General features: G+C 39.2%; 1 protein-coding gene, 1 long non-coding RNA gene and 1 other non-coding gene across 10 annotated transcripts, besides 9 other annotated features; 2 read left to right on the forward strand and 1 right to left on the reverse strand.

The window, feature by feature from the left end:
- Window positions 1-5,401: 5,401 nt before the first annotated feature.
- Window positions 5,402-60,682, reverse strand: LOC105369147 (uncharacterized). Of its 4 annotated transcripts, none has more exons than NR_148213.1 (4): window positions 60,213-60,682; window positions 47,702-47,766; window positions 39,842-39,885; window positions 5,402-8,548 (listed from the first exon to the last, which is right to left on the reverse strand). It is a non-coding gene; the product is annotated as an uncharacterized LOC105369147 (long non-coding RNA). The 4 variants fall into 4 exon arrangements; NR_148214.1 differs by lacking the exons at window positions 5,402-8,548; window positions 39,842-39,885 and adding exons at window positions 28,309-29,384; window positions 30,255-30,336 and having other exon boundaries at window positions 47,702-47,761; NR_148215.1 differs by lacking the exons at window positions 5,402-8,548; window positions 39,842-39,885 and adding exons at window positions 28,309-29,384; window positions 30,255-30,336.
- Window positions 42,151-43,350: an enhancer, noted in NCBI's record as "CDK7 strongly-dependent group 2 enhancer chr8:104292515-104293714 (GRCh37/hg19 assembly coordinates)". NCBI's record gives its function as "activates an origin of replication core promoter dependent on BRD2, BRD4, P300/CBP, MED14 and CDK7 cofactors, with strong dependence on CDK7, by STARR-seq in HCT116 cells {active_cell/tissue: HCT116}" and the evidence as "EXISTENCE:reporter gene assay evidence [ECO:0000049][PMID:35650434]".
- Window positions 60,338-60,838: an enhancer, noted in NCBI's record as "H3K27ac hESC enhancer chr8:104310702-104311202 (GRCh37/hg19 assembly coordinates)". NCBI's record gives its function as "activates a minimal SCP1, AML or CMV promoter by ChIP-STARR-seq in primed H9 embryonic stem cells {active_cell/tissue: H9 hESC(primed)}" and the evidence as "EXISTENCE:reporter gene assay evidence [ECO:0000049][PMID:30033119]".
- On the forward strand, window positions 60,358-94,730 carry FZD6 (frizzled class receptor 6). 5 transcript variants are annotated; one of them, NM_001164616.2, is made up of 8 exons: window positions 60,762-60,859; window positions 61,820-61,948; window positions 62,064-62,148; window positions 80,454-80,650; window positions 86,345-87,362; window positions 90,132-90,280; window positions 91,519-91,929; window positions 93,205-94,730. In NM_001164616.2, exons 3-8 carry the CDS (start codon window positions 62,068-62,070, stop codon window positions 93,371-93,373), a joined length of 2,025 nt encoding a protein of 674 aa, NP_001158088.1. In that variant the 5' UTR covers window positions 60,762-60,859; window positions 61,820-61,948; window positions 62,064-62,067; the 3' UTR covers window positions 93,374-94,730. The 5 variants fall into 5 exon arrangements, 4 of the variants coding, with proteins under 4 accessions (NP_001158087.1, NP_001158088.1, NP_003497.2 ...); NM_001164615.2 differs by lacking the exon at window positions 60,762-60,859 and adding an exon at window positions 60,358-60,434 and having other exon boundaries at window positions 61,820-62,148; NM_003506.4 differs by having other exon boundaries at window positions 61,820-62,148.
- Window positions 60,443-60,492: a silencer, noted in NCBI's record as "silent region_19455". NCBI's record gives its function as "represses an Ori minimal core promoter by ATAC-STARR-seq in GM12878 lymphoblastoid cells {active_cell/tissue: GM12878}" and the evidence as "EXISTENCE:reporter gene assay evidence [ECO:0000049][PMID:35858748]".
- Window positions 60,503-60,672: a silencer, noted in NCBI's record as "silent region_19456". NCBI's record gives its function as "represses an Ori minimal core promoter by ATAC-STARR-seq in GM12878 lymphoblastoid cells {active_cell/tissue: GM12878}" and the evidence as "EXISTENCE:reporter gene assay evidence [ECO:0000049][PMID:35858748]".
- Window positions 60,793-61,042: a silencer, noted in NCBI's record as "silent region_19457". NCBI's record gives its function as "represses an Ori minimal core promoter by ATAC-STARR-seq in GM12878 lymphoblastoid cells {active_cell/tissue: GM12878}" and the evidence as "EXISTENCE:reporter gene assay evidence [ECO:0000049][PMID:35858748]".
- Window positions 60,793-61,339: a biological region, named in NCBI's record as "H3K27ac hESC enhancer GRCh37_chr8:104311203-104311703".
- Window positions 60,839-61,339: an enhancer, noted in NCBI's record as "H3K27ac hESC enhancer chr8:104311203-104311703 (GRCh37/hg19 assembly coordinates)". NCBI's record gives its function as "activates a minimal SCP1, AML or CMV promoter by ChIP-STARR-seq in primed H9 embryonic stem cells {active_cell/tissue: H9 hESC(primed)}" and the evidence as "EXISTENCE:reporter gene assay evidence [ECO:0000049][PMID:30033119]".
- Window positions 60,905-61,199: a silencer, noted in NCBI's record as "tiled region #2116; HepG2 Repressive DNase matched - State 4:PromP, and K562 Repressive non-DNase unmatched - State 20:ReprD". NCBI's record gives its function as "represses a minimal TATA promoter and a strong SV40 promoter by Sharpr-MPRA in HepG2 and K562 cells {active_cell/tissue: HepG2 | K562}" and the evidence as "EXISTENCE:reporter gene assay evidence [ECO:0000049][PMID:27701403]".
- Window positions 61,193-61,242: an enhancer, noted in NCBI's record as "active region_27788". NCBI's record gives its function as "activates an Ori minimal core promoter by ATAC-STARR-seq in GM12878 lymphoblastoid cells {active_cell/tissue: GM12878}" and the evidence as "EXISTENCE:reporter gene assay evidence [ECO:0000049][PMID:35858748]".
- Window positions 70,842-70,945, forward strand: SNORD173 (small nucleolar RNA, C/D box 173). The gene has a single exon (NR_145795.1). It is a non-coding gene; the product is annotated as a small nucleolar RNA, C/D box 173 (small nucleolar RNA).

Below are 117,140 nucleotides of genomic sequence, written 5' to 3' on the forward strand. Positions count from 1 at the left end.
AGCCCTTTGTATAGCATCACATCTTGGCACTTCCAAGTTGTCAGTGCCTCTCTAGGATCAATTATAGCACCCTAGACACAATTATGCAAAATTTCAGCTTTGTTTCTTTTTTTTCTTAACAGTAATAAAGCAGTAGCAGTCTTTCCAGTTGTGCCACAATATTAAAATTCATTTGAAGATAATACTAATAAATTTGTTTTTTTTTCTAAAACATATTACAAATCTAAGCATTATCTAGGTACCATAGTAATCACTTTTTCCTCTTCCTTCTTGAATAGGAAAGTGAAGGCCTGAGCTAGCTGAGTCCCCAAAGAGAAAGGAAATGCAAATATAGGAGGTATACAATGTCTTGTACTCATTGGCCTCTTAACTATTGCTTGTGGAAAGCAACAAATATAATTATTTTCTAGTTTTAAAAAATAACAGGTGGAGGCCAGGTACAGTGGCTCACACCTGTAATCCCAGCACTTTGGGAAGCCGAGGTGGATGGATCACCTGAGGTCAGGAGTTCAAGACCAGCCTGACCAATATGATGAAACCCTGTCTCTATTAAAAATACAAAAATTAGCCAGGCATGGTGGTGTGCGCCTGTAGTCCCAGCTACTCAGGAGGCTGAGACAGGAGAATTGCTTGAACCTGGGAGGCAGAGGTTGCAGTGAGCCGAGATCGCATCACTGCACTCCAGCCTGGGCAAGAGAGTGAGACTCCACCTCAAAAAAAAAATAAAATTAAAAAATAACAGGTGGAAAGAATCATGATTGTATAGCACACTGACTGGCAATATGGCTGCACATTGGAATCACCTGAGGAGGTTTAAAAACTATTGCTGCCTGGGTCCCACCTCCTAGAGATTCTGGCTTAACTGGTCTGGGGTACAACCTAGAATCAAGATGTTTAAAAATTCCCCAGATGGTCCTGATGTACAGCCAGGTTTGAGAATCACTGGCTCAGCAGAGCACAGATGGAATTCATGTCTCAAAAATTCCATAAGGCAGCCTTAAGTCAGACTTCCTGGGTTGAATGCCAGCTACACCACCTACTAGGTTTGTAACCTTGGCAAGTCATTTCAGTTCCCCATGTTCCCTTTTGCCCATTTAGAAAATGAGGCTCAAAATATCTCATGATATCGGGAGGATTTAGTAAGGATATATTGATAAAGCACTTAGCACAGTCTCTAGCATAGGAAGGTAAACACAAGGTTATTATTGTTGAACTGTGATTCAGCCCTGAAATTTTCAGGACATGAGCAAGCCTGGCATAGAAAATTCAGCTCTCAAGGGTAAATGTACCAGAAGGCTGGCCCTTTATTTAAGTACTTTGTTCTCATCCACCACAAAATGAACCTGTTTTCAAGATAAGCACTTCTTGTCTAACACAAAATGGACCTTAGACATCCCTGGGGTGAGGAAAGTAATATCTTCAAGAAACCATCCTAAGGAGCATGTACTTGTTGGTTCTGGGAAGAAGCACTGACTCCAGATAATGTAGAGGAAGAAATCTCTTTAGTTGGTTTGGGCTCTAGGAACTTTATGATGTCCCTTTAAACTTGACATCTTTCATTTGCAGACTCTTTGGCGGGTAGTTTTCCCCAAACTGGTAATCGGCAAGTGAGACATGACTTTGGATGTAAAGATGTGATTTGTTAGGAGTTGTAGGGCAGTGAATTTGGGGCTTTCACATCTTTCCTTTGTACAGATAAACTGCCTAAAAGTTAGCATCAAATATACAATGTTGTTCTCCAGGCAGACATAATACTCATACCCAGCAGTGTGACAAGGCCAGCAACACTCCCTGTAGATCCAGGAAAGACCCAAGTAAATATGTATATTCAAATACATCAATTGAGTGGGCAAAGAAAGTTAAATTAAATCCCTTTAAACAAGAGATGCTTCTAAAACAGTTTTTTATTTGAGATCTTCGAAAGACAAAGAACAGGAGTTAGAGTTTTTATTTATTTATTTATTTATTTATTTATTTATTTATTTTATTTTTATTTATTTATTTTTGAGACAGAGTTCTGGTCTTGTTGCCCAGGCTGGAGTGCAATGGCGTGATCTCGGCTCTCCACAACCTCCACCTCCTGGGTTCAAGCAATTCTCCTGCCTCAGCCTCCTGAGTAGCTGGGATTACAGGCATGCGCCACCACACCTGGCTAATTTTGTATTTTTAGTAGAGACAGGGTTTCTCCATGTTGGCCAGGCTGGTCTTGAATGCCCAACCTCAGGTGATCCTCCCACCTTGGCCTCCCAAAGTGCTGGGATTACAGGCGTGAGCCACGGCGCCCGGCCGAGTTTTTATTTTTAAAGGATCCCTCTAACTACTGTTAGCAGAAGTAGATGGATTTGGGATACATTTTAGAGGTTGAACTGACAGAACTTGCTGTTTTGGCCTGGAATTGTTACAGAGAGCAGATGAGAAAATCAAAGAGGATTCCTAGATATTTGGTTGATGTCATTTTGTGGGAAATAGAAGGTATGGGGAAGAATAGGTTTGGGAGAGAAAATCAACAGTTCTCTTTGGGCCTAGGCACAGTGGCTCATGCCTATAATCCCAACACTTTGGGAGGCCGAGGCAGATGGCTCGAGACCAGCCTGGGCAACATGGTGAAACCCTGTCTCCACAAAAAACAGAAAAGGAAAAATTAGCTGGGTGTGGTGGCATGCACCTATAGTCCCAGCTACTTGAGAGGCTGAGGTAGGAGGATCACCTGAGCCCAGGAATTTGAGGCTGCAGTGAGCCATGATCATGACACTGCACTCCAACCCAGGTGACAGAGTGAGACCCTATCTCAAAAAACAAACAAAAAAGAGTTCTGTTTGGGCATGAAAGTGTTTAATGTTTATTGGACATTTGGGTGGAGATGTCGAGTAGGCAGTTGGAAATTCAAGTCTGTAGCTTAGGGATGAGAGCAGGTGGTCTCTCAGCAGTCATTGGCAATACATGATTCGTGGGACTGCAAGAGCTCATCACGGGAGAGAATATAAAGAAGCCCTTTCCCCTCATTCTGTAGATGAGGGAACTATGCTCAGAATAGACGTATCTGTTTTCACAGTGAATCAGCAATAGAATCAGGATTAGAATCCAAATCTAATACCACTGAGGGATTCCAAGGTGCAGGACTTGCAGTGCTAAAACCATGGAAGTTCCAGGCAGCCAAGGAGGGTTGATCACCCTATTCCTAGGCCAGTGATCACCTAACCATTTTCTCCTTTGGCAACCTGGAAGTGATTGATTGCTGTGAGTGCTTTATTTATTCTTGTTTTCAAGAGAAGATTGTTTTCATTCTTTTCTATGTCAATGAAATATTATGTTCATTTGGAAGAAGACTTAGCTTTTTCGGAGAGGAAATTACAAAGTGGTAATTACCATGTTTTCTTGCTCCTCCTGGAATAATCAGAGCAAGAAAGACAATATTTTTGATGGTGGCACATGATTAACTCTCAAGACAAAGCTGAAATCTCAGCTGGAGGGAGAGGGGCAGGAGAGAATAAAGTGCCTCAAACTGAGCTCAGCATCTCCCTGAACTCAGCCACTCCTCCTGACTCTTCTGTTTATGTTGCTATCACATCTTTTCTCTCCCCTTTATCTCTCCCTTCCTGATACCACTCCAGTTTCTTAGCTCTATAAATTTGTCCTCATCAACGTGCCTTGCATCTGACATTCAATGACCCACTATACACAAAATTGCTCAAAACAGAAACTCTGGAGTCACCCTTGACCTTCCTTTCTCCCTCTCTGATGGAATCTTTTCTCCCACACTTCCCAAATGCCTTTTATACCTGTCTTTTCCTCTCATGTCTCACAACCACCACCTTAGCACAGGCCACCAAAACCCCTGGATTTCTATAGAAGTCTACTGCGTTCTTTATCTCCCACTTTGCCTCTAATCCAGGCTCCACACTGATGACAAAATTATCTTTTTAAAATGCAAATCTGATTATAGCACTTGCTGCCTTCATCATTAATGCTTTTTAAATTTTAAAATTTTTATTTATATATAATAGTTGTACATATTTTGGGAATGCCAGTGCTATTTTGATGCCTGTCTTCAATGTCTAATGATCAAATCAGGGTCACTGGAATATCCTTCACCTCAAACATTGATCTTTTCTTTGTGTTGGGAACATTACAATTCTTCTCTTCCAGCTATTCTGAAATACACAATAAATTATTGTTAAATATAATATCCCTACTGTACTATCAAATATCAGGACCTATGCCTTTTCTCTAACTGTATTTTTGTACCTGTTAAGATTTAGACTTTACTAAGACTGGCTTCCTCCATATTTACTTCAAAATCTGGCTCCTTCCATCACTTCCAGTCAGTTTCTATATTCAGATCAGATCTTTTTGGATCCTCTCATTGGGAAGACGGGAGATCGTCTTATGTTTGAGGTTGCTTTGCTTGTGGCAGTGATTCAGTGCCTGAATGTAAAGGAAACATCTCTCATTCCTCTCAGCTGGGATCCCTACCTTCAGTCACCCTCGCTGCAGTTCAGCCTATCCTGCTGCGCAGCGAGAGGAGTGGCTGTGGTGTGCTGGGAGTATTGATCTTGGAGTCAAGAGACTCCAGTAGAATTCTAGCTCTGTCACTTTCAATCCGTCTGACTTTGGGCAAATCATTTAACTTGTCTGAACTTCATTTGCCTAATCTGTAAAATGAAGGCACTCCATAAATGTTAATTAAAACTGAAACTTCCTTGCTCTAAATTTTTAGTAACTCTCATTGCCAGACTTACCCAATTTCTCAGTCTGGCTGGTTTTCAAAACCCTCCCTCTGTCTGCAGCTTTAACCAACTTGCACATACTTTGTGCTACACACCAGGCTACTGGCAGCCCTCTGGACACCCATCACACTGTGCCTTAGGCAAAAATGTCCACTGGAGCATCCCTCTCGTCACTGTTGTCACACTCATTCACCTTCTGAGGTTCAGTTCCATTGCTACCTCATTCTGCAATGAAAGTTTTCTTAATCCCTCAACCAAATGTAATCTCTCCCTCTGCTAAATGCCCCGTCTCTCTATATATAGTTTATGGTACCAATCTATTCATGTTATAGAAGTTCCTGTGCTTGTCTAGTAAGTGATTAGGATCCTCCACTTTATTGTAAGGACCTTAGCATCATAGGACACATTATGTTGAGCATTCTATGTCCTCAACAATTATTTATTAAAGTACTTATGGGACAAGGGCATTAGCAAAATCCATCATCTAAATGCCTAATTAGGAATCTATTAATTCATTTGTTCACTTATCAAGCATTCACTGAGTGTTTTTTTAAGTCCTGGAGATTTATAGAGAATTTTAGACAGAGTTCCAACCTTGAACGATCTCATAACATAATCAGACAGCTAAAATATAATGTGATAAATACATAATAGGAAATCAGCAGATAAATAAACATGATTACAAATACTTTATTTTATTGATTATAGTGAAATGCCTCAAAAAATTCCATTTTAGTCTTTGTAAAGTCCTACAGTTTAGATACACAAACCCATGCATGTCTGCTTAGGCAGAAGGAGCAGGGAATTACTATTTGTTGAATGCCTATTAGGTGCTGTATTGGTTCTTGTACTGCTATAAAGAATACCTGAGGCTGGGCAATTTATAAAGAAAAGAGGTTTAATTGGCTCATAGTTCCACAGGCTGTACAGGAGGCATGGCAGGGGAGGCCTCAGGAAACTTACAATCATGGCAGAAGGTGAACAGGAAGCAGGCACATTGAACATTGCTGGAGCAGGAGGAAAAGTGGGGTGGGGAGGTGCCACACACTTTTAGACAACCAGATCTCACGAGAACTCTATCATGAGAACAGCTCTAGGGAGACAGTGATAAACCATTAGAAACCACCCCCATGATTCAATCACCTCCCACCAGGTCCCACCTCCAACATAACAGATTACATTTCAACATGAGATTTGGATGGGGATACAGATCCAAACCATATCCGGTGCCAAGCAATATATACACATTATTTCATTGTCAGAGGTATTGTGGGATATTGCTATAATCCCCACTTTATAGCTGAGGAAACTTAGGTTAAGAATTGTCACATAACTTGTGTAAGGCCTTACAATTAGAAGTCCTGAGTCAGTTTTTAAACCCAGGACTCTTTGATATCAACTGGCCTGTGACATCAACTTTTTAGACGACAACCAGACAGCAACTTGAGGGCCTGCGGGTAGTCTGACCCAGGAACTTGAGCTACTGATTTGGAACTACAGGAATTTGCTTCTTGGCCAGAAAACTTAGATATCAAAGGGACCAGGGATATTTGGCCAGGCTAAGATAAGATTTAGAGGAATCATTCAACCAGGAAATATGGTAAGATAGTCCAGGTGACAACTCAGGAAAGAATTGCCACTTCGAAGCCGGAACACAAAACCCTCTCCCTGAAGTTCTATCTTTGAAAACTTCACCTCTTTTGAAGCACCCTCCAAGGGAAAGGAGCCAAGGGCTGCTCCTGTTCTAAGTTTTATCTTCTAACCTCAGCTTCCACTCAGTCACCTCATTAGAACAATGGAATGTGGTGAAACTGTAAGCACAGAATGATGAAGGTGGGAGTGCCGTCAGGAGGAACACCACGCTGTGATTTCCAACAATGTAGAAAAAGAAGCTAACATTCTCAAGACTTTGTGGAAAGATTAAGGAGACAGCTTTCTAGGGGGAAGAAATGCAATAATTCCTCTAACAGATGTGTTTGCCTCAAAATAGAAACAAATTGTATTGTATAATGCGAAAATGCTTTCAAATATTTGTACAAAAAAAGTGAGGTGGTAAATAACAGACTTTGCTATTCTTCTGTCTTTACTCAAAGATCTCTAAATTCCACTAAAGTTATGTTTTCCACTGTAGAGGGCAGAGCTATGGCCAGACAAGGCTCCTTCTGCATTCAAATTGAAAAGTGGTGAGAACTGTGCTTATTTCTGCAGCTGGTGCTAATATCAGTCCATAGACTTAGGTGTTCAAGAAATGCAAAAATTTGAGTTTTATAACTCAAAATCTACCATAGTCTTCATTCTTCCAGGTGAAAGAAACTTAATCTCAGCCTATTTAGGGTTTCTGTTTTTCCTAAGAGTTATATCTTTGTACCAGGAATACCAAAAGGCTGGGGTGGGAGTGCACACGACAGACAGTATCCGGACATCTGTCCCTATCCATCCACACTGCCATCCACTGAGGTAGACTTTGGTCTGCATGATGACTCATTCCAGTCTGCAAGGTCCTTTCCTATCCAGTGGTTTTCTTACACTCTTGTAGGTGCACAGGAAACATTTTGTGGCTTCCAAGCCACACCAGGTCCAGGAAAGCAACCCCGTGCTTCTAAGACCCTATCTGCTTCCATGCAGTTTGGGGGCCTATGAAGTTATTCCATTGCCCTGTGCTATGCAGGGCTGCAATAGCCTCTGCTGTTCAGGCCCTTTAGCCAGGACCAACCACACTGCCCCTTCTCCATGGATATTTTCCCTCCCTTCTGGGGACTCACTTGGGAAAGCACTTCTAGTACCCTCACTGTCTTACCCTAATCTTCCAAATCTATCTTGAGATTCTCTTGCTCTCCTCTCCCTCTCAGGACCACACATTTAAAACTCCAAAACCAAGCGGATAATCTGTGACTGGAAGGAGAGAGGGAGGTCACGGGGTAGCAGAAAGTATGAGGGGGAAGGACCAGGTAGGTCTTGTCTCAAAATGGCACTCACAGTTTTCTGTTTTGTTGTTGAGTCTAAATGATCCTCTCTCCCCAAAACAAACAAAAAATATGTTTTTTAAAATTTAAAGACATATTTCAAACTGTTTATAGCCCAATTCATTTAGCTTTGATGATCTCTCCTATTTCTGACAGTTACAAATGCAAATGTTCTCTTTGGGAAATCAAATGTTACTTTGAGTTCCTGGGATGTTTATGCAGAGCTATCAGAGAGGGAGGCAGTTTATGACATGGGAACCCAAACTTAGCCAGGGGTAGGGGGGCACATTTTCCTCACACTCTAAGACAGGGCTAATAGCTATAATTTCACCTGCATTCCTGGATAGCAGCCCTTTCTTGCCCCAGGCTCTGGCACGATGCCTCCCAAGATAAGGGTCTGATAACAGACCTGGCTATACAGGAAAGCAAAGTAGGTCATCCTAGTTAAGTGATTTGAGGGCAATTACCTTCCATTTGAGGATGCTGCCTGCTCCAGGCATCTTCTTTACCAGCTCACTGTGGGCTCTCCCCTTCCTCTGGGGAAAATTTGTTTCATCAAGGTTATTTCTTTGTTTTAGAAAGCACAGATTTGAAGACACTGCCTTGACTCCATACAGACAGAAAGCCCTTCCAGGCGGCTTTTGATTTCTCCTGGTACCTGCAGACTGCAGGGCAACCAAAGGAACTGGGATGCTTGCAGAGTGTTCTCTATTCATTCACAGAGTCTTCCCATCTCTTTTCTCTCTTCTCCACAGCAAGTCCTCTTCTGAACCCTCATTGCCAAATATCTGCATGTTGTTATGGAGCTGTCTCAGCACGGGGTCTTTGACGCCTGTATCCTCACACCCTTAGAAGATCCTGAGAAAGGAAGATAACGTGAGAAACTTCAATGTCTTCCTGCCATAAGCAATGTCTTCCTGCAATCAGCTTCCAACTGTATGCATCCAAAGGTGGTAGAATTTGTTAGCTCTTTTTTCCTTCTCAGCAAATTTTAGTTACAAGCTGGAGCATAATTTTCTTAGCTTTTATGAAGTCCTTCAGAACTATAGGTGTTGAAACAAAGTGCTGAAGATATTCTTCATTGGAAAACAATTTCTAACCCACTCCAGTTTCAAGAGGAGCCCTGGGAAACACACAAAAGACTGAAAATTCCCTTATTCACCTGCCAATTTCTCCATTTACTAAGGAGGTAACCTGGAGAAAATGGTTTGAGTCTTTGTGCTCAGTTCCTACTCGGAATTCAAGTTGGAGAGAACAATGTTGATTACATTTCTAGCAGCAGCAAATACAATGGGAAGTAAAGCTCTTTTGGTATGTGTCAGGGTAATTTTTATCATAAACAATTGGGTTGTCACACATTAGTCATACGTAAGTATTAGATCCATAATAATGTGTTCATTCTCCAACTTTGACATTTAACATTAAGTTTAGAATAGAGATTTTTCAACCATAGCTGCACATTAGAATAATCTGGGGATTTTTAAAGCAATAGTTAAGCCACACACAATCTCAGAGATTCTGACTTAATTGCTTTGGGGTGAAAGTCAAGGTGTCAGCATTGTATTAAAATCTTCACAGGTGATTCTAATCTGAAGCTGGGGTGTGGAACCACTAATAGAGAGAACATAATGCAGGCTTTGGGGTTGGACAGACTTCGGTTCAAATCCCTGCTCTACCACTAATTGGTTGTGTGATTTGGGGGGAATTACTTAATGATTTTAAGCCTAAATTTCCTCCTCTGTCAAAAGGAAGATGGAGTAGTCATATAGTTCGAATATATGTCCCCATCAAATCTCATGTTGAAATTTAATCCCCAAGCTGGGAGGTGGGCCTGGTGGGAGGTGTTTGGGTCATGGGAGTGGATTCCTCATGGCCTGGTGCTGTCCTTGAGCTAGTGAGTGAGTTCTCACAAGAGCTGGTTGTTTAAAAGTGTGGCACCTCCCGCAATCACTGCTGCTCCTGCTTCATCTTCTGCCATAAGTAAAAGCTCCCTGAGGCCTCCCCAGAAGTGGAGCATATGCCAGCAACATGCTTGTACAGCTTGCAGAACCATGAACCAACTGAACCTCTATTCTTTAAAAGTTACCTAGTCTCAGGTATTTCTTTATAGCAACACAAGAACAGCTTTATACAGGTAGTGTTTAAGGGGCGGTATTAAAGATTAAATGAGGTAACCGGCATATGTAAAACATGAATTGCCTGGCACAGAATAGGTATGCTATAAATATAGGTGCTCATCCTCCCCTTTTATACTTGATCATTTTTAAGATTCAAGTGCTAATCCTTGAGGGAAACGGGGGAAACCCTATGGACCTAGTGCTTGGAATTGAAGTGAAGGTAGATTTGGTGTTGATCAAAGTAGAGAATAAGGAGGATGAGGTCAAATCTCAATTTTCTATGTGATGAATAATCATACAAGGGTTGCAAATCACAGTTCCATAATCGCAGCTCTCAGAACATTCTGGTACAGTTTCCTTTTTTAAAATTAAACCTTCTGGTACCATACTGTAGAATCTATATTTTAAATTTAATATTCAATAAAGTTTTCCTGAGGTGTTTTCAGATATGAAAAATCACTTGGATATTCTGTTCCATGCACTTTATTTGTTCTCTAATATTGGCTATTAGTAGGAAATTTACAACTCCACAGTTGTATTTACAACATTCACAAAAGATAATTTATTGAAGATACTCCACCTGTTCCTCCTAAACTCCTATTTTGCCCCCGTGTTGTGCTGAACCCTTATTAACCTCAACAAAGAAGCTTCCATGTTCAAGAGGCCAAAGAAGAGATCCTGAGCCAGGACATGAGACATGGGGTTTTATTAGGGGCTCACAAACAGCAGAGAGAGCCCAGTGGCGGTGGGCTGGACAATGTATCCCACCTTCCTGCAGTCCAGTGGCAGTGGGCTGGACAGGAAAATTGCAATGGCTTGCAAACATCCAGTGTACGTAGTATTTTCACTTAACACCCTCCCCTTAACAACCTCCACTTGGCAACCTTCATATAACCCAAAACTCAGGGCCTCAATCCCCTGCATGGCCTATGTTCCACAGGATGAGACAGGGGCTTAGATATTCTTCATAGACAAGGAGCAAATCTCAGGGTTGGCCACTCCCAGATTCTATAGCTTGAAACAGTCATTCGGGTGTATCTGCCATATAGGGTCATGATCAGGGTATGCTTACATTATTGCTATCAGGTACATTTCCTCTATACCACCTGCCAAGAAAGAGCCTGAGATTGCTTTCTAAATGTCTTAAAATAAAAGCTGTGAAGAAAGACGATGCCATCCAGGCCATCAGCAAATAACAAAAACCCTGTGAGCAAGAACATGACTCATGCTCCGTGCTATAGCTTTGAGGGCTCAAGGTGATCTTCTCTGGTAAAAAGCTCAAGATGCCAGAAAAACCCCTGGACAGGCTGAGGGCAATTGGAACAAAGAATTCAAAAGAACAGAAGAGTGAGGAAGAGCAGGTTTGGGGAGAGTGGAAAGAAAGACATGCTCCAATGCTTGAGATAAACCGGGTAATGTGGAACTGGGCCCAACTGATTGCTTTGTTGGAAACCAGCTGAGCCAAGAGTCTAAGAATTTGGTAATTCTGGGTCAGATCCTTTTCCTCTTAGCACTAACAAATTAGGAGCTAGCCTAGCACAGGGAATGACTCGTTGTATTGCTTTCTTTCCTCACCTCCCCTCTCCTTTTTTAAAAAATGGGGACAGGGTCTTGCTTTGTTGCCCAGGCTGGTCTTGAACTTCTGGGCTCAGTTGATCCTTCTGCCTCAGCCTCCCAAAGTGCTGGGAGTACAGGCATGAGCCACTACACCCTGCCTTTTCCCTCTTTTTAAGGATGTAGATATTAGATACTAATTTTTTTAAATTAAATAGCTAGAAGGGAACCTGGGTCATTTCATCTAGACTGTCTTCAGCAGAGCAATGCTCAACTTATAAATAAATCTCCAATTCATACACACACACACACACACACACACACACACACACACACACACACGATGGGGTAAAATTTCCTTATAAAAGTTAAAATATAAATATATTTTATGTCATATAGTATTGACTAAGAGCTTTGGCTCACAAGCAGCACAAATGTGTATGCTAATCCCAGCTTCCAAATTACTAGCCATGTTGCTATCTTGCTAAGCCTCAGTTTCCTCATCTTTGGAATGAGAATAATAATAGCATCTACATCACAGATGTGATGTGAGGATGAAGTGTTAGTGCTGGACACAAAACGACCACTCCAAGTAGTGAGCTATTGATGTTAAAAATATGGGGAAAATCACATATTTATAATTGATGACATATGGTATGGAAAGCACTTAAAACAGTGTCTGGCACATGGTAGGTGCTGATGTCATCACCCTCTTCTTCCTCCTCATCACCATACTAGACTGCATTTCATTTCCTAGATGATATTTAGTCCAAGTTATTTTTGTGATACCTTTCTTTCTTTCCCCTCTAATTGCCAATGCACTTCTCCTAATATGAGTGATATGTATCTCAATATTTCCCAAAATGACTCAAAAAAGTATTAAATCACCTCCACATAGCCATGAGATAATATTGGATATATAAATAATATATATTTTTAATTTGTATTTCAAAATGTTATTTCCATATACAGTTATTGTATTTTGTAACCCAAAAGTCAGGATACAACGTTATATCCATGGTCTGACAAGGGGACAGAACACTTAGAATTGAGCCTTCCCTGCATCAGCTTGACTACATTCAGTGATAGAAATGTATTAGACTTGGCCAAGCTTTGTCCTCAAAATTGCTTCCTAATCAAATTCTGGCCTAGGAACTCCTTGGCATGCCTCCATGCAAAGATGGAATGGGTCTCTTCTTGAGGAGAGTACTGGTGGGTTCCTCCCTGGTGCAATAGGATGCCAGCCTTCCTCTTCACTGTCTGGTTTCTAGGACATCTGCTGTCAAACAGGGTCTCTATCTACCAGTATTCCAGAGCCTTGCAAGAGAGAGTAGCATCAAACAGTCTGGTCTGCTTCTATCAAAAGCCTCCCCAATAAAAAAGATAGATACTTGTTATTGGCTGAAGAATATACAGTTTTTCACCTTTCCAGGTACTCTAAATTACAGACTTGTATCACATTGAATCCAAGGCTGCCTATACATATTAACAACTGATGTTTATTGAGCACTAACTAGTGCTAGGCATTATATAAGCACTTTACTTACATTATCTCACTTAACCTTCTCTCTCTTTATATATATATATATATATATATATATAAAGCAGAAATACAGAAAGAGCCTGGACCCAGAAAACATCCATGAATAGCTGCATTGGCCATGGATGGCCTGACCCTGGACTTATTATATCAGAAAAATAACCCCCTAAGTAATTCTGATAGATTTTTTCATTCTTGGAGCCAAACACGTTTCAAATTGATACACTTCATTTTATGAATAAGGAAACTAAAGCTCAGTGAGTTTGGGTAATTTCTCCAAAGTCCTGTGGCCAGTAGATGCTAGAAACAGGATTTGTACCCACATCTGCCCAGCACCAACACACATGCTCTTACTCACAAGAGCACTGAAGCGCCCTCCCATCACTGTATCTGCATCAGTTCACCACGTCTCATCCTTCCCAAACCATGTGTCACAGAACTCAGATATTATTCATAGATATGCCTCAGCAGAAATGTTTTGGTGGTAAGTTAAGTTCTAAGAACACAGAGTTTTGTATTCCCTTTTTGTAGAGAACCACAAAGCATATCAAAACGTCAGTTTCCAAAAAAAAACAAAAAACCTATTATTAAGAAACCTGCTTGACTTTGATTAATTCAGTGGTTCCCAAACTTATTTGAGTACGGAACGCATTTTTTTAAATGACTTTTCTATAAATATCTTCCAGAACATTGTTCCCTTGAACGCCAATTTGGGAGATCACTCACTGAATTTTAAGCATTATTTCCTCAGCTTTGGTTTAAAGTAAAAGGAAAGTGAGTCACAATTTTGTCCATTCTGCACCTCCTGGTCCCCTATGAAGTCCCAAAGGATAAATTTCTTTGAGAATCTGGTGCTCAGGGCAAAATATGTACCTCCTGAGGAAGTTATTTGCTTCCTTTTTAAAAATAAAAGTATGTGACTTACAGAGCTTCTCCTTTTGTTTTGGCTTTCTGGAGGCTGAGACAAATGGGAAGCAATTATCAGCTCAGGTTCCTGGGTTTTACAGATTTGTTGTTGTTGTTTTTTTTAATCTGATCTTGATTTTTCCTCTTGATCTTCCCTGTCTTAATTCTGTATTTGAGTTTTATTTGGCATTATTGTATATGTTCTTGTGAATGACATTATGTTTGTGGAATAGAGTGGAGTACAAATTCGTTAAATAAAAATCAAGACTGACCTGAGGCTGGGCGCAGTGGCTCACGCCTGTAATCCCAGCACTTTGGAGGCTGATGCAGGTGGACCACAAGCTCAGGAGTTCGAGACCAGCCTGGCCAATATGGTGAAATCTCATCTCTACTAAAAATACAAAAATTAGCTGGGTGTGGTGGTGGGCACCTGTAGTCCCAGCTACTCCGGAGGCTGAGGCAGGAGAATCGCTTGAATGCAGGAGGCGGAGGTTGCAGTGAGCCAAGATCGTGCCACTGCACTCCAGCCTGGGTGACAGAGTGAGCTTCTGTCTCAAAAAAAAAAAGACTGACCTGAAAAATACAAGTCATAGGGCCTGTTTGTCAACATGATTGTACTGATAGTATCTGATCGAAGAATCGGTGTAGTTTTTAATAATTGATACTATAAAACTTGAAATTACGGCTTATGAATATCTAATGAGAGGAAGGAATAGATTTTCAAATGGGGATATATTCTTGGAGATAGAACATAAATGCCTTTGCTGAATTTTTATTGAAATTAATTATACTTCTCTAGATTGCCAAGCTAAATCAATATCTATACCATCAAATTCAGTAACCAAATTAATCACAACCTTGCAAAAATAAAATAAAATTAAGAAAGACATGCCCTGTGATACATACCTATTTCAGGAAACCTAGTTAACCATGGTTGAATAGCCATCACTTCCTTAAGAAGGAATACAATTTGCTATAATTGTCAACACAGAGGAGCAGTAAGTTATTTGTGAAGTTGGTGACTTGTGCCATTTATTGAAGAGTCAACCCAACAAGCCCCAGATCAATAAACAAATGTCAACTAAGGGACATACTGTGAAATACAGTAGGCAATACAAAGAAATATGATCTCGCGGCTGCTATGAGAGAACACTCAAGTATTAAGAAGGGGCTAGGAGAAGCAGCTCAGAATGTTATTTGCAGCTTTTGTTTTAAAACGAACTCCTATAGCACTGCTTTCAGACATCATCAATTGTATTGATAATCTTTCATTTTTCTATATGGCCTCTCTTAGATCTTTAAAACCCTAAAGTCCAGATTTTAATCCGAGACATGGTGACTGCTTAGATAAATTTCATGTGTGAAGATAGAACATTTTAAAATATTAGCATTTGTTTCTTTCTCTCTACTTTTTCAGGCAGCAAAAAGATGTCCTCTTGGTGGCCTTCAGAAAAGGGTTCTTGCAATATAAACGCAAAGAAACAAAAGGGATCTGATTTTATCTTTTGAGTTTCTATGTCGATCTTTGGACCCATGGCTGAAAAAACAGCTTGAGAGAAAAGAGTTTTCAAGAACAAAAGCCAAATCCCTCTTAGAGTTGGTTAGCCTGCATAAAACAGAAAATGGAAAAGCTTGAATACAGTTTATTTCCCTTTCTTGTAGAAGAAGTCTGGTAGATAGGCTAGAGCAGGTGTGGTTATCAGAGATTCAGACTCTGTCTATATTTCAGTTACCTCCTAGTACTAGCTTGCAGCCTCAAGATTACCTGCTGGTACAAGATGGTTGCTAGAGCTCCAACCATTATAACTACATCTGAGGCAATAGGAACTAGGGAAAGGCAAAGAGAAGACCTTCCTGCTGAGTCAGATCACTTACGCAGCCGTCTCAGAAGTACCAGGCAACTCTTACGCTTATATTTCATTTGTCTGATTGTAGTTACATGACCATGCTGGGCTTCAAGGGAGCCTGGAAAACATAATTTTTTTAGCAGGGCACACAGCTGATTCAAAAAAAGAAACCAGCACTTGTTACTGAAGCAGAAAGGGAGAATAGATGTAGAGTTGCAAATAACAGTCCTTGCCACATCTCTAAAGAACCCAAGGGGGTAAAGTTGATACCTAAGTGTAAGTTGAGAATAATTCTTGATTATGCAGGTGCAAATTTTCTAACCCTAGATGAGATAAACATTCTTTGGACTGGAGGATGAGCAAAATAACAGAAAGGACATGAAAAGAAAATAGATGTTGTGCATCCCCACGCGGGTCCCTGTGCCCCAAGAGTCATCATCAGATCCTCCAGAGGGGGCACCAGAAACCTCAGATAGACTGGCAGATCCAAACCAGAGAAGTCCTGTGCCTTGCACCTGATAGAGGCCTGGTAGATAACAAGCTTCATGGCATTTCTCCTGACCTGCCTGGTGAGATATCCATACTGGAAATGGCAGCCTGGCATGTCTAGGCAGCAAAGCCTGCAAGAACTCCATGAGATCCCGTGTGATCCTACAGTAGTTTGGAAGAGCACCCAAAATGTCCCAAGGCCTTCACACTCCCTTATGAGGGGCTCAAAAGTAGCTGAGAGGGGCCAGCAGGTTTGAAGACTAAGTCAGAGATGAGAAGGATATGGGGTAACTTTCCTGGACCAACTACCAGAAACCAGATGGGGAACCCAGATGTTCTAGAAATTTCCTTTAGGGATGATGTACAACTCCGCAGATGCCAGCAGGGACAGATGCCTCCCTCTCCCTCAACACGTGGCTCTGTGAAAACTCCTCAGAATTTAGACATGATCTAGGGAACAGAGGGTGGTAGAAACCCTGAACTGACTGGGGTTGGGGGGAAGGCAGATTTGAGAGTGAAAATTCTGATTTGACTATGTTTTCTTTAAAATGGCTGGGGTTAAATTATCCTACCAGGCAGAATGGAGATTTAAAATTAAAATTCAGTTATAGAAAAAATTATTTTATAAAACTGAGTGTATGACTTGTGAAAATTCATCTGCAAAACATGCTTTCTCAGTTTGTCAATTCTCACTACTAAAAGCCACTTTTGAAAGCTCAGAATTTTGGCACATTCTTCATTGATGTATGAAAAGTTGTAACAAACAAGTATTTTGCTGTTTCGTCATTGCTTCAATAATATTGTACCTCATACTCATGACTCACAGATACCCTTTTTAGCCCTTGCCAACAAGCCAGGCATTGTTGTATTTGTACAACAGATACAAATAAAATTTGTATTTCCCAACACTTTAGCTGCATCTAAGTGCCCAATTTGTCCTAGCTTGTTCAGGACTTTACTGGTTTTAGCAATATAGTCCAGTACCCCAGAAATCCTTCCAACAATCCCAGACAAACCAGGATGTTTGGTTACCCTCTCTGCATCAGAATCACCTGGAGGACTTGTTAAAGCACAGATTCCTGGGCTGCACCCCTAGAGCTTTTAATTCAATAGGAGTGGGGATGGGGGCTCAAGATCTTTTATTTGTAACAAGCTCCCAGGCTACAAATCTAGGGACCTTGTTGCACTGACCAAAGACACAGGTCACGGTTTTTTTCCCCAACATTAACATAATAAAGCAATTGCGTCAATCCATAACCAACATAACAATGACAAATCAATGATGGATTCTTAGCAAAAACTTTGACCAAGGTCTCAAGTTTTTCTCCTTTTCTTTTATAGCAGTTCCCTGAACATGGCAGCTCTGTGGAGCTGTACCAGAGTTCATTCGTGGGAGGTAAGCTTAGAACTTGCCCCTTAGCCCTTCCAGAGGTTCATTAAGCATCTAATTTTTCATATTAAATCCCTTTCTGCTAAAACCAGCAAGAGTGTTCTGTTATCTGTAACTAATCTTGATGCACACATCATGGGGACACTGGGTCACAGGGTTTGATAAGTGGTAGAAGAAGGGGGAAAGAAGTTTGTGCACATTTCAGAGACAAGAGGAAAAGGAAAAGCAGAGATTTCCTGTGAGTGCAAAGGCCTGTCTAGGCAAAGATGCCCCTGCCCACCTTGGGCCATTTACAAGGAAAACACTTACAAACCCAGCAGTAGAAAACCATATCAATACATTCCCAAACAATTACTACAGTCAGCAGAGATGACATCATTCTCCTTCCCATCAGAACAATAAGCCTGGCTCTAACTCTATAAACAGTAAAAGCAAAATGTGTTTCTCTAACAGATGGAAATGAATAGGTTTGAAGTTGATAGTGATCTTTCTGTGGTCTAAAAGGCCTCACCCAATACAAATATCTTACCCTAGACAATAACAAATGTAAACACAACCAAACACAGTGAACCCCCTTGAGCCGAGTGAAGGCTGCCAGAACCAGAGACCCAGGTCCTGGCAAACTCAGACATTTAAGGACAATCTAGAAGAAAGGAGTCCCTAAATTTTCACACATCTCCAAAGAAATCAACTTCAGAGCTATTCCTTTTGAATTTTTATTTAAGCCTTAAAAGTTAATTCACCATGTAAGGTAGAGAGGCAAAAAGAGATGACAGATATACTCTCCACTACCAGGTCACTAATCTGCTCAATCAAGCATGGCAGGGAAGCAAGTAAACCATGAAATCTCAGTGTAGACGACCCTTGATTTTAACTCAAATATGCCGATTAAATCCTTGACATTGGATTATGCATATGTAAGGTACCAGTGTTAGATGTTAAAGCTAATATTTCTCCTGATGAAGCAGCACCTTTGCTAGGACTTAGTGAGTTGGTAAGCGTGCACTGACAACCCTGTCCTACAGCAGTGGCATCCACACACTCAGGGAAGTACCACACATCGCTATAGTCTCATTCTCTTGTAGTGTTACAGGCAACTTACACCATCTCTGATTCACTTAAAAAATTCTCAGCTGACTTGCAAAATAATTGCAACAGACTCTCTTTGTGTAAACTTGATTACTATTTTGTAAGGTCCCGTTTCTATAAGGCCAAGGAATCTGTGAAATCCGTATTTTTTTCCTTCTTTTAAAACTTGAATTTTTATCCCAATAGATACTTTTTACCCATAGGACTTAATACAAAGTATAAAATTGTCATATGTTATGGTTTTTACAGTTTTATTTCTGCTTTTCTTTCCTGCTGCACTTGCAATGAACTTACTGTAATAATTGTATCCATTCATTAGAAGGCACTTTATATCCAACAAATCTTCAAGTCACAGGGTTTGTAAGAGGAAAAGAGTGGTTAAGAATATAATGACTAGTTTCTACTCTTGAATATTTCCAATCTTTCCTCAACACAGCAGCAGGCCCTTTGTGAGATTTAAACCCAAACACGGCTCTCTCTGCTGAGAATCCCTCAATGGTTTCCCATTGCGTTCAGAATAAACACAAGCCCCGTTACAAGGCCTACAATAACAGGCCGCTCATCTAGGGTGTTATGTGAGTTAATAAATGTAAAATTCTTAGAAGTGTGCCTGGCACACAGCAAGTGCTCAGTGAATTCTAGCTGTCCTTCTCCTTCCTTCTCGCCCTTTCCCTCCTCCTCCATGCTTACCTGGCAATGCTTCCCATGACCTCTCCCTTGCCTCACTCTGCTGTCAGCCACCTTCTCCCTCCTCCAGTATGCTGCATTCACACTGGTCATCCTCCAGATTCTTGAACACATCAAGCTTTTGCCTATTTCAGAATCCTTCCCCAAGCGGTTCCTTCCCTGTCATCCAGGTGGCCACTTCTCATCTTTTAGGCCTAAATGGCTCCTCCTCAGAAGAACTTCCTTTTCTGCCTAATCTAAATTGGTCCCCCCTATTATTTTCCCACAGACTAAGTTCTTTTCTTTTAGTGTCCTAATTACAACTTGTAATTGATACTTGTTTGTTTTAAATGTTCAGTGTCATTCTTTCCCATCAGCCCTTAAACTCTCTCTGTTAGGAAAGAGGACAGATGTTTTGTTTGCTAGTTATTTAACACTGTGTTTGCCATCTAGAGGAAACTCAATTAGTATGGAAGGAGAAAAAGAAAAATTATTTAAAAGTAAATTCAATATTTATTAAATGTTTACCATGTGGCTAGGCATTCTACTAAATACTTAGAATGTATTAGCTCCTCTAATCTTTCAAATATCTATGAGCTATGTTATTATCTCTTTTTCACATTTGTAAAAAGTGGAACTCAAAGAATTCATGTAAGTCATACCGGTAATAAGTGTCAGAGCTGAGATTTGAACTGAGGTCTTTGTAGCTCCAAATCATTTGCTTTTCCTCTCATACCAAGTTGCTTCCAGTAACAAGGGAGTGGAAGTATGTGAAATTACACAATATGATAAATAGCTCCTTCTGCCTCATTTATGGCATGTAAAATTTCCCTGAGTAAGTGGTTCAGTTGTCCTTCTGGAATTGAAACATCAATGAGACAATTTTGCTGCCATGTAATGAGCTTTTCCCCGGGCATGTGCTATATCTTTTATCAGCCCAAGTAATACTTCAGGGCTTGTGTACTTACCATGTATTAATTGTATGACTTTAAAATATTGAGTAGTGCTCCCTCAAGGGCATGCTCCCTCAAGGGCTGTGTTTTCTGTCAGGTGCCATTGTGGACTTGGGTTTGTTAAATGAGAAAGTGATCAATTTCCAGAGCAACCAGAAGAATACCCTGCAGAGTGAGCTCAATGGAAAGAAAGCAATCAAGTGTTAAGGGGTAAGGGGAAATAATGGCAAGAGGTTGGGGATGGCGGGGAGATCTATTGGTTCCAAATCAGATGCGCTCAGTCTTAAAATCAGTAACATCTCAAGTTATACCAGTGATTACTCCCAGACTAAAGGCTCTTTGACTCCCATTTCATTTCCCAAATAGTGAGATGTTCTTGAATATCAAATTGAAAATTAGAAAGCCAAGAAAACAAGAGGGAAATAATAATATTTAACATTTACTATGCTAGGTCTTTTACATGAATTAACTTATTTTGTCCTCAAAAACCCTCATGGTAGACACTAATATTATTCCCAATAAACAGATGAGTAAGCTGAGGCACAGAAAGGTAAAATAAGTTGCAGTGTGGTCTTACTAAAAATTGTATTGGATGATGAAATCAGCAAGAATGATGGAATAAGAACCATTGAATATCATCTCCTCTACAAAAGCAACAAAAACACTAGAAAATATTATGTCAACTTCTTCAGAATCCTGGATATTAAACAAAAGCTTGCAACAATTCAGGAAGCATTAATTCAAGAAAAATGACTGAATCTTAACAAATTTTTTTTGACATTTTAACTTGCTTTGTTTCTATGCCTCTCTCCCACCTCTGTGGTAGCCTTGAAAACCAATAGCCCACTGTTACTGTGAAAACCAGAAGCTTCTGGGGGACACACATTAGGGTTGGAGTTCTTTCAAAGCCTCATTTTCAGAGAATTGTCATTGCTTGACCTGTCTGCGAATTCCCTGGAAAACCCCACTTGCAGAGTTTGTCTTTATCTGACCTACTAGAGCTTGCCCAGTGACAACATTTTCACCAAGAGTGTTTATTGAAAACAATCAGTGGCAGTTATATACAATGAAACAGCTATATGAAGCAGCAATAACAATTTGGGTAAGCAAAAAATCGGACCAAAAAAACTTAGAAAAATCTGGGGAATGACATTCCATAGGGGGCTTTGACAAGTTCCAACATATTCCTGGAAATCTGGAAGTCCATGCATGTGTATAGAGCTGTGTACAGGCCCAGGAAATACTTAAGAAAGTCCTAAGCTCATTTCTCTGGCTGACCTTGAGGCTCTGCACAAGCAAGAAGTAGAAATTTGGCTGGGTATAGTGGCTCACGCCTAGAATCCCAGCACTTTGGGAAGTTGAGGCAGGAGTATTGCTTGAAGCCAGGAGTTCAAGACCAGTCTGGGCAAAATAAAGAGGCCTCATCTCTACAAAAAATGTAAAAAATATCCAGGTATGGTGACACACACCTGTAGTCCCAGCTACTTGGAAGGCTGAGGCTGGAGAATCTGTGAGCCCAGGAGTTGAGGCTGCGGTGAGCTATGATTATGCCACTGCACTCCAGCCTGGGTGATACAGCAAGACCCCTATCTCTAAAAATAAAATAGGCCAGGCGTGGTGGCTCACGCTTGTAATCCTAGCACTTTGGGAGGCCGAGGCAGGCAGACCACCTGAGGTCGCGAGTTCCAGACCAGCCTTACCAACATGGAGAAACCCTGTCTCCACTAAAAACACAAAATTAGCCAGGCGTGGTGGTGCATGCGTATAATCCCAGCTACTCGGGAAAGCTGAGGCAGGAGAATCGCTTGAACCCGGGAGGCGGAGGTTGCGGTGAGCTGAGATCTCGCCATTGCACTCCAGTCTGGGCAACAAGAGCGAAACTCCGTCTCGAGAAAAATAAAAAGTAAATAAAAAATAAAAAGAGGTTGAGGTTGTAAATGGTGTGCCTAAGCATTGACAGTATGTCCCAATATGTACACAAAACCTCTTAGCAAAGGCTAGAACACTTACTGGTTTCAGGTATCTAAGGATATCTATATCCAATTATTAGCTGACCACAAAGCTGACTGAGCAGATTTCAATGGCTATACACTACAATGAATATAGACCTTGCAGAATAAGTTTAGAAATGCCATTAAACAAACAACAATAAGAAAAAACAGAAATAACAACAATCCTGGGGAAGAAGGAAGAATCAGATTTTCAAAGTTGCTATATTTTATAATTTAAAATGTCTAATTTTCAACAAAATAAGAGGGATATCTAAAAAATCAAGAAAGTGGCCGGGCACGGTGGCTCATGCCTGTAGTCCCAGCACTTTGGGAGGCCAAGGCGGGCAGATCACGAGGTCAGGAGATCGAGACCATCCTGGCGAACACTGTGAAACCCCGTCTCTACTAAAAATACAAAAACATTAGCCAGGCGTGGTGGCGGGCACCTGTAGTCCCAGCTACTCAGGAGGCTGAGGCAGGAGAATGGCATGAACCCGGGGGGCAGAGCTTGCAGTGAGCAGAGATCACGCCACTGCACTCCAGCCTGGGCAACAGAGTGAGACTCCATCTCAAAAAAAAAAAAAAAAGAAAAAAAAATCAAGAAAGTATGGCCCATACACAGAGGGAAACAAAAGTAGTCATTATAAATATTCACTAAGGAAGCCCAGATGTTGGACTTAATAGCCAACGACTTTAAAATACCTATTTAAATATATTCAACTAACTAAAGAAATATTATGTCTAAAGAATTAAAAGAATATATGAGAACAATTTCTCACCAAATAGAGAATATCAATAAGGAGATGGAAAGTATCAAAAAGAATTAATAAAAATTCTATAGTTGGAAAGTAGAACAACTGAAATTTAAAAATTATCTAGAGGGATTCAACAGCAGATTTGAGCTAGCAGTAGAAAGAATCATCAAATCTAAAGATAGGGCAGTTGACATTATCCAGTTTGAAGATTAGAGAGAGAAGAAAAAAGGAATGAAGAAAAATAAACAGAGCCTTAGACATCTGTGGGACACATCAGCATGTCAATACACTCATAATGAGAATGCCAGAAAAAGAGAAAAGAAACAAGAGCAGAAAGAATATTTACAGACATTATGACTGAAAACTTCCCAAATTTGATGAAAAACATTAATTTACAATCCAAGAAGTCACTACAAGCTCCAAGTAGAATAAAACTCAAAGAGATCCACCCATAGACACATTATTGTCAAGTTGTCAAAAGACAAAGATACAATTTTGAAAGCAACAAGAGGGAAGTGATTCATCACATACAAGTGATCTTCAATAAGATTAACAGATAATTTCTCATCAGAAACTGGAGGTCAGAAAGCAGAGGGATGGGGTGGGAGTGGGGGGGCATCCTGTCAACCAAGACTTTTATATCCAGCAGAACTAACCTTCGAAAATAAAGGAGAAATTAAGATAAACAAAAACTGAAAGAATTTGTCACTAGCAGACTTGTACTACAAGAAACACTAAAGGGAGTGTTTCAGGCTGAAATGAATAAAAACCAGATAGTAAGTCAAATACAAATGAAGAAATAAAGAGCACTGATAAGGCTGGGCTCAGTGGCTCACACCTATAATCCCAACATTTTGGGAGGCCAAGGCAGGAAGATCACTTGAGGCCAGAAGTTCAAGGCCAGCCTGGGCAACATAGCAAGACACTGTCTCTACAAAAAAATTTAAAAATTAGCCAGGTGTGGTGGCATGCACCTGTAGTCCTACATACTTGGGAGGCTGAGGCAGGAGGATTCCTTTATCCCAGGAGTTTGAGGTGGTAGTGAACTATGATGGCAACTGCACTCCAGCCTGGGCAACAGGGCAATACCCTGTCTCTGGAAAAAAAAAATAAAAGAGTGCTGGCAAAAGCAACTACATTGGCTGATATAAAAGATAGTATAAATCTTTTGTTTGTAATTCTTTTTTTCTTCCTATCTAATTTAAAATGCAACTATATAAAGTACTAATGTAAATCTGTTTTGTTGGGCAGATAATATATAGAGATGTAATCTGTATGACAACAATAAGACAAAGGAGTGGTGGGGCAGAACTATATAGGATAAAATGTGTGTATACTACTGAAATTAAGCTGGTATTAATCCTAACTAGATTGTTATAAATCAAGATATTAATTGCGGCTGGAAGTGTTAGCCTCCCGAGTAGCTGTAAACCAGCTGGTTTACAGCTACTCGGGAGGCTGAGGTGGGAGGATTGCTTGAGAACAGGAGTTTGAGACCAGCTTGAGCAACACAGCAAGACTCTATTTTTAAAATTTTTTAAATTTAATTTACTTTAAAAAAGATACTAATTATAATACCCAGGACAACTACTATGAATGTAACTAAAAACATGTATAGTAAAAGAAATAACAAGGGAATTAAGATTATACACCAGAAAATATTTATCACAAAAAAGGCAATAATGGATGAATAAAGGAATAAAACATAAAAAATGAATGGAAAACAAATAGAAAAATTACTTACATAAATCTTACCTTATCAGTAATTACATTGAATGTAAATAAATTGAACATTTTAATTAAAAGACAGAACTACATTTTGTAAAAAAAAAAACAAAACAAAACATGATCCAACTTTATGCCAGGTACAAGAGACTCCCTTAGATTAAAAGACACAAATAGATTGAAAGTTAAAATATGGGGAAAATATACCATGTAAACAGTAACCAAAAGAGAGATGAAGTGGCTATACTAATATCAGAGAAAACAGACTTTAAAATATGATGGTAAAAGACTCAATCCAGCAAAAAGATACAACAATATACATACATATGCACCTAACAACATGAAGCAAAACTGACAGACTTGAAAGGAAATGAAAATAAGTCAACAATAATAGTTGGAGACTTCAATATCCCACTTCTAATAACAGAACAACCAGACAAAAAATCAGCAAGAAAACTGAATACTTGAACAACATTATAAACCAACTAGACCCAACAGACATGGATGAACCTTGAAAACACTATGCTACACTTTTTCAAACAAAAAGTCACACATTATGTGATTCCATTTATATAGATTGTTTAGAACACAGAGTACAGAGAGTATATTAGCAGTTTCTGGGAGTTGTGGGGAGGAGAAAAAGGGAAGTGACTACTAATAAGATTTTTTTTTTTTTTGAGATGGACTCTCACTCTGTCACTAGGCTGGAGTGTGCAGTGGTGTGATCTCGGCTCACTGTAACCTCTGACTCCCTGGTTCAAGCGATTCTCCCGCCTCAGTCTCCTGAGTAACTGGAATTACAGGCACGCGCCACCATGTCCAGCTAATTTTTGTATTTTTAGTAGAGATGGGGTTTCATCACATTGGCCAGGATGGTCTCCATCTCCTCACCTCACGATCTGCCTGCCTCGGCCTCCCAAAGTGCTGGGATTATAGGTGTGAGCCACCACGCCCGGCCATAAGATCTCTTTTGAGGGTGATAAAAATGTTCTGGAATTTGATAGTGGTAATGTTTGCACAACAGTCTGAATATACTAAATACGACTAAATTATAAGCTTTAAAGGGGTAAAATTTTATGATATATAAATTAAATCTCAATAAAAATTATATGAAGTTGGGAGTTCGTTGTGTCTTAACACACCTTCAGCTATTTTCACTTGTGGATTATCTAGAAATACACCATGTATTATTCAAGACTTCTGAGGGTGCTCCATTACCAATTCATTACTTTATATTAGATGTTGCTGTCCCAGAGTTCTCTTTTAAAACATATATCAATTGCCTTAAGGGTAATTGCCATACGAAGTCTCTAACTCCCTCATGTGAGTGGATTTTTAGTCCCCAGAGAATGGGCAGAGCATGGGCAAAGAATGGGACACCAGCTTTTTCAGGCTCAGGACTCCATTTAGCCCGGAGGGGAGGAGAAAGAAACATTCCTATCTCCAATTATCAGATAACTCTGTGCCCTTAGAAATGAGTTTTAACCTTTCTAAGCATTTCCTTGTAATTTGCTAAGCGAAACTAATATTAATTGCCATTCATGTGTCACTGGAGTTTCGCTAAAATTTATGAGATATTAAGCCTGAGTCAACCAAGCTGGGAAGGGCAGTAATGGGGCCCAGCAGGGAAGGATGAAGAATGGAAAAGAAAGACAGAAGAAAAACCACTTTCTCTTTATCCACAAAATAATACTTGTTTGGCCCACATCATAGGGCTACTGCAAGGATCAAAGGATGTTGTGTCTGTGTAAGTGCTTTGCATCCACAATATGCCACACAAATGAGAGGAATCATTACTGTTTAATGAGCTAGAGAAGCAGTTCACTACATTATTAGTGGTCTGAGTTACTGTTCAGTTCTCACGTGCAGGATCTTTCCCAAATTTTTCATAGAAAAAATTGGTCTTTAAATGATTGGTGTGTTATAAATATGAAATAATAGCATTGTCATTAATGATTATAAATTATTCAGCAACTGTGACTGAATTACATAAAAAATTTGTCTTTAAAAGATTGGTATGTTACAAATATGAAATAATAGCATTGTCATTAATGATTATAAATTATTCAGCAACCGTGATTGAATGACATATCAACAAAAGTCTAAAGTACATAATCAAACGTTCTCAATATGTTGACAGAATTTGAGCAGAATCAAGACAAAGATTTAAAAGCACTTTGTTAATGGGAAAATGGCAAATAAATGCCAGTTATTATAATTAATTGAACTAAGAAACTTTTATTCATTTTAATTTTTAAGCTCATCTTGAAAAATATTAACCAATTTCTAATGCAGTCCCATGACAGTATTTATTGTGCCATCTGCTGGAAGTTTCTGAAAAATTGATGAGGTGAAGATGAACAAAATGATAAACGGCACAGCACATTGTATTTTAAGTACACATATTCCTATTCTTCACATATTAAAATGAATGTAGGTTAAGTTCCTGGCATGCATTTCTTGTATTAATATTTGCTATGTAAAACATTTTAATGCTAAATAAATGAATGTGTGTCTTGAATTACAGCATCATCATTCACTCATTCACCAATATGTTTTGAGTTCTTGCTGTCTCTGCCAGGCCCTGTGCTAAGAACCAAGCATGCAAGGAGGTATAAGTCACTGTCCCTGCTCACATGGCATTTAGGGCCTCCATTTGGTGGGGGAGAAGACAGATTCACAAACAACTAATGTAACACACTGGAAAACAAAAGCTCCATGGGGGAAACTGAGGAGGGGCCTCTCAAATCCAAGGGATGGTAGTTTTTTCCACAAAATATTGAAATCCACTATCTTTGCATAATTGGGGGAAAGAGAGAAGAATTATGGAAGAAAAATCAAACTAAGGAAATGAAGCCACCAGGCAAGTAGAAAATAAAGGTATAAAGAAAACAAAACTTTCTCCAAGCCTGTGAAACATCACAGGTGTCAAGCAGTCTCCGTGATCATCAGATTAGATTTAAATTAGTCTAGCCTTCTGCCTATTAAATGCACCATAGATTTCAATACAGAATATATAAACTCTGCAGACCAATATATTTATGATGAAACCCCAACATAATTTGCCCTACAATGAATTCAGACATAAGACAACTGTAATGAGCTTTCATCTTACTCAGCAGGCTCATCCCAATCAGTTTGCCAACCCCACAAAAATGCAATCCTGCATTTTACATGACTGAAATTTTTGGACCCCACCCAGGGAGCTTTAGTGGGGACTAACAGGTAGGTGTAATAAAAGTTATCTTTAGACCAGTGGTTCACAAACTTCAATGTGCATAAAAATCACCTGGAGAGCTTCTTAAAATGCCGATTGCTGTCCCCTTCACCCCCAACCCCGAGGGTTTCTTATTCAGAAGGTCCTAGGCATCCTCTGAGAATTTGCATTTCTAACAAGTTCCCAGGTAATGTTGATGCTGCTGGTCCAGAGACTACACTTGAGAACTACTCCCTCAGACTATGGCAACACAAAGGAAACAAAGACAAAATATTCATCAGCTTTATAAGCCTTTTAAAATAACTTATGGTGGTTTGTTCTGATTTTAAAAGAAATACAGGGTATATTGAAAAAACTGAAAAATAGAGACAATTACAAAGAAGAAAAGGAAAATCACTTAAAATTTCAACACCCAGAAATAACCACTATAAACATTTAGTATCTTTTGTTCCATATTTCTTTTGATGTGTGTATGTCCACACTTATACAGAATTGAACTCATTCGGTGTACATAATTTTGGCATCTGATTTTTTCTTTGAGTATCCTATTTTGAGCATATTCCATATTATCTAAAAATTAGCCAATAGAGAGTACATCAATGATCAGGAAATTGCCTTGAGCAGCTAGGGTTTAAAACATGGGACCTCTGAAAAACGGGTAGAACACACCACAGACTTGACCCATTCAGGAGGCAAGGAAGCTGGGGAATTTATCTTATATTTTTTCTTTGTCATTAGTTGAGGGCCAGTGCTTCCAAGACTATTAACTTTTCAATACTGCTGGCCTTCCAATGCTTGGCCAAGAGAAAGCCCTAAGAAAGTCGCAGGTGCTTCCAATAGGATGCCACTGGTAGGTAAAGGAATGATGAGTAAGTATGGATAGGCTATGGGCGGGTAATCAATAACAGCTGCTACAGGCAACACATCTAGAGTGAGGATGAAGCCTCCCACAGAGAGGACTTTGAGAAGCACATCCATCTAGTCTTCTATTACGTTCATTTGTTTTTTAAAATATCAGTCCTATTATTAAACAGTTACATCTTGCATTCTTTCTATTGAAACAGTTTTTATAGAGATTGTCTTTCAGGAGATGTTCTTATGAACTAAGCCTTACATCCTGCTGTACTCGTGGCTTGGAAATGAAGGACCCTCCATCAGCTTGCTCTGACCCCATACCTTCCAGCATTCCTTCATGCTGCATTATTTTCTGTAGTAGTTCAGCGTATCTTAGACTGCCTGTGGTTGTCTCCATTTTAGCTCTCTTTCTACAGGTGGTAGAGTTTTCTGAGATTAATGTATTCCACTTTTCTCCAAATCGTTTAAGCTGTCTTCCAGTCAGTACCACCTCACTATGGGTAGGGCAGCTCCAAGCTGTTTCCATGTTTATCTTCTTAGTGTGATTTTAGGGATGCTGAAAATCTTGCCTGCCCCAAATTCTGGCCTGGTAGAGACAGCCTGTAAGAGAGTTCATGGGAACAGTTATATCTAGGGGCCAGTTATTCTATAGCAATTCCCTTTTGGAGTCCCTGAGCTGTCAAGAAAGTCTTAGCTGAGCTATGGGAAGTTAAAAGGAGAATCCATGCATGTGGGAAACGAGAGTCAGAGTTCCCTGGGGGCACTGTGGTGGTGACAGCTGTGATGAATGTGAGATTCCTAAGGGAAAGGAAGATCTCAGAGGACAGGAGATAGGGCTCTAACATCGGCTGCCTTTCAGTGTCAATTTCCCACCCACCAATAGCTTTAGAGGATGACAGTGTGGTTTTATTGAGGAAGATGATAGTTCCTTCTATGTGTACTGAACATCAAAGGCACATGAACTAAACAATGGATAGTAAATGAATCTCCAAAAGCAAGAGATGAGTTCCCTTGCTCAAGGAAGTGATACTGGACCAGCCTTAGCCACCATTAAAGGAGCACTAGAGAATGGTAGAAGAGCAGTAATAGACCACTCAGGCATTGAGGATAGAAAGGGTTATACTTGCTTGAGTTCAAACCACTTTGAGATCCTCAATAATAACTGTGTCTCTTATATAAGGCTCAGCAGTATTCTTCTATGAAAAATAAGCAAGTCACATAAACCCTCTGAAGCCAAGGCTTCATCATACATAAAATGGATGTTGGGACTATACTAGGTCCTATAAATGGCATCCATATTTCCCATTCAAGTTCAAAACCAATCATGAGATAGCCAAAGAGGTCAGATAGCTAGAAACTACAATGCCAACTTTATTACTAAAAGAGCTGATACTGGAAAACCTGGGCTTAGGTGCACAGCAACAGTGGGCTTCCTAATACTGCATGCTAGAATTGGGCAGGCATATTCACCCAGTCACTGGCTCAGATGGACAGCAGAGACCTCTTCATTCCTTCCTTCAGGCATGGAGAGGCAGGAGTAAATGCACACTAGCTGTTGGTGGGCAGATTTGACAGAGACAAAGACAGAAATGGGAGAGAAATAGGAGAGAAATGGATCAATAGTGCTTGTAAAGATCTTTCTTCCAAACTCTTCCTGTAGGGAATAGAAAGTTACTGGGTGTATTGTACTAATGAAAGCTTCTCTGCCTGGAGACAGGCAGAGTAATAGGAATAAGCAATCATCCTCTCCAATAAGGATAATCCTACTTACTTGGCAGAGTTTGCTGCAAGGCTTAAATGAGGTAAAATCACATTCGTGGTTCATCACATGGGCTTAAGCTTCCGACAGCTCTGAATTTGGAACCATGCTCTGTAACTATTAGCTGGCCTTGGCAGAATACTAAACTCTTTAGCCTCAGTTTCCTAATAAATAAAATGAACATAATAATTGTTTATTTCAGAAGGTTGTCTTAAGAATCGACAAAGAGCATTTAGCACAGAGCTGGGCACATAAGAACTCCATACCTACTAGATATTTAATCATATTAAGGCATGTAACACAGTATCTAGCACATGGGCTTACTAAATAGCAGTGGTGGTGGTAATTATTGTTGTTGTTACTTTTATTGGCCTAGAATTGTTCCTAGGCCTCCTAAAATGCTATTATTTTCTAGGAAAGGAGGTCTTTTCAGTACTGTTGTTAAGACTCCTTTCATTGGTTTTGACTTCTAACTTCAACACAGCCCTACTTGCAAGGAGTCTATAGAAACTATCAGCTGAGTCAGGACCATTTCCTGAGCCTTTCCCAACACCTCTGCTATTTAGAGGTCAGATGTCAGCTGCAACTCAAGAAAAAGATGCCCATATTAGGAGAACTCTCAGATCCCCATGGAGCTACATTGCCCAGCACCATCTGTGTTGGTTTCATGCTGTTAACACTCATCAATTCCCAATTGACAGCAGCACTGGTTCTATTCCAGTAATTGTGACAAAGAACATAATACTCAGAAACTCCAGGGGCAAAGAGATGTATGTGTTCACTTAGTGTGGATAAGGGATTTTTGCTCTCTAAACTACCAGAGATCTAATAAACATTCCTTGAACCTGTGATACAGTGTCCTATATCCAACTGTCTCACAATCTCTTACTTTTGTTAAAACAGCTTTACTAAAATATAATTCACATACCATATAATTCACCCATTTAATTGTTTTAGTAGAAACACAAGGCTGTGCAACCATCATCACAATCTAATTTTAGAACATTTTTGTCTCCCCTGAAAGAAACCCAGTGTCCATCAGCAGTAATCTCCATTCCCCTGTTAGGCCCTCTCTAGCCCCACACAAATGCTAATATATTTTCTGTCATTATACATTTTCTTATTCTGAACATTTTATATAAATGGCCACATATAAAATGTGGTCTTTTGGCTCCTTTCACCTAGCATAATGTTTTCAAGGCCCATCTATGTTGCAGCGTGTGTTAGAACTTCATGCCTTTTTATGGCCAGATAATATTCCATTGTATGAGTATTCTACATGTTATTTATCCATTCACCAGTTGATGAAAATTTGGGTTGTTCCTACTTTTTTTGGCCGTTCTGAATAATGCTGCTCTGAACATTTGAGTACAACTTTTTGTGTAGACATAGGTTTTTAATTTCTCTTGGATAAAATTTCTGGGTCATTTGATAACCTTAATTTTTTAAAGAATTGCCAAATTGTTATAGAAAGCAATTGCTACATTTTACATTCCTACCAGCAAAAATGAGCATCCCAGTGATATAATTTGGCTCTGTGTTCCCACCCAAATCTCATGCTGAATTGTACTCCAGTGTTGGAGGAGGGGTCTGGTGGGAGGTGACTGAATCATGGTTGGGGGATTTCCCCTGTGCTGTTCTCATGATAGTGAGTTCTCACAGAATCTTGTTGTTCAAAAGTGTGTAGCACCTCCCCACTTTGCTCTCTTCCCCTTCCTCTAAACATGTAGGACATGTCTGCTTCACCTTCACCTTCTGCTATATTCTAAGTTTCCTGAGGCCTCCCCAGCCATGCTTCCTGTACAACCTGTGGAACCATGAGCCAATTAAACCTCTATAAATTATCCTATTACAAGAAGTTCTTTTTAGCATTGTGAAAATGGACTAATATAGAAAATTGGCAACAGAGAGGTGAGTCATTGTTATACATATACCTGAAAATGCAAAAGCAATTTTGGAACTGGGTAACAGGCAGAGGTTGGAACAGTTTGGAGGGGTCAGAAGAAGAAAGGAAGATGAAGTAAAGTTTGGAGCTTCCTAGAGACTTGTTAAATTGTGACCAAAATGCTGACAGTGAAATGGACAATAAAGTCCAGGCTGAAGTTGTCTCAGATGGAGATGAGGAACTTATTAGGAATGGAGCAAAGGTCACCTTTGCTATGCTTTAGCAAAGAGACTGGTGGCATTGTGCCCATGCTCTAGGGATCTTTGGAACTTTGAACTTGAGAGTGATGATTTAGGGTATATGGCAGAAGAAATTTTTAAGCAGCAAAGTATTCAAGAAGTGACCTGGCTGCTTCTAATATGGTCGTATGCATGAGCAAAGAGATGATCTACAACTGGAACTTGTATTTTAAAGGGAAGCAGAGCATAAAAGTTTACAAAATTTGCAGCCTGACCATGTGATAGAAAAGAAAAATCCATTTTCTGGGGAGGAATTCAATCCAGCTGCAGAAATCTGCATAAGTAAAGAGGAGCCAAATGTTAACAGCCAAGATAATGGGGAAAAGAACTGGAAGGCATTTCAGACCTTCACAGCAGCCTCCCTGCCACACAGGCCCAGAGGCCTAGGAGGGAAGAGTAGTTTCAGAAGTCAGGCCTGAGGCCCTGCTGCCCTGTGCAACCTCAGGACATTTCTCCCTACGTCCCAGACAGTTCAGATCCAGCCTTGGCTTAAAGGGCCCCAGATACATCTCAGGCCACACTGCTCCAGAGGGTGCAAGTCATAAACCTTGGTGGCTTCCATGTGGTATTAAGCCTGCAGGTGTGCAGAGGACAAGAGTTGAGGCTTGGGAGCCTTCATCTGGATTTCAGAAGCTATATAGAAACATCTGGATGTCCAGGCAGAAGTCTGCTGTGGGGGTGGAGCCCTCATGGATAACCTCTTCTAGGGAAGTGTGGAGGGGAAATGTGGGGTTGGAGTTCCCACACAGAGTCCCCACTGGGGCACTGCTCCTCTGTGAGGAGAAGGCCACAATCCTCCAGACCCCAGAATGGTAGATCCACTGACAACCTGCATCATGTGTCTGGAAAAGCCACAGACACTCAACACCAGTCCATGAAAGCAGCCCTGGGGACTGTACCCCACAGTGGCACAGGGGTGGAGGTGCCCAAGGCCTTGAGAGCCCACCCCTTGCATCAGTGTGGCCTGGCTGTGAGACATGAAGTCAAAGGAGATTATTTTGGAGCTTTGAGATTTAATGACTGCCCTACTGGATTTCAACTTGCATGGGCCTGGTAGCCCCTTTGTTTTAGCCAATTTTTCTCCCTTTTGGAATGGGAGCATTTTCCCAATGTCTGTACCCCCCATTGTATCTTGGAGGTAACTAACTTGTTTTGATTTTACAGGCTCATAGGCAAAAGGGACTTGCCTAATCTCAGATGAGACTCTGGACTTAGGCTTTTGAGTTAATGCTGGAATGAGTTAAGACTCTGGGGGACTGTTGAGAAGACATGATTGTGTTTTGAAATGTGAGAAGAACATGAGATTTGGGAGGGGCTGGGGGCAGAAAGATATGATTTAGCTCTGTGTCCCCACCCAAATCGCATGTCAAATTGTAATCTCCAGTGTTGGAGGAGGGGCCTGGTGGGAGGTGACTGGATCATTGGGGCGGATTTCCTCTTTGCTGTTCTCACGATAGTGAGTGAGATCTAATGAGATCTGGTTGTTTAAAAGTATCTAGCACCTCCCCATTCACTCTCTTCCTCCTGCTCCAGCCATGTAGGGCATGTCTGTTTCCCCTTCACCTTCTGCCATGACTGTAAGTTTCCTGAGCCCTCTCCAGCAATGCTTCCTGTACAGCCTGTGAAACCATGAGCCAACTAAACCTCTTTTCTTTATAAATTACCTTGTCTCTGTAGTTCTTTACAGCAGTATGAGAACAAGCTAGTATACACATTTTCTCCACATCCTCACCAACATTTGTTATTGTCTTTTTTTTCTCATAACCATACTAGCATGTGTGAAGTGGAATTTTGTTTTAGTTTTTATTTCCATTTTCCCAATGATGTTGAGCATCTTTTCATGTGTTTATTGGCCATTTATATATCTTCTTGGGAGAAATTACTATTTAAGTACTTTCCTCATTTTTTACCAGGTTATTTGTTTTATTGTTGAGTTGTAAGAGTTTTCCATATGTTCTTGATACAATAACCTTATTAGACACGTGATTTCCAGATTTCTCCCATTCTGTCAGTTATTTTTCATTGTCTTCATACTTTCTTTGAAGCACAAAAGGCTTTAATTTTTCGGTAGTCCAATTTATTTATTTTTCTTTGGTTTCTTGTGCTTTAGGTGCAATATCTAAGAAACCACTGCCTAACCCAAGTTCATAAAGATTTACTCCTATACTTTCTTCTAAGAGTTTTATAGCTTTAGCTTTTACATTTAGGTCTTTGATGCATTTTGAGTTAATTTTCGTGTATGATGTGAATAAAGGTCTACATCCATTCTTCTGCATGTGGATATCCTTTGCAGAAAAGACTATTCTTTCACCTATTGATGTCAAAACTAAACTAACCAGGGATTTATGAGTTTATTTCTGGACTCTCCATTCTATTCCATTGATCTATATGTCTATCCTTATGCCTATAACACACAATCTTGATTACTTGAAGTTTGTGGTAAGTTTTGGAATCAGGAGTGTGAGTACTCCAAATTTGTTCTTTTCATGTCATTATTGTTTTGGCTATTCTAGATATCTTTCATTTCCATATGAATTTTAGGATCAGGTTTTCCATGAGGTGTATACCATAAGTTTCCATATATTATGTTTTGTTTTCATTCATCTTGAATATTTTCTAATTTTCCTTGTGATTTTTTTCTTCAAACCATGGTTAATAACATGTTGTTTAATTTTTACATATTTGCCAGTTTCCCATGTCTGTTATTGATTTCTAATCTAATTCCACTATGATTGGAAAAGATACTTGGTATTATTTCATTCTCCTTAAATTTATTGAGGTTTGTTTTGTGACCTACCATATAGTCTATTATGTTCCATGTTCACTTGAGCAAAATGTGTATTCTGTTGTAAATGTGTATTCTTGAGCAAAATGTTGATGGAGTGTGTCCTATATATCTCTGTTAGGTCAGGTTGGTTTATGGCCCCATTCAACTCTTTCATCTCCTTATTGATCTTCTGCCTCATTTTTCTATCCATTATTGAAACTGGAGTATTGAAATCTCCAACTATTATTGGGAATTCGGGGGGAGGTTTTATTGTCATTATTGTTGTTTTGAGACAGGATCTCACTGTGTTGCCCAGACTGTAGTGTAGTGACCATTATAGTCCACTACAGCCTTGAACTCCTGGGCCCAAGTGATCCTCCTGCCTCAGCCTCCCAAGTAGCTGGAACTATAAATGCACACCACCAAGCCCAGTTTATTGTTTTTTGTAGAGATGGGGTCTTGCTATGTTGTCCTATTGCCTTCTGGCCTTCACTGTTGTGGTGAAAAACTGGCTGTTAATCTTAGGATTTCCTTGTATGTGATGAATTATTTTTATCATGCTGTTTGCAAGACTTTCTTTTTGTCTTTCCACATTTTAAAAGTGGAAAGTGATTGTGTTTATCTTACTTGGAATTCACTGACCTTCTTAGAGGTATATGTTTTCTATCAAATTTGGGAAATTTTCAGCCATTGTTTCTTCAAAAATGTTTTCTGTCCTTTTTCTCCTCTAATTTGGTGACTCACACTAATGTATATGTGGGTGTCCTTAATAGTGTCTCACATTTTTCTGAGACTTTGTTCCTTGTTCTTTATTCTTTATTCTGTCTGTTTTTCAAACTGAATCATCTCAAAAGATCTATCTTCAAGTTCAATGTTTCTTTCTTCTACAAGCTCAAATCTACTCTTGAACCCCTCTAGTGAATTTTTGATTTCAGTTATTGCAATTTTCAACTCCAAATTTCCACTTGGTTATTTTAAATAATATCTGTACTTTTATTGATATTCTCTATTTTATGAGACATTGTCATCATACCTTCTTTTAATTCTTTAAGTATGGTTTTCTTTAGCTCTTTTAACATATTTAGAATTGCTTCTTTAAAGTCTCTGTCTGCGTAGTTTATCATCTGGGTCCTTTTGAAGTCAGTTTCTATTTCTACTAATTCTTTTCCTATGTATGGGTAACAGTTTCCTGGTTCTTAGTATGTCTCATAATTTTTTTGAAAACTGGAAATTTTAATTAATGTAACAACTCTGGATACAGATTCCCTCTCACCCCACCCCAGGAGAGTGTTGTTTTCCTTGTCATTTGCTTATTTGTTAGGTGATTTAGCTGAACTAATGCCATGACGTCTCTTTCCCCTGCAGTGTGCAGCCTCTGATGTCTCTGCTCAGATTTTTTTCCCCTTGATTTTATCTTTTAACCTGGATACCTACAGATTGTCCTTGGATTGGCATAAGCAACTTACTGGTCAAAGGTTGTGCTTAAGTTCATTCAGCTAGTTAGATTTGTACTCTAATACTGGATGTATGTGTGATTTGTAAACTATTGTCACAATTCAGGGAGTTTATTTTTATTTATTTTTGTCCTACATTTAGCCAGTGATAACTAGCTTGAAGATTCCCTCTCTGATCATTCCTAGGAGGACAAAGCTTTGGGCATGCACACATTATTCCAGAGAGCCAAGGATGACTATGATTATTTTTAAGCCTGACTTCCTAGGAGTCATCCTTGTGGCAAAGTAGTATATTGTGTAGTCAGTATTTGCTCATGGGGTTATGTTTAAGTCACTTGTGTTGATGAGTCTGTGTGCAGGTTGGGGAATGCTTTCAAGTCTGTGCATGTCTTGCTCTGATTGCTCCTGAGTGGGTGCAACCTAGCATAGGTACACAGCTTTCCTGATCCCCAGAGTTGTCTGTGATCCCAGAAGAGCTCTTCTTAGTTATCTCTTTGCCGTCTCTTGGTTTTTCTGCCACTTTGCTTGTGGCAGAGCTATCAGCCTCCTCTTAATTGTTCTCCACTAAGATCTTCACTGTTTTCAACAAGGCTTTTCTCTATTCTCTTTTCCAAATAAAATCGGTTCCTCTGGCAGAGCTCTTTGTCCTTATGATCTGCCTTTCCTTCTGTGCAAAAATCCTATACAACTGCAATGAAGCTGAAGATAGAGATATGCTTTATCTAGTGTGGCACCCCCACCCTATCAGTGGACATGTGGGCAGGTTTACCAGCCTGTGGTCTTTTGGACTTGTTTCTTCTGGTATGGACCCTTTATTTTATGAGTTGGGGTAGGGATGAGTTGTGGTCCCAGTATCTTTTGTCTGCAATGCCTGAGATAGAGCTTCTGCTTATCAATAGTGACTGGAAGGCAGAATAGAGACCCAGTTCTCTCAGCCATGGCTGTCCAAAATTACCTTTTTCTGCAGAATTACATACATTAAATACAACTCTTTTTAATTACATACATTACATACACTAAAATAATTTGTCTGCAGAATTACAGAGATTCTGCAACATGGTACTGAGGGTTAGGGGAGAGAATTTCTAGTGGCCTGCCCTTTCATGGTGAACCATGAGCCCAGACTGAGAGAGAGAGACAGAGCCCCTGTCTTCTTAGCTGCAAACACTTGGAGTAGAACTTTTGTAACACAGAGCTGGAGGCAGAGGTGAGAGTAATGTAGCTGGTTGCAGCTCAAATGCCACAAGCTGCCACTGTTCTTAACAAAATTTAGTAGACTTTCTTGAATGAATGTTTCTTCATTGTCATATTCCCTCCAGATACTTTGAATGATTTTTTAAAAATAGTTTTCATCAGTTAAATAACTGTTTTGCTGGTGAGAAGCTCCATGTAACTCCTGAGCTATCATTTTGGAAGTCCCACCTCATCCTTTTTTACTATTTCTGTCCCTGATCAACAGTTGGTGGGAAGAGCATGAATAAGCAGGAAGTCAGCAATCAAATGTCTCCTTTGTGGAAAGTTCTCTTAAGCAGTTAGATTCACAGAAACTATAGATTCTATAGAAACTCATAGATACTATAGATTTCTATATTGTATATTATGGATTTATCATTAGAAATAATAGGAGAATTTACATTCTGGGATCTTCCCATCCTCTGTATCTTCAACCCCTTTAACCATTAATGAGTAGTATTAACTTTGAATATGTTAAGTATAGTAGGTGTAAGTTGTAATTTTTTTGAGGCCAAAATCAGCTGATTAATCATGGAATTAATCTAATTGATTATTTTAGTATCCCTAATAAATCTGATTTTAGGTTTGTCAATAAAAATTTAGGGTAAGATTAAAGATCAAGGGAAGATCCGTAACTTCTAAATTTAAAAAAATATTTTTATGTAAGTAATAAATGTTCACCACAGAAAAAAGAGTTATAGCTCTGCTTCTCAAAGTATTTTGATTGTTTAGGCTTTCATTCTAGCTAATATTCACTCCAGCTTTGGTCTAGATAATAGTCACTCTACATTTGGTTAAATCTTAACACTTTTCATTTTCTTTCAACCATAATTTACTGGTTAAGATCTTAGACTCAGAGTTGGAGTCTAGTTAGAAACAATCTAGGTATTTCAAATTGAGGAGTTAATAGGAAAAATAGTTACAAGTGCTGGAAGGGCTGAAGGAGTAAAAATGAGACTATGAGATAACTGAGAAATTAGCAACTGCAGGAATCTGCTACCACCCTAAGGCTGGAGCAAAAGAAAGGAAGAAATTGCTGTTACCAGTCCCGTCAGGCATTCATCTCTATTACTGCTGAGGCTTGCTATTGCTGCCAGAACCACTGACACATCACTGGGGTCTGCAGCTGCCACCACTGCTACACACTGCTTACCAGCAGCTATAGCCCACAGCCAGTGATGCTAAAATTGCCAAAGGACACCGGAGTCTGTAGCCATCAGAGGTTGTTAGAGGAAGAACAGTGGTTTCTCCCACCTCCCATCAGTGCTTTCCATTGGCACTGAGAGTTTATTGAAAGAAAATGTTGTTTACAGGGTCTAGAATTCAGGATTCTCATAAGCACCTCCTGATATGAAGCAGAATTTTCTGCTGTGATGGAAATGTTCTATGATCTGTGTTGTCTGATACAATAGCCCCTAATTACATGGGGACTATTGAGCACTTGAAATGTGTATGAGATGACTAGGAACAAAATTTTAAATTAGTTTAATTTAAAAAGCCACATGTGGCTAGTAGTTTCCATACTGGCCAGCATAGATTTAGCATCTACGATGCAAAGCAGATAATAGAAGTGTGAGATTGGAGCTAGGAGTAGGCAGGCATAACGCTCAGATCATAATGCTCAGACAGACGTGGTTCCCACCCTGGCTCTGTCACTCACAAGCTGCGTAGCCTTGGGCAAGTTCCTCAATCTCTGCGAGCCATCTGGAAAAGTGACAATAATAATAATACCTCTTAGGATTAAAGAGTTATTGGAACAACTAAACAAGATGATGCAACCATTCTGCAAAAACCTGACTCATGGTAAGTGCCCAATAAATGTTCATTATAATTATCACTTAAAAGAAATATTTTCAAAACTTTGATCATGGGGAACAGAGTAAGATGCAGAAAGCCTATGGAGAGATGGTAGTCCAATTTGTCTCCTAATGTTTCTTTTAGCTATAATTTTGTGAATGTATTTGCTAAATATTTTCTTTCTCCCTTTTTTCTATGTTATTGTCTTTTTGTCTAGCTGGTAATTTCAATGTCTTCTTATTCTTCTTATATTATGGATCACTTTTCCTTGACTTAATTGTCATACATTGTGGAAATTTCATACTATTATGGAAGACTGACTTAATTATCATATGTTATGGAAGTTCATGATTATGTCAAAATAATGTTTGTTGGACCTGACACCATGATATAAGCTTTCTTGCTCTTTGCTCTTTTGTTCCCAGGGGTGATTTTTCTGACACCACTCTGACATGCTAAGACTTTAACCAGAACACACTGCACTGTTTATGTTGACTTTTCCTTATCATATGCTTAAAGACAAAAAAGAGTTATAAATATTTACAAGTGTTTTATAATAGTTCTAATACATTTCAGAGGCTTAATTTATTAAGAAATGTCATATTTTGTGCCAAACCTAGCCATCTCTCTCATAATCTCTTTTGCTCTTTCAGTGGTTTAAGAGAATAGATGAGCATCTAGAGATATATCTCTTAGACAAATAATGTTGATACAGCCTATATATTGTCAGCTGCTTAAAGAACAATATTCCAATTGAAATGACAGGAATCTCACAAGACAGAACCACTCTTGCAACTGTGTTAAAGGAGCACCTTTGTTTAAGTCAGAAACGGTGCTAATGAGACACACCTGGGAGTGAAATGATTTTCTCATAGGGGCAAAAAACAACAATAAAAAAAATAATTTCATTGCTCAACTACGTCTTAGACATAGTATTTTTCTTAGATAACTTACAGCGAGACTTTGGAAAAAGAAGAATAAACATAAAACAATGCTGAGTCCTAAATGGAACCAAACCCAACAATAACAAGATGAGCTGCATGCAGCTACAGTGGGCTGCTATTCATAATATGTGATGGCACATCAGGCCTTTCACCAAAGTCAGGCAATGCTGTGTATTGCACTGAATGTTTCCTGTGGATCCTCTATTAACACTAGTGGGAGCTCTTTACATTAAAAAAGTCATAAGTCCCACAACTGTTCTGCAATCCTCTCCTCATATTAAATCTACTCATCATGTCTGGGGGAGTTATCTTTAAGGAAATCATTTGCCAAGACTCAGATTTTTAAAAAACATTCTAAGGCACTAGAATATGGAAGTGAATAATTTGCTCCAATCTTCCTTTCCACCTCTGAACAAAATGTAGCCAGTGAAAGGAAATTAGCCCCTGGTCATTAGTGCTTTTCAAAACAGACTATCTAGTTGCCTGCCCTTTCAGTTACAGCTACTGTGACGCCCCATATTCTGTTTAACACCATATATAACTCCTGGCATAATGCCTGGACAAAGAGGGCAATTTCTCTCCAACTTTGACTTTCCAGATAGTCATACTTGATCACCAAAGCCAGGGTGGCCTGGCACATTCTTAGGTAGCCAAGATGCTCAAAATTATGGGATTATTTCATCTAGAAGGGCTGTGAATTTCCATTTTCATGCACTTTCTACACTCCAACACTCCTACATAATTCTATTTCTGATAAAGGAAGTAAAGGAACAATCTGGAGGAAGCAATTGCTGGGCTATCAGGTACCCTGGGGACCACAAAACTGGTCCCCTTCCTTACACACTGAGGTGAAGACTCCAAGAGCTGGAGTGAATTGACCTGTTTTCTTCTGATTCTTTCCAGGGCACCGTGCTACTCATAACAAAAATGCATTGAATAAAATGCACAGCTTCCACTTAGTGGAGAGTGGGAGTGCAAGGACACACTAAGTGTCAGGCACCAAGCTAAGGGTTTTATATACCTTCTTTCTTATAATTCTCATGCCAAAGCTTGGAATTCTTCTTCTTATTTTGCAGATTTATACACTGAGGTTTGAGGGTTTAAATAACAGAGTTAGTAAATGACTGAGCCAGGATTCAAATACAGATATGTCTGACTGCAAAGGCCATTTTCTCAAACCACTATGCTATACTCTAGTGTATATGCAGAATAATACTCATTCTAAAGAAGGAAGCATTGTTGGTTGGGCACAGTGGCTCAAGCCTTTAATTCCAGCACTCTGGCAGGCTGAGGTAGGTGGATCACCTGAGGTCAGGAGTTCAAGACCAGCCAGGTCAACATGGCGAAACCCCATCTCTACTGAAAATACGAAAATTGGCCAGACACAGTGGCTCATGCCTGAAATCCCAGCACTTTGGGAGGCTGAAGGGGGTGGATCACCTGAGGTCAGGAGTTCGAGACCAGTCTGGCCAACATGGCAAAACTCCATCTCTACTAAAAATTAAAAAACTAGCCAGGTGTGGAGGCGGGCGCCTGTAGTCCCAGCTACTCGGGAGGCTGAGGCAGGAGAATGGATTGAACCTGAGAAGTGGAGGTTGTAGTGAGCCAAGATCACGCCACTGCACTCCAGCCCTAGGCAACAGAGAGAGATTCTGTCTAAAAAACAAAAAAGGAAGCACTGTCAAGACATGAAGAATAATTTGAGATCACAACAGGAGATGGTGAGATCACAGAAAACATATCCAGAATATTATTATCCCTTAATAATAATGATTAATAGCTACCATTAACTGAGTGTCCAGTATAGGCCTGGCACTTTATATTTGTTATTTTATTTAACTATCACAATCTCCCTGTGAGGTAGGGATAATCATACCCATTTTTTAGGTGAGGAAACTGAGAATTAGAGAAATTAAATAACTTTCCCCAGTCTCACACAGTTGGCAGATAGTAAAATGAGGCTTAAATCCAAATCTAAGTGACTTGAAACCCCACACCTCACTTACCTTAAGATGCATTCCTGACCCATGGAAACTGCTTAATATATATTGAGCACATGAATAAATAAAGGACCATGAATAAACAGTGGCTGGAATGGAGCATGTATCTGTTATGTAATGCCCATGTTGGCCTTGATTAGAAGCTCTTAAAAACAAATGAGTAACAAATACATGTTTTGTTTTGCTCCAAAAGGTATAACTGGGACAGATCAGTGGAAATTGCAGACTTCCTGTGGCTTCCTGTACAGGAACCTGGCTTCAAAGAGTCCATTGCCTGAATGACCTTCAATTCTGTGATTCAGAGATTCTGTGAGAGTCTGTGTCTCTACAGAGGGATAATAAGGGAAAACATTCCCACAGTGAGAGCTGCCTAGTAAAACAGTGAGCTACCCATTTTGGAAGATGTTCCAGGTACATGACTACATGCCAGAAATGCTGAATAAGAAATTATTAAATTGTGTGGTGTAGAAGGTTGTTTGGAAAATGGCTGCAGTTATTCCCTTTCCTTTATTCATTCTCCTTTGCAAGATGACTCTTAAGCTCCTCCCATTGAGAGATGGTATTTCCCCAACCCTTGAATCTGTGTTGGCCTTGTGACTGGCTTTGCCCAAAAGAATGCAGCAGAAGACATTTCATGCCAATTCTAAGTCTAGGCTTCAAAAGGCCTTGCATAGTTTCAATCTCCTTTTTGAAACCCTGAGGCTGCCAAGTGAACAAACTGTAGCTAGACTAGCCTGCTGGAGGATTAGAGGCTACATGGAAGAGAATAGAAATGTCCCAGTGAATAGTTAGCTAACCTCTAGAAGCAGAACCACCTAGCTGCCTTGTAGCTCACCACATATTCATGGGCAAGCTCAGTGGAGACCAGAAGAACCAACTAGTTGACCCATAAACTCAAGGGCAATAAGAAATGGTTGCTGCATGATTCTCATAAGCACCTCCTGACATGAAGGGAAGATAAAAGGAATGCCTGATGTCCCTGTCAGAATAGTTCATGCCACTATCATCTGCCTGTATGTCAGAAGGCCTCCAGGGGCTTTCCTTAATGGACATAGCAACATCCAACATTAATTGGGCATCTTACTACTTGCCAGGAAATAGTCTTAGTGTTTTGCATAAATTAATTCTTAAGCCTCACAACGAGCAGCGAAAAATTGATTATTGTTATGAAACTGATTTCACAGATATAGAAACCATGTCAGAGAACTTAAGGAACTTACCTAAGGTACAGAGTTAGTAAATGCCCAGCCCAGTATTGGAACCCAGAAAGTCTAAAGCCACAGTTCTTGCTATTAGCCACACCACATTGCCTCCTGCTAGTCGTCCTAAGGGGAAGGTTGTGTGCAGGAACTATACTTGCACTCACAAAACCTAGTAGTTGTATTTCCTGATTATTTTCACCAGGCTTTCTTTGCAGAGTCTGGGATGTCACCAAATATCTTGTTCATGTTCCACGCTTCTCCCACCTGAAAGTCATTTTCTTACTGCCTGTTTCTGAGTAATCTCACTATTAAGCTTGAAACCTAGAATCTATGATCAGGAGAAATGTTTTAAAAGACTCATTACCAAAAACACAGGAGCAAGTAGAAGAAACACTCCTTTTCCAAAAGAGAATTAGTTCTCCAGTATGAGAGTTTCCATTCTATTCACAGTTGGAAATGCGTGTAAATCAGGTTTAAGAAACATATGAGATGGGCTTATGCGAAGGCCTTAAGTAGGGAATCAAATGCTAAATGAAATGTTAAAAGCAGGTTTAATAATCATGCCTGACATCCAAGATGGGTCAGTTTTTTTTTCTCCTAGATATAGTTTCCCTGAAGCTCAAGATAATTACAAAATGTCTTAAATCCCTGTTTTTCTTATTGAATACAATGGACTGCCAACATTTCAACTACAGTTAAACCAGCCCAACAGGAAAAAAGCCAAGGAATGTGTCTATTCCAACATTTTCTGCAAAGTCTGGTAGTATATAGCTCTCTGTTTTGAGAAATCTTAAATGGAAATTCCATTTACAAAACTGGATGAAACATGACCAACCTATATATACTTTTCTAGAAATTTCTTCTGCCTTATCTAATTTCCCCATTAGAGGAGGCAGTATCACTTACTTCCCTGCCATTGTGGGTTTTTTCCCAGATACCTCTTGGGGCCCTGGTGCAGTTCTCCCCACCCCTAACGCACACACACAGAGTACAGCTTAGTAATTGTTGACTTAATTAATGTGGGGCAGTGGGAAGCCCCTAGGACCCCCATACCCACCCCCCGCCCACTGCTAGGGATTTGACCACTGCCTCTAGGCAGAGTAGTGTCAGTGCCTGTGTGTCTGCACAGACCTTGCTTTTATTTCACCCACTATGTAACTGATGTTTTAGGAAACTCTGGTAATTTCAACTCCCTCTTGCCCATGGCTTTTTAAGGCCCAGATAGGAGCCCCCAACCCCTTCCACCCTTTAAATTAACCACCAGACTCTTGAAAGCAAGATGTCAGTCTCGTTCTGGGAAGTTTTCATGGAATCCTTCCTGCCCCCTCCTCCCCTCCCCTCTCCTCTCCTTTCCTTTTCAACTGTATTTTTTTTAGAAGCTTTAGGTTCACAGCAAAACTGAGCAGAAAATACAGCGATTTCCCATATCGCCCCCTGCCCTCACACATGCACAGCCTCCCCGACTATGAGCATCCCCCACCAGATGGTATATTTGTTATGATCCACGCACCTACGTGGACACATCATTATCACCCAAAGTCTGTAGTTTGTGTTAGAGTTCACTCTTGACGTTTTATATTCTGTGGGTTTTGACACATGCACAATGACGTGCATCTGCCATGATAGTATCATACAGAGTAGTTTCACTGCCCCCAAATCCTTTATGCTCTGCTTATTTATTCTTCTCTCCCTCCTAACCCCTGGCAACCACCAATCTTTTTTTTTTTGTTTTGTTTTTTTGAGACAGAGTTTTGCTCTTGTTGCCCAGGCTGGAGTGCAATGGCGCAATCTTGGCTCACCGCAACCTCTGCCTCCCGGGTTCACGCGATTCTCCTGCCTCAGCCTCCTGAGTAGCTGGGATCACAGGCATGTGCCACCACAGCCGGCTAATTTTGTATTTTTAGTAGAGACAGGGTTTCTCCATGTTTGTCAGGCTGGTCTCAAACTCCTGACCTCAGCCTCAGGTGATCCACCTGCCTTGGCCTCCCAAAGTGCTGGGATTACAGGCGTTAGCCACCACACCTGGCCCAAACTTTTTACTGTCTACATAGTTTTGCCTATGCAGTTTTCCCATATTTTCAAAATGTCACATAGTTGCAATCATACTGTAGTATTTTGACTTTTCAGATTAGCTTATTTCACTTAGTAATATGCATTTAAGTTTCCTTCATGTCTTTTCATGGCTTGATAGCCCATCTTTCTAGTGCTGAATAGGATTCCATTTTCTGGATGTACCACAGTTTATCCATTCACTTACTGAAGGACAACTTGGTTACCTCCAAGTTTTGACAATTATAAACATAGCTGCTATAAACATCCATGTACAGGTTTTAGTGTCAACATACATTTTCTACACCTTTGGGTAAATACTAAGGAGTGTAACTGCTGGATCATATGGAGAGAGTATGTCTAGTTTTATATGAAACAACCAAATGGTCTTCCAAAGTGACTATACGATTTTGCATCCCCACAAGGAAAGATTGAGAGTTCCTGTTGCTGTACTTTCTTGTCAGCATTTGGTATTGTCACTGCTTTGGATTTTGACCATTTTAATAGCTGTGTATGGTATACCATTGTTGTTTTTACCTTTGTGTATTTATTTCATTTTTGCCTTTTGCTTTTGTGTATATACTATACTGTGAAATTTTCCTATTTTCCTCCAACGTGTTTTCATAAAATCATGCATGATTGATGTGAAAGAAAGGCAACAGTCTCCTTTCCACATCAGACTCCCACTTATTCCATGCAGCCATAAGGGACCCAAAGTTAATAGTTTCTTATACTGGCTTGGAAATAGGTATTCTATCTCCCTTCTCTATGTCTGTCCCTCCCATTATATTCCAGTCTCACCCAACTCAAGCCTAGACCTGCCAATTGTGTGTTTTTTTTTAACTTAAGAAAATTTTATGTAGGAAGACATACTGTAACTTTCAGTTTGTCTTATAACTATAGTAAGACCATAGAATGGCTTTTACAATCTCAGATGTCTCTAGTTGTTAAACGTCCCATATAATTCTCCTATTGTCATTTATGTTACAATGAATTTGTTAATCAAATTAAAGACAACATTTGTTCTATCCAGAGTTCTTACTAAGATAGAAATATTTTATAAATAAGATTCTTGTTTAAATCATCTCTCTCTCTTGAATATTATCTTTAAGATTATAATCCATTCAATTTGAGCAAAAGTATAATTATTTTAGTTACGGCCATGTTTTAAAATTAAAAATAAAAGTGATCATCCAAAATTACATTTAAAAAGAGTCAAGACTGACCCATGTTTTTATTGTGAATTAAGTTGTTCATTAGTAGAGTTACTTGGAGGCTGAATCCACATTGAGGATAACTCAATTCTACTTTCAGACATGGCAGTGTGGGGAAAAATCCAACCCAGGGAAAGAGGATAATGAAGAGGACCGTTTGATGAAAAGAAATTCTTCATCATTAATGGAAAAGGTGGAGGGCCAGGCCGAGCAACGAGAGAGAAGAGTTTCCTCTTCCCACAAATTCTTCCTTTGGCAGCAAGGAACTCTGGATTGGAGAAAGGAGTGGAGGGACAAAAGCTGGCAGGGCTTACCTGGTTTGAAGATCTCTGCAATAAAGATCTTCCATGTACATGGGCTGCTCAGGGTTCCATCTCCCCTCAAATAAATAAATGAATAAATAAATAAATACATAGTTTTAAGTTTTGTCAAATTTATGCATACAAAAGTTAACTAGTAATACAAGGTTTATTATTCAAAAAATATATGTCAGCAACCTCCTATTCCACCATTTTCCCTTTCAAAGGAGAAATCAATTAAACTCTTCTAGATGTTATTAACTGCCTCAAAACTCATCTGAAATACCCAACTTCCCTGGTCTCCACTATATTATTTTCCTCCATTCAAGAAGAGTGAATTTTGATTGTGAGGTTCTTAAACTTATACAATTTTGAGACCTTTTTAAAGAAAAAGAATGTAAGATTCCAAAATATCAAATTAGATAGAGCCTTGGAAAGGTCCCTGATGCTTAAGCTTCATTATTCATAGTACATCTGCTTCTGCCTTCAAGTGAGAACATACAAGATCCTTTGTATTAAATTATCCCATTGCTGCCTCTAAACCATCTCCCCATCCACATACCATGTCGAGATCACCAAATCTCTCAATAATTTGACATTCAAGTAGCTCCCCAAAGCCCACCTCCTCTATAAAATCCGTTCTATTGAATTGAAATATAGTCATATTTCTTTAATTTCACTTTCTCTAAAAATTTAACTCCATGTTTTCCTTCACTTATCAACCTATGATACTACTTATCCCATTGTGCTTATTTTTTGTATTTCTTTTTCCCTAGCTTTATTAAGGTAGAATTGGCAAATAAAAATTGTGTATATTCAAGACATACAATGTGATAATTTGATATACATAAACATTGTGAAATGATTACCACAATCAAGTTAATTAACACATTCATCACCTTACATAGTTACCATTTTGTGGTATGTGTATGTGTGTGTGTGTGTGTGTGTGTGTGTGTGTGGTGAGACACTTAAGATCTACTTTCTTAGCAAATTTCAAGTATATAATACAGTACACAACTATAGTCACCATGCTATATATTAGATCCCCAGAACTTATTCATCTTATTTTTATTTATTTTATTGAGATGGAGTCTCGTTCTGTCACCCAGGATGGAGTGCAGTGGTGCAATCTAGGCTCACTGCAACCTCTGCCTCCCAGGTTCAAGTGATTCTCCTGCCTCAGCCTCCCGAGTAGCTGGGACTACAGATGCCTGCCATCACGCCCAGCTAATTGTTTGTATTTTTAGTAGAGACAGGGTTTCACTGTGTTAGCCAGTATGGCCTCGATCTCCTGACCTCGTGATCCACCCACCTCAGCCTCCCAAAGTGCTGGGATTACAGGTGTGAGCCACCGCGCCCAACCCAGAACTTACTCATCTTACAACTGAAATTTTTTCTCCTTTGACCAACATCTTCCCATTTCCCCCATCCCCCTAGCGACCACCTTTCTACTTGCTGCTTCTGTGATTTTGACTTTTTTAGATTCCACATATAAGTGAGATCTTACAGTATTTGTCTTTCTGTGTCTGGCTTATTTTACTTGGTATTACGTCCTCCAGGTTCATCTCTGTTGTTGCAAATGGCAGGATTTCCTTCTTTTATGGCTGAATTATATTTCATTGTATACTTACATCATGTTTTCTTTATCCATTCATCTACCAACAAATGCTTAAGTAGTTTCTATATCTTGGCTATTGTGAATAATGCTATAATGAACATGGACGTGCATATATCCTTTCAACATACTGACTTCAGTTCTTTTGGATATATAACCATAAGCATGATTGCTGGATTATATGGTAGTTCCATTTTTAATTTTTTGAGGAACCTCCATACTGTTTTCCATATAGCATACAGGTAAACCTAGGAGATATTTCAGGTTTGGTTCCAGACCACCACAATAAAGTAAATTTTGCAATAAAGCAAGTCACATAATTATTTGGTTTCCCAGTGCATATAAAACTTTTGTTTACAATATACTGTAGCCTATCAAGTGTGTGATAGCATTACATCTAGAAAACAATGTAAAATACCTTATTGCTAAAAAATGCTAACAATCATCTGAGCCTTTAATGAGTCATGATCTTTTTGCTGGTGGAGGGTCTTGCCTTGATGTTGATGGCTGCTGACTGATGGTTGGTGAAGGCTGCAGTAGCTGTAGCAATTTCTTAAAATAAGACAACAATGAACTGTACCTTATTGATTGACTCTTCCTTGCACAAAAGATTTCTCTGAAGCATGTGATGCTGTTTGATACCATTTTACCCACAGAACTTCCTTCAAAATTGGAGTCAATCCTCTTCAGCTGTGTTGCTGCTTTAACTAAGTTACATAATATTCTAAATCCTTTGCTATCATTTCAACAATATTCACAGTTTCATCAGGAGTAGATTCCACCTCAAGAAACGACTTTCTTTGCTCATCTATAAAAAGCAACTCTTTATCCATTAAAGTTTGATCATGAGATGGCAGCAATTCAGTCACACCTTCAGGCTCCACTTCTAATTCTAGTTCTCTTGCAATTTCTACCACAGCTGCAGTTTCTTCTTCCACTTCAATCTTGAACACCTCAAAGGTCATCCATGAGGGTTGCAATCAACTTTTTCCAAACTCTCATTTATGGTGGGTTTTTTTTTTTTTTTTTTGAGACAGGGTTTCACTCTGTTGCCCAGGCTGGAGTGCAGTGGCACAATCTCGGCTCACTGCAGCCTCAACTTCCCAGGCCCAAGTCATCCTCCTGCCTCAGCCACCCAAGTAGCTGGGACTACAAGCACACACCACCATGCTTGGCTTTTTTGTACTTTTAGTAGAGATGGGGTTTTGCCATGTTGCCCAGGCTGGTCTTGAATTCCTGGGCTCAAGCAATCTGACCACCTCAGCTTCCCAAAGTGCAGGATTACAGGCATGAGCCACTGCGCCCAGCCTCTGTGTTGATATTTTGACCTCCCATGAATTATGAATGTTCTTCATAGCATCTAGAATGGTGAATCCTTTCCAGAAGGTTTCAATTTATTTTGCCTAGATCTATCAGATGAATCATCCTCTCTGGCAGCCATAGCCTTATGAAATTTGTTTCTTAAATAATAAGACTTGAAAGTCAGAATTACTCCTTGATCCATAGGCTGCAGAATAGATGTTGTGCTAGCAGGCATGAAAACATTAATCTCCTTGTATATTTCCATCAGAGCTCTTGAGTGACCAGATATATTCTCAATGAGCACTAATATTTTGAAATAAATCTTTTTTTCTGAGCAATAGGTCTCAAGAGTGGGCTTAAAATATTCAGTAAGCCATGCTGTAAACAGATGTGCTGTCATCCAGACCTTGTTGTTCCATTTATTGAGCACAGGCAGAGTAGATTTAGCATAATTCTTAAGGGAATTGGAGTTTTTGGAATGGTAAATAAGAATTGGCTTCAACTTAAAGTCACCAGCTGCATTAGCCTTTAACGAGAGTTATTCTACCCTTAAAAGCTTTGAAGCAGGTATTGACATCTTCTCTCTAGCTACGAGTCTTAGATGGCATCTTCTTCCAACATAAGGCTGTTTAGTCTCCATTGAAAATCTGTTATTTAATGTAGCCACCTTCTTCAATGATCTTAGATATTCTGGATAATTTACTGCAGTTTCTCCATTAGAACTTGCTGCTTCACCTTCCACTTTTATATTATGGAGACGGCTTCTTTCCTTAAACCTCATGAACCAACCTCTGCTAGCTCTGCAGCTTCCTCACCTCTCTCAGCCTTCATAGAATTGAAGTGAGTTAGAACCTTGTTCTGGATTAGGCTTTTGCTTAAGGGAATGTTATGGCTGGTTTGATCTTCTATCCAGACCATTCAAACTCTGTCCATATCAGCAATAGGGCTGTTTTGCTTTCTTATCATTTTTGTGTTCACTAGAGTAGCAATTTTAATTTCCCTCAAGAACTTTTCCTTTGCATCACAACTTTGCTAACTGTTTGGCACAAGAGACCTACCTCTCCGCCTGTCTCAGCTTTCAACGTGCCTTCTTCACTAAGCTTAATCATTTCCAGCTTTTGACTCAAAGTGAGAGATATGTGATTCTTCCTGTCACTTGAACATTTAGAGGTCACTGTAGGATTATTAATTGGCCTAATTTCAATATTGTTGTGTCTCTGGGAGCAGGGAGGCCCAAGGAGAGGGAGAGAGATGGGGAAAACAGTCAGTCAGTGGAGCAGTCAGAACATACTTAACATTTTTCTGATAAGTTTGCCATCTTCTATGGGCATGGTTTGCAATGCTCCCAAATAATTAAATAGTAACATCAAAGATCACTGGTCACAGATCACCATAACAGATATAATAAAAATGTAAAAGTTTGAAATATTGTAAGAATTAAAAAAATGTGACATAGAGACATGAAGTGAGCACAGATCACTGGGAAAATGGCACCAATGACTTGCTCCATGCAGGATTTCCAGAAATCTTCCGTTTGTAAAAAGCACAGTATCTATGAAGCACAATAAAGCAAAATGCAATGAAATGAGGTGTTCCTCCACTAATTTACATTCCCACCAGTAGTGTGCCAAGTTTCCCTCTTGTCCATATCTTGCCAATATTTATCTCATCATGTTGATAATAGCCATCCTAAGAGGTGTAAGATGTATCTCATTGTGGTTTTGATTTGCATTTCCCTGATGATTAGTGATGTCGAGCATCTTCTCATATACTTATTAGCTATTTGAATGTTTTATTTGGTAAAACATCTACGCAGGTCCTTTGCCTATTTTTTAGTTATTTGTTCTTTGGTTGGTTTTGTTTTGTTTTTTGTTTGTTTGTTTTGTATTTTTTGCAATTAAGTTGTATGGGTTTCTTATATATTTTAGATATTAACTTCTTATCAGATACGTAGTTTGCAAATACTTTCTCCCAGTCCATAGGATTGCCTTCCCATTCTGTTGATTGTTTCCTTTGCTGTGCAGAAGCTTTTTAGTTCGATGTAGTTCTACTTATGTAAGTTCGCTTTTGTTGTCTGTGCTTTTGATGTCATATCGAAAAAAATTATTGCCAAGACCAATGTCAAGGAGCTTTTCCCTTATGTTTTCTTCTAGGAGTTTTACAGTGTTGGCTCTTATATTTAAGTCTTTAATCCATTTCAAGTTAATTTTTTCACATTGTATAAGAAAAGGGCCCAATTTCATTTTTTGGCATGTGGATGTCTAGTTTTTTCAACATCATTTATTGAAGAAACTATCTTTTCCCCTTTGTACATTCTTGGTGCCCTTGTCAAAGATTAGCTGATTTTATATATATATATATTATATATATAATGTATATATATATAATATATATATGTATATATATTATATACATGTTATATATATTATATATTATGTATATTATATATAATATATACATAATGTATATAATATATATATATTATATATATAGGCTTATTTCTGAGCTCTCTCTACTGTTCCATTGGTCTGTTTTTATACCAGCATCATACTGGTTTGATTACTGTAGCTTTGTAATACAGTTTGAAATCAGACAGTGTGATGCCTCTAGTTTTGTTCCTCTCTCTCAAGATTGCTTTGGCTAGCCAGGGTCTTCTGTGGTTCCATATGACTTCTAGGATTATTTTTTCTATTTCTGTGAAAAATGTCACTGAAATTTTGATATAAATTGCATTAAATCTATGAATTGCTTTGAGTACTATGGACATCTTAACAATATTAGTTATTCTAATCCATTTGTTTTTAATGTAATTTTAAAAATCAGAGTTATTACCTAGGAATCCAACTTACAAGGGACGTGAAGGACCTCTTCAAGGAGAACTGAAAACCACTGCTCAACGAAATACAAAGAGGATACAAACAAATGGAAGAACATTCCATGCTCATGGGTAGGAAGAATCAATATCATGAAAATGGCCATACTGCCCAAGGTAATTTATAGATTCAATGCCATCCCCATCAAGCTACCAATGACTTTCTTCACAGAATTGGAAAAAACTACTTTAAAGTTCATATGGAACCAAAAAGAGCCCACATCGCCAAGTCAATCCTAACTCAAAAGAACAAAGCTGGAGGCATCACGCTACCTGACTTCAAACTATACTACAAGGCTACAGTAACCAAAACAGCATGGTACTGATACCAAAACAGAGATATAGATCAATGGAACAGAACAGAGCCCTCAGAAATAATGCCGCATATCTACAACTATCTGATCTTTGACAAACCTGAGAAAAACAAGCAATGGGGAAAGGATTCCCTATTTAATAAATGGTGCTGGGAAAACTGGCTAGCCATATGTAGAAAGCTGCAACTGGATCCCTTCCTGACACCTTATACAAAAATTAATTCAAGATGGATTAAAGACTTAAACGTTAGACCTAAAACCATAAAAACCCTAGAAGAAAACCTAGGCATTACCATTCAGGACATAGGCATGGGCAAGGACTTCATATCTAAAACACCAAAAGCAATGGCAACAAAAGCCAAAATTGACAAATGGGATCTAATTAAACTAAAGAGCTTCTGCACAGCAAAAGAAACTACCATCAGAGTGAACAGGCAACCTACAAAATGGAAGAAAATTTTCACAACCTACTCATCTGACAAGGGGCTAATATCCAGAATCTACAATGAACTCAAACAAATTTACAAGAAAAAAACAAACAACCCCATCAAAAAGTGGGCAAAGGATATGAACACACACTTCTCAAAAGAAGACATTTATGCAGCCAAAACACACATGAAAAAATGCTCACCATCACTGGCCATCAGAGAAATGCAAATCAAAACCACAATGAGATACCATCTCACACCAGTTAGAATGGCAACCATAAAAAGTCAGGAAACAACAGGTGCTGGAGAGGATGTGGAGAAATAGGAACACTTTTACACTGTTGGTGGGACTGTAAAGTAGTTCAACCCTTGTGGAAGTCAGTGTGGTGATTCCTCAGGGATCTAGAACTAGAAATACCATTTGACCCAGCCATCCCATTACTGGGTATATACCCAAAGGATTATAAATCATGCTGCTATAAAGACACATGCACACGTATGTTTATTGCGGCACTATTCACAATAGCAAAGACTTGGAACCAACCCAAATGTCCAACAATGATAGACTGGATTAAGAAAATGTGGCACATATACACCATGGAATACTATGCAGCCATAAAAAATGATGAGTTCATGTCCTTTGTAGGGACATGGATGAAATTGGAAATCATCATTCTCAGTAAACTATCACAAGAACAAAAAACCAAACACTGCATATTCTCACTCATAGGTGGGAATTGAACAATGAGAACACATGGACACAGGAAGGGGAACATCACACTCTGGGGACTGTTGTGGGGTGGGGGGAGGGGGGAGGGATAGCTTTAGGAGATATACCTAATGCTAAATGACGAGTTAATGGGTGCAGCACACCAGCATGACACATGTATACATATGTAACTAACCTGCACATTGTGCACATGTACCCTAAAACTTAAAGTATCAAAAAAAAAAAAATCAGAGTTATTAGCAGCCCATGAACCACAATTGGTATAAAGTTACTTCTGCACATCAAAGAAAATTAATTTAGCTATTGTCTAAATTACTAAATTGGGGCAAAAAGCCCTTTTCTAGATGCTACAAGCTTTATAAAGGGAAAATACTATTTCTAATATTCGACTTAACATGGCTGCTTTGGTTAAAAAAAGGATAACATATTAAATATTTAAAATGACCAGATGGTAGGTTTGAATCCACTGAAAACAAACCCAGCAGGGCAAACTCACAGGCACAAAATGTAACTCAAAGCATTAATAGAGCTGAGGCTGTTTTTCTTTAGCATTATGAATCTCTTATTTGCAATGACTATACCAGAGCTCCAAAGAGGCAGTCTTATACATCAAACTGTCATTAAAATATGTGGCTCTTTCCTGCAGTGTCATGTTACTACTGCACTGAAAATTTTATTTTTCCAGTAACACTGGAGGTAGTAATTAGAAGGTCTATTATTTCTGGCCAACCATAATGGATACAACCATAATGGACACAACCCAAAGGTTAATTGCTGTGCTACAAACACTGCAGCAATTAGCTTTCAGAGTAGGGAGTGACAGGGAATGTATTTCAAGTGAAAGTTAGTTTTTAAATAGAAACTATCCTCTACGTCATGCGCATAAACTTCCCTAAATTAAGTCAGTGCATGATCAAATTCACAATGTTACATGGAGGGAGTGAAGCCATGATAGAGCTTTCAAGGGTTAGGGAAAGAAGTATTAGGGAGAGAACTTCATGAGGGAAGGGGTTCATACCACTGGAAGTTCTAACTGCTTCCTCCCAAGTTCCTCTTTGCTTCTGTACTCTTCTATGCCTCTGCTCAGCCCAGCCTCCTCCAGCTGGGGTCCCTCTACTGCTGTTTGTTCCTCAAACTGCTAATGTCTCAGCATCAGGTCAGTGGCCACAAGCCGGCCTATCCCCCAGTATGTGTACAGGGCCCAGGCAGGAGTACAAAGGAGGACACCATGCTATATGTCTACATAGCTAAAATTCATATATCAAACTAACAAACTGCTACTTGAAATATGTTCTATCCTCCTACCTTGAAAAAATGTACCTTTATAAAGACAGAAATGTTTTTAATGTGTAAAGCTATGTTTTAATGAGTAGGCAAAATATCAAAAGTAGATAAATTCAATTATTATGGCACGTGTTTGCATAGTCCGGTGATAGGCTGGAGATGTTTGGGTAAGTAATTAAATAAAAACTTACACAGTTTACAAGTTACATATTTACCCCTGTGAAATTTACTTTCTTCCCTTCATTTTAGCAAAATCCCTTAATTATATTGTCATAATAAAAATTTTCATATAGTCAGTCTTCTATGAATACTAATGCCAAATTACATAACTTTTCTGAATTATTGCAGCTCTTGGGATTTTTCAACTCGATTTTAACTTGGAGAAACTTTGCTCTGCTAAGGCAGTAGCAACTGGAATTATCAATAAAATTCTTAAAGTCATACCTATTTTTAAAAATGAGAAATTAAGGTTTGTAGTGTGGCATGTAAGGAGCTTAGCTGTTACTCTGTCCTGACAAAAAGTAGAAAGTTGAACAAACTGAAAATCAACAACTCTTCCTAGATCTAGCAGAGAAGTAAGGACACAGAGCAAGCCACTGCCCCCAAAGTTGGAGAGACAAACAGGCAGATACACAGAATCACAATTTACTAGAGCAGAAACCCGCCGGCAGAAACCTCCAGGGGCATGAGTACAGGGTAGGAAGACCAGAACTGTAACTGATGAATTGCTAGAGGCTCAGGGTGGTCAAGACTAAGAATTTAAAACTCCAGGGGGTCAGCTGGGCACGGTGGCTCACGCCTGTAATCCCAGCACTTTGGGAGGCCTAGGCAGGGAGATCACGAGGTCAGGAGACAGAGACCATCCTGGCCAATACGGTGAAACCCCGTCTCTACTAAAAATACAAAAATTAGCTGGGCATGGTGGTGTGCACCTATAATCCCAGCTACTCGGGAGGGTGAGGTGGGAGAACCATTTGAACCCAGGAGGCGGAGGTTGCAGTGAGCCAAGATCACGCCACTGCACTCCAGCCTGGCAACAGAGTGAGACACACACACACACAAACACACACACACACACACACACACACACACACACAAAGGGGGAGGGGGCCTAGTCTTTGGAGGGCACACTCACACTTTTGTAAGTTTTACCTCCAGGAGTTCTTCCAGGTTCTCTCAGTGAAAATCAAAGAAAAATCACCTCCTACATCCAACAGGGAGAGGTGAAAAGAACCATTTTGAAATATGTCAAAATATTCTGTTCTTTTTAACAAGGCCTGCCCTCAAGAGAAACTACCAGAGCCTAACCTATTACAGTTTTAGCAGAGCCTAACCAAGCTGATAGATGGGAAATATCCAACCCCAGCCCCCTCTAGACATCCTGTCCCACCCAAGAAGGGGGATAAAAACTAAGAAGCACTTGTGAAGTTTCCAGCCTAGGGACACAAGCTCACTAAGACTGAAATCTAATCATAGGTCTATAGAATGTTTCCCCTCCTCCCACATCTTAACACCGCATCACTGAAGCCCATTTACTCCAGTGCCTTTCACCCAGTGCATCATGTCCAGCTTTCAACTAAAAATTACAAGGCACACTACAGAGCAAAAAACACAGTTTGAAGAGGCAAAGCAATCATCAGAACTAGACTCACATACGGCAGAGATGTTGGAATTATCAGACCAGGAACTTCAAATAACTGTGATTAATATACTAAGGGTTGTAAAGGTAAACGTAGACAACTTGAAAGAACAGACGGTTAATGTAAGCAGAAATGAAAATTTTAAGGAAGAATAAGAATTGCTAGAGATATAAAATTCTATAACAGAAATGAAGCATGCCTTTGATGGATTCATTAATAGACTGGACATGGTTGAGAAAAGAATCTCTGAGTTTGAGGATATGTCAATGGAAACTTCCAAAATTGAAAAATAAAGAGAAAAAGGACTTAAAAAAAAGAAACAATATCCAAGAACTGTGAAACAACTACAAAAGTATAACATATGTGTAACAGGAATACCAGGAGAAGAATTAGAGAAAGGAACAGAAGAAATATTTGAAGCAATAGTGACTGAAAATTTCCCCAAATTAATGTCAGTCACCAACAATGTTAGACCAACTCTCTAAAATCTCTTCCAGAAGATAGAAGCAGGGGGAATACTTCCTAGCAGCATTGCCCTAATACCAAAACCAGACAAAAACATTACTAGCAAAGAAAACTATAAACCAATATATCTCTTGAACAAAGATGTAAAAATCCTCAACAAAATATTAGCTAGTAGAATCCAGCAATGCATAAAAAGAATTGTACAGCATAACCAAGATTTATCCCAGGTATGCAAGGCTGGTCCAATATTTGAAAATTCATTCATGTAATCTACCATACCAATAGACTAAAGAAGAAAAATCACATGACCACATCAATAGATGCAGAAAATGCATTTGACAAAATCCAGCACATTTTCATCATAAAAACTTTCAGCAAACTAGGGACAGAGGGGGAACTTTCTCACTTGCTAAAGAACATCTACAAAAACCCTAAGGTAACAATATACTTAATGATGAGGAGCTTACCTATAGAGGAACAAAAATAAAGAATGACATCCAACTTCTCAGAAACCACGTAGACAAGAAGAGAGGTGGAGTAAAAGTGTTCAGAGAAAAAAACTACCAACCTATAATTCTGTACCTTGCAAAATTAGCCTTTAAAAGTAAAAGTCTGTTTCTTCTACTTTTGGTCACCACTGTCCCCTAGCATCAGCCCAGAGGAACAATGCAAAGAGAAAGAGAAGGAAAATGAGGAAAACCGTCAGATAGTTCCATATTTACAGATGAAGAAACTAAAGAGGATCTGAATAATTTGCTCAAGTTCACACAGCAAGTAAATGCTGGAGCTAGGTTTTGAACCCAGGGATTTTGAACTCCAAAGTTTGTGTTCTTAATCTCGTACCATTGGGATGAAATTGTACAGTGAAAGACAAGCGATGATATAGATGATTGCCTAAGTATTCCAAATCCATCCTGACAAAAAAAAAATCATTCTAGTTCATCACTGCTCACTATATAATTAAATACAATGAAAAATAAAACAGGCTTTATTTACTTCTGTATAAATCAACTTACTACAATTTTTCCTTCCAAATAATGGAACAAGTATTCACTTGAATTTCAAAACTATCGTTTTCAAATGATACTTTAAAAGTATCGTTTTCAAACGATATTTTAAAAAGTATCGTTTTTAAATGATACTTTTAGTGATACTTCACTGCCTGGTAGTCACTAGAGCCTGATCACAAAAAGATCTCATTAAGTTCGTAGAAACTGGAGAGAAATAGTCTTCCAATGTAGAAAATTAGAAATTTAGGGGAAAATATTCTTCCTACATAGAAATTTATTCTGCAATACATCAACTATCCAGCTCTTAATGATGTTAATATTTCTTCATCACTACCTGTCTCCCAACATCAGTAAGCTTTTGATAAAACTGGGGAGGAATTCCCCACTCCAAATTCGTCTTTCCCCACAGATTCCAAAACTCTTACTCTGGTTGTTCAGGGTTGTCCTTCTAGGTATGGAAATATGACATTCCTTTTCTGCAACAGGATGATTTATCTGACAAGAATAGCCTCCATCTACAAGTTACTTTGCATTTTTCAAAGTACTTCTACAAGTTCATTTGCTTCTCATACTATTCTGCCTGTTTCATAGGAGGGCCTTACAGGTTAGGTGTAAACACTTGTAACGAACTTGGCACTATTTGACTTACAGCCAGTGCTCAATTAACGTTAACCATCATTACAACTATTGTCATTCCTATATTGTGAGGAAACTATGCCCCTTAAAGATTAGGGTAATTTATCTAATATCTATGACAGAGTTGGTACCCCAAACTAGGTTGATTTCTACAGCAGTTCAACTTCCTATTAGGGTTTGTATCAATAAAACTGTGGGACCCGCCAGGGCTGGAATCCCACTGCTACCTGAGCATCCAGTTGGTGACCAGGCTCCCCGAATTAATAAAAGTATTTGTTGTTGTTTTTATAGCAGTTGTCCAGGAAGTATCTCCTTTCGAACTCAAGTCACTTGGGCAATTGGCTTTACAAAGCAAATTGGCTCCGTTTAAGGATTCTTGACTCCTGAAATCCGCAAGGAAGTGGGTTCTTTTAGAGCCAGCGCCAAGAGCTTCAAAAAATCCTTCTAAGGTGAACCCCTCCGGACCCGGATAGCGAGATGGGGCTCAGCCTTGCGCCTCGGGGGTCGTAACAGACGGCAAGGTGGAGGTGGCTTCCCGGCCCCGCAGCCGGACCTCGGCACCCCGAGCCCGTTCACCGGGGCCGGGTCCTGGCGGGCCGCGGAGTGAGGCCGGGCGGCGCAGCGCAGGCGGTGCCCGGGCGCAGGGCCAGTCCCGCCGCCGCCGCCGCCGCCGCCGCCGCCGCCGCCGCGAGCCCGGACCTGCCCGCCCGACCTGGCGGCGCAGTCTCGCGGGATCGCTCAGCTCTCGCTCCCCGTGCGGCTCTCGAGGCAGCTCCAGTCCCGGACGCAACCCCGGAGCCGTCTCAGGTCCCTGGGGGGAACGGTGGGTTAGACGGGGACGGGAAGGGACAGCGGCCTTCGACCGCCCCCCGAGGTGAGGCTTCCACGGCTGGGACTGGGCAGGGGCCGGGCGGGTGCCGGGGGAAGCGGGGAGGGCCTCGAGGGGCGAGGGGCCGCGGCTGGGATGAGGCGCGCCGGGAGCCGCAGGTGCTGGGGAGGCAACGGCGGGACGGCCCGCACCTGAGTTTCCTCGGAAGCGGGAACCGGCTCTGAAAGGCGATGCCGGGGCCCCGCGGCGCCGCGCAGGCCAGGAACGCTGCTGTCTGGCTCTAGGCCTGGGGCAGGTTCCCGGGTGTGGGGCGCTGGCGGACCGGGCATCAGTGTGTGTTGGGGCGCGGGTAATTCGTAATCCGGGGCCTACAGCCTTCCTCCCGCAAGGGGACTGCCTTCGCCCTTCCCCCGGGACAGATTTGCGCACTTTCCTTTCGACGGCAGCACTACACCCTCCTAGCCAGTGAAAACTGCAATGTTGCTCCTCCACTGGAGGAATCCTAAAAGTCTCCCTCTAGTTGGCCTTACGAAAATCGAGAAAACTACATACCCAGAAGACTGCCACAAAAACTGACTCTTCAGAGTCTTTTACAAGTTTAAGAACTCTTTGGGTCTTAAGGAATTTCCCAGGGCCTTAGTTTTCTTGTACTTAATAAGCTTTCCAACAGGGGCCCTTAGATTGTATGCTTATATTAATCCTTTATAATTTACTCCGAATCACCAGCTTTCCTTTTTTCCTCCATCTTACTCTTGCCATTCCCTCTTTTTAACCCTGTCTTCCATACAGCACCAACCTCCTAGCATCGGTTTCCTAGAGGTGCAGCTTCCTTAGCAAATGATATATTCCATGCTAAGGCAGGTGGAAGAGTATCTCGTTAGGACAGAATTTTCCGTTGTTTTTCCAGTGTTTGTTACCTGGGGTGAAAATCTTAACTCTGCACTTTGACTCCACATTTGAGTTTATGACAAATGTTGCTGATACACCCTCCTTTTGTTTTTACAGTAATTGACCCAGGACTCATTTTCAGGAAAGCCTGAAAATGAGTAAAATAGTGAAATGAGGAATTTGAACATTTTATCTTTGGATGGGGATCTTCTGAGGATGCAAAGAGTGATTCATCCAAGCCATGTGGTAAAATCAGGAATTTGAAGAAAATGGAAATGTTTACATTTTTGTTGACGTGTATTTTTCTACCCCTCCTAAGAGGGCACAGTCTCTTCACCTGTGAACCAATTACTGTTCCCAGATGTATGAAAATGGCCTACAACATGACGTTTTTCCCTAATCTGATGGGTCATTATGACCAGAGTATTGCCGCGGTGGAAATGGAGGTGAGTAGTGCTTCATACGTTTATTGAATAGTAGTTTATGCTCTGTTCTAGAATAAACTAGTAAAAATAAGTCTATTTTTAAACAGAGCCGATTTCTTCAAGTTGTGTACAAGTTGTGTTTTGAAAAGTCCTTTTGAAAATTAAATCCCTCTACTGACTTATGTTTTGTGTACCTTTGCGGCCCTGTTTAGTAGATTCGTTTGAATAGGGTTCATTTTATATAATGAAGTATGGTTACACATGATTTCTAAATACCTTGTACCTAGAAAATATTTTGCTTTCCTGAATCAAGTATGATAGTTCTTCTAGAAATGCGAATTCTGAATATTTTTCTACTTCACTGAACATGTAATATTTATTGCCTGGACTAAAACTGAAGAAATTTACAAGTTTTTATAAGTAGTTGTAATATTCACTTGGTACAGTTTTTCTGAAATAAATAAATTATCAGAATATTTTGTTGCTGTAGACTGTATTTTAAGGCTATCACAAAGTCACTAAAAAGTGACTTTGTTTTCTAAGCATAGCACTTATATGTTCTTTATAAGATACTTGTTAAAAGAAACCACTTGGGAGGAGTACAGTGACACTAAAGATTGCCTTAGGTGCCTTAGTTACCTGTCTCTGGTTTAGAGATATGCAAATTACTAGGGAGTGTGAGAAGAAAGCTACCTGTACAGACAGGAACCTGCCTTCCCATACAGATTTGTTAGGTTGTTAAGTCTCCTGAAGGAAACTAGACACATGCATTGTTTTTGTAGTTTTTCTCCAGAAAAACAGAATAGTAAAGGCTTTTTTCCCTCAGATTGTTGCTAAGAGAGGAAATCCCTACAAATTTAATATATATACTATTTTTAAAATTGATTAGATTTGATTTTGCAGCTTTGAAAGTTTTCTATTGTTGTTCAGTTGAATAGTTGTCTGACTGCCTCATTGTGGACTCATGTCTGGAATAGGAAAGCTTATAAATACTAAGTAGATGTTATTTAAAAGGATAGTACAGATTATATTATTGTTATCTTTCAGTGGTTTTTTTCAAACTGATGCTAGATGTCCTTTTGAACTGAACAAATGATGCACTGAGACTTTCATGAATCAGAACCATTTTGATGGTTCAATCTGATTCAATATGAAGTATATAGTGAGAACACTGTGAAGCAATAATTACATCATTCATTCACTTTTTTGCTGATGATAATATGTTTTGTAGTGTTCATGTTTTAATAGTGTTCCTAAATTTTTTAAATCTAATTTCCTTTGTATGTGGTAACTACATACATTTTAAGGTTTTTGTTTTTTCTTTTAGAGATGGGGTCTTACTATGTTGCCCAGGCTGGTCTCAAACTCCTAGGCTCAAGTGATCCGTCCTGCCTCAGCATCCCAAAGTGCTAGGATTACAGGCGCGAGCTACTGCACCTGGCTGACCATTTTAAGTTTGAATGCTAACAGTGACCTTATAAATTCATATCACCTAGACTCAAGAGAGATGCATCCCTGCTATTAAATGCCTGTAATTATAAGATGGTAGCAACTAGCTTTGTTCTGCACGTCTTTTTAAAACCAAATTTTTTTTACTTTCAAAAAAATTACTTTTTAATTTACCTAGCTTCTTTCCCAAGTAGTTTTGTGCCTGGATATTATCAAGAAGGCTTTTTGTTCTTACCTCTTTTATATGATTGCTAATACTACCAATCTCTTCATTATATAATTTTCCACTTATAACTAACCTTTCTCATAGCCTTTACTAATGAAGTTTTTTTTTTTGCTATAAATCATACTTCAGTAAATTTAAGGATACAAAAGAAGAGAGCCATCAAGCAGTCACAATACCAGCATTAACCTAAGTCTATAGAAGAAAGGAAAGAGAAATGAAAAGGCAAAAATAATGTCACCCTGGCTCAGACTTTTAATCCCTATATGTAATTTCTCAGTGTATACTATTGTGTTTTTCCTACTGCCCCTTTCCTATTTATCCATATACAGTAGTATTCTCTTTTAGTTCCTGTATTTGAATGTCCAAAATCCTATAAGTTGAGAGTTGTAAGTGACCCTAAAGATCATATAGAGCTTCTTAACCTTTTTTATGACATTAACCCCTTCTCAAGATAAGAGAAGTTTTAATATTTAAATAAATAAAATGTGTAGGATTACAAAGAAAACAAATTATATTGAAATATAGCTCAGGTAAAGAACCCCCGAACCCTTCATTATACAGATGAAGAAACTGAAACCCAGAAAAGCTGCGATTTGTCCCTTTGAGCACTCTAATCTGATAGTCTTCTCTGTCTACATGGACCATAATGTCATCTTTAACTGGTTTTTTTTTAGGCCCTTGTCCTGATTGGATAAACAAGATAATATTTCTTATGATTTAGAATGCAATGTGTAAATTTCAGACTTTGCTACTTATTTGCAAACTTCATTTAGATAAAAATTAAACTGGGTGATTGTTTTACCTCTGTTTAGCTCTGTCTCTCTTTTTCCTTCTTACAAGTGCCTTGAATACAAAGTCTTGTTAGACCAAAAATAAAATCTCTGTGGCGCACACCTGTAGTCCCATCTACTCTGGAGGCTGAGGTGGGAGGATCACTTAAGCCCAAGAGTTGGAGGCTGCAGTGAGCTATGATCGTTCCACTGCACTCCAGTCTGGGCAACAGAGTGAGACTTCAACTCAACAAAACAAAATGAAAACAACAAAAACAAAGCAAAAGTTAACTCCCTAATCTTCAGTCTCTCTAGTGGTGCCACAATGATTTTATTATAATTCAAATTTGTGCAGTCCACTTTAGGGTTAAAATCCTTCATCATTTTCCCTAAAGCTGGGGAAAAAAAGACCTGGTTCTAGAGCACTCCAGGCCCTTCATGTGGGACCCTGGCTGCTTGTCCAGTCTCTCATCTTGTACCTTCCCACATTGCACACTCTGCTTCAGCCAACTGACCTATTTGGAGAATTCAAATCCATATTACTGTCCATCACCTCTGTATCTTTACACACACTCTATCCTCTGGTGAGCCGTCTGTCTACCTACCTTTCTTCACCTGCTCAATTCCTTCAGTTCTCAGTTAAAGCAATAACTGTTTTTAGCGAACCCTTCTTTCACCTTTCTCCTGAGCAAATTTAATCACCCCACTCTACACCCTTACAGTACTTATAATGTACAGTTGTTCTTATGCTATTTTACAGTGAATCTACATGTCTCTAGATTGAGAGTTTGTTGAAGGTAGGGATGGTGTTTTTTTTTCATCTGTATCCCTAATACTAAGTACAATGCCTCTGAGCATGGTAGAGGCTACATAAAAGCTAAATAAAGAAAAAGGTAGGATTTTATGTCCCAATAAGGTAGCAAAGGGAATTTTCCCTCCAAATCTTTACATTCCACTTCTATCATCTACAGTGTCCAAGTCAAAGACATACTAATATTTTTAGGTGGTTTACATATCATTCTTTTTCATTCTGTCTGAGCCTAGCTGTAATGAAATATATCAGTTGACATCCTCTATTTTGTTTCCCACATTAGCTCTACACATATTCATTAGAATTTGCTTAAAGAATTTGATTTTTAACCATTTCTAGTTATTTATATGAAGTAAAGGAATTCAACTTTTGATCGGACCGTTGGATTATAAGCTATATGAGTCAGTTTTTTTTTTTTCAAACATTGTACTTTAGTCCTTAAGTGTATATTCCAGTTGAGTACTAAATTATAGCTGCTTGTAACTTGGCTTTTACTAAAAATGTGTTTTATAGCTTCTCTAAAGATCAGATTGGGTTTTACACCTCCAACCCGATTACCTTTAGTTTCTGCTGGTTCCTATTGAATTTCCAGGATTCACTGTGAATTAGTGTTAGGATGAGGGGCTGAAAAATTGCCTGATGGCTATGGCAATGAATTGTACTCTCTTAGTCACTGAGAATTCCGTATAAGTCAAAAGATCTATCTCACTCCTTTTTTGTTCCTAGTTTTCATTTTGTAACAGCTAGCCTGTTTTATAGAATTTAAGCATTTATGGTCATTTTTAATCTGTGATTATATGAGATGGTTTAGAGCAGTGGTTCTTAAACTTTAGTTCATAGACCAGCAGCTTGTGAGCTTGTTGGAAATGCAAGCTCACAGACTCCTATCCCAACTTACTGAATCATGATCTCTGAAGATGGAGCGCAGCTGTGGTTTCACAAGCTGCCCAGGTGTTTCTTTTGAGTGTTAAAGTTCAAGACCCACTGGTTTAGAAGTTTGGATTGCAAATTTTTACTGTAAAAGACCAAATTATTTTGACTTTCCAGACCATACAGTCTCCGTCACAGCTATTCAACTTTGAAATTGTAGCACAGAAGCAGTCAGACAATATGCCAACAAATGAGTGTGGCTGTGTCTCAATAAAACTTTATTTACAAAAACAGGCAGTGGGCTATATTTGGCCCAGGGGCTACAGTTTGCTGAACCTTGGTTTAAAGTACTTGAAAATGTTTTAAGGATAGTATAGAATGAAATAAGTGGACATTATTGTGCATTCTTATGTTAATACATTAACTGAGTTATTTGTTACTTACTTTCCACATAAATTTTTTAAAGTAAAATTTATCACAAACCAAAAGGATCTGACTGGGACATCTTGGTTCTTTAGTTTTGTTTCAGAGATTGCTTAAAATGAGGGACTTCAGTTTTTTCCTAATTTTATTATGTGAACCTGAAATCATTTGTATTACAAAGAGTTAATTTACAATTCTGCATAGTAACGGGGCTTTGTAATGAAAAGGATGTACAGTCTAACTCTCCCAAGTGGAAAAACAAATGGCTACTGGTTTTCCATTGTGTTCCTTTTGTTTCATATCTAGAGCATTGTGAGATTGAGGTCCCTTGAGAGACTGATTTCATCCAGAAAGAGCTGAGACTGATCTAGGGAAAATGGAAACAGGAATGTTGTATTTTTCTTTTTCAATTGCCTTCATTGAGGTCTAGGCAAAAGCCAGGTCACGTATTGTGTTTGGAGCAGCAAGTGGTCATTCCCTTTTTAAACAGTCTAAAGGGAAGTGGGCCAAAAGAAAAAAAACAACTTTCCTTTCCACCTGTTAATATGTGCTGTTAGAATGTCTCTATTCAGTTAAAAATAAATGGAGAAAAACTGGATAAACAGACTTTTAAGGAAAATATCTATTTCTGTTGTATAGTGGCTTTTAAGCATTTTTATTTTCCTGCTTTTAGAAGAGTCCAGTCCCTTCCTGCTTTCACCTTTCTTCCATATTCTCTACCCTTGTATGTCCATACACAAATAAAGAAAATGTTTAGTGAGATTAACCTGTTTGTTTTTCAGGAAAGACTATCTGAAAATAACTGTAGCTATTCTGAAAGTAAGACATTAATCATATAAAATGAAATAAATAGTGAGAAGTGTTCCAAGCCAGTTGCGTGTATAATGACTACTGTTGTGTTTTAAAGGTAGAAACCTTCCTTCGTGATGTTGCATTGCAGTAGCAGGGAAAGTCCCTTGACTCCTTCTTTTGAAACTGCAGAATAAGGGCAGGCCTGTATGTGAAGAGAAAGGATATTTCTCCTGGGAGGCTCTGCTGATAAGCACAAGGTTCCTAGTCCATTCCTTAGTATTCCATGGGAAGACTGTTGTGATTATTTCCTTTCCCCAAGAATGTGGCATGTAAATAATGAAGCTTTATTACTCTAGGTTATATATTTGTCATGTGTTCATTCATATTTATTGAATATGTACCTGAATATGTAGCTCTCCCAGAATTACAGTTTTTCAAGTTCTAAGGTTTACATTAAAAAAGTAATTTATTCTAGACACATTCCTTTGTAGTATCAATCAGTTAATATGTACATTTGTCTAATTTCCAAAGGTACTCTCTTCTGGAGAAATGATTTAAATTTTCTAATGGTCCCTCACAAGAAATAGTTTAAAAATAACAAGTTTTCCATTATGGAAATAATGTAAATTCCTGCTTTTTGTTCTCTTGTATTCCAGGCTCCACTTTACATTTTTTAAAGAAGCTGACTTGCCTGAGATTGATCACATTCGTGAAAATAGGTAGCAAAATTTGCACCACTTTCCTATACAGTAGTCCATTGACATTCTCAAAGAATTTACTCAAGACTTTTGTAACCACTTAAACAGTATTTGCCCAGTGAAGTCTAACTGAAAACATTTAAGGGCCCCTTTAGACTTTAGTGAGCCTGTTGTTTTGCTAAGGTTCATCACTTTTTTTTTTTTTTTTTTTTTTTTTTTGAGACAGAGTCTCGTTCTGTCACCCAGGCTGGAGTGCAGTGGCGCCATCTCGCTCACTGCAAGCTCCCTCTCCTGGGTTCACGCCATTCTCCTGCCTCAGCCTCCCGAGTAGCTGGGACTACAGGCGCCCGTCACCAAGCCCGGCTAATTTTTTTGTATTTTTTTAGTAGAGACGGGGTTTAACCATGTTAGCCAGGATGGTCTCAATCTCCTGACCTCAAGATCCACCCACCTCGGCCTCCCAAAGTGCTGGGATTACAGGCGTGAGCCACCGCGCCTGGCCCCAGGTTCATCACTTTTTTTAATGACATTTTAAATTTCCTTCACTCAGTTTTAATCACCATCACTGTAAATCGACTTTGTTTTTGGTGCCAATTTAGAGCAAGAAATATAGCTTTTCTCACTGCATGGGAGTTACTGTGTATGTCACCATGAGTAGAAAGCACAAATCCTGAGCTTAGGATCAGAGGCTTTGGAGTCACTTGGTCTTGTTCACTGGTGATGTGGCTTGCTTCCATGTACCAGTGGGATTCTGATTCATGCTTCAGAAAAGTGACAAACGTTTATGTATCCCATATTTTCAGTACTCAGGGAAGCAAGGCACTGCCAAGATACTGCCACAGGACCACTCTGCTTAGGTTATGCTTTATATATTTTTAAGAAACCAAATAGTTCCTTCTTTTGACCCCTCTCAATTAAAATTCTAGCCCAGACTTTCCCTTCAGGATCTTACAGTGCCACCAACCCCAGGCCCATATTATGGTTCCTTTCATTATCATATTATTATAGCATCAGGAGCTAGCTGGTCCTTTCCCTGTATATTTCACTGAGACTAGCTGGTGTTTATTCATTCAACAAATATTTGAATGCCTAAATAAATAAATATTTGAAGCACTGTTCAGATACTTGACATACAGTAATGCACAAACAGACCTATATGCCCTCACAGAATTTATATTCTAGTGGAGGGAATGTAAAACAACCTATCTGTTTTTGTCATTGTACTTTCAGTTCTACTTTTTGACAAAGGCTTATTTTCTTAGATTACTTTTTTGCCCTTGTTTACTCATTTCCAAAAAATACTTTTAGACTTATTTTAATATTATTTTGCCCTGGTCATTCTTTCATTGATTTTATATAGCTCTTAATTCTTTTAACTCTGAAGAAGGAGCCTCCTTTCCTTGTGTTCTAAGGTGTGTTTTTTTTTTTTCATGTCCTTTCCATCTTAGGGTACCCAGACTGGTTAAGCAGAAAAGGAATTGATTATAAGAGTAGCAGGTAGCTCATAGAATCGCCAGGTGGGCTAGAATTCAAGCTCAGGCTGTAAGGAAACATGCTACAGCTAAGATGCTGGCACAGGTATGGTCTACTTGGGAACTTATAAGCAAGGGATTTCAGTGAGGACAACTCTTGGATGGAAATTATCCAGGATACTTCTTAACCTGACACTAGATAGTTGGTTGATCCTGCTGGAACATGATACCATATTGAGGGCTTAAGGTTGGTTACTGCTCTGCTTCTGGCAAATGAACTACTCAGCAGTAGCCAGATCACCCCAAGAAGGAAAAGTCTATGCTATTGGATCTGGGCACTCTTCTGCCACCATGGCCGTTTTGTTCCTGAGCCTGTTAAGCCTATACTGGTGCAACTAGAGAAAAGGCTGATTGACATCCACAGAGTAGATTATTTAGTCTACACATTTAAGAGCCTCCTCTGTCTTGGGGCCTTTGGGTTTGCATTCACATGCAAAAAAAATTTTTTTTGAGATTATAGGCCCATTTTGGAGAAGTCCAGTCACACACTGCTTTTCCGGACTCCTAATACCAGTTCTGTAGAACTCTTCCAAGCTCTTGTTGCTTGCAAGTCCCTATCTTGTTGTACCATTAGCTATAGCCCATGAATCAATATAACTTCTTACCTGAGACCATCTTTCTACTGATAACATAGACAGTGATTGAAGTTCTGCCTGCTAGGGCCACCTCTGAATGGAGTTATAATCCTATAGTAGCTCACTTACAATAGCTGGGGCCAGCTATTGTAAGCCAGGCTGTAATTGTTTCTTCATGAGTCATTTGGTGAGAGGGAACTCTGCTTGAAGACGTAGGTGTGTTTTAAGGAAAGAATTATAATATGGCAGAAGCAGGCATTCTGAGAATGCAAGCAATATGCTACTTTCCCGTATCTTTGAGATCTATCCAGCCACTTGAAGATGGAATGCAGTTGGTCCCTGACATCATGAGTAGGTGAGTTCAGTAACACTCAATTCATGAGAGGTAACTTGACCTGATGATCTCTAGATGTTCTCTCCTGTTTAGTTTCTATGAGGAACTAGTAGCAAAAGCCAAGGTCCCTTTTAATTATGTAGGGTTAATCTCCTCATCTGCACTTGTATCTTACTATGGCATCTAGGGTACATGTCTATGGCCTCATCAGCTTTATGTCTTTGATAAGTTAGATTAGTGTGATGTCCTGTGAAGTCGGTGATATGTTTCACTGACTGAAATTGAGGCACAGAGCTGAAGAGCTGATGATGTTCCCCTAAAGCTGAAGCTCTTAAGCTTTGATGTGCATCAGAATCATCTGAAGGACTTGTTAAAACACAGATCACTGGCTCCATCCCTGAGTTCCTGAATCAATAGGTCTGGGATGGGATGGAAAAATTCCACATCTAACAAGTTCCTAGGGGATGCTGATGCTGCTCACTCAGGGGCCACTTGTTGGGAACCACTGCTCTAAGGCAAGTTGGCAAAGATATGCTGCTGTCCCTACTGGGTGAGAACAAATTGCTTTTGTAGAAGAAAGAACTGGCTAGCTTAGAGAGGCATACAAAGTGCCTGAGCTTTACTATTTGCTACAGGAAAGAGACCACATCTGGAGAATCACCTTAGCCAATTGAGTTGAGGTTGCTTAAGACAATCCACTGGAAAGTTGAAATGAGCAGGTGGTAGGAACTGTTACCCCTGAATATGTTTCTAGTGGTGTTGCCAATCTCTGAAAATCCCCTTGATCTGCAGTATTGTTTTTGATTTTCTTTCATGGTAGGGAGGGAGACCTCTAATGGTTTTTGTTTGGCCCCTACCATAATAACATTTATCCAGGAAACAAATATGCCTATTGTGTTTTTGCTAAATACAGCTATTTTAGGTGTACATACATGGACTTGGAAAATTGCAGTGGGTTGGATTTAGGTCTCACTGAACCCCTGTCAGAAGCCCATTTATCATCTTACCTCCAAAAGCCCAGTCTCTCTGAAGCTAGCACACTGAATCTAGAATCTCTGAGAAATAACCCCATGTCAGTATGTCTTAGCCCCATCTAAAATTGTATTCTTTCCTCTTCAATTCGTAACCCTCAGAAACCAATATAAATTAACAGTCTTACAACTAGTTTGTAGGTCTTTTTTTCAGATTTGATTTTGACTTGATGCTCCCAAGGCGTGCTGGGGTGAAACTCTAGTTACAGGTTGAGACATTGAAGACTGGTGGGATGGGGCAGGGGGCTATTTATTTTCTTCTTACAGAAAGGGTCTACCTTGAGAGCTGCAGGTTCAGAGCACTCTGCGATATCCTGAGCCTTGTCATGTGTCCCCACTACAGAACTCTGGGTCTCAGTTTCCTAGTTACAATATCACCAGGTCTCTTATGTGAATGGGAAGCACATTAAACTGATATAATTTAGCCACCTGCAGATCAAACTGTGCTTGGTTTTCAACTCCTTGAGCCTTAAGTCCTTTTTGTCCTTTTGTGTGTGTGTTTCATTTTTTTTAAAGACAGGGTCTCACTCTGTTGCCTGGGCTGGAGTGCAGTGGCACAATCATAGCTCACTGCAACCTGGAACTCCTGGGCTCAAGTGAACCTCAGGCCTCAGCCCCGGAAGCAGCTGGGACTGTAGGGCTGTGTGCATTGACAACCTGCTATTTTTTTTTAAGAGACAGGGTCTTGCTATGTTGCCCCGGCTGGTCTCGACCTCCTGGCATAAACCAGTCCTTCCACCTTGGCCTCCCAAAGTGCTGAGATTACAGGTGTGAGCCACCATGCCCAGCCTAGTGTTTTACTTCCCACCTTGAGTCAAAAATTCAGAGATGCCAGTTTGTTATTCTCTTCCTAAACCAAGCAGTACCATTAGAAGTCCTCACCCTACCCTACAATCTGATAACTCATGCTCGTTATATTATTTTCTGGTTCTCTGGCAGCAGGCACTCATTTGATCTCCCACAGCCTCGTGTTCATGGGGCATATCATTCTATTATGTACAGAGAAGCTAAGCTAAAACCAAGCTAAGTGGTTACAAGGATAATTTAATTCACTTTGCCATGGGTTGCCAGATTTCCATCTTTAAATACTAACAGGATGCTCACTGCCTTTGGCCTTAGACCAGAAACCCAGTTCTAGAGTTCCTCCTGTTTTGCTGAGATCACTTGCAAACCATTCTTTATGTTTTTTTTCTGTACTAGTTGGTCTTCTTGATTACAAACAACAGAAACCAATTCTGACTAAGCAGAAAATTGATGGATTTTGGACAGCTTGTAAGATCAATGGGAAGGCAGGAGAACCGGGTTCAAAATGTAAGGAGGAGCAAAGGGAACTGGGGCATAGCTAAGGTCATACCATAGGATTAGTTTGTCACCAGTGCCAATACCATTGGATACTTCCTGAGCCATTGTCACTGGATGCTTATTTGGCCACTGCAAGGATTACTGATCGCATTGCAGCTTCCTCAAATAATCTGACTATATCTGTTCTTTTGCATAACCCTCTCCCCAGGAATCACAATACCCAGAGTATACAGATGGCCAAGCTTAGATTAGGTGCCTATGTTTTCATTGCCAGGCTGTATCCCTGCATCCCTCTTAGCTTCCATAGTGTCTTACCTACTTTTGGATTCCCCCAAATAGTAAATATTCACTCTAGAGCACAGTGTAAAACAGTGTTACTCTCTGGGAACAGTGGTTCATACCTGTAATCCCAGCATTTTGGGAGGCTGAGGCAGGAGAATCACTTGAGCTCAGGAGTTCAAGATCCGTCTGGGCAACACAGACTCTATCTCTACTTGGGAGGCTGAGGCCTGAGGCTCACTTGAGCCCAGGAATTGGAGGCTGCAGTGAACTATGATTGTGCCACTGCACTCCAGCCTGGGCCACAGAGTGAGAACCTGTCTCTTAAAAAAAAAAAAAAAAAAAAAGTGTTAACTTACCAAGGAGAAAATTTCACCATAGCACCTACAGTTGTTTTGAAATTGATCTCCAGTTCTTCTACTCAATTCTTTGTTACCCTCTTCATAAACTTTTGAGCCATAGAAGTTAGGTATCATAAATCTCCTTAGTGATCATCGAGTTCATCACTGTCACTTTACTGATGGATACTCTGAGACTCAGAAACAGAAAACTACCTGCCAAAGGTAGCACAGGTAGTTAAACTAAATAGTTAGAATTAAAGTATTAGAATTAAATAAGAATTAGAACTTAGTTAGAAATAAAATGCTAGCATTATTTCCAGTGAAGGATTATAGAAAATACTCTATGTATTTTGATTCTCATTTTTCATTTATCTTACTGTTGGCTCAGGCTGTTTTTCACGATAGAGATGTGAATTGCCTTCTCACTTGCCCTCTTCTTTCTCATCTCTGCCAGTACTAATAGTAACTGCTATTTCCAGGGATTTCTGCCAGGGACTGACCATTTCCTTAAAGGAGCCTACCTTTTATTTCTTGATTTTTGAAACTGTAATTAATAACGCTGTTTTAGTTATTGAATGGTAGAATCTCAGAACCAATATTAATAGTTATTAGATGAGTTTTTTGAGAATGAAATTTGAAAGGAGGAGTTTATAAGTGAGATCATGAAAGCACTGGGTTACTAAGAGAGTTGAAGAAGGTGGTGTCACTAAAGGTGAGTAAAAGGAACAGACTGATGCGACCAGGTTTGATATTTGCTCAATTCATAGATTTGCACTTTAATTCATGAGTTTAATTCACAGGTTTGGCACTTAACGTGCTAAATCCTAGTTTAATGATGTGATGAAATTCATAGCATAAAATTAAGGACATAAGAAATATCTCAATGAGTCATGTTAGATTTGGTTTCTGAGAATGGTACCCAGGACATTTTGAGGAAGAACATAAAACATTTCAATCACAATTTTTACTTCAAAAGACTGTGAAAATATGTTCATCCCAGTTATGTTTCAACTGATTGGTATAATGAGTTCAATACTAGGCTGACTACCCATTATTTAAAGTGCTGTGATTTGTTCTGAAAGTACTCCATATGATGGAATACTTGCTCTTGCTTCAGGAGATAACGCATCATCTGGAATGTGATCAACATAGCTTGAGGTTTTATAGTCTTTGATATGTATCCTGTGAACATTTATTTTTTTTAACTGAAGAGTTTCTTTCATGTGGAAGAGTCCCAATCCTCTTGATATATTTTCTTCCCTTCATCCTCATTGGCATTTTTGCCTGTCGCTGTGCTTTGGGAAAGGGTAATTTTCAGGGAGAAATGGGTAGCAGCACAGAGTGAAGGTTAAAGAGGACATACTCTGGAGTCCTAGGAACATAGGTTCATATCCTAGTTCTGCTTCTTACTACTATTGTGACTATACAAGTTACTTAACCTCTCAGAGCCTCAGTTGCCTCAGCTGCAAGGTGGAGAGAAGAACAGGTTGTGATAAAGGAAAATGGTATATGAAAAAGCACAGTGCCTGGTTTATGGTAAGTACCAAATAAGCCAAAGCTCTGATTTATTATCAGTAGCCATAGAATTGGTAAAAGTAGCATTCGATCAGGAATAAAGATACCTAACTTCTAATTCAGAGTACATTTTGGAATGTGAGTAACAATTTTAATAAGAAATTGGCTTCAGTTTTCTCACTTGATCCAAGGGCTTAGATTAGGTCAGTGGTTTTCCAATTGTGATCTCTGGAGGTGCTCTGAGGTCACTGGTAGCAAAGGGGAATGGTGAGAAGTATCTCAGCAGGGAGAGCTTCCTTTTCAGCCCAAGAAACTATGCCTTTATTTATTTAGTATATCGGCCTCCTTTTAACTTCTTATTTAAAGAAAATGTTTCTTGGCAAAGTGTGCATGTGTGCACACACAGACACACATACACTTCGAAAATAATTAACTTAAAGGTTTTCTCTCAAGTCCCTTCCAAGTCTAAAATTCTTTAAGTCTATTCATCTGCAACTGAACTTGGAAGTTGGTAGCCCACACTGGATCTGACCTGAGACTTGATTTTTCTGTGTGTGTGTGTGTGTGTGTGTGTGTGTGTGTGTGTGTGTGTCAGGGAAGGGGGGGGCCCTGTTTCAAATGTATAGATTAAAGTGCCAAAATCTAAAATTTGGGAAATTACACATAACAATCTAGGTTCTGTTTTCTTAGGAAAAATGGATATACCTGACAATTCTATGCCCCCATTTCCAAATAATAGTCTGCTGGAGTTGAGTAGCAGCAGCTTCCCAAATACTCCCTATCATCTTACAGGCATTTTCATTTACCTGCCTGGCCTCTGAAGGTATCTGAGTTTTCAGCATTCAGTTTATCCTCTACACAGTGCAGGAACATCAACATTATTGGATTAGCCAACTTTGGCACTGTAAAAGAATTAAATTAGGGAAGTGACTTGTGTTTTCCATGTAAGAAAATTGTTTTTGTATAGCAAAAGTACATGTATTGCATTCATTTTGCCTGCCCTTGAACTATATAATTACTTCTTAAGTGCTGACCACCAGTTAATCATGGCTTCTGAGTTAGAAGAATTAAATAAACATAGTGTGTTTTAATTCTTTCCACCAAAGGATCTGATTACCACATAGTCAAAAAATTTAGGAACTAGGCTTTTTTGGGACAGTAAACAAAGAGTTTACCACAGTTTACTAGTTGCCCGCAGCTCCCCTTCTCCTACCTCAGGCTCAGAGGAGGATTTGCACACTGTCTGGGCACTCTCTCCCCTTCACGATGGAGGAAACTGAGAAAAGTACTGTGCTGTTTGCACTCCAAGTTCCTGTGAGGTGACAAAGGATCCAATCTCAGAGCATCATTCAAATAAAAGCAATAATATATGTCAACCATGGCAACCCTGTCTCTGCTCAGTCACTTGCCCCATCAGGACAGGGGAACTTCCCACTGGTCCAACATCCTTCATAGCTATTGTCCTCTAATTGTTGGGTGTGGGTTCTGTATATGCCCTTTAAGTCAGACTTGTTAATTGTAGTCTGTAATCAAGGCTTATATTTACCTATTAATTTTTGTCTGCTTGACCGTTCATTTACTAAAGCAGATATATTGAAATTTCTCATGACCATGGAAGTGTCCATTTCTCCTTATAGTTTTATTGCTTTTTGTTTATATGTTTTAAGGCTATTTTTAAGGTGTATACAGTGCTCAGCAATGCATTTCAAAGTATATGTGTTGCACTTTATCCAGAACCTGAATGTTTTGTGGCAGGAGATATTTAGTTGGCCATACTGATGAAAGAAGTTGTCATTCCTTCTTTTTATCTTTCAAAAATTTCCCAAAGCTTATAGGGAGCCCTTTCTTTATTTTTTTAATGCAGTTATGGATTTGTTTTTTACCTTTAAACCTTTTCTTTCATTTCAATGGCATTTCGAGTGGAAGGAGATGCTAATATATAGAGTCAGTGTATTTCCCTTGAATCAGAATTTTCATCTTCTCTCACTCTACTTATTCTCCTTAGGTAATTTCAGCCAGTTATTTCAATTACCACTTTTATACTGATGACTTGTAAATCCATATCCTTAATTTAAAGTCTCACTTCTACGTAGCTTTATTTAACTGCCTGCTAGTAGATATTTCACACTCAAATGTGCACTTCAGACTGTCCATCAACTGGTAAATGGTTAAGAAAATTATGGTACAGCCATACAGTGGAATATTACTCAGCAATTAAAAGGAATGAACTACTGATGCATCAGACAACATGACTGAATCACAAAACAATGATGCTAAGTGAAAGAAGCCAGACAAAAAAGAAAACACACTATATGATTCCACTTACGTAAAATTATAGAAAATACCACTCCGCAGTGACAGAAGGCAGATCAGTTGTTGTCAGGCGTGAGAGTTACTGAGGGGGTGAGGAGGATGGAAGAGCAGGAGGGATGACAAGGGAGCCAGAGGAAACTTCTGGTGGTGAGGGATACATTTATTACCTTGATTGTGATAATCATTTCAAAACTTATCAAATTGTACACTTTATACATGTTCAGTTTATCATACATCAGCTATACCTGAATAAAGCTGGAAAAGAAAACCCTCAATACTAAAAGGCTTTGAACAGAAAAATAACAGTCCTTGCCCACCCTTTTCCACCCATATCCCAGTCCTGCCCTTGAGAGGCAGCCTCTTTGAACTGTTTTAGGTGTTCCTCTGGTATGCAGGCCACATTCTAACTAACAGGTTTACTCTGTTGGTTATAGATTAATCAGTTTAGCACTTTAGGCCGTTTCTGTTTATTCTTTCCTATTAGGGTAATTGATAATTCATTTCTCTTACCCTGCCACTTTTACTTCTCCTCCTGATACAGTTTTTGATTAAATGAATAGTCAGTGATAATATTACTAGAAATATTAAATATTGTACACTGCTGAGTCAGGTAGTATACTTTGATTACATTTATTTTTTTAATACCCTCCCAACAATTAACACAGTAGTTGTATTTTCATTTGTTTTTTATGTAACAATGTCTGACTATTTTTAGATATCCTAACAGACTTGTCATACACCTAGCAGCAATTTTCCTAGTGCTCAAAATAACATATACTCTGTCAATCTCAATCCCCGCTCCTTTCCCTTGGAGACCTTTCTTCTTCAGCCATCTGCCCTTCTGTCAAATGTGTTCTGATTACTTCTGGACTAGATTTGTAGTTGTCACATGGAGAATTTCTCTTGTCATTCTTCAGTGTTGAATCAGCTAATTCCTGGGTCCCATATTATTTTCCTTCCTTGTTTATTCATATATTCCTTCAATTTGTTTCAGGAATATTACATCTTCTAGTTGCTTCCTAAACAGGGATACTTGAAAGTTTAAATTTTGTATTCCTTACAGTGCCAAAAATGTCAGTAGTCTACTCTCTAAATGTTTGGGTGGATCTAGAATTCTAGGTTGAAATGCATTTTTCTTTAGAATTTTATAGTCATTTTTTCATTTTCTTCTAGCTTCTGATATTGTCAAATATTCACAGTTTAATTTAGTTACATGTATTCTGTTTTTTTCCCCCCTCTGGAAACATTTATGACCTTCTCTTTGTCTTGATGCTCTGAAATGTTTTATTGATATGCTTTGTCAGTGTTCATTTATTGTTTTGGAGAATCATGCATTTATTCTGTAAATATAGAGAAATGGCCATGTAGCAGACACTGCTTTAGGCACTGGAGATAGAGCAGTGAACAGAATAGACAAAATCCTTTCCCTCTTTGAATTTACACTCTAGTGGTAAAGGCAAAAATTAAATAAACTAGTACATAATGAAATGCCAGATAGTAATAAGGATTTAAGAGAAATGCAAACCATGGTAATGGGAAAGATAAGAGCAGGATAATTTTAGATAGGATGGGCAGGAATGCCTCTTTGAGGTGAATTGAGTGGAGACTCAAATGAGGGCACAAGACTCACTATCTGGGTGAAGAGGTGAGGGGAACAGCAAGTGCAAAGACTCTGAGACAGAAATACACATGGAACTATAAGAAGTAGAAGTCCAGTTTAGTGGCAATGGAGTAAATAAGAGACAAAGTGGTCAGAAATGAAACTGGAGACATAGCGGGGAACACGGAAATTTAAAGGCTCATGGGAATTGGAAAAGACTTTGGAATTTATTTTACTGGAGTCTTTGAACAAGGATAAACTTACGTTTTAAAGAATCGCATTGGTTGGAAAATTGACTGTAAGATTAGCAAGTGTGGGAAGTAGTGAGACCTGTTAGGAGGCCATTTTAGTAGTTGAGGTGAAAGATAATAGTGGCTTAGACTGGGTGGTAATAGTGAGAAATGGTCAGATTTGGAATATACTTTAAAGGGAGAGCCAACAGGATTTGCTGATGGGTTGGAGATGGAGTGAAAGAAGAGAGGAGTAAAGAATAAGTTGTAAGACCAGCCTGGCCAACATGGTGAAACTTCGTCTCTACTAAAAATACAAAAATTAGCCGGGCGTAGTGGCATGCGCCTATAGTCCTAGCTGCTTGGGAGGCTGAGGCAGGAGAATTGCTTGAACCTGGGAGGCAGAGGTTGTGGTGAGCTGAGATTATGCCACTGCACTCCAGCCTGGGCAACAGAGCAAGACTCTGTCTCAAAAAAAAAAAAAAAAGAAAGAAAGAAAGAAAGAAAAAAGAATGAGTTGTAAGATTCTTGGCCTGAGCAACTTGGTAAATGGTGGCATTATTTACTGAGATGGAGAGTACTAAGGGAGTGTTTGGGAGGCAGAGATACGGTGGGATTGAGTTGTATTTTGCATACTTTGGGTTCAAGATGCCCATTAACAGCCAAATGGAGTTGTCCCGGAGCAGATGCTCATTCAAGTCTGTGGTTCACAGTAGACATGGGGACTGGATGAGTTTCCCTTGAGAGTCAGTAGAGATAGAGAAGAGGTCTTGGGGACTGAGCTCTGGAGCATTTCAATGATCATAATTGGGAAATGGAAGAGGACTAGAAAAGGAACAGCCAGTGAGACAGCCAGAAATCCAAGAGAATTCGTGTCCTAGAAGACAAGTGCAAAAGGGGCCTCAAGAGGAAGCTAGGAGTCACTGTGTCGATTGCTGTTAAGAGCTGAGTAGAAGGGATGTTCAGAATTTACCATCAGATTTGACAATGTGGAGTTTGTTGGTGACTCTGGCAAGTGATTTCACTGGAATAATCCATGTCTTCTTGAAAAATATATGATTGAATAAAATAGTAGTATCCCATTGTGTATGAAGAGTTCATAAGTCTGATAGAGGGAGATTTAAAGATTCTTTTGCAGTATAAGTGAAAAAGCATATACTTTAAACAGTAAATATATTAATTTTATTCATTTGTTATTAAAATGTTTTCTAACTGTATCTTGATGTCTTTAATAGCATTTTCTTCCTCTCGCAAATCTGGAATGTTCACCAAACATTGAAACTTTCCTCTGCAAAGCATTTGTACCAACCTGCATAGAACAAATTCATGTGGTTCCACCTTGTCGTAAACTTTGTGAGAAAGTATATTCTGATTGCAAAAAATTAATTGACACTTTTGGGATCCGATGGCCTGAGGAGCTTGAATGTGACAGGTAAACAATGTTTTTCATGGAAAGCTACTAATGGTATTTTACTACTGGTACTAGCTCTCTGGGATGTTAGTGAGAAGCTTTCATTATTTAATTCCATAAATGTTTATTACACACTTAATATATGTCAGGCACTATGGTGCTAAGTGCTGTGGACACAAAGGTGGGCAAAAAACAGACTTGGTTCTTGCTCTCAGGGAACTTACAGTGAGGTGAGAGGGACAGACAGTAATCAAATAATTATGCAAATAAGTGCAAAATTATGACTGTGATAGATACAACAAAGGAAAGGTAGATAATTCTATGAGAATATATAATGATACCTTTGACCTAAACTGGGGAAAGGGGAAGGAAATGACTGTTGAGCTAAAGTACGAAGGGTAAGGGTAAGACAGAGGTAACTAGGCAATGAGAGGAGGGAAGAGCATTTCGGGCAGTGGGAATAGCTTATTTAGAGACCCTGCAGGGCCCCTGAACAGGGAGTGAGGGAGCATGGCATATACAGGGAATTCAAAAGCTAGTATAGCTGGAGTGATGAGAGTGAGAAAGAATATGGTGCAAGATAAGGAAAGAGAGAGAAGCAGCAGTCAGACCACCCAGGGCCCATCTTTCATATTTTTATGCTGAAAGCAGTGAGGTCTTTAATATTTTAAGACAGGAATGGGTAGCACAATCCTGTGAGCTTCTGTGTAGAGCATGGCACCTGTGTCAGTCTCCTGAGGGTTGGGCAGCACTCTGGCAGTTTCTGTTAGGAATCCAGGACACTTCCATCCTCCAACTCTGTCAGCCAGGTGGATGGGAGAGAGAAGGTAGAGAACTCACGCCTTTTCTTGAGTGCCTCAGATGGGAAGTGTTATACCTTTTCCACATGCATTCCTGTTGGCAAGATGTCAGTCATGTGGTTATAACTGAAACAAATAGGGAAAATAGTAAATGTGTGTCCTGAAGGAAAAAAGCATTCAAGGCAGAGGACATGTCAGGTGCTGCCAGTCAAAAAGAACATTACCTTATGCTATTTCACTAGAGTGACTGGGGCAAAGGACAGATCACAGTAGGTGAAGGAGTGAAGAGGAAGTAAAGCCAGAAACAGAGTTCTTAGGGAAGCTGGCTATAAAAGAGGAAAGTTTATGAGTTTAATGGGAAAGAACTATTTTAAGAACTACTAGGAAAAAGGAAGAGGCAAGCATATATGGGGTAGAAGAGGTCATCAATAGTAGTTTTCTAAGAAGGAGATAGGATCCCAAGCATAGATGACATTTTGGCCATGGATGGGAGGAACATCTGTTGTAACAGTAGGAAAGGATAGGATGGCTGTGGATATAGTAGGTTTGTGTGTTTGGTAAGAGTTGTTGCAATAATTTCTTTCTGATGGTTTCTATTTCCATTGTGACATAGTAAGAGTCAAGGAGGTCCTCTGTTGTGAGTCTGGGAAAGAAGGATATGTGTTCGAGAGAAGTGGTCATCATGGAGCATGGGAGAATGAGTCAATTAGAGAGGCTTCGTAACATTTTAGGTAAATCAGGCGATCCTGAATGTGTGGATCTCATCTGGCCTGTTGAGAACTTCTCCAGCTGTGGTGGGATGCTTGGGGCTAAGCACAGAGAAGGCAGATAGTTGTGCTCATCTGTGGTTGGGGTTTTGTCAGATGGATTCAGTGCAAAGATAAAGGTGCACTAAAAAATGAAGGATAATGAGAAGGGTGTTACTGAAACAATAGCCTATGAAAGTCTAAATAGATGGGGAGCGAAATGAAGAGAGAAATGAACTAATGTATGGAGACAAGCTGGAGGAGATCTATCCCAATGAGGTTTTTTTTTTAAAGGCATAATGAGGATTTTTTAAAAAATGAATTGCAAGGATAGGAGCTTGCAGACGAAGGGCAGGATGCTTGAGTTGATTTTTGGAGATAGTGTGTACTTGCAGGTTGTGGCAGGGTTCCTTGTGTGACTTTGATTACAGGTGGCCACTGCGGGTTAGGGATAGTCATTGGAGATGAGGAGGCTAAAGAGCCGAGAAGCCAGAGTGTGGATAGCTTATTCTTGGTCAAGTCACCAAGGATGATGACAGCAAAAGGAAAGGAGACAAAACTGATGATTCATTCAACTCATATTTCTTGTACTCTTACTGTGTGCCAGGACTGTTCTAGGCACTAGAGTTACAACAGGCAAAAATTCCTGCCATCATGGACCTTACATTTTAGTGGAGGGAAGGAGAAGATTCAGTAAATAAGTTATATTTATATGAGAAGACGGTGAGGCCTGTGGAGAAAATACTTGCTCTTTCATTATGAGATTGCCTACTCAGTTTCAAAGCAGGGGAGGTTATAACTTAAAAAAATTTACACTGGCACCTATGCTTAATTTCTAACTCTGTTGGAGTTTTGGTCTTCGTAACTTGATTTTTGGAGAAACGGAATTAATCTAAATCAAATTTATTCGTGTTTGAGAATGCTTGATACATTGAATTGGGAAGTAGAATTCATTTTTTAAAATTATTTAAGCCCTATATTAAACCATGTCCCATTAATATAAAGCAAACCCATTAACATCCTTTTATACAATGTTAGTTGGGTCAGCTGCACATAAAAATAATTCTAGTATGGCCTATACTGGAGAATATTTTTTCATTTCTATAAATAAGACCTTCAGGCTTTTGTGGCATCTTATTTACTTTGAAAACACACACAAAGAAAGAGGGGAACCTCTGATTAAAACACAAAATCTAGCTCATTGAAAGATTTCTAGCATAATGAAAGATTTAACATAACTGTGGTAAAAACATGAAGGCTGCATCTATTATTTGAGAAACGGCAGAACTGTGTGGTTATGGCATGCATTAGGCTCTTGGTTCCCCAGGAGAATGCCTTTGCCTTGGAAGAAAAAGGTGCATTCATTCTTTGAGGTCTGTAGTTTCCTCAGCTCATCAGAGCACAGGCACATTCTTTTCTACGTGAAGAGTTTTGTAAACTGAACTTTGTTTTCAGTTCCGGCTCCAGCCATCCTCGGGTAGCTTGCCAATAGATGAATCCCACTCGTTTGACCCATGACGCTCCTTCTTTTCATTTCTCCCTCTTTCCCCACAGCAGTGCATGTCCACCATACCACCTGAGAGTCTGTGGAATCTAATTTTCTGTTATACTTCTTTCCTTACACTCATTTTCCTGTCTTTATTATGATAGTCTAACTTTTTCTCCTCAAAGGTATAGCTGCCTTGCTTTCATGAAAACACACTTTCCTATTGTGATTTATCAGAGGCCTTTCCATATCTCAGCCACTATGCTATGACAGATTTTATAATTAATAAGTGCATTTCAAAGTGAAAACGTTACAAACATGCTTAACAGATGTTTTTATAACATGAAATATTCTACTGCGTTAAGATCAAAATGCTGACTATACTTGTTCCGTATACCTTCAGACCACTGTTAATGTAATATTTTGGCAAGGTGAATGGTCTTTTTTGGATATAAAAATCTCAGCATAAGCCAGGCATGGTGGTACACAGCTGTATTCTCAGCTATTTAAGAGGATTGCTTGAGTCCAGGAAATCAAGACCAGCCTGGGTAACATAGTGACACCCAGTCTCCATTAAAAAAAAAAAAAAAAAAGAATCTCAGGCATATACAGGCATATATTTAAAAGAAATATTCTATCTGGACCTTTCCGTGATAGTGAATAAACTTGATGAATACTGACTGACTTGATCATTTGCAATTAGAGTTCATGTGGAGAAAGTAAGATTTTAAGCACAATTAACTTATGAATGAATGTATCCATTCACTGACCTTTTCCACATTAGTCTTGATTAATTTTTTTTTCCTATTCTCTAGACAGTGGAGGCTGCTAATTTATTCTACTGATACAGTGAGACCTCATATAATAAATTGGGGAAAGAAACTGGTTAGCTTTTTGTTTTATTTTTAGGCTGAAGAAACTATAGAACCTATGTGGAACTTACACACTTCTGGTAGATACATAATCATTTTCAAGAACAATTGAGTAACATATAGTAAAATGGCAGATGCTTAACCCTGCATCCTAGGAAATCCCCTCCCATAGAAACTCTTACACAGAGAGTCGTGCACAAGAATATTGATTGTAGATTATTCCTAATTCTTTTAATGGGAAAAAATCTAAAAGTCCATCATAGAAGAATGATTAGTAAATTGTGATGTACTTACACACTGGAATACTACCATACAGTTGATAAAATGAATGTAGTTGACCCACATCTGTCGACATGGATAAATCTAGAAAATATAGTGTTAAATTTTAAAATGTAAGTTATAGCATGCTATATACAGCATGGTGTCATTTATATAAAGTTCAAAACCTGAAAAACAATACTTTATAAGGTTATAGTTAGTAAATAATGTAATAAAAATATTTTAAAATGCTTGAGAGTAAACACCGAATTTGTGGTAATGAATACTTCTGAGGAGAGAGAGAAGGAACTAAGACCAGAAAGGGTCCCCACTGTATCTATAATGTTATATTGCTTTATTTTAAAAGATATAAAGCAAAATTGACATAATATTATGTTTTAATAAAGCTGGTAGTTTTTTTTGTATTTCATTTTATGGGCATATGTTTTAGTCTGTTCTTATCTAAGGTATATTTAAAATGCTTTCTCATTTAAAACCTCCAGTACTTTTTTTTTTTTTCCTTGAGACAGAGTCTCTCTGTCTCCCAGGCTGGAGTGCAGTGGCTCGGTCTTGTCTCACTGCAACCTCCGCCTCCCAGGTTCAAGTGATTCTCCTGCCTCAGCTTCCCAAGTAGCTGGGATTACAGGCACCTGTCACCACGCCCAGCTAATTTTTGTATTTTTAGTAGAGATGGGGTTTCGCCATGTTGGCCAGTCTGGTCTTGAACACCTGACCTCAAGTTATCCACCTGCCTCAGCCTCCCAAAGTGCTGGAATTATAGGCATGAGCCACCGTACCTGGCCAAAACCTCCAATACTTTTTAAACCATTATAGATCCCCCAAAATAATACTGGTATGTACAAACTCAACTTAGTGATAAAGAGATGGAAATATCTCCATCTATCACTCAGGACTGTCCATAAACAAGGGAGGCAAAGAGCCCAACCTGAACAAAATGGTGATGTTCATTAAGCTGGTCCTCAGCCTGCCTCTTGCTGGTATACTTGCCTGTCTTTAAAAACTTGAACTCTATCCTGTCAATCCAGGGAAGGATCTCATTTCATTCATTTTAATTATCATCACTTTAGTTATATGGTTGCTTTACTTTTCTTATGGACATTAGAAAATAAAAGTGAATAGACAAGATATATTTCATATGATATAAAGACATATTTCATATGCTATAAAGAGACAAGCCAGTACTTATCTGGAGCCTACCAATTAAGATAAATTCTTTTAAATATTTAGTCTTAAAAACAGAAATTATTTTAAAATTATGAATTGGCTAATTTTTTCCAAGTAAGTGCATTTTCATGTTCACCTGCTTTGTATTTAATATAAATTATTGTGTTGAGGCCCCATTAACAGCCACAAGTTTTTAGTCAACTTCAAAAATTTCTACTCAACTCTTATCTGTAATCCATTTAGATTTGTATCTCTTCCCATCAATCATGAATACATAAGGTAATATTTTATAGTTGGAAAGCATTGCTTAATATATTGAATCAATAAAAATGTTGATTTCATATATTTAATTTTTATAATCTTTACAGATTACAATACTGTGATGAGACTGTTCCTGTAACTTTTGATCCACACACAGAATTTCTTGGTCCTCAGAAGAAAACAGAACAAGTCCAAAGAGACATTGGATTTTGGTGTCCAAGGCATCTTAAGACTTCTGGGGGACAAGGATATAAGTTTCTGGGAATTGACCAGTGTGCGCCTCCATGCCCCAACATGTATTTTAAAAGTGATGAGCTAGAGTTTGCAAAAAGTTTTATTGGAACAGTTTCAATATTTTGTCTTTGTGCAACTCTGTTCACATTCCTTACTTTTTTAATTGATGTTAGAAGATTCAGATACCCAGAGAGACCAATTATATATTACTCTGTCTGTTACAGCATTGTATCTCTTATGTACTTCATTGGATTTTTGCTAGGCGATAGCACAGCCTGCAATAAGGCAGATGAGAAGCTAGAACTTGGTGACACTGTTGTCCTAGGCTCTCAAAATAAGGCTTGCACCGTTTTGTTCATGCTTTTGTATTTTTTCACAATGGCTGGCACTGTGTGGTGGGTGATTCTTACCATTACTTGGTTCTTAGCTGCAGGAAGAAAATGGAGTTGTGAAGCCATCGAGCAAAAAGCAGTGTGGTTTCATGCTGTTGCATGGGGAACACCAGGTTTCCTGACTGTTATGCTTCTTGCTATGAACAAAGTTGAAGGAGACAACATTAGTGGAGTTTGCTTTGTTGGCCTTTATGACCTGGATGCTTCTCGCTACTTTGTACTCTTGCCACTGTGCCTTTGTGTGTTTGTTGGGCTCTCTCTTCTTTTAGCTGGCATTATTTCCTTAAATCATGTTCGACAAGTCATACAACATGATGGCCGGAACCAAGAAAAACTAAAGAAATTTATGATTCGAATTGGAGTCTTCAGCGGCTTGTATCTTGTGCCATTAGTGACACTTCTCGGATGTTACGTCTATGAGCAAGTGAACAGGATTACCTGGGAGATAACTTGGGTCTCTGATCATTGTCGTCAGTACCATATCCCATGTCCTTATCAGGTAAAAGCTATCACTTGGATTATGTCTCTATTTACATTTAATGTAGAAAATGTTTCATGGAAATATACTTGTCATGGATGTAAAAGTTGATTTCAGGTGAGAAAATACAAGAGCCATAGGTAAGGATTTCCTATACATCAACTGAAACTGGGATGAATGTTTCATGACTTCCTTCCTCAAGCTTTAGCTTCAGTTGTATAGTAAAGCACTTCCTTTATTCTCTGAAAAATTAAATTGAGCTGCAAAGGCAGATTAATAGCAATAAAGAGCAGAGTCAGAAGAACAGACCTTGACATTGGGAGAAAAACAGAAGTCACTTTTGTCGCATTGGCAATTATTTTTAATTTTTTAGTTAGTAGTAAAAAATCTTATTTGGATATATTTAATTTGATCATATTATCTTATAGCTTTTTACATAGTATATACTTACAAAAACAGAATTTGCTTTTTGCCTGACTCATCTGTCATTTCTCAATTGAAAAAAACACAGTTGTAACAAAATATGCTTTATCTATTTCTGATTCTTATGATTAGTATAAGGGTGGTGTTTTTAAAATTAATAAAAGTAAATTTCTGAAAATATAAAATTTCTTAAAGCATTTTAGTTGAAGTTTTGTAAATAGAAATTTGGTTTTGTTTTAGTAGATTTTAGACATTATTCCTGACTCTGTGCGGTATTAACTGCATTGAACATGAGCACTGCCATCACAGTGTATCAAATTAAGCAATGGGAATGTCAAACTATTTCATATAATAGCTTATATTTCAGAAAGTTACTGCTTTATAACATTGTGGAATCTATTTTTTATGTTGGTATGTGGGGATACTAGTTTTACTTGCCTTATACGTTGTCCATAATCTATTATCCATAGTTTGTTTTTACTATATACTTAATAAGAGGCTGTGTCTTAAAGTGATCCTGCTATATTAATAATGACTCCTAGTTTCCTCAGTCTTTTTGGCAAGGTTGGGGAGAGGAAACTATTACATATTATTAAAAAGTTTAAGATCTATGGTTTTCAAGTTTAAGATCTGTAGTTATTATGTTTTATGTAAGAAACTGTAAAATATAATAGAATTAGAAAATTATAATCTTCAAGTGGAGAAGGATATAATATTCCTGTAGTTGTAGAAATTATAAAAGATTGCTAAATTTGACTAAGTAAAAAAAAATTTTTTTAAAGATTCTGCGTGACAAAAAAAAACAAACAAACAATCCATAATCAATGTCAAAAGACTAACTGGGAAAGTTTATTTGCATATGACATCATAGCTGAAAGGCTAATTTCTCTAATTTATAAAGAGTTGCTACAGATCAATAAGAAAAAAACCATCCATCTGATATAAAAATGAGAAAAGAGTAGGAAAAAGGTTCACAGGAAATAAAAATGAAAAAACTATTCTTAAACATGTGAAAAAGTTATAGTAAAATAAATGTAAAATTAAAATTAAATTATATTTCCATGTATGATACGGCAAACATCTTAAAGGTGTTCTAACCACTGTGTGGTGAAACAATAAATAGCAAAATACATATTTTCAGACTTTGCTATTAAGAGTTAGTTCAACCTTCTGTTGAAGCAATTTCGCGGTATGTACAGATGTATAATGTGTGTACACTGATACTGCCCTTCTGGGAATTTATAGACAGATTTGCTTACAAATATGAGAAATTAAATAATACCAAGATAGTCACTACAACATTATTTGCAAATGACAATAGATTGGAAGTAAGTATCTATTAACAGGGATAGTAGAATAAGTTATGGTTCACTCACACAATGCAACAGCCTTTACAAAGAATAAAGAGCTCTGGCCGGGTGCGGTGGCTTACGCCTGTAATCCTAGCATTTTGGGAGGCTGAGGAGGGCGGATTGCCTGAGCTCAAGAGTTCAAGACCAGCCTGGGCAACATGGTAAAACCCTGTCTCTACTAAAATACAAAAAAATTAGCCAGGCATGGTGGCGTACACTTGTAGTCCCAGCTACTTGGGAGGCTGAGGCGGGAGAATTGCTTGAACGCGGGAGGCGGAGGTTGTAGTGAGCTGAGATCACGCCACTGCACTCCAGCCTGGGTGACAGAGTGAGACTCCATCTCAAAAAATAAAAATAAAATAAAAAATAAAAGAAATAAAGAGCTCTATTTGTATTGATACAGAATGGTCTCCAAGAAATATTAGTAAGTAAAAAAGGCAAGAAATGCAGAGTATGTAATATCGTGACCCTTGTGCAATGTTTAAGGTTAGAATTTCAAAGTTTATGCCTGAATAAAAAGTATAATTTCAATTCTTAGGAAATTTTCGCATTTTACTGATACTTAATTTACTTTAACCAAGTTTTTATAATATAAATATTAATAACGTATAAAAGCTGTAAAATATTTGTTATGATGAGTTTAAATGTATTTTTGTGGTAGATTATAGTGGGGGAAAATAGGTACATATTTAGAGGCAAATATTCTGGCAATTATAAGAGGCTACTGTATCTATCGAGAAAAAAATGCGAGGAAATCATGCCAAGATTTAGGAGATTATTCTTAAATATATTTCAGTATTTTCCCCTTTCTAGAGATTTGGTACATAAAGTTTCTTTGTTCAGCATTTAGATAAAAAATGTGTTGCACTTAGAGCATGCTTCATTATATTATTTCAAACCTTTTTAGTAAAACAGTTGAAGATTTATAACTTTTGTTCGTTTTATATTGACAATATAGACTTCTTTCCACTTTAAGTGCATCACTGAAAATATTATTATTCACTATTTTTTGTAGGCAAAAGCAAAAGCTCGACCAGAATTGGCTTTATTTATGATAAAATACCTGATGACATTAATTGTTGGCATCTCTGCTGTCTTCTGGGTTGGAAGCAAAAAGACATGCACAGAATGGGCTGGGTTTTTTAAACGAAATCGCAAGAGAGAGTAAGAAACTATTGAATTGTCTGACACAATTTTTAAATAAATAGATCAAAATACCAAGGAACTGTTCAAATCAATGTACTAGAGTTTCATTATATCAACTATTATTTCAATTTGATTTGCCAACTGAAGTTTGGAAATTTTTTTTATGAAAGAGACGTGCTTTATTTTTGCATTTGTTACAATAGTCTTTGACATATACTATTTATCATATAGTATATGTCTGTGACATATACTATTCTATTTGAAATATGAATGAATGATTTATGAAAGGCATATTTTCTTTTCATGATTTATAGTATATCCAGTATTATTACTGCTGTCATTGGATTCATTATTTTGGGTACAGCATTTTAAATAATTTTATCCTTTTTATCAAGGATAAAAGATTAAGACTTAAGTATATATAAAGAAACCTATAAAGTATGATTCAAATATAAGTGATGTGTTATGGTCATTATTTACTAACTTTAAATCTTATTACACACAGCTATGACCTAAACTTTCACTTATTTGTCTTACTTAAGATGTTAAAATTCAAACTTATGGAATATTCTATAACAAAATTGATTTATATTTATGAGTAATTCATTTTAGTTTTATATATATATATATATATGCACACACACTATATACAAGGTACTATAGCTTTTTAAAAATTGTTCCCCATTGGTTTGCTTAACTCATTTCAGAACTGTAGACCATTTCACAAATAAGTTTCTGAAGTCTGAAGAATCGTATTCAACTGGATTTTTTTGCACTATTATTATATGTCTATCTCATATTTATATACTCACACTAATTTCAGTGTAACTTGCTAATTTTTAACGTTAGAAAGAAAAGACTTATATTTAAATGAAGACCGTTAATTATATTCTCTATCCTTTTCTTCTGGTTTACTTTTATATTACATATTTATATATTATACAAATACAGTATTATGTATAGTACGTTTATGCTGTTTTGAGCCTCCTTGCCCTCATCCTTTGATTCTTGCCTTAATTTCTTGCCAGTTTACTATTTATACTGACAAAAGCAACTTAGAGTGTATACACAAAAGATTTTATAAAATCAGTTTATGTCCTAGTATTTATAATCCCAGATTTTATAATATAAACCATAGAATTTTCAACTTTAGTGACTAAGGATTTTTGGCAAAAGATATGTGATATCCTTTATATCCTCTACTTTATAGCCACACTTCTAATTTGAGTAAATCCTCTCCTTCAATTTTCTTATAGTCCAATCAGTGAAAGTCGAAGAGTACTACAGGAATCATGTGAGTTTTTCTTAAAGCACAATTCTAAAGTTAAACACAAAAAGAAGCACTATAAACCAAGTTCACACAAGCTGAAGGTCATTTCCAAATCCATGGGAACCAGCACAGGAGCTACAGCAAATCATGGCACTTCTGCAGTAGCAATTACTAGCCATGATTACCTAGGACAAGAAACTTTGACAGAAATCCAAACCTCACCAGAAACATCAATGAGAGAGGTGAAAGCGGACGGAGCTAGCACCCCCAGGTTAAGAGAACAGGACTGTGGTGAACCTGCCTCGCCAGCAGCATCCATCTCCAGACTCTCTGGGGAACAGGTCGACGGGAAGGGCCAGGCAGGCAGTGTATCTGAAAGTGCGCGGAGTGAAGGAAGGTGAGATTTGATTTTATGTAAAATCATCACTATTTTAAATACTGCATTACACATTTTTTATTAAAGCATAACACATTTGGAAAGCATTTTGTGATATATTATGTCTGTACTCTTACCCCAAGGAAGTTTGGGTTCAGCCTATAAATATGCTATTTAGTAGTTTAATTCTTAGCTTTGAGAACAGCTTTAATATAGGTGGTTCAAGTAGGAATGTTCATTTCTGTGGCAATTGTTAAGAGTTCCTTGTACATTTAAGTAAATGCAATTTACCCAAAATACAGGCTAAGTTTTAATTAATACTACATTATAATTCTGTCTAAAAAGTGTCACCTTATACAAAATTATAATGTGTCATTTTATCTAAAATTATTTTATTTTCTGAACATGAAAAGATATTGACATTATCTTTAATGAATTTTCTCAAATGGCCATAGGTGACCAAAACACAGGTAAGCCAGAATGCAGACAGCTAATTGCATTAAGATCTCAAGGTTATCTTACCTAGTCCTCTCAGACTAGGCTAAATGCACCTTCTCTGTGATCCTATGGCAGCTTTCATATATTTGGATTGTAATTAGATACATGCTTTATCTTCTCGTAGATTTGTAACCTTCTCAATGGGAGAGCTAAAGTCTTACTCATCTTTATGTTCCCAGTTTCTTACATGGTACTGATCCATGGTGGGAAATCAATAAAACATTTGTTAAACTGAGGACAGGAATCCTGCCTTATTCTATTCCCCACAAGATTCCATGTTCAGCCCTATATATATAAGTAGTGCTTGATGAAGTTTCTGAAGTAAGTGAAAATTATATTTTAAACAATTATTTGGCCAGGCACGGTGGCTCACGCCTGTAATCCCAGCACTTTGGGAGGCCAAGGTGGGCAGATCACAAGGTCAGGAGATCGAGACCATTCTGGCTAACATGGTGAAACCCCATCTCTACTGAAAATACAAAAAATTAGCCGGGTGTGGTGGCACCCACCTGTAGTCCCAGCTACTCGGGAGGCTGAGGCAGGAGAATCGCTTGAACCCAAGAGGTGGAGGTTGCAGTGAGCTGAGATCACGCTATTATTGCACTCCAGCCTAGCAACAGAGTGAGACTCTGTCTCAAAAAAAAAATTTGTATTTTGAAGTGTTAAAGTACACCTGAAGACTGTTAGCTATTTATTCTCTGATAAAGGTGGACACTGGTTAGGGGTGAAACTCATGAAAAATGGCATCATATTTGTGTTTGTGGATGTGTGTGTGTCAACTTTTTTTCTTTTATCTAGGATTAGTCCAAAGAGTGATATTACTGACACTGGCCTGGCACAGAGCAACAATTTGCAGGTCCCCAGTTCTTCAGAACCAAGCAGCCTCAAAGGTTCCACATCTCTGCTTGTTCACCCGGTTTCAGGAGTGAGAAAAGAGCAGGGAGGTGGTTGTCATTCAGATACTTGAAGAACATTTTCTCTCGTTACTCAGAAGCAAATTTGTGTTACACTGGAAGTGACCTATGCACTGTTTTGTAAGAATCACTGTTACATTCTTCTTTTGCACTTAAAGTTGCATTGCCTACTGTTATACTGGAAAAAATAGAGTTCAAGAATAATATGACTCATTTCACACAAAGGTTAATGACAACAATATACCTGAAAACAGAAAATGTGCAGGTTAATAATATTTTTTTAATAGTGTGGGAGGACAGAGTTAGAGGAATCTTCCTTTTCTATTTATGAAGATTCTACTCTTGGTAAGAGTATTTTAAGATGTACTATGCTATTTTACTTTTTTGATATAAAATCAAGATATTTCTTTGCTGAAGTATTTAAATCTTATCCTTGTATCTTTTTATACATATTTGAAAATAAGCTTATATGTATTTGAACTTTTTTGAAATCCTATTCAAGTATTTTTATCATGCTATTGTGATATTTTAGCACTTTGGTAGCTTTTACACTGAATTTCTAAGAAAATTGTAAAATAGTCTTCTTTTATACTGTAAAAAAAGATATACCAAAAAGTCTTATAATAGGAATTTAACTTTAAAAACCCACTTATTGATACCTTACCATCTAAAATGTGTGATTTTTATAGTCTCGTTTTAGGAATTTCACAGATCTAAATTATGTAACTGAAATAAGGTGCTTACTCAAAGAGTGTCCACTATTGATTGTATTATGCTGCTCACTGATCCTTCTGCATATTTAAAATAAAATGTCCTAAAGGGTTAGTAGACAAAATGTTAGTCTTTTGTATATTAGGCCAAGTGCAATTGACTTCCCTTTTTTAATGTTTCATGACCACCCATTGATTGTATTATAACCACTTACAGTTGCTTATATTTTTTGTTTTAACTTTTGTTTTTTAACATTTAGAATATTACATTTTGTATTATACAGTACCTTTCTCAGACATTTTGTAGAATTCATTTCGGCAGCTCACTAGGATTTTGCTGAACATTAAAAAGTGTGATAGCGATATTAGTGCCAATCAAATGGAAAAAAGGTAGTTTTAATAAACAAGACACAACGTTTTTATACAACATACTTTAAAATATTAAGGAGTTTTCTTAATTTTGTTTCCTATTAAGTATTATTCTTTGGGCAAGATTTTCTGATGCTTTTGATTTTCTCTCAATTTAGCATTTGCTTTTGGTTTTTTTCTCTATTTAGCATTCTGTTAAGGCACAAAAACTATGTACTGTATGGGAAATGTTGTAAATATTACCTTTTCCACATTTTAAACAGACAACTTTGAATACAAAAACTTTGTTTTGTGTGATCTTTTCATTAATAAAATTATCTTTGTATAAGAATTATGGAGTATTCTGTGGTTAGGTATAGTAGTTCTGGCCAAGGAAGTAGTATAATTTTTTAGATTAGTGACTCCATGGCTGGTAAGTCAGAGGCTTCTTTTTAACCTTGAAGGAGAATGCAGTCAAGATTCTTGCTTTTTGTCACTATTTCTTTCCAAAAATGTAAATTATAAAGCTATATTAACTGTAACTTTTTAAAGCCAGTGGGAAAGATCTGGAGTGTGAGGGGTGAAGCAAAAGGAACCCAGGACCCAGTTTTCACTCCTAACAGTGTATTAGGTGATACAGACAAACCTCCCAAAACAGAAGGCTAGAATATGTGGATGAAATAAAACAATAGGCAGATTTCTGTGATGGGGGAAAAAAAGAAATAAAATAATATTAACCCCAAACATTAAAAAACTAATAAGATAGTGAGGAATTGCCAGGTTAAGATCTGGGAGAAGAGAGAAATTCTCACTACAAAGCCCAACATTTGGAGCTGTTTTGCCCAGGAGCACTTGATGACTTGGAAAGGGCAGCTGAGAAGTGGAACAGTGCTATTGACAGCCTCAAAGGGCTGGAAGACAAGGGGTCTGCAACCACCCTACATTTAGAATTGTGACCTCAGAGGGTTGGATCTTAAAAGTACATGTGAGTTGTACATAAAGCAGCCCTGCTTCAAGTTGTCTGGGTAGATAGAAAAAGTTCAAACCCTGAAATTAGATTAAGGTAGCTCAAGCACCAGGTAAATGAAAATCTTCTCTGGAGGAAGAAAATGTTATTTTATATACTCTAAAAGTACCACAGTGCTCATCATACAATCAAACAATCAGGTATGCAAAAAAGACCATTTTTTGTTCATTAAAACATGAACAAGAATTGGCACAAGCAAGAGAAAAAGATCCCCAGGTACTGCTGATGTATTACTAGATACACATCATGTAACTTAAAAGTACAAGCAAGGAAAACAATAAGATACTACACACCTATAAGAATGGACAGCACATAGTGACTTCCTTCCAAAGAATCCAAAGTACAGGTGGTACAGGGAGAGTAGCATTTACAGTGGAGAAACCTGACAAACTCAGCGAGAGGTACCTCACTACTCAGAAGGCGATCAAAGTCAAAAGAGAGGTAAGTCATGTTGAGAGTGTTACCTTTCATATGATGTGATGAAAATTGCAGTTTACCTCTGATATTCCCAAAACCTATAACCTCACTCTAGTTGTGAAATATGAGATGAATCTCAGCAGATGGACATTTTACAAGATAGCTGACCAGTCCTCCTCAAAAGGAGTCAAAATCCTCAAGAACAAGGGAAGTTTGAGAAACTATCACAGCCAAGAGGAGCTGAAGGAGACATGACAACTAAATGTAATGTGGTATCTTGGAAAAGAAAAAAGCACATTAGATAAAAACTAAGGAAATTTGAATAAAGCTTAGTCATCCAAATCAGCTAAATGTTCTTTATAATTTTCTTCCTTCTGCTTGCTTTTTCTCACCTTTTAGTCAGATATTGGACTCCTGGATGGATCCTTTAATTTTCTCATCTTTCCTCTCCTTTTGCCAATCTCTTTGGATTTTTTTCTTTGAAACTTTATCAAATGTATTTTTTAATTTTTGATTGAAGTTTTTTTGGCTATCATTTTTTAATTTCACAGCATTTTAAAAATTTTGTTCTTTTTTCATAGTACCTTTTTGTTTTATGATTATTTTATATATAATGTATTTCAAGATACACAATTTACTTTTTAAAGATCATATAGGAAACATTAATTTGTAATATTTATTTTGTAGCAGATGACTTTATTAAAGTCCCTCAATCCCTCTAATAATTTTGCAGTTGATTTTTCCTGGATTTTCTAGGTGGATGATTTTTTCCTCTCAAATAATGGTAATTTTATTCCTCAGCTATTAGCTGGAACTTGTAGCCAGTTAACATTAATAGTAGTAGCAGTAGACATCCTCGTCTTGTTTCTTTATTTTAAAGAAAATGCCTGTAGTACTTCATCATGAAGAACAATGTTGGCATTTGACATAAGATAGGTATTTCTTAATGAGTTAAAAGAATCCTATTCCATCTTATAAGTTTTTAAAAATGAGGAATATGTACTGAATTTTATCAAATGCCCTTTTGCTACCAGGATTAGTCAGTATGAGGCTAACTTCTGTAACAATCCTCAAAATCGCAGTAGCTTTAGAAACTTATTCATGCGACAGGTGTGAATGTTCTTGAGGTAGCCTTCCAAATTCAAGCAACCACCACTTCCATCTTGTGGCTCTGCCATCTCCCACTGAGTAAGAGAGAGAGTAAATGACTGCACAGAAAAAAGCTTCATGAGCTAGAGTTGAAAGTGATATGCAGGCCGGGCGCAGTGGCTCACGCCTGAAATCCCAGCACTTTGGGAGGCGGAGGCGGGCGGATCACGAGGTCAGGAGATCGAGATCATCCTGGCTAACACGGTGAAACCCCGTCTCTACTAAAAATACAAAAAATTAGCCGGGCGTGGTGGCGGGCGCCTGTAGTCCCAGCTACTCAGGAGGCTGAGGCAGGAGAATGGCGTGAACCTGGGAGGCGGAGCTTGCAGTGAGCCAAGATCGCGCCACTGCACTCCAGCGTGGGCGACTGAGCAAGACTCCGTCTCAAAAAAAAGAAAAGAAAAGAAAGCGCCATGCAACATTTCCAGCTGCATTTCATTTACCAGAACTCAGGCATAAATCTAGATGTCTTCCTGAGAGGGAGGAGAAACAGATTTACTAAGCCATTGGCCAGCATTTCAATCTACTAATGTGTTGTGTTAAATAAATTTCCTAACATAATGCCATCCTTTAATTCATTGAATAACCCTACTTGATCATGATGTATCATTTAATACTTCTGGATTTGATTTGTTAGTGATTTATTTAGGAGTTTTAAAATGTGCATCTATATGTACCTATATTCTAAATTATTTACCAGCCCTGGGCAATATTACAATATTTGTAATAAGTAAGTTTGAATTTTAAAACTATTTATTTTTAATAGCAAAATTCAGAAGCATTATTTAATTTTTTTAAAAAGCAATTTTTCTTTTTCATGGGACTAGAGTCTTTGAGGCAAAAAAAAAAAAAAAAAAAAAAAGCCTGCTGTCGACCAGCCTGACCAACATGGTGAAACCCTGTCTCTACTAAAAATACAAAAATTAGCTGGGCGTCGTGGTGGGCACCTGTAATCCCTGCTACTCAGGAGGCTGAGGCAGGAGAATTGCCTGAACCCAGAAGGCAGAGATTGCAGTGAGCCAAGATTGTGCCATTGCACTCCAGCCTGGGTGACACAGCGAGACTCCGTCTCAAAAAAAAAAAAAAGCCTGCTGTCTCAGAAAAGGTGACATTAATTTTTATAAGAATTACATAACAGTTTTCAGCCAAGAAAGTTGGCTTAAATTACATATTTACATTTACAATAACGAAATTGGCACGAGCACTGTGCAGGTAAACCCAAAGCAGCAAAGTCTGCTAGAAACCCTCACTTTGAAAGTCTGCTACAAACCTTCAACAAAATTTTATGAAATGCCATGTTTCAAAAAGACCCAGGATACCCAATGGGATCCACCACTGCTATGCTGTTTATGGTTCTGAAGAAATCTTCCCTACACTTTCTTGATCAAACTAGACTGAAAACAGATCATAATTGCCAGCCATCATCAAAATCACAGTTTTAGTGCTTTCTTACTTTTTTTTTTTTTTTTTAGTGCTTTCTTACTCTTTGATCTTCTCAGAAACTTACCACAGGTGGGTGTTTCCAGTTCCTACTGCTGGAAAGTTTTAACCTTGCCAAGCAGGCAGTTACTCTCAGGAAATGAAAGATACAATTTGTAATAACCACAAGAAGTTCTGCAGTTGCTTTTCTGCATGGAAGGCATGATATTGAATACCTCACTGCCCACTGCACAAGTCAGATACTTAAATTCCAAGCTTTAACCGTGGCCCCTGTGATCTGTCATGTGCAGAAGAATCAAAACTTTCATTAACTTACAGTGAAAATGTGTCGACAAAGAGCAAGAAAAAATTAAAAGATTAATCCAAAATGATCAAAGACATTGGGATCCAGAGCCAGGCGGTAGTGGAGAGAAGCATAGTGAAGTTCGTTATGAATATTACTGAAGGATGGGAGCCAAATGGAAGCAGTATGGAAAGAAATACAATGAAATGAAAATGAGAAAGACTTGTGGCAGTAAATACTAATTAGAAATAAACACAGATGGAAAATTATTGCTAAGGTGAGTAAATTTAGCAGCCAATTCTGAGATTTGTATTTTCTATCCCTAGAAGGAAAAAAGAGCCAGAGAAAACGTTGAAGTGCAGGTTTTCTAATTTTCCACCACAAAAAGAAAAAGGACATGAAGGAGGACAAACCTAGTTAAGTCTTGGTAGAAACGTCTTAGAGAAAGTTTTCAAATAAATTATTTTCTAAACACATGCCATAGTTCATCTTCATTAATACTGAACACACTTTAAGTATTTTCTACTATTTCACTTAGATTAGGTTTTAACAAACATACCTAGTGTAGAGTCTATTAAAGCTTACATTTAATACTTATGTTTATATACTATTAATTATAAGTATAATTATAATACATTTAGAATATGTTGAAAAGAGAGGCACAAAATCAATAGAGATTAAGAAAAAATTTTTTTCTAAAGTTTCAAGAAAATGAAATATCTGAATATCTTCTTTCCCAAGTGCTAACTAGAGTAAAACTGTCTAGTTTGTGGGTTTATTTCCTTAGGGACCTATTCCAGGATCTAATTAGTTTCACTGTGAGGAAATAAGTCTGAATATACATACTACACATTATCTAGAGAAACTCACCAGCAAGGTAAGAGCTTCCCTCATGGTTTTAGTCCTTCCTAACTGTCAGCCCAGTGTCCCCTCATGAGAATTCTCATAAAACAGAAACCTCCAGACTTGTAAACAAAGTTGACCACTGGCAAAACACTTGCTGGCATTTCCAGCCTCTTAACTGCCACCTCTATTAGTGCAGGCTCCATGTGAAAAAGAATGACACTCTGTGTTTCTGGAGCTGACCTTGTTGGCAGGCTGTGGGCAAATAAAAGGATGCAGTAAAACAAAACAGGAGGGCTGTGTTTCCTCAACTGACAGGCATCACTGCCTCCTTGTCATGCATCCTCAGGCTCTGGGGAGGCCTTTCCAGGCTTACCACATGGACAGTGAGCAATCCAAAGGTGTTCTTTTACGAAAGCAAAGACCATGAACGTGGCATACAACACAACCAAGAGTTGGGGGAGGGCGCCTCGGGGGCACTGTAGACAAGGCAGAATCTGGCTACCTGGACAGTCCGAAGAGATCAAACATAATATAAAAACACAGCCTTCACTCAACAAGAGTACGAGTGACAGGGGAGACTGCATTCACCCTTGCAAGGGGGACGAACATCTAAAGAATTAGCAGGTAATCCATATGAAATCTAACTGCACGGACATGGAAGATTCTTGTATTAGTCTGCTCTCACGCTGCTCATAAAGACATACCCAAGATTGGGTAACTTATAAAGAAAAGAGGTTTAACTGACTCACAGTTCCACATGGCTGGGGAGGCCTTACAATCATGGCAGAAGGCGAAGGGGAAGTAAAACACATTTTACATGGCAGCAGGCAAGAGGGCACGTGCAGGGGAACTCTCACCATCAAATCTCATGAGATTTATTCACCATAACAAGAAAAACCTGCCCCCATGATTCAGTTACCTCCCAGTGTGTCCCTCCCATGACATGTAGGGATTATTACAATTCAAGGTGAGATTTGGGTGGGGACATAGAGCCAAACCATATCAATTCCCAAAATATTTTTAAGCACAAAAAAACTTGCAAAATTACACTTACACAATAATACCATGTATATAAACTACATCCACCCCACAAAACCACACTAATATTTTCTATTATTACTTATAAATGTATCTACATGCATAATGATACCATGTGTGTTAACAACCTTCACCCCATAGAATAATACTATATGTTTTCTATGGTTACATGTATATAAATGCATAGGGGAAGTCCAGGAAAATATAGAAACATGGGTTATCTCTGTGGAGGGGGTCAGTATTGTAAGTGATGAACAAAGCAGACTTTAGCCTGATCTGTAATGTTTACATTTTTATAAGGAGACTCTATTAATATATCATATGTCATCATTAAGAATCTGCTTATTTATTTATTTACTTATTTATTTTGAAACAGAGTCTTGCTTTGTCACCTAGGCTGGAGTGCAGTGGCGCAACATTTTCTCAGTGCAACATCCACCTCCTGGGTTCAACTGATTCTCCTGCCTCAGCCTCCTGAGTAGCTGTGATTACAGGTGCCTGCCACCACACCCAGCTAATTTTTGTATTTTTAATAGAGACAGGTGTTCACCATGTTGGCCAGGCTGGTCTTGAATTCCTGACGTCAAGTGATCCACCTGCCTTGGCCTCTCAAAATGCTGGGATTACAGGCATGAGCCACCACACACAGCCAAGAATCTGCTTTTTTAAAAAGAAAATCCACTAAGCACAAATCTAGCTAATTCGTGGATTCAGCCACATCTACCTGAGTCTGAGCCTGAAGCAGCCATTATTTCTGGGGATGTGGGCCACACACCTGCAGGCCAGGAAGGGGCAGCCCACACCGCTGAGGTCGGGAAAAGCCACCGGTGCATCCAGTTCAAACTCCCCTTGGCTCCTCAATCCTGCGCTTCTCCTTTCTCTGGAACCATATTCTCTTTAGTTGGCAATCACCACATGTTTATTGGGAACCTCTGTGCCTGCTTCTTTCTCTTCAGTCCCTTCTCCAGATTTGACTCCCACCCCCACAAATAAAGCCCAGACCTGCTGATTTGTTCCCGCACAGGGAAGACAGAGGAGCCTCCCAGGGTGAGACATCAGGGACACAGGTGAAGGAGAGGAAGCTGAGGTAGGCTGCGTTCAGTGGAACACCCACCAGGGCCGATTCCTCCTGTCCACACCCTAGTGCACACACCACCAGTACCTCAAGTGCCCCCAGCAGTGGGCAACACATCACCACAATTTACTTCTATATGCCTCAACCTCAAGTTGAGAAACTGCTCAAAAGTGAGATCTGAGGTTAGGGAGAATCTAAGGCATTCGTGGCTTTCTGCAGAAGATAAACCCCCGTTTTTCTCTGGAAACTCCAGCAATATATTCACCCATGTCCCTTAGAGCCATGCAGTTGACCCAGGCCCTTGAGTTCTGACAGAGGCACAGGAGCCCATGGAGCTGAGAAAGTTGTCTGTTTATAGCTCGCTTTGTCCTAGTAGCCATGGCTAAGTGTTCATGGGGACCATCGAATTTTGATCAGCATTTCCCAAATTGATGGATAGTTCCTACATAGGCTGAACTGTGAAGGGCCTAAGTTTCTTGTCTGTACTTGCCTACTGCCTAAGCTGCTAAGAGATTAGGTTTTGATTTTAGAATTTAACCTAGTCCTTTCCCTCTAGACCAGATGAGTCAATTTTTCCTCTTAATATGTTTGCCAATAGCAAAAATAACTTTCCTAACCATCTGACACTTAAACCAAAGATTCATTATTTTTAACCAAGAGGACAAAATGTTCCAATAAGAATACTTAATACATCAGTGAAAGGTAAGCCCCAGCTGTGGCCCAGGAGACCACTAGAGTCTCCCAAAGATATTCTTCTATCACTGCTAGATCTGCCATTCAACCTCTAGAATATAGCCAAGAAGAAAAAGTATATGATATTTTGGCAAGATAACCTGCACACTATAGACCCTGAACTCAGTGACTCTCAACAGCATTTTTCTGTCTTTAAAATTTTTGTTTTGTTTTGTTTTGAGACAAAGTCTTGCTCTGTCACCCTGGCTGGAGTGCAGTGATGTGATCTCGTCTACTGCAACTTCTGCCTCCCAGGTTCAAGTGATTCTCCTGCCTCAGCCTCCCAAGTAGCTGGGACTACAGGCACGTGCCACTATGCCCAGCTAATTTTTGTATTTTTAGTAGAGACACGGTTTCACCATGTTGGTTGGCCAGGATGATCCACCCACCTCAGCCTCCCAAAGTGCCGGGATTACAGACATGATCCACTACACCCGGCCAAAAATTTTTTTAATTTTTTAATTGTTTAATTGACACATAATAATTGTACCTATTTGTGGGATACACAACAACGTTTTGATATATGTAATGTATAGTGATTACATCAAGGTTTGGGTTGATTTTATGTTTTTCAGGACTAGAGTCTGGTATTCAGACTGGGATGCATGTTACAGTTCCTCCTCCTCATTTTCTGGGAGTGGGAGGAGGTGATAAAGTCCACTGTCATCTGTACTTCAAGCTCTAGACCAGGTCCTCACGGCACGGAACTTGAGATATACCAAGGAGTTAAGATTATGTCTCATACATAGAACAGAGACCCATGGGAATAATAGAACCTTATGATTTTTAAAATATTTTACTAAGACCCTTCTTCCATATTTCTCTGGATTGGGACACAGGACCATTTACTGGTTATAAAGCCCTGTTTACTAAGGCAAACAAAAAGGTGTAATTGGCACCCTAGGTTTTAAAATTTATAAATATCAAGTGCATGTCTGTGTGTGTGTGTATCTGTGTATCTGTGTGTGTGTGTGTGTGTGTGAAGCTTTTGGAACACCACTTAAGAATTCCTAAGAAAACCACACGTCAAGCCTCTATCACACACACTCAGGTAAATGGGTCTGTTCTGAAGACCAAATTTTGCCTTGGGTGATGTGTTCTAAGATCTAATCTTGGGAGGATCAGGAGGCCAGGAACACAAGCAAGCCCATTTGACTCTCACAATAAGCCACATTCTCCAGTGGCAGGTTTAACATCAACATACATTCTCAAAAATCAGGGGGAGGTATAACTAAATGAGCACTCACTCAGACAAACTACAGAGGTATTTGGTAAATCTATTTGTAAATAAAGTGAAAAAGAAGAGGCTCTGCTTTCTTCTTAGCCCTGTGTTGATAATTAGTTAGAGAAAAGATTGAAAGAGGTCGTATGCACAATCCTGTGTCAAAATAAGAATTCCTGTTACGCTGGAACAATACTCTGGCTTCTCACTTACATGAACTCTTACACAATAGTTGGTTCAGAAGCAATTCAACTCATCAAAAAATGAATAGCAATTTTAAAGTGGAACTGAGGACCTATACAATAAAGCTACAAGAAAAAGAAAAGAAGAGAAACAAGACAAACAAATGACACAGAATCCCTCCCAGAAAATATTGCTATAGGGTAGATAACATGTTTGACAAAACGTATCATTTTTACAAGTTTTAGAAATCAGTGAAACAATCAACACTGTAAAAGAAATACACAATATAAGAGCTTGGAGATGACATGGGGAAAAGATACAAGGAGGCAAAACATGAATTACTGCCAAAACTCTGGAAAGAAATAGAAAAGAATTGGAAGCAGCACAGAAAATACACATTTCCTATAACATGATAATGGACATAGAGAAGAGGAATGAAAATAGTAAAATAAATAAAAATGACTAAGAGTTAAATAAATTGAAAGAGAAAATGGTAGTTACAGAAGACAAAGAAAATTAATATTTATATAACTAGTGACCCCGAAGAAGATAACCAAAATAACAGAACATATAATATCTAACAAGAGGCCAAGCGTGGTGGCTCATGCCTGTAATCCAGCACTTTGGGAGGCCCAGGCAGGCAGATCACTTGAGGCCAGGAGTTTGAGACCACTCTAGCCAACATGGCAAAACTCCATCTCTACTAAAAACACAAAAATCAGCTGGGTGTGGTGGCGCATGCCTGTAGTCCTAGCTACTTGGGAGGCTGAGGCAGGAGAATCACTTGAACCTGGGAGGCGGAAGTTGCAGTGAGCTGAGATCGCACCACTGCACTCCTTGGAAAACTGTGGCAACCCAACAAAGACAGGCCCACCAAGACCTTAATCATTTAGGAATGACAGTTTGTGTCTTCACTTGGAAAAAAGCCTCCAACCAAATGAAAGGCTGGCGGATGAAGAGGGAAACATGGGGTGGGTGAGGGAAGAGGCAGCTATAGGATATCAGCTTAGGCCTCAGAATTTTCCCCCTTTCTGACACTACCTAGATGAAAGCATTGGTTTGTCGCTGATTTAAGTTTTATTTCATGAGCATAATCATTACCCTTCAGTAGTCATGGTGATATTTAAAGGATTTTGTTACTTTTATCCAAAAGAAAAATAAATATTTTAAAGTTTTTTGTTTTGTTTTGTTTTTTGAGTCTCACTCTGTTGCCCAGGCTGCAGTTCAGTGGCACAATCTCGGCTCACTGCAGCTTCCACCTCCCGGGTTCAAGCGATTGTCCTGCCTCAGACTCCTGAGGAGCTGAGATTACAGGCACAGGCCACCACGCCTGGCTAATTTTGTATTTTTAGTAGAGACAAGGTTTTGCCATGTTGGCCAGGATGGTCTTGAACTCCTGGCCTCAAGTGATCCCCCTGCCTCAGCCTCCCAAATGCTGGGATTACAGGCATGAGCCACCACACCCAGCTTAAAGTATTTTTATATCAAATACTTCTTGCTGTGCAGCTCCCAACACATTGGATCAATGAAGGGCATTCATTCCCTCAGGAGAACATCAGATACAGCCAAGAACACAGGGGTCAGGGGATGCGAGTGACTAAATGTGTCCTGGCCCCATACAGCCAGATTGGTTGCAAAGAGGAAAGGTGCCAGGGTGGGTGTGGGATTCCTGAGACCTAAACTGGATCCTGGCTTTCAGACTGGAAAGATCCCAAGGCATCAGACTCTCCAAAAAGAGAACTGCTTGGGCAGGAAGGAGCTCTAAGGGCTGAATGTGGGACGAGGCAGGGAGAGGACCAGAGGCGGCCACCTCTCCAGAGTGCCCCTTGACTCCCTGCATCATTGATGGACTCTAGAAACAGCCAAGTGATCCCAGAAATAATCACAAATTATGGTATCTGTCAGGCACCATCTCAGGGATAAGGATCTAATGGAAAACACTAAAGGTCCTTGCTCTCATAAAACTTACATTCCAGGAGGTATCAGGCAATAAGCAAGTTACTGAATAAACAAACAAGGTCAATTCAGATTGGGAAGGTATTAAATAATGGAATATTACTCAATGATATTAATTGAAGCATCATTTATAACAGAAGCTAAAGTGTCTACAAATATGCAACTGGTTATATAATTTATTCCATTCCATGGAATACTGTGAAAATACTAAATTAATTAAAAGACAAGGAAGAACTGTAAGTGTTCATAGGGAAAGATGTCCAGGATTCACTGTTAGTGAAAAAAGCAGGTTATAGCATAATATGTATATGATAATCCTATTTGGTTTATATTCTAATGCAGTTGTATATGTATAATGACTAGAAATATATGTACCAAACTACAGACAATGGTTATTTTAGAGGAGTGAGATTATGTTGGGGGTCAATAGCAGGGAAAACTTTTACTTTCTACATTATGCACTTCTACATTGTTTGATTTCAAAATAAGCATATACTATTCCCCACCTACCTCCAAAATAGGGGTGGAGGAAGACAGTGGTAGCTCGAAGTGGCAAGAAAGAACAGCCTGTTTTGCAAACTTCTATTATTTATTTAATTTGACGCTTCAGGTAAATTGAGGCATATTGCATTTCAAGCTATATATCAAGATATAAATGAAAATAAGCACCTTTATGAATTTCATTATCTTAGACACTGTTCTAGAAGTTTCCAAATTATTTCTTACCAGATAAACTTTTTTTTCAATTTTGTAAAAGATAAAATATGCTTGTTTCTGGAATACAACATGTAAAATTTCATTGATTCTATATATGATATTAATGTATAAAATGCAAAGTTGGTTTTTACCTTCTACTGTAACTTGGTTTAGAACTTAACTTTGATGAGTGTCCTGTGTCTCTGGATAGAGATCTTAGAAATATTTGATGTGTTTTAGTCCTATACAGAATTCTAAGTTAAATATTTCAAGATGGCTTTGGTCAGCCAAGCCTGACTGCTGGTATGCAGACATGAGCAAATCACTAAGAAAAATAATTAAAACCCTTACTTTGGATAGGCAACTTGGAAACCAGCATATCTGTTGAATGTATTAACAATGACTCATAACCACATGAGTTAAATATACTGAGGAATTAAGTGTTTAGCTCATAGTTCTGGGTGTCCTGAGGCCTGGGATTACTATAACTCCAACAGAAAATAGTGATTGGATTAGATACTGGACTCAACTCCTAACTTCAAGGCCAAGAGTTTGCTAATAATGTACCCTGTAGGACTTAGACAGGAGGGGAACCTCCCTGCCTCATTCTGCCTTCTGTTTTCCAGGACTCTGTCAGGCAAGAGGGGGAAAATATCTTTGCAGCAGGCTGTCGTGTGATTTGGATTATTGCTTCAGATGCGAAGTCCAAAAATCTCAGAACAAAAGGAGTTCTGGTGACAAGTTGTAAGGAGAAAGAAAGTTGTAGGTGACAAGTTGTAAGGAGAAAGTTGTACTTCCTCACCGTCTTAGGGGATCCCCAGGAGCCCTCAGTACAATGCAACTTGTATCTGGGCCTTCTCCAGCAGTGGAAGCAGCAGACAGGTGTCTGCTAGCAATCTGTCATCTTCTCTTTCTGCATGCTCCTGACCTTGGGAGTCACAGCTCTGCAATGGGAACACTCCAGAGCACTGGGCCTCCAGGGACAAACTACTCTCTGGAAAGGAGCTGATGTGCTTGCTCACCTTAAACTGTAAATGCTGTTGGGGTGTAATCTTCCCAGATACATGGAAAAAAACCCATAGAATTTTGCTAAGTTAGAAAAAGAAAAAACTACTAATACATGCAACAATGGATGAATCTCAAAAATATTACGCCAAGCAAAGGAAACCAGACACAATGTGCACACAAAAAGCACATCATCCAGAAGTGGGCGAGTGACAGCTTAGCCTGGGAAGGATCATATGGTTGTATAGGCATGTCTATCATCTCTCCATAAAATGTGTGGGCCTATGTCATCTATTTGGGCTTCACCAAAAGTTCTGAGGAAAAAGGAACAGTCATCTTTAACATATCTGTGTCCTCAACCAAAAGCTGTCAATTGCCAACTCAATATCCATTCCCCCATTTTTTTTCATTGCAAAACTCCAATTTCTTCAAGTAGGAATTCTATTCTACATGGGGAAATTAGTCCCAGGAGCCCAGGAGACTTGATTTGTCTAAGTCTATTGTGGTTATCTCATTCACGGGATTAAGAATTATTTTAGGGCTGAGTACGTGGCCTCCTTCTAGCCAATGAAATGTGTATAGAGCAGGGGGCTCCTGAGACAGATTCTCTTCCTCAAGAAAGAAATAATGCAAGAGATGGTCCTCTTATTCCTCTAGACATTGTTGCATCCATCAGGGACACCTGAGTCAGCTGTCTCCCAGGGAGGATGATAGTGTGAGGACAAAGCCAGAATCTTAAAGTGGCAGAACCTAAAGATGGAAAAAAACTTGAATCCTTGACGATGCGGTTGAGCTCCGAGTTAATTCAACCCAGAGCAGCCCTCCTTATGAACTTCTTGTTAAAATAGAAAATAAATTTCCTTATCGTTTAAGTCATACTGAGTTGGAGTTTATATTACACGCTGCTGACAGCACCTTAACTGATTTAAAAATCAAATTTTTGGGGGGTGATGCATATTTGCCAATATAGTGTCTATCACATAAAAGACACTCAGTCAATGTTTTTTGAAATATTATAAGAAATGTATATGGCTTGGCACGTGGCTCATGCTTGTAATCCCAGCACTTTGGGAGGCCAAAGCAGGCAGATGACTTGAGGTCAGGTGCTCAAGACCAGCCTGGCCAACACAGTGAAACCCCATCTCTACTAAAAATACAAAAATTAGCCAGGCATGGTGGCACACACCTATAACCCCAGCTACTTCGGAGTCTGAGGCAGAAGAATTGCTTGAACCTGGGAGACAGAGGTTGCAGTGAGCTGAGATAGCTCAACTGCACTCCAGTCTGGGCGACAGAGTGAGACTCTGCCAAAAAAAAAAAAAAAAGTATATATCAGACACTTTGATAACTACAGATACATCATTCCACCCAAATAAGTCTGAATTTGAGCTTATTTATACTGCAAAATGAGTAAAAAAGTAAGAGGACATGTAGGATTTATGTGGAGTGAGGCCATCTGGGAATCACTGATGGTCAGGTGTATCAGGGAGCCAGGCACAGTGGCTCGTGCCTGCAGTATCAGCTACTCAGGAGGCTAAAGCAGGAAGATAGTGTGAGCCCAGGAGTTTGAGGCTGCACTGAGCTATGATCACGCCATTCCACTCCAGCCTGGGTGACAGAGAGAGACTCTGTCTCCACATAGATAGATAGATAGATAGATAGATAGATAGATAGATAGATAGATAGATAGACAGACAGACAGACAGACAGACAGACAGACAGACAGGCAGACAGACAAATGAATGTAGCAGGGAAAGTAACAGAAAAACCATCTGGCTGGGGAAATGTGATTTATAACTACAGGAACTTCAACCTTCGGTATGAAATCCTTGAAAATTCTGCTGTAAACATGAGGGAATGATGGCAAGGCAGGATAAGTGACAAGCTGCAAGCTTTTCTGAATCTGAAGTCTCGTTAAGATTAATCAGATACTGAGCCTCTAGAACAAAAGTTTGGAAGCTTTTTGTTATGCCCTGAGTTCCTCTACTCTTCTGTACTTAGATAAATCTCACTCCATACAGATCTGCTTTGCATATTGCCACAGCCAAAGCGATTTTTACAGTGAAGGTGATGGCAATTCCAGTAAGCCTTTGTTCAAAAGATTACCCAGAGCCATGGTTTCGTGGGGACCTTAATCAACACTGTACTATTCCACCCAATCATCCCCATTGATTTAAAATGGACTTTATTTTCTTAGAGCAGTTTTAGGTTCACAGCAAAGTTGAGCAGATGATGCAGAGAATTCTGAAATCCTCCCTTGCCCCTACTGTCAACATCCACCACCAGAGTGGGGCATGTATAGCGAATGATGAGCCTATATTGATGCATCATTATCATCCAAAGCCCATGGTGTACATCAGGGTTTACTCTTCATGCACTTGGCAAATGTATAATGACATATATCCACCATTTTAGTATGGTACAGAGTAGTTTTGATGTCTTGTTGATAAGCTTATAAAATGCATATGCATTTCATTTGTACTGGTGTAGTTAACTACAGCAGGCAGAATAGAAGAGGGAATGGAACAATCACCTTACACCACTTTCAAACAGATAAACTGGTGGAGGACTCTATAAGTGAAGATTTATCACAAGAATTGAGCCTTTCTTTTTTAGTGTACAAACAAAGAACACACCACTGGAAATAAAGACCAGTATGGAAACAAACAACCAGTGAACTGAAGTGCAATAATGATGATGATTATAGAGGTACGGTAGCAATCATGAAGAGCAATTTGAAATAAATGCCTAATAATTGAGTTTCTGCTAAATAGCCAATACTCCAGGAACTTAAAGACATACTGAATCTAGGAAAAGAATCTGAGCATTGTGAGAATCTGAGCCTAAGTTTCATCTGAGGAATTAGCAAGAGATAACAAACTGCTTGTGGAAATGACTAACCAGAAAATCCAGTGTGTCAGTGACATTTTCCAGACATACACAAGGCTTCTTAGTAAGAGGGGCCCCACACATGATCCTCCAAAGAGAAAAAAAAGCACATTCCATCAAGAGTATTGTAGAATCCTGCGGAGACAGGAAGCAAACATAATACGGACAATCCACTGAGTAAGTGGGGAAGTTTGCAAAGTTTCTTGGATTTTGCACAAAATATTTATAAAAATCTTCTCTGGAACATTCCATTGCAACCACAAATAAGCTGGGGCTACTTACCTAAAAACAGAGCTGGGTTCTGTGATTAGCTTTTGTGTGCTAGAAAAACTATTGGTACAAGAAGAGAGTGGGTATCATGGGTTAACATCTATGAATGGCTCTTGATGATACATCCTTCAAACCTGGGGATTTATTTCCCCTGGTGCTTTATCCTAAGCCCAACTCCTGGAGGTCTCTCATTTCCAAAAGACAACTAGAGCTGAAAAAACTGGTAGGAGGTTGGGTAAACAAGCTAAAGACTTTGTTGTGGTTGACAGGAAAGGGAAAATGGTAAGAGGGTCACTGCTGAGTAAGACTATGTTCCGTGGCAGACACTCTTGTGTGCTCAGCAGTCAATCACCATGCCACCACTCACCCTTCTTTTTTGCTATAAAACCCAAATGTTGTTCATTATCCTCCAGGTGGCCATGTCCTTCAGGGGAGACACTGTCTCTTTCTAGCCTCATGGGGTTAATATCCCTTGCCAAGTGACTTGTTTTAGGAAACAGGCATGTGAGACAATCTTGGCCAATGAGACTGGAGGGAAGCCTTCAGGGAGGACTCTGGGAAGAATTTTCCCACTCTTGAAAGGGAACACACAAAGGACCCTTTCATGTGTGGGAAGGTCAAGAAGGAGGAAAAGCATGCTGTGGACAAAGGCTAATGGCAAGGAGACGGGCAGGAGAAGAACAGCATCAGGGTGCCAAGAAAATCAATGAACTTCAAAGCCCAAGAGATCACCAAAGATTCAGGAGACGATGCAGTGCCAAAGTCTCAGGCTGAGGAACAGAATCAATAGTCCAAGAATCTGGGAAGACCAACAGGTGCTTCACAGGGTGACACTTACTTCTGATCTCATACTAAGGATATTTGTTCTCTGTTGTGAGTTTAACTCCATTGCACAGGTGTGTGTGGGCTCAGCTGCGTATGTGAGGTAAAGGAGAATCTGAGTTATTCCCACGTGGGTGGATCTTGATCACAGCACAGACTAAGGTTCTGCTCCTATCACAGGGCCCTCTCCCTGTTTTTCTCCTACTTCTCTGGCATCTTCAATGGAGCTCTTTCCTTCTTCTGCCCATCTCATAGTCATCTGTTCTCAAAATATGGCCCAGGAACCCTTGGGTGTCCCTTGGGCACTTTCAGGGAGAATGTGACAATCAAAACTATTTTCATAATAATACCAAGGTGTTATTTGCTATTTTCACTCTCCTCCTCTTACACATCCGATAGTAGAATTTCCAAGAAATATGATGTGACTTTTTTTTGTTTTGAAAATATTGCTTTTTAAATTAAAACCTGTTATTTATTCTAACAGATAATGGGTTAATTACTGCTATCTTAAAATGAACTAAAAAATAATTTTTAAATTTCTCAGTTTCAATTTCTATTGCATGGTTCCTTGATTAGCACCGTCAGAGCTTATTAGAAATGCAGAATCTTGAGCCAGGTGCAGTGACATGCACCTGCAGTCCCAGCGACTGGGGAGGCTGAGGCAAGAGGATCACTGAAGCCCCGGAGTTTGTGGCTGTAGTCTGCTATGATTGCAACTGTGAATAGCCACTGCACTCCAGCCTGGGCAACATATCTATACCTTGTTTCTTAAAATAAAAAATAAATAAATAAATGCAGATTCTTGGGCCCCTTCCCAGAACTATTAACTCAGAAGCCCTGGAGGTGGGGCCCAGCAATCCTGTTTCACAAGCCCTCTGGGGGATGCTCATGCACATGGAAGTTTAAGAACCTCTGCTGTCATACACCAGTCCCCCAACATTTCTCCAAGGTGAGCAGAAACACATTCCTGAGTCTTCTGAACACAAGTCCCCGAGAAGCCGTGGCTCCCACATGGGTTATGCAACTGTGTTAGGATACTAGGGCTGTCAATAACAAAATACCTCAGACTGGGTGGCTTAAACAACAGAAATTTCTTTCCTACAGTTCTGGATGCTCAAACTCTGAGATGAAGGTGTCGGTAGGTTTGGTGTTACCTGAAGCCTCTCTCCTTGGCTTGCAGGCAACTGCCTTCTCCCTGGAGCATCACATGGTTTTTTCTCTGTGCAGGTGCATCTCTGGTATTTCTCTGTGTGTCCAAAGTTCCTCTTCTTATAAGAACACCAGTCATATTGGACTAGGCCCACCCTAGTGACCTCATTTTAACTGAATCATCGCTTTAAATGCCCCATCTCCAAATACAATCATGCTCTGAGGTTCTGGGGGTTAGAGCTTTAACATATCCACATTTGAGGAGACAAAATTAAGCCCATAACAGCGTCTAACTGTTAATAAAAAATTTTATTTACACTATTGGTGTGGGAGCATCCAAGAAAGCTGATAGGCTCTAGAAACTGAGGCTTCAGAAACATCCTGCTCAGAAATTGCTCTCCTGTCTAGTCACAGAGTACTTATGTTTACTGTTTGACTTGTTAAAATGCAAATATTCCTAGGAAGCATTCACTGAAACACCAACTGCTTTCCCCATATAATCATGTTGCATTCTCTCCGGCTGAGATTAGGTCTAAGGAACTAGGAATTCAGGCCCGATGTGAGCTGTAAAGTACAACAAAGTCAGTAATCCATGATGGCAATTTGGAGATGGGTGGAGAGACACAGACGCTATGGAGGGGATTCCTGGGGGGAAGGTGGGTCTATTTGGGCTCATTGCTTAGATCACTGTGGAGCAGGAGAAAGGGAAGTGGTGAAGGGCAGTTGGCGTGGATTTTCTGAGTGTTTCTGCAGAAGGGTAAGGAGAGTGAGAGCAGGCACATAATGAATGGTTACAATCGGCATTCAGAAGGAGAGGTCGAGGGGAAAGTGAGTGTTACGTACAGTGATGGCCCCTACTATCATTGGCGGGGTCAGTTAATCACCCTGCTCCCAGATTCTAAAACGGATGGGAAGAAAATGTCAGTTTATTAATGGTAAAGCAGGCTTATACAATGCAGCTTGGACAAAAGCCAGCCTCCTGAAGCACCTGCTGCTCCCAAACATTGCTGCAAACCCAGCCTCAATATGTCAGATAATTGGCCAAACCCACTGGAAGTGATGGTGACAGGAGCACAATAAATAGGCCCAAATCTTCACCATCTGCTCTGCCACTTCATCACAGTCCTTCCCCATGGACAGACTACTAGATTTCCTTTTTTGCTTCTCCATCTCCTTTCTCCACAAAAGATGCTTAAACCAGGCCCTGCATGTCTCCAAGCACCACAGTTCTAGGATATAGTTGAACATTACATAACATGTGCATTTCCAGACAAGACTAGACCCTGAAGCCCAAAGGTTTTTTGTTGTCATTGTTGTTGTTTTTGAGATGGAGTTTTGCTCTTGTTGCTCAGGTGGGAGTGCAATGGCATGATCTCAGCTCACTGCAACCTCTGCCTCCCAGGTTCAAGCAATTCTCCTGCCTCAGCCCCCAAAGTAGCTGGGATTACAGGCATGCGCCACCATGCCCGGCTAATTTTGTATTTTTAGTAGAGATGGGGTTTCTCCATGTTGGTCAGGCTGGTCTTGAACTCCTGACCTCACATGATCCACCTGCTTGGGCCTCCCAAAGTGCTGGGATTACAGGCATGAGCCACCATGCCTGGCCAAAGCCCAAAGGTTTTCACCACCCATTCTGAGCTCTCAAAACTCATTGCCATTGCATCTGTAAACACATTTACTAAACTTCCCTCATCCCAGAACTATAACATAATTTGCACATTGGTTTGTATCCATACTAAAATGCCACACTTCCGTATTCGGGTATCTGCCCTCTAGGATGAGGCATAAGAAATAAGTCAAGCTACTTAGCCTCAGTGTACCTTCCGGCCCTGTCTTCCTCAGCTACCCTGCTTGGCTTGGTGGTCATCTCTATGTTGATGAGTCCTCCACCAAGCTTCAGAACTGTCTTTCCAACTGCCTATAGGACAGCTTTCTCAGATGTACCTCAGGCACCTTCAACCAAAAAGGTCCAAGATTGCATTTGTTTATTTATGCCCTGAAAATTGTTCCTTTTGCTATACTTTATATCCCAATTTATGATCACAATCCATGGATTGTCCCCTAAGCTAGAAATCCAGAGAGGGGAGAAGAATCACTGTGGTCTTCTCACTCTGATTGCATTTCCTAGATTTTTCTCACCACCCAGCTCAGTTCCTTGTCATCTCTAACCTCTATTAGTGGGCCCCAATCTCTTTTCTCCCAAGAAACAAATATTCATGCATCATCACAGCAGATGTGTGCAGGGCACTCTATGGCCATCAACATGCAGCACTGATGAAACAGACTTCAGATCGTGGGCAGTTTCCAGGCCCTGCAGGAACCAGAGACCATCCTCAGACTGATCAGACACAGCACTGTGGCTGAGAGCCACTGGCTTGCATGACAGCAATAGCTTTCTAAATGATCTTCCTGGATACAACGTGGATCCCTCAAGTCCTGCCTCTCCATGCAGCCAGAAGTTTCTGCCTAAACAAACCTGACCAGGCCAGTCCTAGTTAACAACCACCCAAAACTTCCAACAGACTCCAGGACAAAACCAGTCACCTTCCCAGGGAACACAGAGCTCACCATGCACTGACCCCCGCTACCCCCTCCAGCCTCATTTCTGGACACTCTCTGCCTTGCACCATAAGCTCTGGCAACCCCAGCTGTACAGCTTCTTGAATGTGGTGGGGCTGTTCCCTGCCATTCCTCATACTGCCACCTTAACCAAATGCCCTTCCTTTCATTACTCTCCATGTTGATTCCCCCAAATCCCAGTATCTGCCCTTTGCCTGGCTAACTCCAACCTGCTATTTATAATGGCCAGGTATTACCTCCTACAGGAAGCCTTCCATGGCCTCTTCCTCTCTTCAATCTCCCCAACTCGGGCAACCTATACTCACTTTTACCATGGCACCAATCACCCTGTTCTGCACTCACCACATTAGAAATCTTTCTTTCTAAGCACAGAGCTCTTTGAGGACAGAGACCATGTCTTTTTCTTATCATCTTTCCTCAGTGCCTAGCACAGGAACCTAATGCATAGCAGGTGCTCCATAAATGTTAGCTGAGTGAATGAATGAATGACTTCCAGGAATAACGGAGAAACCTCATGTGACAGAGTTAACAGGGCACCATATATTAGAGGCAGTCCAAAGTGCAGGAGGTGATTTACATCGTTGCCAGGTAAGGCAGGGCTGGGGGTGGGGGGAGGGGTGTGGGATATCCTCACAATGAAATGTCCTGCAATAAAATCGAGAAAAAAGTGGAGTGCCTAATCCCTGCTTTTTAAAGTATGGGGTCTGTCCCCCACAGCCTTGCCACTCTTAAACTGTCCGTGATTCAAGACTGTTTTGAGACTAGGCATTCATTTTCAGTCCCTGAGACATGTACTACCTACCAAGCTCAGTTTCCGGGAGTTAAACATTGCCCTCTCATATCCTATTTCTAGAATATAATCTTTATCTTCCAAGATCAACCACAATTGCCATATGCAAACTACCCTCAAATAGGGGGCCTCACAGAGGTACCGCTGCACATTTAGACAGTACCTGTGTTCCTGCCTACTCACCACCAGGGCAACTGGACTATTATCACAATGCAAACATCAGCCCAAAAAGCTCGCTTCCACTCTTGGCACTTCCTGGAACGCAGCAGATCATCTCAGGAAGGTTACACCATCCCCTTGAGCACAACAGACCAAGGCTTTTCTCTCCCTTCTGTGACTGCCCTTCAGGTTTTTGCGCCTTGCTTCCCTTAGCTAGGCTTCTCCATTTTTTCAACAATTCCTTCTTTTGAGACGGTTTCTAAACCCCTTCACAATCATGCTCACTTTACTTAGAAGCATTCCTGTGCTGTATTCACAAAATGTTGCTCTTAAACTCTGTTGTCTGGAGTAGAACCCAGTACTGGAGAGCTGCTCTTAAGCATGCACAACAGTTTACATCTGTCAGTGCACTTATTTATTATAGTGGTTATAATGCCACTAAGATTGCCTTGGTTTTCAGTAGCCATATCAGCCCAGCCTTGATAATTGTAAATATGGAGCAGTATAATCATAATTAAGCCAGGCCAGGCGCGGTGGTACACACCTGTAATCTGAGCAGTTTGGGAGGCTAAGGCCAGCAGATCACCTGAGATCAGGAGTTTGAGACCAGCCTGGCTAACACGGTGAAACCCCATCTCTACTTAACAAATACAAAAAATTAGCTGGGCATGGTGGTGTGCGCCTGTAGTCCCAGCTATTCGGAAGGCTGAGGCATAAGAATCACTTGAACCAAGAGGCAGAGGTTGCAGTGAGCTGAGATCATGCTCCTGTACTCCAGCCTGGGCGACAGACTGAGACTCTGTCTCAAAAATGAAAAAAAAAGATAATTAGAGTAGAAATGCAGGATTTTGTCTTTGTCTATGTGCATGAATATGGGGTGGCAAGGCAGGGTGACTGGGAGGTAGCCCAGGAATGTTATATTCCAGCCATAAACTTGAAATGTTGTCAGACACTTAATATAGGGTTACCAAGATGCAGAGATTCCTGGAGACATATTAAGCAGATGCTGAGGATATACCCCGGCTCTTAGAAGA

Source organism: Homo sapiens, chromosome 8, assembly GCF_000001405.40.
Source record: "Homo sapiens chromosome 8, GRCh38.p14 Primary Assembly".
NCBI lineage: Eukaryota > Metazoa > Chordata > Mammalia > Primates > Hominidae > Homo > Homo sapiens.

Coding starts and splice junctions, on each gene's coding strand:
- FZD6 (NM_001164615.2), top strand. CDS start 61,972: ATGGAAATGTTTACATTTTTGTTGACGTGTATTTTTCTACCCCTCCTA. Junction 80,651..86,344: donor GAGGAGCTTGAATGTGACAG/GTAAACAATGTT, acceptor TAATCTTTACAG/ATTACAATACTGTGATGAGA. Junction 90,281..91,518: donor AAACGAAATCGCAAGAGAGA/GTAAGAAACTAT, acceptor ATTTTCTTATAG/TCCAATCAGTGAAAGTCGAA.